We start from the raw sequence: 144,179 nt of genomic DNA on the forward strand, positions 1-144,179 counted from the left end.
CGGGGGCTCCACACCATAGCTGTTCAGTGGTCCGAGTGCTGCCGGGCGAATCAGGCTGTGCCAGGTTACATTTACTAGCTGGCACCCCCTGGCACACATCAGCTGGGGCATCATGGGGGCCGCTCTGGTTGGCACAGCGGTAAGCTCTGTCCCCGGGGTCGCTGCCATGTCGTCCTCTCCTCCGGCAGCGCACAGAGCTAACTCGGACCACCGGGTGAGAGTCTAAGACCAGAGCCGGCCCGCCGGGCACCAGGGCGCTGAGCTCAAGCACCAGACAACCGGACAGGGCCCTGCTGTCCGGCCGCAGCTCCAGCCCCAGGTGGAAGTGCTGCAGGCGGTAGAGCTGGAAGCTGGAGGCGGACGCGGGGTCAGGGGGGCCCGGGGCGAGGCGCTGCCGAGACTCCTGGCCGGGCGCTGAGTGCAGAGGGCGGCGGCAGCAGCAAAGCGCAGGGCACGGGGCGGCCGACGACATCGCCGCAGCGGCTGCAGGAAGTGTGTGCGACGGCCGCCGGGGCTATGTAAAATCCATCAGGGCCCCGAGAGGCCTAATCCGGGAGGAGCCGCAGTAAACACCGGCCGGCCCGGGACAGGAAATGACAGAGCCGGGAGGCGAGGCTTCCCCGGGTCAGCCCACCCGGTAGTCAGCGATACCTGCGGGAGGCGCCCGGCCGGCTGCTACCCGCATACTAGTTACATCGGCGGGGTGCGCGGCCATACATAACTGACACCTTGTATACCACTGACTGCCGCTCACTGACACCTAACGACTGACGTAAATAGGTGGTGACCGCCAGGTGGCGCCATTGAGCCGCCAGCCTTCACTGAGGAGAGAGCAGACGCCCTTTACGAAAGAGCTAAAGTGAAAGCAGAAAGCTGATTGGTTGCTGGGGGCAACTGCGCCGCCTTTTGTTTTTCAGGAGGTCAACACGGCGCTGTGGGCTTGTAAGGAGGGCGACGGAGTAAGGGAAACAATGGCTGCTGGCAACAGCCTCCTTATTACTGAGCTGCAGGCGTCAGCAACGTGCAATGCTGAAATAGTCTTTGTAAAAAAATCCAGCTCCAGAAAGAGTTGTCGTTTTGCTATAAAACTCGGCATGCAGTTACATCTCAGGCTGATATGCAAATGACGAGAGTTGTGGTGGGATTAGATGAACGGTCTTGCCATCTGGGACCTTAACCCTTTGCAATCCAATTTTAGATTCAGGGTCTCCTAGGGGGCTTTCTCTTTCTGCCATTATACAATGGCGCCATCTGCTGGCTAGAGCCAGTACTGCGGTATGTGACATGCTGGAGAGGCCCCTGACAACAGAGCTTCCAGTAATATACAGTAAGAATACCCTGCCAGACGTTTTCCGACATCAGAGCTGTACAGCCTTCAACCAGAATGTCTTCAGACGTCAGACAGTGGATTGGAAAGGGTTAAAAGTGGTTCCCCCCTTGACCTATAAAGGCTCTCAGAGGCTACTTGTGTGCAGTGACCTCTTTTTCCACTTCTGTAGAGCCTGTTGACCACTAGACACGTCTATGATGTAAGCATAGAGATTTCAGCCGGTTATCAAAGATTGAGAGGGGTGGGCATTATTGTAATGTGAGAAGCTGGATGACATTGGTGAATTGCACGCTACTGGGCCATTCTGACCAGACTGTTAGGAGGTGTTGGGACCTGTGGATGCCTGAGGGCACACAAGGTGACCGGGCTCAGGATGTCCCGAAAGACCACCAGTAGAGAGGAGCATCGCGTGAGCAGCTCCAACTGCTTCATTGTCTGCCAATCAAGGAACAAGTGGCACCATTGTTACAGGCCCCTGTTGGAACCATTTCCAGGCGCTTGGCTGAAGGACATTTGGTTTCACAGCACCCATTACATGTACTGCCTCTGACACCACCAACTGTCACTTGCATTTTCAGTGGTGTCATGAATGCCAAAACTAGGCTGCAACGGCATAGAACCAAGTAGGAGGGACAATGACCGCTCAGTGATATGTTCAGGACATCCTGCAGCCACGTGTTCCTATCATGGCGGCGTCCTAGAGGCATTAGGATAATGCTTGGCCACACACAGCAAGAGGGTCACAGGAATGTCTCCAAAACATTGTCATACTTCCGCAGCCTGCCCGGTCGCCAGATTTATTGCCAGTAGACCATGTATGAGACAATCTGGGACACCAACTTCAACAGCCTACGAGTTTGCACGATCTGGAGGCTTTGTTACAACAAATGTGAACTGGTATACTGCACAATACTATAAAGAACCTGTATGCCTCCATGCCCATTGATATCACATCCTACATCCAAACTAGAGGCAGTACAACAGGGTACTAGAACCTCCATCACCACCCACATGACATCTTGGGTATTAGTGCATCTTGACGCCACCGGAAGCTAGGGGTTTGACAGGGCTTCCATGGAGGAACACCCCACTCACACCCCTAGCTTCCGATAGGTGCAAGATTAAGGTCCTAGGATTCATTAGAACGCAGCCGCCGCCGGCTGTCAGACTGTCCCCCCCTGTGGCGTCCCTGGGCCAGTGAGGCAATGTTCCCCTTACACTCTATGGCCTCCCTGCAGCTCTCTGCAATGGCGGTCACCAGCGCTAGCATGGACCGGCAGGTCTGGCCGCTAGCTTCTCCCCCACTGCATCAGGTGCACCACTGACGCTAAGCAACACTCACATGTGCTGGGCAATGGCTGTGTCCGGTGGCTTCTCCCCCACAGCGATCACGTGTGGCGGGCATCGGCTGTGTCCGATGTCTTCTTCCCCACACCATCAGAAGCAGGACAGGTGACAGCGGGCCAGGATGTGCAACTGTACTGCCGCCCCGTAGGCACAGCCTCTGAGTCTGCCGCCGGTTCCATGGCCAAAAAGCGTCTTCTTATCCGGCGCCTTCAGCTGCTTCCATGCCGGCCTCCCTGCACTGCCAGCACATGTGGAACCACAGAGCGGCTGCAGACAGTGAGGGAGCGGCGGTGTGGCATGGCCCACTATGAATGCACTGTAAAGCCTCTGTCACAGCCGCCGGATACTATGAAGAAGGCGATCTTAGTCACTGCCAGTACCTAAGAGCATGAGCAGGGGGAGGCAGGCCTGCAGCCAATGAGAAAGGGGAGACGTGCCCAGCCTGTCAAGCAGGCTGTATCTTGACATCACCCACAGTTCTGGTGGCGTCAAGATACACTAATACCGACATCTTGTATCCAAGCTAGAGGCGGTACAACAGGGTACTAGAGCCTCCATGCCCACCCGTATCACATCTTGTGTCAAAGCTAGAGGTGGTACAACAGGGTACTAGAACCTCCATCACCTCCCGCATCATATCTTGTATCCAAGCTAGAGGCGGCCCAACAGGGTGCTAGAGCTTCCATGCCCGCCCATATCACATCTTGTATCCAAGCTAGAGGCGGTACAACACGGTACTAGAACCTCACAGGAGCTAGTATCATTGACTCGCGGCGGGGCAGCTGGAGGAGATTTCATTCCTTGCTCTCCCCTGCCCCTCTCCATTTACATAACATAATGGCCATTCAGTACTGAACGACTGCTGATTAAACAGCATGCTTGCATTTGCTCTATTGAGCGACTATTTGGATGATGGTTGTCCCGTGTAAAGTCCCCCTAAGGAAAGCATTCACAAACGTATTTGTGGCAGAATTCTGGGATAAAAAAGTCACAGATTTTTGCAAAAGTGTTACCAGAAATATGCAATTCTTATTTTTTGCCCATTTTCTGCAACAATCTCCATTTTTGCAAAAAGTGAGCAGAGTTTAGTGGAACAAGGATGCCATCCACAGACTATTAGATTCAGTATAATTTCTGCAAAAATCATAGCGGAAATCATTTCCAAATTGTAGCTGGTGTAGATTTCCTGTGGTTGCACACTTTTAGCCCAAGATGCGACAAATGTATTAGGAGTCAATATGCATCTTCCTCCAGTGACATTTCTCTTAGACAGGCATATGAAATGCTGGGGATTTTTGATGGCAGTTTTTCAGCTGCAAGCATTTTTTCCTTAGTAGAAATAGAGCTTTAGATAAATGTACTCCTAAATGCCGGTCTCTGTGCCTTCTTTAGTTAGTTGCTTCTTACACCAAGTGCCCTAGATATAGACAGTACACACCCTGTACCTGATCCTCCTGTAGAGGTGCCACCTAATCAGTCCAGTTTGTATTAAACGGGTATTGGGATAGGTCATCAATAGTTGCTCGACAGGGGTCTGCCACTCGGGATTGTCTTAGATCCTACGCCCCTGAAATCGTTTTTGAGAGTCCTCCATTGACCTCTAACTTTGTCATTGGTGCCAACGTGCACCATGACCGCTGGATCCTCACCAGCCCCTCCTAGTAATCTGTCAACTCGATCCGCAATATGTCGAACTCGAGCACCAAGAAGACAACACACTGTTTGACGATCCCGGTCTTTATGGCCGATTGCCCTGTCTGTCCCCCTTACAATTTAGTCCCCCACCACTAGGACCTGTCTAGCCTGCCCTGTGCTCACCTTCCCCTTCTTACTGGAGCAGTCATCTCCCTGGCGTTCAGAGGGCATGTCGTGCTGCAGCATTGCTGACCCTGTAATGGCATTCCTTATCATCTGCCAACTTTGCAAACTTGTTGGGGTGTGCCAGTTCAGGACTTGCCTCCCTGGTTCTCTTCGCTCAACCCCTTCTGTCACCCAGCTAGCTGCCTGCTCCCCCTGCTCTCCTGAACTACCATCCTTCCCCGCATCTACCCCAGCGAGTGCCTGCTCAGTGAGCAGCAAACTCCTTTCCATATTGCCAGTGGATCTCAGTGCTGCCAGTCGCACATTTAGATCCAGGAATTGGGCTTCCAAATGTACAACGTGCACGCATTTTGCGCAACAGTATTGATCCTCGATCTGCTGATCAAGGAGCGCATACATTGCACAAGTAGCACACTGGATGGCATTGTCAGGCATGGAGCTCATCCTAATGGGGATCTACAAATTTACTTACAGAAGTAACAAAAATCAACTAGATCACATTCCTCACGTGCCTCTGCCCTTCGAGAAGAGATCCTCTTCCCCAGAAATAAAAAAAGTCCTAGTTTCTAGAAACATGACATGACAAAAAATACAAAAAACATGGCGAAAATAGCTAAATTTGCTATTACGTAAATAATGCTTAATGTTAAATAACTCATCACGCAAAAAAACCCCAAACCCTTACACAGCACTGTTGGCAAAAAAATTGTTAGGCCGGTCTCTCATAATCGGGTTTGAATTGCAGCATCTGCAATCGTCACCTGCGCGGATAATCCGTGGTATTGCGCATTCATTTAAAAAAATAGAACATTCACATGTACGCTCACATGAGCGGACAGCGATTGTAATTTCCGCTTGCAGAAATTAAATCGCAGCATGTTCTACTTTCTTGCCATTGCAGATAGCTCGCAGGTACCTGTGTCATTGCCTAGTGATGGCGCGGGAAAACGAGTGATTTGGGAAAAAAAAATCTGTACTGTGCATGTCCGACAGCGAGCTGCTGAGTTCATTGGCAAAAAAGCAAATCTTTTTTTTTTTAAAGTGTTTTTTGTGTACAAAAATAGCAAAACTTAAAAAAACTCTAAACTTGGTATCACTGGAATCATGCTGACCCAGAGAATAATGTTATCACGTTATTTATTTTGCACATTGAACGCTTCAGAAATTAAATCCAAAAAAAAAAAATGGTAGAAATTCTTTTTTTTCACAATCTCTCTAAAACAATAAAAGTTACACAATATATTATATGTAACCAAAAAGGATCCCATTAAATAATACAAAAAAAACAAGCCCTCTTATGGCTATGTCGATGGAAAAGTTAAAATATTATGGCTCTGAGGGTGAAGTTACACGAACGTACACTACCGTTCAAAAGTTTGGGGTCACATTGAAATGTCCTTATTTTTGAAGGGAAAGCACTGTACTTTTCAATGAAGATAACTTTAAACTAGTCCTAACTTTAAACAAATGCACTCTATACATTGCTAATGTGGTAAATGACTATTCTAGCTGCAAATGTCTGGTTTTTTGTGCAATATCTACAAAGGTGTAAAGAGGCCCATTTCCAGCAACTATCACTCCAGTGTTCTAATGGTACAATGTGTTTGCTCATTGGCTCAGAAGGCTAATTGATGATTAGAAAACCCTTGTGCAATCATGTTCACACATCTGAAAACAGTCTAGCTCGTTACAGAAGCTACAAAACTGACCTTCCTGTGAGCAGATTGAGTTTCTGGAGCATCACATTTGTGGGGTCAATTAAACGCTCAAAATGGCCAGAAAAAGAGAACTTTCATCTGAAACTCGACAGTCTATTCTTGTTCTTAGAAATGAAGGCTATTCCATGCGAGAAATTGCTAAGAAATTGAAGATTTCCTACAACGGTGTGTACTACTCCCTTCAGAGGACAGCACAAACAGGCTCTAACCAGAGTAGAAAAAGAAGTGGGAGGCCGCGTTGCACAACTAAGCAAGAAGATAAGCACATTAGAGTCTCTAGTTTGAGAAACAGACGCCTCACAGGTACCCAACTGGCATCTTCATTAAATAGTAGCCGCAAAACACAAGTGTCAACATCTACAGTGAAGAGGCGGCTGCGGGATTTTGGGCTTCAGGGCAGAGTGGCAAAGAAAAAGCCATATCTGAGACTGGCCAATAAAAGAAAAAGATTAAGATGGGCAAAAGAACACAGACATTGGACAGAGGAAGACTGGAAAAAAGTGTTGTGGACGGATGAATCCAAGTTTGAGGTGTTTGGATCACAAAGAAGAACGTTTGTGAGACGCAGAACAAATGAAAAGATGCTGGAAGAATGCCTGACGCCATCTGTTAAGCATGGTGGAGGTAATGTGATGGTCTGGGGTTGCTTTGGTGCTGGTAAGGTGGGAGATTTGTACAGGGTAAAAGGGATTCTGAATAAGGAAGGCTATCACTCCATTTTGCAACGCCATGCCATACCCAGTGGACAGCGCTTGATTGGAACCAATTTCATCCTACAACAGGACAATGACCCTAAACACACCTCCAAATTGTGCAAGAACTATTTACAGCAGAAGCAGGCAGCTGGTATTCTATCGGTAATGGAGTGGCCAGCGCAGTCACCAGATCTGAACCCCATTGAGCTGTTGTGGGAGCAGCTTGACCGTATGGTACGCCAGAAGTGCCCATCCAACCAATCCAACTTGTGGGAGATGCTTCTAGAAGCGTGGGGTGCAATTTCACAAGCTTACCTCAACAAATTAACAGCTAGAATGTCAAAGGTGTGCAATGCTGTAATTGCTGCAAAAGGAGGATTCTTTGACGAAAGCAAAGTTTGATGTAAAAACAATGTTATTTCAAATACAAATCATTATTTCTAACCTTGTCAATGTCTTGACTCTATTTTCTATTCATTTCACAGCGCATGGTGGTGAATAAGTGTGACTTTTCATGGAAAACACAAAATTGTTTGGGTGACCCCAAACTTTTGAACGGTAGTGTATATCGGCTCGGTTTTCACGCCGAGCCGATATACGTTGTCCTCATGTGCAGGGGGGGGGGGGCTGGAAGAGCCCAGGAGCAGGAACTGAGCTCCCGCCCCCTCTCTGCCTCCTCCCCACCCCCTCTCCGCCCCTCTGCACTATTTCCAATGAGAGGAGGCGAGATGGGGGCGGGGTCAAGTGCCGTGAATTAGCCCCACCCCGTCCCACCTCTCCCCATTGCAAATAGTGCAGAGGGGTGGAGAGGAGGCAGAGAGGGGGCGGGAGCTCAGTTCCTGCTCCTGGGCTCTTCCAGCCTCCCCCCCCCTGCACATGAGGACAACGTATATGGGCTCGGCGTGAAAACCGAGCCGATATACGTTCGTGTGAATCCAGCCTAAGAATGCGACAATGATAAAATTGAGAAATTAATTGGTCATTAAGCTGCAAACGGGCTTCTTCATTTAGGCTGGAGAGTAATTTCACCGCTCATGTGACCCGGCCTATCTTTCTGTTATAGTTCATCTGTGTTTAGGATCCAATCCTAGTGTTGGCTTCACAATACTACGAGTTTATCCACCTCTGTTTTGTCCCAGCAGCGCTTCATCATCATATTAATACATACAAAGGCTCAGTTATTTGATTTATGTAACAAGTATTTATTTACTGACCTTGGTTCTAGAACTCTATCCACTGAGCTTGGTTCTGGTACCTTATTTATTTACTATGCTTTTACCTGTGTACACTCTAATGCTCTGTGCATGTATATTTTGCTGAATGCGTACATATAATTCTATATTGGATAAGTGTAATATAGCGAATATAAGTAGGTAGGCATGTCATATATCTATAGGTAGGTCATAAATTGCAGATTTTATGCAACATGTGATCAGGATTTATGGGAATCCTATACACTTGTATACATACTTCCATAAAATGTGAACATAAAAATTATATTTTTTTTCTTTATCTATTATATGTTTTTTAATGTTTTACTACTGCATAAAAAAATCATTTTTCATTGCCATATTCTGGGAGCTACAACTATTTGAAAAATCTACATTTTCAAATCTGTGGTGGCTTGTTTTTGAGGAATGAATTTATTTTTGTTGGTACAATTTTGAGATATGGACTTTTTGATTACTTTCTATTGCATGTTTTCAGAGACAAATGTATAAAAAAAAACTGCAACTCTGACATTGTTTTTCCATGGCATTTACTGTGTGGTATAAATGTCATGTTAACCTTATATTGCAGGTCACTTAACTAAGGGCGGCTTCAGACGACCGTATATCGGCCAGGTATTCACGCTGGCTGATATACGGCATCTCTCTCTGGAGGGGGAGGAGGCTGGAAGAGCCAGGAGCAGTGCTCTGAGCTCCTGCCCCCTCTCCACCAACTCTCCGCCCCTTTGCACTTTTTGCAATGAGAGGAGGCGGGACAGAGGCGGGGCTAAGTTCCTGGAATTAGCTCTGCCCCCATCCCGACACCCCTCATTGCAAATAGTGCAGAGGGGCAGAGAGTTGGTGGAGAGGGGGCAGGAGCTCAGAGCACTGCTCCCGGCTCTTCCAGCCTCCTCCCCCTGCAGAGAGGGAAGCCGTATATCGGCCAGCGTGAATACGCCGCCGCTATACGGTCGTATGAATAAGCCCTTAAAAAGATACCAAATTTATTTAGGTTTTATATATATTTTTACGTTTGCTCCGTAAATTTTTTTCTCTGAAAAATACTATTTTTACATCGCCACATTTATAGAGACATAATATTTTTTGATCTATGGAGTTGTATGAGGACTTGTCGTCTGCAATACAGGTTGATTGTTTAGGGCCCTCTCACAAGAGCATATGCTACCATGTATTATGCGCACGGGTTTTGTGCATATAAAATGCAGTACCGATCTCACATACTCTTTGAATTGTGCTTCTCTGACATGGTGTGCGAAATGCACGAGCGAAAAAAGATTGCGGCATGTTACGGGCACATCTACGCCAAGATAACGTATGGGGGTTGTCGGCACACAGCAAGTACCCAGTCATTGCGTACTTGCTGCATGCTCCCACGCACTAAATACGAGTGTATTACGCTGCAAAAAAACACTCGCGTGAGAGAGTTGGTATCATTTTGGGGTGCATGCAACTTTTTGATCTCTCGTTTTTTGGTGTGCACTGTGCGGGATAAACAAAATAATTTTTTTTCAATGTCTTTATTGAGCCAGCAGAGTTATGCTGTAATTTCGCAGCCAATAGTGAGTTATGCCCGAGATCCTATGTTCAATGCGAGACTTAGCACATTATATGTCCTATTCTGGTGCGTGAATAGCACGAAAATGGAGAACAACAGAATGTACCGTACACAAATGGAACAGAAACATCTTTTGAACTGTTCCATTATGCCTGAGGAAGAACCCTGAGTAGGTTTGAAAACTCGCTGTAACATCATGTATTTTTGTTAGCCATTAAAAGGTATCATATCTACAAGATTACTTGGTTTCTCTTACTAGGAACAATGAGGATGGGTTCACACAGGGCGGATTTGACGCGGAAATTTCGTCCAGAGATTCGCCGCGGCGTATCCGCCTGCGGCTGCTAATTTCGGGATTAGCAAGCCATGTTTGGCAAGATTTCTTAGAAATCTCGTCCACACAGGATGGCGACTCCGTCGCGCCAAAGTCAGCGCTGCAGTGCGGATTCGCTGGTCACAGTATGCCCATTTTGTTTCTCTTTCGTTGCAACAGAAAAGCTTGCGGCCGAGCCACTCCAAAACCCGCGGCTAAGTGCTGCTGGTTTTGAAGCAGTGCTTTCCCGACGAAGATTTCACAGTTTTTCCGCTGCGGCCAAACAGTGTGATTTCCGTCCGAAATACGCCCAGTGAAAACCCAGCCTTACACTTCACAAAACTAGGACATGCTTCAGTTTTTCCATCTCAAACCATAAGGGTGCATTCAGACGATCGTATATCAGCTGGGTTTTCACGCCCTGCCGATATACGGCGTCCCTCTCTGCAGTGGGAGGAAGCTGGAAGAGTCGGGGGCAGTGCTCTGAGCTCCCATCCCCTCTCTGCCTCCTCTCCATCCCTCTGCACTATTTGCAATGAGAGGAGGCGGAATGGGGGTGGGGCTAAGTTTTGGGAATTAGCTCCGCCCCATCCTGATCAGCAGGTGTTAACCCTTTAAATGCCCTGATAGGAGTTCAGGGTTCCCAAATAGCTCCCCGCAATGGGATTATGGGCTGCCATTTGGTTGGCCTTCTGAAAACCCCCAGAGCTGCCAGTGCAGATTGCCTATTAAAAAACGTATAAGGTAAGGAAAAGCTGAAAATGGTAAAAAAAAAAAAATATGTGAAATATGAAGATTTTTTTCTAAAAGTAGTTTTAGGGCTTATTTAGACTACCGTATATCGGCTCGGTTTTCACGCCGAGCCGATATACGGTGTCCTTGTCTGCAGGGGGGGAGGATGGAAGAGCCAGGAGCAGGAACTGAGCTCCTGCCCCTTGCCACTATTTGCAATGGGAGGGTTGGGATGGGGCGGAGCTAAGTGCCAGTACTTAACTCCACCCCCATCTCACCCCCTCCTATTGCAAATAGTGGAGAGGGGGTGGGAGCTCAGTTCCTGCTCCTGGCTCTTCCATCCTGCCCCCCTGCAGACAAGGACACCGTATATCGGCTCGGCGTGAAAACCGAGCCGATATACGGCCGTCTGAAATAGCCCTTATGCTGGTAGACTTGGGGAGATCCAGGTCTGTGGAATAGCTTTTTATGCTGCCGTTGAAACCAGGTATAAAAGCTTCATGACTTCCTTGCTGTATCTTTTCTTGTTGGGATCAATCCTTAAAAGATGCCCCACAGTTAACACAAAAGCAATCAAAAAATTTTGATTATCAAACATTACTCTAAGGGTGCATTCAGACGACCGTATATCGTCTGAGTTTTCACGCCCAGCCGATAATACTGCGTCTCTCTCTGCAGGGGAAGGAGGCTGGAAGAGCCGTGAGCAGTGCTCCCACCCCCTGTCTGCCTCCTCTCCACCCCCTCTGCACTATTTGCAATGAGAGGTGGCGGAAATTAGCCCCGCCCCCATCCCACCTCTCCTCATTGAAAATAGTGCAGGGGGGGGTGGAAAGGAGGCAGAGAGGGGGCGGGAGCTGAATGCACCCTAAGGCTGGGTTCACACGGGGTGGATTTTCGACATAAATCTCACGGTTTGGCCGCAGCGAAAATCTGCGAGATTTCCGCTGGGAGAACCGCTGCTTCAAAATCCGCTGGCAAATACGCACCGCGTGGACGAGATTTCACATGGCTGGCTAATCCCAGGATTAGCCACGGCGAAATTCCAGACGGAATCCGCCCCGTGTGAACCCAGCCTAAAAGATCTTCATCTCCTCACACCCCCAAAGGCAGTGAATAAGATCTGCCTTTGCCTCTCCACACTAGAGGAATAGATACTTCTCCTTCAGCCTCTCATTGGGGAAACCTATGTTCTGTGTAGAATGCACGGTCATTTCTACATGTCAGACTGAATGGAGGATTTTAAAGTAGTGGTCTGAGTTATAATTGTTACAATAGGGGTCTGTTTAGACAAGGGACCAATGTCCAAGTTCGCACCAGCAGCCTGTTTATACAGTTTACATCATTGGCTCATTCAAACCAGAATTCGTTCCGTCGTTTACAATGACTGTATAAGTGATAAGAGACCTGAACGATTGGTATTTTAGCCAAACTATCGGTGAACAAGCCAACAATTTATTGTTCCTTGTTCGATCGTTGGCTGCATCTACACCGAATGATCATTAATTTTTACTCATTTGAACATTAATCGTTCCGTGTAAAAGGGCCTTAAAAGTCTCTGCCTCATACAGTAAAATGAATAATCATCACCTCTCCCGCTGTGTCCTGTGCCACCACTGTGGGTCCCCTCTGATGTCACCTTTACAGGCTGTCCCAGCCTGTTTTGTTGACTGGTGATACAGCTAATAACAGAGCTCAGCAGCTGAGATGTCCAGTAAAGTTCCATAAACTGGGTGGGACTGCATGCTGTAAACCATCGTGGGACACAGTGATAGCAGGGAAAGGTGAGTATGAGACTTTATTTTTCTGTATGGGGAACAAACTTTTATTGTAATAATTTAACTTTGACTACCCCTTTAATAGAGTAAAGCCCCATTTAGATGGGACGACTGTCAGGCAGATGATGCCCACACTTGTCCCTGGATGTATTAGCTCACATGCTTTTGCACAGGAGTGAGCATCATTGCTTCACAGCAGGGCAGCTGGAGAAGATTTCTCTCCTTGCTCTCCCCCGCCCCTCTCCATTCACTTAACACAGCAGCTGTTCAGTACTGAACGATCATTGTTCAGAATTTTAAGCTGTATAAAATCCTGAACGATTAGTGTAAATAGCGGCCGTTCAGTACTGAACATCCACTGTGTTAAGTGAATGGAGAGGGGCGGGGGAGAGCGAGGAGAGAAATCTCCTCCAGCCGCCCGCTGTGAAGCAACGATACTCGCTCCTGTACAAAAGCACGTGAGCAGGTACTTGCGGGGACGAGTGTCTTTCCATGTAAATGGGACTGAAGTTAGTAATTTTTTTTAGGTCTGTGGTGTCCAGATTGAATATAATTAACTTTCAGACAGATAAACCTGTTATCATAGCAGAATATTCAATCAGGTTGTAGAAATATTTGTAGCAGACTGATATCTGGCAATTAGTAGTGGTCAGGAGAGTAAAGGCTCATTTAGACAACGATTATCTCTCAAAATTCGCTCAAAAGCCATATTTTAAGCGATAATTGTTGCATGTAAATGTGCCCATCTTTCAGTTTTCTGCCGAACGATGGACTTCAGTTTGGCTTGAAATCCGTCATTCAGCAGAACAGCTGATAAGCAGGACCGCATGCTATGTTCTGCCCTGGGAGCACGGATTACATTGCTTAAGCTGTCAGCCGGAAGAACAAAGAAACTTTATTCAGAGAACAGCGGGTGGTCCTCTGAATAAATTCAGCTCTGTAGGCTCACATGCTACTAATTGGTACGAATAGGCATTAGTACCAATTAGTAGATTATGCAAAATGTCCGCTCAAAAGCCAGATTGAGCGATCATCTTGGTGTCCAATTGAGATCGGGAATATAGCTGATCGTTTGCAAATGCACAAATCTAGGGAAAGGGAGGTTTAGATTCTGGTACTGGAGCATTTGCTGTGTGTAAGGAGCTCTGGCGGACTGATCAACAAGATGATAAAGGGAACCGACACTTTTGCGGTACCATAATTTGAAAATAGTATACAGGTGACTATCCTGAAAATCTGGATTGCCTAATTGTGTTTTATATAATGAATGGGGAGGGTCAAGGCCAGGAAGTGTCCTCACCTTTTGCAAAGTGCGTCAGCTGGCATTAGAAGAATTTAATCTTGAACAGAGGATGAAAGATCGGTCTAAGGCTACATTTACACAAGCGGGCCAGATATAGCGCTTGTTAACATGCGTTTTACTCATGCATGTGACATTTTTCATGCAAAATCGCCTCGATTCAGTGAAATTGCGATCCTCCGGCGCTTGCTTCACATGTGTTGAAGGATCAGCAAGGGTTTCCCATTGATTTCAATGGGAAATCACATCGCACGGTGTGTAAGGTTTTTGACTGTTCCATTAAAAACAATGGGCGATGTGTTCTGAGGGACGTGAAAAAACTAGGACTTGCAGCAAAAAAAAAAAAAAAAAAAGATTGCTCATTTGTATGACTCAATTGAGATTTGCACTTGTTGAATGTAGTCTAAAAAGTATAGAAAGGTCCAGTATGAGGTCAGTGTGTGTTTCACTAGATTGTACTCAGTACTTTAAACTTTAAAACACAATTTCACATCATAAAGTTCTAATGTCAGGGAAGTTTAGCCCAACCCTCTGCTTGGTCACAGTGATTGCCTACATGCACATGTCACACACACAGCTCTGCTACATGCGCGTCAGGCGCCGCACGCACGGCTCTGCTACATGCGCGTCAGGCGCCGCACGCACGGCTCTGCTACATGCGCGTCAGGCGCCGCACGCACGGCTCTGCTACATGCGCGTCAGGCGCCGCACGCACGGCTCTGCTACATGCGCGTCAGGCGCCGCACGCACGGCTCTGCTACATGCGCGTCAGGCGCCGCACGCACGGCTCTGCTACATGCGCGTCAGGCGCCGCACGCACGGCTCTGCTACATGCGCGTCAGGAGCTGCACCCACAACTCTGCTACATGTGCGTCACCTGCCGCACCCACGGCTCTGCTACATGCGCGTCACCTGCCGCACCCACGGCTCTGCTACATGCGCGTCAGGAGCCGCACCCACGACTCTGCTACATGCGTGTGTCACCTGCCGCACCCACGGCTCTGCTACATGCGCGTCACCCACCGCACCCACAGCTCTGCTACATGCGGGTCACCCGCCACACACACGGCTCTGCTACATGCGCGTCACCCGCCGCACACACAGCTCTGCTACATGCGCGTCACCCGCCACACACACGGCTCTGCTACATGCGCGTCACACATGGCTCTGCTACATGCACGCCTCTCTCACACACGGACACACAGAGCTCTGCCACGTGCGCGCCACGCACAGCTCTGCTACATGCAAGTACTATGAACAATCCCTTGTAGAAAAGTACGAGCAGCCAATTTTGACGCCAGTGGATGTTGAAAAAGTATGGCTAGTACAGATACTGGACCCTTTAAGGAATTTGTAGAGAGCGTAGATTTCTGAAGTAGTTTTGGCATCGGCAATGGTACATGGCCTTGAGCCATGTCAAAGGATACACCTAGAAAATCCAGCCGTTACGTTGGTGTGGGAAGACACTTGGGATCATTGATGATCCACTTGGACAGCAAGTTCATAGTGATGTGAGGATTATCCAGGTTGGCCAACAGGATCGAGCCTCATCATGTCATTGTCGAGACAGGGAATGCCCACTATCCCCATGGAATAGAGAAGAGTCAGCGCTGATGTCCAAACCTTCGTGAAGACTTGAGGGGCCGTGGCCAACCCAAATAGAAGGGCCTTAAACTGATAGCGATTTCATTGGACGGCAAAGCAGAGAAATGCTGATGTTCTGGGCAGATCAGTACATTAAATTAGGCATCCTTGATATCAATGGATGACAAACTCCTGCGGTTCCATAGAGGCAATGAAAGATCTAAGTGACTCCATGTGAAAATATCAGACTTTTACATACAGATTTAGCTTCTTCATATCCAGAACTGGTCTGACAGCTATCTTTCTTGGGTGCCACAAAAAGATTTGAATAGAAACCTACAAAACTAAGCAGGAGGCATGAGCAAAATGGTGCTTTAAGAGGACAGGTTATCTATTACCTGAAGAAAAACTCTGGCTTTTTGAAGGAGACCTTAGAATTTTGGAACTGAACAAATGATCTTGATGTAGAGACGAAAATTCTATGGCATGGCTATTGACTATCTTCATATCACGAACATCTTGAAAAGACGAAGTGTAAGCCTAGCAAAAGTAGTGTTCAGCCAAATGAGACATTGATGGATCTATTGCAGGGGACGATGCCCATTTTTTTTCCCACCAAATAGTCTGGAAAGGGATACAGGATATCTCAACTTTTAGGTTTAGTGAAGTGTTTATCGGGAAGGCTCCATTGCCTGTTCAGTTAGTCCTTGAGCTCTTCATGAGGAGGAAACATCTTTGGAGAACGTTTTGGACGTCTGAAAGAAAAAAAAATTGATGCAGAGGTAGAAGGAGCCTGATCTGGAAAAGTATCCCTTATGGCAACTATCAAATTATCCACCATAGTGGAAATTGTAGAAGCCTGTTATTAGTCGGTCAGAGTCCCATTCTGATCTGGACAAAGGTCTCTGGAAAGATTGCAACTGAAGGGGATGGAGATGCAGGAGATCTAGATGATTGTCTTGAATGGGAAAGTCTACCGTGGTCACCATCTGATACATGTTGACTATGGGAACAGTGTAGCCTCTCTAGAATATCAGTAGAGGCCCTCAAAGAGTCCATGACCACCTTTGACAGGGAGTATGCCCATTTTGGTTCAGTGATTTGTATAGACTGGGGTGCAAGTAGTTGGCTCTATGGCTACCTGCCACAATGGAAAACAAAACAGTTTAAACTGCCTGGATGTAAATTTAGTAATACAGTAAAACCTCTACTAGCATTGACATCTACTAAGGATGATTTTTTGAGTAAGGACGTTTTTTTTAAAGCCAAAATTTTGTCTCTAGTAACATTGGTTGCCTCTAACACCACCGGTGTGTGCCGTGCCACGTGACCTTGCTGCTAAATCCAAGTTAGCTCCTTGTCGGCGTCTCCTCCTCCTAATGTAACCCACCTTTCATCATTGGCAACAGGTAATATACTAGTACAGTACAATACAATTGCACTCCAATGTAACAGTACAGAGAACACAGTGATAAAGCTAAGGACAGACAATGTCGTCACCTGCAGTCCTATGTAACAGCACAGAGAGAACTCATAGTTCATGGCTCTAGCTGACCCCGAGTTGAAGCTTTGTATGAGAAGGGAAACACTTGACGCTACAGGTCCCAGCAAACCCTCATAAAGAAACTAAAGTCGGAGACAGCAAGTGAGGGCGGACCTCGTTCTTCATCCACGTAATAGGCTATGAATGCCCAGAAAGGGAGGAACGCTGTGCAGGCATTTATGAAGAACAGAAGAGAAAGCCCTGCCTATATTGTTTCCCGCCTGCGTTCTAATAAGTGCTCCCCACCTCCACTGGCGCGACAATAGCCTAAATTTGTAATGCTGGCCAGCGAAGCACCAGAAATAGAAGCAGCAGCAGCGGGTGGGAAATTGCGTCTGCAAATTAAACTCCCGCCAGCTGCGGAAATCCGCCCTTGGCATTCCCTAGCATGTCTGAGACTATTACTGACCTCTGTGTGTGTATTTACTGAGGAGAATCTACCTCACCTCTATGTATATATACTGAAAAGAATGTAACTGATCTGTGTGTATATATTCTGAGGAGAATATAACTGATCTCTGTGTGTAAATACTGAGGAGAATCTCACTAACCTCTATGTGTATATACTGAAAGGCTGTCAAGTACATTAGGAAGCGACCATGGAGTGCAGGGATGGAGCATGCATTTAAGGATAAAAAGGGACTGCAACCTCCAGTCTGGGTTAAATTTGAATAAAAAGGGGCATTTCCTTTAATGGTAAAAAGTGAGAATGGGAAGGGTGGCACATTCTGCAGAGGGACATCAGTACATGTAGTCTGAGGAGAATCGAACGCTCTTCTGTGTGTATACATATTTTATTCCTGAGTTTCTCTGAAGCAACCACGACTTCATAAAATTTTCTGTGCGAACACTACATAAACACCTGTTACCAAATTAACTCGGGAGAAGTCGGGTATATCAAAAAAATAAAGACATTTCATAGTTAACCCAGTGCTCATTTTAATATAAAATAAACCAGCTTACATCTTCACAGTAAATATAGGCTATATACAGACGCATGTAGAAAGCTTCATTCTAAGCTGGCTACATACAGAACTATGGTTGCCTGAACCATGTAATTATTTTCAGTGCATTTCATAACGAAAACGCATATAGTTTTACCTTTAGTAATAGGAATAAATACAATAGAACATGAATATTCTTTCAAACAGTTAAAAAAAATATCTAAATCAGTCCTGAATTGGTTTGTGCTAAAAAAAGAAAGGAAAAAAAAAAATCTAAAACAAGAGAAGGAAAAATAAAAAGGCAAAATATACCATATTTTCAGTCAAAGTAAGAAATAAAAAAAAAAAAAAGTAGGGATTGAGCCTGCCACAGGCAGGGAATGAGAAGCAGCGCAAAGCCCCACAATGTGGAGTTTAGCTGAGGTGCTCATTATTTAGCCCTTCACGGTAACTTTGTTCTCTGCTGCAGCAAACATGGAATAGAACCGAGTATTCTCATTGGACAGCAAGGCAGAAGGTGTATCAAATTCCATCACCTGCAAACATTAAACACAAACATTAGTGGGGTTTTTAAAATTTGTTTTTTAAAGCACACTCAGCTCACTTACATTGGGATCCCCATCGATCCTGAGATTGGGGGGGGGGGGGGGGGGGGGTCCCATTTCCTGGTTACTTCTCCCTAGTCACAGAATGGAGGATCATGCTTGCACAGTTGCAGCTCCATGCATTTCAGTGCGGCTGACTGATAAAAGAAGCAACTAGGAAGTGAGGACAGGGAAAATGGGACCCCCATTCTCAGGGTCGGTGGTGGTCCGAGCAGTTGGCCAAGTCTCAGTTTTCACCAATCCAGTGAATAGGTGAAAACTTGAAAAACATTTAGTAACCAGAATATCCTGTAAGCTAAAAAAAATTGTATCAATGAAATACTTCAATAAATTAAACCCCAAATCCTTTTAGTTACCAAATATTTGCACTGGGTACTTGTGTGCGCTTTATAGCAGTGCTACATATAAGGGATATCAAGTTATTGAGCCAATCAGAGCATCCACCGCAGGATACCATCCTGCAATCTCAATACTAAGTAATGTTACATAAGCTTCCATAACCATGAAGACACAGGTGTGTATAGGAACTGTATACGCATCATGGTGCGATTTTTAAGGTTACTTACAAGATTGCTTTAGTTTGAAGTGCAAAAGTGCACATTCTCTATTGAAATGATCAGAACTAAACATTAAATTGGACTGATATCAACAAGTTTTCCGACCTATGAGACGAACTTCTGTTACAGGTTAATGCTAGTGTAGAGTGTACTACAGTCTAAGAAGTGAAAGTCAAAAGCAGAAGAATAAATAGACCTTAGTCAGATTCTTCTCACTCACCTGTCCTTGTGCTAGCACCATAATACGGTCACACCCAAGTACAGTGTTGAGACGGTGAGCTATGGTCAACATTGTGCAGTCTGCAAATGCCTCCCTTATAGTTTCCTGGATCAGAAGGTCAGTCTCTGCGTCCATGGCTGCAGTGGCTTCATCGAGGATGAGAATCTGAAACATTTATTAAATGAACATTAGAACTTAAAGCCTTGCTAAATACCATCTGTTAGGGTGCTATTACACGCATGCTAGAAGCTGTGCCAGCGTTTTCCCAAAGTTGCCAGGCCAACCCAGCAATTGGTGCTAATACATAAGTGCCACTACGCACCGCATGTAATGGCACAGTTATCTGATTTTCAACATAAACAGCATTGGTAATGCAGTGTTGTTCAAGGAAGTGTGCCACAACTGAAAGATCTCCTATTCCCAGGCAACTAATGAAGCCATTGATTAGTTGCATCAGGTGTGTGCGATTTACAAATGTGTGCTCCTAGAGTATAATCACACATCGCAGATAAAGTCCACGTGTGGATTTTGACCATGGAATGCACTGCAATGAATTCCGAAGTGGAAATCCCTGCCGTTTCCGCAACAAATAGAGCATGCTGTGGACTTGAAAAACCACAGCATGACTCTTCCGCTGCAGATTGTTTCCGATGTAAGTGAATGGATTTTCTTACAAGCCCATTCACTTACATTGTTGCGAATTTCAGCATGAAATCCTAAGCCGAAATTGGACTCAATGTGTGGACCTTACCCTTATGAGGGAATCTATTCAGGAGGTTGATAATTCCGAGACTGCAGTAGTCATTAAAACTGGCGTTTTGGGATGAATCCAAAGAAACTACTTGTTACCTAATTTTTGGACTACAAGATGCACTTTTTAGCTAGAAAAACAAAATATTGCTAAAAAAGTCCTTGCATCTTGTACTGCAGAGACAGGGAGTTGGACAGTGCCAGATTTCCCCGACTGTCTCCTTAATGATACAAAAAAAAAAAAGCCTTGAAAAAGCACTCTGTTGGGTCATTGAGAGAACTATGCAGCCATAGACATCATGAGCGGCCTAGTTTTCTTCCCAAACTGCTCTGGGCAGAAGGCACACTGACCTTTACCATTGTGCTTCTCTCTTTGTAGATACTGCAAACAGGGAGCACTGATCAGCAATATAAAACATGAAAGGTCCTACTCTTAAGCTGAAGGACCTTTCATGATGTCAAGATCACATGACCAGTCCTGCCGGGGAAGAAAACTAGTAGTATGTAGGAATAAGACAGACAACTGACTTTAGAGGTATTGCAGAGAGGCAATAGTCATTAAAGGGGTTTTACCAAGTTATTCCCTGTCCACAATCAGTCTAATTTTGATTACCTTTCTGGGTACTGCAGCCACCCATTCTATTAATCACTTTAGTTGCCCCCTTTGAACCCCCTTGAGTTCAGATTTTTTTCTCTGTGTACTGTTGCCCAAAACTGTACACAATATTTTAAATGCAGGCTGACTACTGATTTGTAAAGTGGAGGAACTATGTTCCCATCATATGGCCGCGCTCCACTGAATAAGTATTGCTCCTGTGTGAAAGCAGAGGGGCAATAGTTGTCCCTTATAAAAAGTACCTTAACTTGGACAACCCTTTAATATACCATACAATGTATTGGGGCATAATGGAGCAAAGCACAATTGTGCCATTTTTTATGGGTTTTTGTTTTTACGGCGTATGTGGTGCAGTAAAAATTACATTTTTTTCTAGGAGTCTGTACAATTTAATTTATAGTTTTTTCCCCCCCTTACACTACTATAAAAAGGGCTCTTATTATAATACTCTGAAAGCCATCACTTTTTCCTTTTTTTACTTTTCTGTCAACAGGGCTGAGAGGACTTTATAAAAATAAAAAAAATAAAAAAAAAGTGCAAGCTGTAGATTCAACTAGTACTATTTTGATCCATATAAGGAGGCAGTGAACACCTTCTTATTCAATTTTCTTCTTGGAAATGGGGTGACAGAAAAAAATATACAATTCGAGAATTGCAGGGTTTTTTCTGACAGCATTCACCATTGGTGATAAGTAATGCAATAATTTAATGATTTAAAGTTCTAACGCAGTGAAGATACAAATGGTTTTGTTTTCACTTTTTCCCACACTAAAAAAAGGGAGGGGGGGGTGTGTGTGTGTGATTTTTTCTTTCTTTAAACGTGTAAAACGAAACAAATTTTTTCATGTATTTCTTACTTTGCAATCGCACTAAAAGACTTCAACTGTGTGACTGTCCTACTGCTTGTAGAATATAGTGTGTGTGTGTTCAGGAGACAGATGGAGCCCCCTATCTGTCAAGTCTTATAAATGCCGCTGTAAATACTAACATCTAAAGGGTTAACTACATGAATTGGAGTTATCTCTGATCCCCCAGTTATATATGGGTGCCAGCCAAACTGATGTAGCTACTTCTTATTAAAGAACAGCCCAGACGGTCACTTTAATATATACTTATTTATCAAGCAGTGCCAATCCTTTAATAAATGTAAGGCCAAATGTCCACGGGCAAAATAGCATTAGCAAAAACACGCAGGCATCCCCCACACGCGTGATTCGCTCCCATAAGGAATCGGTAAAAACCCGCGGATGTCATTTTTCCATGGCGCACGGATCGCACGTGCGGGAAGGCACTCGCAGTAGGCGTTATTTTGTGCGCTTTTCCCGCACGGACGGCACCTGCTGCTTCCATTAAAGCCTATGGAAGCCGTCTGGTCCCACGGCACAGATGCAGCTGTCACTGCGTCCGTGCGATCCGGCCGTGACGGAGGGAAGACAGGCGTTCGGATAGGTAAGTATAATCGATTTTCTTGGTCTCATGTCCGAGAGGCAGGAGGGACCCGTTGCGGGATTCTGTATGGTGAAGCTATGCGGGCCTGAATTTCCCTGTGGACATGAGGCCTAAACCTTTCCCAAACATCACTTCAACAGTATTTTATACCGTAGCAGTTTCCATAGAAATACCTTAGTTTTATCAGTCAAGTAAAGATAAAATTCTGGTATATTGAATTGCTGGCTTACCTTACATCTACGTAATAAAGCACGGGCTATGCACATTAACTGACGTTCTCCCACTGAGAAATTCTCCCCATTCTCCATAACTTCAGTTTCAAGCTTGAAAGGTAGTTGGGCAACCTAAAGATGAAGCAACAGTTATATTGTAAAAAATATACCTTGACAACTGCAAACATGTCGCAAAATAGTATTTTAGTAAATGGCTTAAAATGTACTTACACATTCTTTCATGTGTGTCCTTTCCAGGGCATCCCAAATCTGCTCCTCTGTATACTGGTTAAAGGGATCCAAGTTTGAACTAAAAATGTAAAAGTATGAAAGTCAGAATTTGCTTACACAAATATAATAAAAGTCCAGTTAGGCCTTATGCACACGGCCATGACGGGCTCCCCAAGCGGAATACCGCAGTGGAGTCCGTCACCCCCCCCCCCCCCAAAAGACCCCATACTTACCTCCGGATCCACTGCGCGAAGTCCCACATGACGCTCCGGTGCGCATGTGCAGTACAGTACATGACGCGCCGGCAGTGTCATATGGCGGTGGGCAGGGCACGTATTCACGCTATACTTCCCACTGTGCTACAGCAAAGTATAGCATGATGGGCGGCTTACACTGACTACAATGGAAGCTGTCCACGCGTATACCTGTGGCAAATAGGACATTGGAATTCTGCAGCGTGTACATTGAGCTATTAGCTTCAATAGAACCTAATAGCTGTGGTGAAACGACGCGGAATTCTGCCATGTTTTCCGGCCGTGGACATTAGGCCTTAGAAGCCTTCTGTTGGGAGAAAAACTTTTGCATACCATAGCATTGATCTTGAAAGGGATACAAGACAGATCTAACATATGAAGACTGGAATTGCAGGGTTTTTTTGGAGGGTGGGGTGGGGAGGATGATACAACTTTATTCTATGGGTCAGTACCATTATAGAGGTACCAAACTAGTTGTTTGTTCAATTTTGTACTACTTAAAAAAAAAATAAAAAACAAAACCATTTTATTTTTTTTAAAATCGATGGTCGCTATATTCTCAGACCCATAACTTTATCTTTCATCTATAAGGTAGGGTGAGAACTTTTTTTTCTCAGGTCTGAAGCTTTAATAGGGGCCTTTTTGGGGTATATACAAAACCTTTTGATCACTTTTTATTCTTTAAATTTTTTTAAATGTGTTCCAAAAAAAAAATTTAAATTTCGGCTTTGTTTTTTAATTTACACTTTTTACATTTAAAAAAAAGTTAAAAAAACTTTATCCCATTTATTTTTCACTATTTTGGTCCCCATAGGGAACTGGAACGTTCAAGTACAACTCTGGCCAAAGAACCCCAAGCAATTTCTACAGGACAACATGCTCTTGTCAATCTTTGTAACAGAAATCTTGTCTCTCCGGAATGACATGCTAGTATGCTTATGCAGCGAACAAAGCTTGGATAACCACTGACCACCATTTCCCCTCTAATGTGTAAGACTCTTGTGAGCACCACAAATAACAAATATGCAGTTTATGGGGAAGGAAGTGTGACCTAAATTTTTGTATTTTTTTTTTGACTGCTTACCGGACAGTGCCACTGAATAAGACAGGCTCCTGGGGTATAATCGATAGCTTGCTGCGCAGATCTGCCAAGCCGATGTCACTAATATTTACACCATCTATTTTTATACAACCATTAGACAGTTCCACAAGTCGAAAAAGTGCCATGCCAAGAGAGCTCTTTCCTTTAGGATGGAATTAAACATAGAAATTGTCAAAAATAGAGAACTACATAGTATAAAGACAACATCCCATAACGGTACAATGACATTTTTCATACAAAAGGTATCTCTCTCACCTGAGCCAGTCCTTCCTACAATCCCAAGTTTCTCCTTTGGTTTGATGGTGAATGACACTTTCTTCAGTACCAGTGGTAGGTTCTCTCTATATCGCATTCCTGCAGTTTCAAAAATAATCTCTCCCTCTTGTGGCCAATCTGCCGGTGGAGCCTTGTTTTTAATTCTGGCAGGAGCTTCAAGAGCCAATGTCTAAATTGAAAACAAGCATTATAAGAAAATACAGACAAATTTTAAGAAAAAGGTTTCATAATTAGCGCGATCACACAAGCGTTAGTGGTTGCTGCTGACGTTCACAATTTTCTGCTAATTGCCAGGCTGCGGCTGCAAGTCAAGCTGCAACCCTACAATATGCGGTAGATCCCGAGTGTTAGCGGATGCTATCAAGATGCTGATCAATACCTATCTGTTAAATAAGGCACAGCAGAGGTACAACACGCACATACAATTCTCATAGCAAGGAGAAATGTGTCACTTGAATCCTCCAAACATTTGCTTAAAGAAAAAGTTATATTAAACAGACAACTGACAAACTGCTACCTAATGCATTAGTCATAAGGAAGGTGACACAAGAAGGTAGGGCAGAAATCGTAAACCTAGATCCTTACCTTAATGTAATGACTGATACGCTCTACTGATGTGAAGCGAGCTTCTGTTTCTGATGCAAGTCTAACTGTAAACTGGAACAATCCTGTCAACTGGAATTAAAAAACAAAAACAGTCAATCTCAAAACCGATCGCTAACCAACGCCTTAAAGTCTTAAGAATCATACAGTAAGTGCAAAAGCAAGTTAAGGCAGTTCAACTCCAAGCTGAATGACAGCATTATCTGGCAAGGCTATACCTGCAGTCTACTTGATAAGTGCGGTTTCTATTAGTCCAGACCACTCTACAAGACTAACTGATGAAAATACAGCTTGCCGCATTGGAGCTTGCTTGTTGTGAAATTAGGGCTGGGCGATTTCGCCTAAAAGTTCAAATCAAATTTTTTCCCCCAATATTTCTCAAATTTTTTTTTTTTGCTAAACAAGTTAGAAATACAGACTTTTTGCCCACATACTGTCCTCCCCAATCCTCATCACAGCCCACTCATGCACCTCATTCTTCAGCAGCCACACCTTTCTCTCCTTCTCCTAAGCGGTCCAGTACATCTCTATGCTGATGAGCTGGGAGACCATGCAAGAATCAAGCCTCAGCCATTCAGTGCTAAGCTTGTTTACTGCACTGTCTTTTGGCTCAATAACGTACAATACGCTGGTCCAGTCCAGTGATCTCCACACCAGTTGTTTCCCTCCTGCTTCCCCTTGGCATGCTACAGTGTCTGTTTTGAGGTATATGTAAGGGCATGTTCACACGCATGCAGAATTCACTGTGGAAAAATTCCACATTAATTCCGCGTCTAAAATCAATCTCTTTTTGATGTGTTTTATGCATGAATCCGCATGCAGAATTTGCCATGCCAATGGGCAAAGTCCGCATGTGGGATTCTAACATGGAAAAACAGAATGTGTTACTTACCATAAAATACAATTGTCCCTTGTAACATCTTGGGACAACCTCTCTCGGCTCCCGCTGTGTCCCACGCGAGTGCTCGGACCTCTGCAGTTCCACTCAATTTATGGAACGTCACAGGGGCTTCAGCCAACAACAGGCTTCAGCGATTGATCGAGAGGTTACAATTCGAACAATTTAAAGGGGATGTCAGGGATTTTTAAGCAAGAAATGGTATAAAATAAAATCTAGTACATTGCATATTGCTTCTCTGGTCCCCACCAGTTCTGCAGGGATAACATCAAGTGCATCTATTCACATGATTGCTGCAGCCAATTACTGTCTGTGATGCCTGGATGTATAGCATGTAATAGTTGTGGTCAATAACTGGCTGAAGTGGGCAAGCGAATAATGTTACGTGACGTTATTGCTACAGGACTGGTGGGGACGATAGGGGTGGTGTGGGATTTAATGGTTATTAAATACCATTTCTTGTTTAAATCATTTCCTTACAATTCTGGACAACGCCTTTAAGGGGTTTTCTTAGAAATTAAAAAAAAAAAAAAAAGCTTGAGGGATAAAACGGAGAAATTGAATACTCATTTATCTCAGAGGCTCCCCCTCCAACGCTGTAGCCCCAGAACGGTGCCCACCACAAGGAACCTAGAAGAAGGGGCAGGTGGTCACATGCTGTACATTGTGCACGTGACCGCTCAGTCACTCACAGGCTTTGGTCACTGAAGCCATGGCTGGCTGAGTTGTCATGTACACAAATGTACAACACATGATGGCCCGCTGCTTTTTCCGGGTACTGTGCAGCGGGCACTGGGGCTGCCGCGTTGGACGGAGAGCCATTGGGAAAGGAGAGTATTCAATTGCTCTTCATTTTAAGCTTTGATATATTTTTTTTTATCTCAGAAAACCCTTTTAATTGTGGTGAGAGACTAAATGTGATCAGTCTGTGCCTTGATTTATAGGCAGCCCTTTGGACACTAGTAGTGTTGAGCCCTTCTCCCCTATGCACTGTACATCACCAGTCCTGATGTTCTGCACTGTCGCATACAAGTAATCTCCTATAAAATGCTTTAGCCTGATTTTCTTAGGAGACATTTCCATCTGCTCCTTACTACAGTCTTATAAGTGAAGAGTATGAAAAGCATACAGGATACAAAACCCGTGAATGTTCTCAAGTCCCACAATACAAATGGAACAGAATGGGTTAAGGAGCATTGGGCTGCAAAACAATCATTGGCTGTGATGGAATAACTTATTTTCTCAATCCCTCAGGGCTAGAGACAAGTGTCCTTGATGTAGTTCAGGCTACATCTGCTGGACACAAGGTCTGGTACACAATGTATTGAACTTTATGTGGAGCCCATGTATTTCTTACTATGGGCTGTCAGCATTCAGACGCACGTACTATGCTGGGAGTCTGCTTGTTAATAAAGTTTTTATCTCCTGCCGTGGAGGCGGGGCTTAACTCAGTTCTACAATTTAGGGCAAATCCTGAATGACGACTACTTCAGATGGCAAATTAATCAAATTCATTTAATTGCCTGGCTCTTCATAAAATATGAAATTACAGCAAAGAAACGCAATACATTTTTGGAGAGCTAAGCAGAACCGAGGACATTGCTCAAGCACTCAGTAAAAGGAGTGAAATCCAAGCAAAATAATAAAACTGAACAGCCAGCTATAAACAGACAGTGAAAAAAGTTCTGGAATATATATAAAAAAAAAATCCAATTCCATAATCCTTCACTAACCTGCACTGCATATGACATTGCAAGTCCAGCGTATGCTGGGGAGATATTCCCATGCATCAAAACGATCATAAGGCCAGTAGTAGTAATCAGGGATATACTGATTATGTCCAGCCGTATGGCCAACCAGCGCATGGCACAGTTGAACAGATAGAAGGGGGCTTGGTTACTGTCCAATAACTCCTGATACCTGTAAAGCAAACATGAGAACCAATTTAAATCATGAAACTATATCCATAACCATCAACAAACTCAGAAAACCTCAATGAAATGTAAATGCAAAAGCAAACAACTGACCTGTGCAGAAACTCGTGCCCTTTGTTGTAGGCGTGAATTGTAGAAAGTCCCTGAATACTAGAGGTTATGTGTGACAAAAACGGACTTTGCGTAATGTTATCCAGTCTTTTCAACTCCCGAATGAATACCCTGTAAGAGAATGACCGATGTACATTACTTTCATTAATAAAATACATGCCGTTTGTTACGCATCGAAAAAAGCCTTTTCTCGGATATTCATTGGGGGAATCGGCCAAGACCTTGGGAATAACTCCTGCCACTAGGAGGCAGACACTAAGCAAAGGAAGAGTTGACTGATTATACCCCTCCTGTAGCCACTAAATCAGTTTGTACACCGGCGGTAAGAGGAAGATCCCATAGACTAACTGAATATATGAAACTGAAAACCTACAACTAAACGAATAAATGAAGAGGGTAGCTCGCAGCTGCCACAGAGAAGAAGCACACCCTTTCTTGTTCGGGACCCTCTTGGGCGTGGTGGTGGGTGCCCCTGGAATGGGTTAACTGGAAAGCAGGCAGTTTGTGCAAAGGGGCTCCTGCTACCCGCATGAAAATTTGGTATATGGCTTAAGCTTAGAAGTAGGTTGCAATAGTTGTGCTCTGATGACTGGGTTTCCCCTTCGCATCAGACATTGTGACTGTATGGGCTGGGGTAAATTTCTCTAACTGCACATGTGCACAGTGCAAGGACAGAGCTACAGTGGGCTAGGGTGGCTCCTAGTGGCAGGAGCTATACCCAAGGTCTTCACAGTATCCCCCAATGATTTTTGTATGCACACCATTTACCTTACACTTATGGTATACGTAACTTACTACATTTAGTTATGTTTATAGACAATATTAATAAAGTTACAAATATTCAATAACTGTAAAAAAAGAACGGTTTTCATATATACATGTGGTAACATTAGCCTGTCTACCTACATAAGCAATGATTAAAAATACTTGAGTATGCTCTAATTACAGGCATCATAGAGAACCGCACAAGAGTCCTATGGGCACATAGCTATATCCATGTAAGATATGGGTACAGATTGTTACAGAGCATCCCCTGTGACAATATCCAAGGAGAATTCCTCCTTTGCTTTGTCCTGGTTTGCTGATTGCAGTATAAAAAGGTTTTATGCTCTTAATTTTATGGCCAACACTACTGTGCCAGACTATTACAGGACGGTCCTTAAAGAGATCTGTCACCATGTTTTTGCAGCCCTCATTGAAAGCAACATAAGATAGTGCCCGCCACACTGTTTGCAGTGATATCTCTGCTGTATGTATTTGTACAGTAGTTTGGGAGAAACTTGCATTTTATTAGTAGCAGCCAGACAGAGAACTAATACGGCATATTCAGCACGTACTGCAATAAAATGTATGTTTCTCCAAAACTACTGCACTAAAATGTAAGTTTCTCCAAAACTACTGCACAGAGCCAAACAGGAGACATATCACTGCAATAAGTCTACCTTATGGTGCCCTCAGAGAGGGGTGCAAAAAGATGGTGACAGAGCCTCTAAGGGTTTGATTTTTTCAGCCTCCTTGGTTATATATTTTATTACTAAGAAGCTCTCTACTTCGACAGAAGAAACTTTTAGGAACATTGCTTAAAGGGGTTGTCCCGCGGCAGCAAGTGGGGTTATACACTTCTGTATGGCCATAATAATGCACTTTGTAATGTACATTGTGCATTAATTATGAGCCATACAGAAGTTATAAAAAGTTTTTCACTTACCTGTTCCGTTGCTGGCGTCCTCGGGGGAAGGGGGGGGGGGGGGGGGGCGGTGTTGAAAAAAAAAACAAAAAAAAACGTTTCGGCGCGGGACAACCCCTTTAAAGACAACTTCAGTTAATAAACATTACAATCTTTGTATCATTATTGTGGTTGTCTAGAGTGAGAAAAAATGACTTACCCCCATTCTCCCCAAAACAATGTCACATCTGACTACAGGTCGAGTCTGGTATCGCACTTTATCTCTTTTTAGATTAAAGGCCCATTTAGATGGGACAAATGTCGGGCAAATACCCGCTCACGTGCTTTTGCACAGGAGCGGCTATCGTTGCTTCATAGCGGGACGGCAGGAGATTTCTCTCCTCATGCTTCCCCACTCTTCTCCATTCACTTAACATAGCGGCCGTTTATTACTGAACAGCTATTTACACTGAACAATCATCGTTCAGGATCATATTTCATCGTTTATGCTGCATAAAATCCTAAACGATGATCGTTTAATGTAAACAGCAGCTGTTCAGTATTGAACGTCCGCTGTGTTAGGTGAATGGAGAAGAGTGGGGAAGTGTGAGGAGAGAAATCTCCTCCAGCCGTACCGCTGTGAAGAAACGATAACTGTTCCTGTGCAAATGCATGTGAGCGGGTACTTGCGGGGATGAGTTGCCCAACATTCGTCCCGTCTAAATGGGCCTTAATAGGGGTGAACCACAATACCAGACAGTGTCTACAGACAGATGTGATTATTTCAATGGGGGAAAAAAAGCAGTTTATCTTTTGTTTTTTCGTGACTCGTTTTATTGAGAACAGAACACATAAAATTATATTACTCAGTGACAACCCAAGTGTAACATAGTTCAAGGCTACAAATCAGTTATAATTACGTAAAACAATATACACTGTATAACAGATAGTTTACAGAGTTCAGGATATCCTCATCACACCCGTGAAGGCCTAAATGACACCTGGATAGGTGGAAAAACCTCATTTAGTCCACCAATTGCTGAAATGTGTTTTGCATGTGGGTTGTGGCTGATGAGCCACACCAAATTCCCCAGATTTTATCTGGACACTTTCTGTTTTTATGTACTATTTTTTTATATGGGAGAATAGAATTGACAAGATTACACCATTAGGGGAGCGTCGGGGGTCTCCTATCCATCCAGCGCAATGTTAGAGCCTTACAGGCCAGAAACAGCGCCTCACTAAGATATGGAATTGCTGCTGCTCTTCATCCAGTATACCTAGCATACAATCAGCGAGGTTTGGTGAAAGCGGCACCCCCAATAGTTCTCCCAGGAAGTCTGTAACCTCCGTCCAGAAGGGATATACCATTGGGTCACACAACATCAGATGGGTAAAGTTAGCGTTGGGTGTCTGACAGTGATGACATTATGTATTAGGGGTTCTATTCATCTTAAAGAGTCTGCTCGGGGTCAAGTAACATTGATGTATAATTGTTTGTTGTTAGCTGCTGGTTAGACTTAAGTGTAAGAGGACATTGTGGTACTCCACTCCTCATCAGAGAGATAGGGGACTATTTCCCACCATTTGTTAAGGACACCCAGCTCTACCTGTGAAATTTTAGCTTAAATGAGGTGTGTATATATAACTGCGGGATTAACTCTCTAGGTTCTTGTGTGCGCAAAACTCCTATCAAGGGATAGGTGGAAAGGGACTAATGTGGCTCTGGGCATTGAGCGCATGTCTAAGTTGAAGGTATCTGTAAAAGCTGGTTCTAGGGATCTGACAAAGCTGCTGCAGCTGCTTGTGAGGAGGCCAAAGCCCCGTTGACATAGACCTTGGAATCGCCTCCTTTGAAAGTGTATATCCAGAATTGTGTGTCTGGGAGGTTCAGCAAGTATGGGAGTGCTCTATTAACCCATAGGGGGGTTTCCAGGGAAGTGCCCTCATACCTGGTTTGTTTACACATCTGCCAGACTATTGATAGCGGCCAATCTGTGTAGCCTAGCATGCAGGTCTGTTTTTTTCCAGGACAATCCACAGTTCATCTTTTTTAATTCTGTATAAACTCTTAAAATAGATCAACTTAAAAGAAAAAATGTATCCCACGTAAAAGAATTAATGTCAAGAGACCCAGAAAGGTCCGCTGTATAGTACTTGCCTGGAAACCACGTGCAAAATGGTGAATAAGACAATAAGTGGTCCAACAGCTACCAGGAACCATGGAAAGACACCAGCTATAACTCCCAGGCAAAAGAAAACTAGTATCACATTTTGAACAAACATTTCAGCTTGAAAGGGAAGGCGGACATCAACTGCAAAAGACAAACATAAGGATTACGTTCATGGGCGAACATTTCACGTATAGGGGGCCAGCTCTGCAAAATATGACACGATCATAAACATTCTAAACGTTTTTGTTGTTAGAAACTAAAAGGTGGCATAAAGAAACAAACAGAATAGATAGCCAGCAGGTTTACAGGGGTTGTTCAGTCTGACAATCACTTTACAGGACTTGCCTCATCAGAGACAAACCCATTCAAATTGCAGCCATGACGTCGATCAACTGATCACCGTGGCCTGCTGTCCAGCACCCCAGGAAAACAGGCGATTTTGCTGAGGGAAGCTTTGTTTGGCAGCTGCTGCACATGAAATATAATATTACCTGGTGGCCATTCACATGAACTAATGGGAGTCTTGTATTACCTCAAAGTGCAGTAATAAGGTAATACAAAATAGTTTTTAAAAAATTTTTTTAAATCAGACAATCTACTCAAGAGGAGGTTGTCGCTACTGATCAGTGTCAGGGTAGGCCCACATGGGGAGAAATAACACCCCTTTAGGAGCGGCTATAGATTGTGGACGTTACTTCAGGAGGATTTGGAGGAGGTTTACATAAAATATAATAAACCAGTGTTAAGCTGAAGTGCCCTGAAGCGGCCATCTCTGACCTATGTTTTAGATGGCAATCTGATGCTGAGTCTTTAATCCATTCAGTTTGGTCATGCTCTAAGCATATCCCTTCTTGGTTAGAAGTTCTTCATTAAATATGCACTTTGGCTTTCTTAACATTCTCTCACTGCATGTCTATCTTCTTGGGGTACTAAATGGCGTAATACAAAACTCCTATGACAGACTGTTTTTTCAGTTTGTATTCTTTTGTGCAAGCAAGGTTTATTAGCTGAAAATCCACAGTTTCCCCCCAAGCATTGTCCTTTTTCTTACACATAGTTATTTCCTACATTCTATTATATAAAATTCTGTACACAAATAAGAAATGCTCACAAGAATTCAAGAAAATATGGACTAGATGGCTCAACTCTGTGGAGATGGACGATTGCAATAAATGATGAATATAGAATGTCTAGGTAATTAGAATATATTACATATATCTATCTATCAACATATGGAGCAAACACTAGCGTGGTCTTGGGGCAGGAGTTGGGGGAATGCAGGCTGACAATTGTGTATTTTTCTTTCTTCCATATGTTTAAAGTGGTCACCTTACTCAATTTGCGGGGGCAATTGTCCTTGTTGAAACTACAGTTCTATCTATGCATAGAGTTCTTATGTACGGCTATTTTCCCCTATCTAGCTATAGCTATGGACATGAATATAGAACCATTTACTGTTCTCCTATAACATACGACTGCAATGTTTTGTTTTTTTTTAATATGGTAATTTTGGAAATGCATGAATAAAATCTTTAAAAAAAAAACTAAATAAAAAACAAAACGTACCTTCATCCATGTCTTTGGAAAACCTGTTTAGAATTCGACCCGTGGGAGTGGTATCAAAGAACTTCATAGGACTACGGAGAATGCGCCTAAAAAGTTCATCATGAAGCTTAGATGAAGCTCGAAGAGTGCCCTAAAACAAATTACAACTAGCATTAGTTATTCAAGTAGAAGAGGCCAATCAGCAGACTAATTAAAAAATAGTGGACTATTCATTACCTTAACAAAGACAACGCCACGCACTGCTTTCAGGATGAGCATGACAACCATGGATAGCGCATAGATGCCAGTGTAGTAGAGCACATGAGGATTGTCTTTCATGCTGCTACTGACCACTGTTTCATTGTTTAACAGCACTGAAGTGTTCTGCAGAAATACAGAGAGCTTTAAAACCACTTTCTACAACAAGGTTACATTCCAGCAGTTCTCCACAGGACAAGGGATTTGGCCATACTGGATAATACAAATGTTTACATTTGAAAGATTTCTTTTGTAAAGAGCTGCTTACCCCGCTTCCTTGCTTAATCCAGTAACCGAGCCACCAGTTGCTGAATGCCGTGCTTCCAACATTGAGCACAAACAGGGCCATGATGACGAAAAACGCAAAAGGGCCTCCAGCGGCCTGTATATAGACTCCGTATACAGACCAGGGCACTGATCCTTTGCCTTTCTCCTCTATCTGCATAAGCTGACCTGTGGATTACAGAACCCAGAGAATCACTAAGTTATGGTTTTATAAGGTATGTTTTATTTATGTCAAAATAAATCCAAATGATCCCAATCAACAATTCTATTCAACCGAACACATACTTTTAATGTTCTAAGTATTCCTGTCAGAATCCACACCACACAATAACTGTATAGAGTACGGCACTACATTAAAAGGGGTTCTCCTGAATTATCTCTTTCTTGGTTAAATATGCTGACCATACCCCAAAACAATACATTAGCCTGTATAGTCACCTTTCCCAGGTCCTTGCTGCTCCAGCACTGCCTCTCCAAGTACCAAGCCGAGTCTCTAATTTACAGGCTGAAGCAGCTGTATAGGGGATGTCATACGCTGCTGCAGCCAATCACAGTGCTCGGTGATCTCTCAAACATCACTTTATTTTCCATGTACACTTCTATAATGAACACTGATTTCAAGCTTTCTAAAGAATACGTTTTTGTGACCATCAAACAGTGAAATATATTTGTGCTGCTAATTGGCAAGCAATAGACCCTGCCACATCTCCAAACTTATGTGAAAATCACTAGCAAGACTATCTTGCTAGATGGCTGGTGGCCTCCAGCAAAAAAGTGTTGTTCTAGGTAAAGTGCCCCCCAGTTCTTTCTATTTATTTAGGTACAGGGCATGGCATGTTCTGTATTTTTAACCCCTTCAGTCAGCATTTAGGTCCAAACAACAATTTTTTAGTGTTCTAGCACATGTGGTGGTTGGGCTACCTAAATGAAAAAAAATCTAACTGATTTTATTATCAAACACAATAAAAATTATTGAACAGCAAGAATAAGCTGTGTTTTTCTTTACACTTAAAAGGGTGCTTTTTTAATGCCCTTTAATTAAGATTTAACCTGTTTAAGACTTTTTATGTATGGTTATTCTTTTACATTTGAAAACTTAAAATATCGGCCAGATATACCATTTGTATAGTCTTAGATTACAGATTAGCCAGGTTTGAGTTGTCTTGGGGGTCTTGCTCCTTGGTATTAAATAATTATTTTTCCACCCTCACACTACATATTATAATTTTCTGTTCATTCTGCAGGTCTCAACTTTTACTATGGCACCCATAGCCCAGTTACTTATCACCGTGGCAACAGTATACTTCCAAACAAAATTCAAATTTTATCCCCGAGAAGAACTGTCTGACTAATACATAAAACGTAACGTTTATTAAATAATTATATAAAATTCATGGACGAGTACATACACAAAGTATTTAAAAGAAAATAAATCTAACACCCAAGGGTGATGAGCGCAACCTTGTGTTTGAGGCCTGAATAACTCAACGAACTCCTTAGTGACAAGGTGCTTGAATATACATCACCTACTGTCTATATGTCATACGTCATCGTGATGTTATCACGTATGGCTACAGATCTCTAATTGTAGTGTATGTATGAGAGGTATTATTCAAAGTTATAAAGAGGCAATACATCAATAGATTATGCCTCCTTCATCTCCCCTTGTATTGGGTGGGATATATCAAAGTTCACTTATACAGGGCAAAGCAGAAATCTGTTATCCCCTCTAAGGTTCGCAGTAAGTTAACCCTGAGGTGAACTTCCTAGATAGTAGATGCTCAAAGAGGTGAAAGGTGGAATCGAGTTGTCAATTAATCCTCTTGATCTATACCCATGGGATTATATAGATATACCGGGGGTTACTGAATATATTTCGCAACTCCTCACCAACTATCCCAGGTATAGTAGTCAGTTGGAATTCCTATCTGTCATATGTTATTGAGTGTAGTTTTACTTCTCTCAATAATAGATCCTGATCAGGATTCCTCTATATGACATGTATCTCCATTGAGTGTGTTTTTATTCCACCAGCCCTGGGTAACAATGCTGGTGTACCATTATGCGGATTGATATTACTGCATTAGGTACACCTATTCAGCACGTGTATTTATATTACTGCACTAAATGTACCAACATGCCGACTGATACTGCTGCATTCAGTGCACTCATTATTACTGCACCAAATATATGAAAGATTCCATCTTTCTAGTCTATTTCAATCTCTTTCTAATCAACGCGTTTCTGCAACAGGTCCTATCGCCTGTTGTTTCATCAGGACAGAAAGCAATACTATAAGGCTGGGACTTAGATGATTAATCTCTCAGTCTCAAGCAATTTTTGACCTAACTTGTAGATTTATATAACATACGCCCCAAACTCCACCAAATGCAGCAGTGGAGAGTAAGGGTTAAATTGATTTAAGTGCAACAGCCCATAGATTCAGGGCACAACTTGTAGCACAAGCAGCTACATGGATAGAGGCAGCAATGGTAAGTGAAACTAATGCTCCAACTTAAATACTAATAGCTCCGCCCACATTGGTCATGTGGGGATGTCTCTGGCCCCAATCAGGTCTTTAGGAATCCAACACACCCTCCCTGTGACGTCAGTCCGTCGTTGCGTGATCAGGTGACCGTTCCGAGTGCCTCCCACTCATCTCATCAATTCATGCAACGTGACCGCGTCATCACGCACGGCCGTGCCACGTCATGACGCCAGCGTCGTATCCCACTAAAGGGGATGCGTTGCCACGACGTAGCGTGATGACGCGAACATACCGCGACGATTTCCGTCGCGGCGTCGATGTCATCGATATCCACAGCCAATGGGAGTAGGTAGCTGACCCCTCCCATATCTCGTGTCTTAGCGCATGCGCAGACCCTCCGATTATGGACTTAGTCTTTAATAGGTTGGCGCATGCGCATAAAGTTTGTGCTTGGACTTAGTTTATTGTCCGGTACTCAGACACATCCCTGATGTCGGAGATGTCCTGTGTTAATGAAGATGACATGGAGGGGTAAGTGTTGTGCCTAGAGACATCTAGGTCCACAGTCCAATAATAAAAGAGGTCACAAATCTCCGTGTCTTACAGGTGAAAATAGCTTCCCCCTGGGATGAAATTGCTCACTGGCAGACAATGCCTGGGTACACCTGAGTTCAATAGATGAACTGCTATGTAATCTGGGGAAAAACTGCTTCTATTTGTTAGGGTCCCCAGCTGTCGCTAACAGTCAAGCTTCTGACATGCAACATTGCAGGAGTTTTAAACCCACAACGTACATTCACAATGGAGTTGGGTAAAAGCCGAGACCACCTGCTTTACATGTATGACACGTAGTCATAAACAAGTTAATATTGAAGTTCTCTGTATTTACATAGCTTGTGTATAAAGTGTATTAACCCTTTCCACTCCAATGCCTGACCTGTTCCGACATCATGAACTTACTCTATAGCTCCGATGTCAGAACAGGTCTGCAACTGCAGCGCAGGAGTGCATCTGCACCCGCTCATCAGGCACATCGGGTGGAGATGCATTTCTGCACTGGTCCCCATTGAGGACCCCTGAGAAGGCAGAAAGGGTTTTTAACCCTTTCTGCCTTCTCCTTTACACATCATATGGCGCTCAATTAGCGCTATGTAATGCAGAGACAATGCAGGAGTAACACATCCGCATTCTGCCCGGCGATCATGTGACCACCCACACCCTCCTGATCTCGGCTATCAGTCACAAGATTGCTGGGATCAGGAGAGTGAAGAGAGAATCGATCATGTGACCGCCGGCACCCTCCTGATCTCGACTGTCAAAGATCGGGAGGGTGAAGGGAGAATGCCAAATGGGTATTCAAATAAATCGCAGTTGGGGAGAATGGAGGGGGGGAATGGATTGGAAGGGGTTAAGATTGACACTGCCCATTTAGATGCAGTTATTGTCACAATAATTAGTTTCCAAAGAACTTTATGACCATCTCTTATGATACACTTTTATATGCAGTCATTTAGAGATGCCTAACAATTGTATTGACCGATATATCATAAACCTACAGCGATAATAAAATTCCTACATGTAAACAAGTTTTAAACACGCTGAAAAAAACCTGTAGGACGTGACAAAAACTGGTAGTGGTATAGAAACTGTTTACCATCTTCCTTTTTGGTGACTTTCTCTTTCTTCACAGACCCTGGCTTGTTTCCTTTGTCTAAAGGCTTCTTTAGTGAAGTGCTCACATTCTTTCTGAGACTCAACTGCAAGGATAAAAGAGATCCCTTGTGAGATTTGTGGATAAGACAAAACACTGAGGAAACAAACATGTGGGTTAATTACATGCAAATACTGGTTTCAGAGCAAAACACATTGGAAATCACTCTATACAAGCTTGTTCCAGAGAAAATCATTACTTTGAACTTAAAAAGCTAAGTGCCTAATAAAATATAAACTTTATGAAAGAATATTTTTTTAAAAGTTGTACAACTGAGAAGAGACAGACGTACGTCACAAAGACACGTGTTACGAGTCTGATTGGACACCATACCTGAACCAGTTAGAAATATAATAAATGATTATAAAAAAAATAAAAAATTTAAAAATGTTCAATTTTAATTCGTTTATGCAGCAAATGTGAAAGACTGAATGAGCCAATAATGAATCTGCCTGTGTAAACAGGCGGAACGAGAGCGAACAAGCTGGCGATGACGTCACATTTTCGTTCAAACAATCGGCTCTACTAAAGGCACCCTAACAGGCACTATTTGACTGCGTCCTATGACCTTACATTTGATAGACCTGGAAGCTGTAAGGACTGGGAATGGAGCAAAATCAGTAAGGTGAGAATATTGCAATGTTATTTTGTATTACATTGTAAAGGTTACTCCTTTGTAACCAGTTTTCTTTCATTGCTGTATTAAAATAAAAAATAATCTCGGTTTGCAGGTTGTCTTCTTAGGTTTTAATGCTGGTCACTGTGGTGGCAAAGCATTAAAAAAAAAAATTGCCATATAATTCGCCTTACCCAATCCCCTGCTGCTTCCATGCCATCTATGCGCAGTCTATGCTAGAATACATTTCAGGGGCCCCAGCCTATGCTAGAATACATTTCAGGGGCCACAGCCTATACAATAATTCATTTCAGGGGCCAAAGCCTATACTATACTTCGTTTCAGGTGCCACAGCCTATACAATAATTCCTTTTAGGGGCCAAAGCCTATACAATAATTCATTTCAGGGAGCACAGCCTATACAATAATTCATTTCAGGAAGCACAGCCTATACAATAATTCATTTCAGGGAGCACAGCCTATACTAGAAATCATTTCTGCGGGGTACAGTATACTATAAATCATTTCAAGGAACACAGTACGTATTCTTCATTTCAAGTTAATAGCGTAGATTATTTCTGGGGGCACAGGGAGTAGTGATATTCAGGAGACGCAGTATGTGGCACTTATATTTTCAGAGGAGATAAAGATAAATGGGCAGAAAACTCTGCCAAGGTAAAACATAGCTAGAAGCAGCCATGAACATCTAGACTTGATGCAGAATAAAAGGAAGGAGTCCAGAGGATGTCACCCGGGAGTCACTCAGTGTCATTGTGTATTCTGTCTCTGTGTCACATCAGTATGGTGATCACATGTAAGATTCACAGCATTCTAGCTTGTGAAAGTAGAACACTCAGCGTAGCTTTATCATTGTTCAGGTCATAATTTAAGCCGTAGATTTACGTGGTAAAAACTTTTATGGCATACAATGGGTTGACAATGCTTTATTATATCAAATATAACAAAGCATCATTTCTGTGATAGACAAATACAATATATAGAGTGAACACCGTGTTTTAAAGCTTATGGTAAACGATTAAAAACAAACCAAAACACAACAATGGCCCATTGAGACTATCGCCCAAGAGCCCACATAAGCCGAGACCCAGCCCTGTACAGAAAATCCCTTTAATAGTTCACTCTTTACATCAAACATTATTGTAAATCACACAAGCAACGGAATTTTTATCTTTATCCTTTGCGGTCAGAATCAATTGTGTTAAAATTACTGTACTCCCCTTTTTTTTTACATAATCTGGAACATATAGATTCAATGGCATCACAGATTTTTTTTTTTACTTCAGTTATCTCCTTGATTTCATGTGGGGAAAATCACAAGCTAAATTATGTATAGAAACGTTACATCACCCTTAGCGTATGGCAGGCACGATTACACGATTTCAAATAATATTACATAGCAGGTCAACTGAGGGTACATAAGGTACTGGATTGCCAAATGTTGATCATTTAATGTACTGCCTCTCTGATGTTACATTCTGGGCAGTACTAGAAAACCCTAGTTTGTACTCTAGACAGTTTCTACCTATTCACAGACTGATGGCTCAGGTGTAACTGCACAGGCAAGCAACAGGTTAAAGAGAACTCCCTGCCGAAACTCCACTGTGGAGTAATACAAGGATCTTTGGGTAAAAATTCAGTATAATTTGTACAGCCTTCGCGGCATGTACAGTCATACACAGATTGTTGTCAGTCAGTCATAGGACCTCCCACTGGACCTGTAAACCCAGAATGAGCGGAGATGGAGAGGAATAAAAAACAATTGTACAAGTTATACTGAATCTTTCCCCATAAAACTATATATCAGTCTGCTCAGCTCCTCTTGCTCCATACCATACTACCTGCAGTTTGAACAGCAAGATCGAGACGAAAAGTTCCCTTTAACCCGATTTGCAGTTCTGGATTAGTTACGGTGTTACCATTAGGGCACATCTAACCCAGTCTGGTTTTTAGATTTCATCAATTAAGACATGCTGTGTGTACTCAATTTCCAGAGCCATATTCCCCTATCTCATCTTATCCCTTGATGGGATATTGAGTACACAAGGGCCTAGAGGATTTATCTACCCATTATATATACACTCACCTTATCCAGGTTCACTTGTTTATGCCTAGGCATGGGAGGACAATTAGAGGAATGTCATTCCTTCACTTACTACTGAAGATTGGAGTGACGCTATGGAATCTCACATCAGTCTTCCCTGCCACAAACAAACTTCATAAACTATATATAAAATACACCAATGCTACATTACTACCACTAGCTTATACAAGATGGGTAAGGATCCTACTTCTCAAAGTCATAAGGGCAAGACACCAAATGCAGACTTTAGACATTTAATGTAGCATTGTCATGAGATCCAAGTCTTCTGGTCTGAGGTAATTTAATAAGGCCAGGGTGACATCTTTGGCGGTGATGAGGGGTGTTGCCCCATGTGTGATGTTGCAGGATGTACAATTCAACACCTTATTGGTCAGCCCCCTTTTCTCAATGATTAGGTTTAGGTCTCTCCCCCACTTTTTTGTACCTGTGACCCTCTTCTAGGCAGGGGGGTGGGAGGGAAAGGTGAAGTTATCAGAATATTTGTCATGGTACTTATTATACTTGCACACTATACTGCCTTCAGGTAAACCATTTTGATCAATGTATCCAAAGTGCATATCTTTAATAAAGAGTTAAAGTTAAAAACAAACAGCGGATTCCTCCAGTAAATACCTCCACAAACTTGCAGCACCTAAACTCCTAGTCAGTAACTATTTTTGAGGCCATTTAGTGTTGCTAAGAGGTAAATTAAGAATATCGGGGAAATAGTCTCCTGTACACAGATTCAGAAACATTACTCTGATTTGGATGAAAATAAGTGGTGACAGATACTTTCAATTTTGCAGACGGACAGCAAATTTACATTGCGAACTTGACAGTATTTCACTATGTAGCAGAATTAGGTAAAGGGGCAATGCTGGCGGTACTATACAAGTAATAGGCTACCCAATAATACACACCAATGCCATCATTTTATAGCATATTAGACCCCATATATTGCTGATCTGCATACACAATACTATCCAAGATAACTGGAGATATTCAAGACATCTCATATGGTTTAGGAAGGAGAATGTAGACCAAGTTGAACATTTATTATAAAGGTTTTCTCAAGAATAGGATCTATCAGCTTCCACACAGACTTCAAAAGGGTGTGCCATGCACATGCTTATCCCCCCGAACTCACTCCATACATCTAGTGATCAGTGAGGGTTCCAGTGGTTAGAGCTTCTCCAATTTATCACTTCTCCTATGGAGAAGTGATAAATGTAATTCGTGGAAAAACTAAGTACTAAAAGGGCATTGATGGGTACTAAAGAATATAGATGAAGGCATATTTAAAAAAAAAAAAAAAAAAAAAACTTTCAGTGGTTCACATCAAAGCACAAGCGCCGGTTTCAAGTCCATCAACCTAACTAATGAAAGTTTTGTGGCTTATAGTACAAGAATAATGCAAAAAAAAGTTTTAAAGTCCTAAAAACGTACCTCAATATGAGGTGCATCTCCTAGTTGAAAGCTGTTAAAAATCGTAGCGTATTCTCCATTAAGCTTGACTAGATCCTCATGCGTTCCTCTTTCTGTGATGCATCCTTCCTTCATGTAAATGACGTCATCACAGTCCACAAGGTACTGGAGGTAGAAAGTGTTAAAGAGGGCACAGAAGGCGTGTCAAATTTGACTGTGTGTTCAGACTATATCACCCTGGCACCATTCTTATCACCTCCCTTGGCCGTGACCATTACCTGAAGTTGGTGGGTGATAAACAAAATAGTTCTAGATTTCAGGTGCTTTTTGATGGCACTGTTGAAGATGTGGTTGCCCACATGGGCATCTAAGGCACTAAGGGGATCATCCAGAATGTAAATGGTGCGATCACTGTATAAGGCCCTGGCCAAACTGATTCTTTGCCTCTGGCCACCACTCAAGTTAGCTCCACGCTCTCCAATCTACAAGGAAAATAAATAGTTGTTTTAATGATAACTGTAGAAGACTAAATGGGCAGGCTACATTGTTTAACTTCTTCTCTGCCATGACACTTTTGACAAACGTATACAATCAAAATGATCAGATTTAAAAAAAAAATAAAAATAAAAAAAATCACCAAATTATACTCCACAAAGCCATATTTTTTTCTGAAAGTCGACAACTGACATTGTGAAAATGCCCCTTTCTCACTTTAGAATCACGGAAACCTTCACGCAATTTTGCATCAAAAGCTTATTGTAATGTCAAAAAATGTAAAAATTCATATCACGCCTTCGGAACACAAGGGAAAAAACAGTAAAAGGCTGTCATTTTTTTTTCTGATTTCACTTGCGACTTTTGCTCATATCACAAGAAAAAGTAAAGCATACAGAAAACTTATAGTTTGCTTCTCTCTTAAGGCCTATTTAGAAACGATTATCGCTCACAATTTGCTCAAAAGCCGTCTTTTGAGCGATAATCGTTGTGTGTAACTGCACTGACATCGTGCAGTTTTCGTTAAGCCGTCACTCATCATTGTCTTTCAGCGTGCTGAAAGACAATGATGAGCCTTATCAGGGATTCACAGCAGGATACAGCTGATACTATTGTTTCAGCTGCATCCCGCTCCCTGATCACAGGCTGGCTATGAAGAACAGAGCGGTCCAGCTGTGTTCTCCATACCAGACACGGAGCGCTTGGCTGTATAACAGTCGGGTGCTGCGTGCAGAAAACATCTGGATGCAGAAGACAAGCGGGGACACCCCACTTGTCTTCTGCATCCTCCGCTGGCAATGCAAGGTGATCTGAAATATTTTTTTCATTTTTAAGACTTGAGTCTTGAGATTATTGTGTGTTTTTAGTTCCGTTTATCCAAAACAATTTCTTTATTCCTTTGGCCTTGAGTGTTAAACACAATACTGGATTGTTATGGAAAAGAGAAATTGTTTTGGACAAACATAACTAAAACACACAAGAAGCTAAGAAATTATTATTACTCAGAAAAAACGCAGGTGTGACATGAGCCTTACCCTCTTCACTACACACAGGACCAGGACATAAATAAATAAAACAAAACTTAATCCTGCACCCTCCACTTGAAAGGAAAACCTGTCAGGTCCTTAAGGGTATGTTTACAAGGCGGAATCAGATGCAGATTTTACGGAGCAGGCTCCACCTCTAAAAACTGTGGCATAAGTCTAAAGCTGAGCCGTAGATTTCTTCCACAGCCATGTAATTGTATGGCAGAGGATCTACACCCGGATTTTGCCTTTTTTAATTGGGCAAATCCATGCGTGGAAAAATGTACACTATATAGACTGGTGTGGATTCCTGTTAAAATCAACCGAAGGGGCATTGGCGTGGATTCCATGTCCAATTTTTCGCCATATTAACAGGCCCTTGCTGTGGGCAGCACAGTATATTTTTTTATCACAGACTGTAATCCTAGTTTAATTTATTAATAAAACTTAACTTTTAATTCAGTAATATATTCTAAAATCCTAGACGGACACATAGGCTTTCATAAAAGAACTTTGTATGCAGATGATGCGATTCGTTATCCTCTGTATATCTCATAGAACACTTCATTCAGGTTTTTATTCAAGACGGTCTGCTATAATGTGTTTTGCAGACTATTTTAAATCTCATACACGTGAGCGCATCAACCGGTATTTATGCGATCACTTGTGTTACCGTGTTTCCCCGATAGTAAGACACCCCCGATTGTAAGACGTATCGGGGGTTTCAGGGGGGTCGGCCAATGTAAGCCGTACCCCGAAAGTAAGACATTTGTCTTACTTTCGGGGAAACACGGGGGGTATTGCCACCTCCCTCTCATCTAGCTGCGCGCCGCCTCCTGCCCACTTCCGCGCCGCCCCCCCTCCATACGTCACCGCGTCTGCCGCCTTTGGCCTCATGTCCACGGGGAAAATCAGATCCGCTGCAGATTCTCCATGGAGAATCTGCAGCGGGTCCCTCCTGCCCCGCGGACATGAGCGCTGAAAATAGGAATAAATCAGAATTAACTTACCTCTCACACGCTCCGGATACTTCCTTCGCTGCGGCGTCATCTTCTCTCATCGCGGCCGGATCTTCTTTCTTCGGCTCGGCGGATGTGCATGATGACGTCGGTGACGTGCCCCGCGCATGCGCCGGGCCGAAGCAAAATGAGCCAGCCGCGACTGAGAAAAGATGGCGCCGCGGCGAAGAGAAGAACCGGAGCGTGTGAGTACAATCTGATTTTTGTGTCCCGCGGATCCGGACGGCTTCCATAGGCTTCAATAGAAGCCCGCGGGAGCCGTCCCCGCGGGAGACCCGCATGAAAATGGAGCATGGTCCAGATTTTTTCATGCTCCATTTTCCAATATAAGACATACCCCGAAAGTAACACATAGTGGGGCTTTTGGGGATAAAAAAGAAAGTAAGACACTGTCTTACTTTCGGGGAAACACGGTAGTTTGTCGATATACAGGGATATAGTACCAAAAAACATGATCCTTTGGAAGAATATTGGATTTTACCACTAAGATAAATAATCTCTTTTTCGGTTCTGTTCTCTCTATATAGTGCTCGTTCTCTCTATATGGTGCTCAACGCTTTTCCTCGCTTACGCGATTCTTCAGGAGCATTGTCACCGAGCGTTTAGAACCAAGGCTGGAGCTTTCTACCACCAAGGCTGGAGCTGCTGCCAGATCCTCTCTGTTTGTTATTTTAATGCGTTGCTGACCTCTCTGCAAAGCCGGACTACTGGTGATAAGTCCCTTTCTATGCTCAGACGCTGGTACTAAGGTTATATACCGATACCCTGACAGATCAGGTAGATTTGCAACCCTAGAAATCTAGGGGCAAGATCTAGTGAATTAGGCTAGAAAATCGCCTAGCATTCTGACGGATTGTTGCCAGTTTGCAAAAAGAGCCTCAGATTTATTTTCTGGCAGCACATCGGTTTGTCTAGAAATAGACACCATTGTACATGCAGCATAGCTGTAACCAATTTAGGGGATCATTGTAGATGACCCTTTGGTTACTGAGCGTTGTTAACTCACCAGTTATTAACGAGTGTGCAGACGGTAGCTATTTTTAAGATTGTCAATTTTTCACACTCTGAACAATTAATTCCATCGGTGATTAAAAACCTATGGAATTAAAGTACATATAAGTATAGAGTTGCTGATCCTGGCCGTGTCATCTGGTTCTAAACGCTCGGTGACAATGCTCCTGAAGAATCGCGTAAGCGAGGAAACGCGTTGAGCACCATATAGAGAGAACGAGCACTATATAGAGAGAACAGAACCGAAAAAGAGATTATTTATCTCTTAGTGGTAAAATCCAATATTCTTCCAAAGGATCATGTTTTTTGGTACTATATCCCTGTATATCGGACAAACTAACACAAGTGATCGCATAAATACCGGTTGATGCGCTCACGTGTATGAGATTTAAAATAGTCTGCAAAACACATTATAGCAGACCGTCTTGAATAAAAACCTGAAAGAAGTGTTCTATGAGATATACAGAGGATAACGAATCGCATCATCTGCATACAAAGTTCTTTTATGAAAGCCTATGTGTCCGTCTAGGATTTTCGAATATATTACTGAATTAAAAGTTAAGTTTTATTAATAAATTAAACTAGGATTACAGTCTGTGATAAAAGTTAAGGTATACACTGGTCCTCTGCAGCAGGGCAGCACAGTATAGTAGCCGACACAATGATTTAAGTGCTTTGGTACTTATACCAATCAGTGCAGGAGTTTAATAATACGGACATTTGTAAGTTAGTGAAGTCTGATGACATTCGTTAATATTTATATATTCACTGCTCCCCTTGCCATCAGTTGACAGGTCTGTGAGTTACTGTGTATAAGATACTTGTCAATCAGCAGCGGGGGAGGGGAGGAGGAAGGAGAAGGGAATGTATGAATACTAATGAATCGCATCATACTCATCTTTATGACTTTATATGGGAACAACAGTCAATGGAGGCAGAGCGCGCCAAAGATCTCCTCCAGCTGTCTGCCTCCAATTAGAGTAAACAGGCAGTCAATCACAGATAGACTGCCTGTTTACTTTGGCCGATAGTCACTTGGCTTTTAGGGGAGCTAAAAACCCCGATAAGTGAGCAATTCTCAGTCGGGATGGCAGCCACCAGTAACCGCTCTGTTGAGTGAAGCGCCCCTTACAGATGCAACTACTACAAAACTCCTGCACCGATCAGTATAAGCGACCAATGGTTGAAATTAGCATGGCTGCTGCAATACCTATTATAACAGTACTGACATTAATGGTGGTTACACAGAAGCAGCAAATAATGATTTAACATGTGTCACATGGCAAACAGTCAAACATAACATCTGCAATGAAAATAGTAATGTAAAAGCCCACAAAACGCACCTCTGTCAGGTCACTATTGGGCAGTATTGCCAAATCTGGTCTCAAACAGCAAACATTTAATACAGTGTTGTACCTAGTAAAAGGAACACAAATTAAGGCAACTATAGATGCAAATAATTCTATAACTACATCCAAAAATACAGTTTTGCAGTATAGAGGTATATGTTCACACGGCAGAATCTGCATTTGTTGGTTCCGCACGTGGATTAAAAACTGTTAATTGGCAATATCTGCGTGTGGCATTCTGACACTTTTTTGACTGATCTGTGCAGAAACATGGTGGAATTCCACATACAGATTTTGCCCATTGACAGTGCTAAACCCACATGCAAATCAGCGGCAAAAACCACTGCAGAATAGCTGTAAATTTCTGCCATGGTTTTACAAGCAGAAGATTCCATTGTGTGAACATCGCCTACTTAGACCCCATTTACACTGACAGATGATCGCTCAAAAGACAGTTTTGAGAGATCATCTTTGCATACTCCATAGTTGCTAAGTAGCTACTATACAGTTATGCAGCCGGAGCAGGACACAGCCGCTGCCCATAATAGGACAATACAGCTGTTTTGCATAAGCAAACAGCTGTATTGTTCTGCATAGTTACAGCCCATGCCCCGCTGTGAATTCTCAGCAGGACACAGGCACTGAGAATCTTATCAGCACAGCCAGCTGTGATAGCAGCCTACTGCACTGATAAGAGCTGATCCCTCAATTCAAAAAGCTTGAAGTGAGCAAATAACGACTTGTGCACAAAAACTGCACGATGTCAGACGCAACGAGAATCGCTCAAAAAACGGCTTTGAGCGATTCTCGTTGTGTCTAAATGGGCCATTATGGTTTAAATATTTACTTATTTAATTGTGGTCAATATTTTTGCAAGGAGGTGTGTAGAAATGAACACTCTGTCAAAGCACACCAACAGCAGTTTTTTGTACCCTTTCACAGACTATTCAAATAACTATTCCAAGTAAAGCCACACTTAGTAAATATTTACTCTGTGACTTCAATGTGGATCCAACATTCTTTTCCTATGTTTTCTTTCTAGTGTAACTACAGGCACCTACAAAGCAACCCTACCAGAATCTGGTCTAGCAATATACAATCTCTGCAGCTGTCTTTATGACTAGTAATATAGATTAAATTTAAGCATAAATCAAAACAAATGACATAATTCATATGACATGCCTTCCATGGGAGTCTCACAAGTCATGTTAATTTAAAGATTTTATCACCTTACCATAATCAATTCTAATGCACATGCAGTGTCTTGCAATATACAAATTTAAAAGCCCGGTTGTCAGAAATGACAGCCACTAGCTATGGTTGAAGGAGTTTTCTGGTTTTATGTAGATAACATTTAACAATTTTTTTTTTTTTAAAAGCTTACTGACATCAGTATATATATATTTTTTATAATACTCATCATACAAGAGGAATAATGCGTTAATGTACGAGCCGTTACGATGGAGGCAAAACCAACTATGTATTTATCCATTTTAGTTTATTTTTTCAAGAAAATAAAGTGCAACTATGTAGAAGAGGAGTTATTTTCTTTACGCAACTTGTGTGTGCCAGTAGGGGGACTGAATGCAGTATGTAATTTTCTGATCCCCAAATGGAAGGCAATAATTGGTGTGTATTAGAGATACGGCGGGGCAGGAGGCCACAGTTAGGCACTCTGCAATCACATTGCAGGCGATGGGCTGACAGAGGAAGCCTTCTCCCTCTACAAGCTACTTAGATATCACAGTCACCTCTGACTGTAGAATCAAAAAGATTAAACAGCCAGGATCAGTGTCATCTCCGATGTTAGCCATTAGTGTGGGGTGCCAGCTCTATGAAAACTTGCACCAGCAAGTGATGTCGTAGCCACAGCTTCTGAGGTAATGCCATTACTGCACAGTAATAGTATTGCAGCTTTCACTATGCACATGGAAGCCACTATGCACATGGAAGCGCAGCTAGCCCAAACAGTGGATCACAAGCAGACTGGTGCCAAGGCAAGCAGAGGGAGGGACAGCAACCTCCGTATCCAATCGAGGGGACTCCATGAACGTCAAAATCTGCCAGACACACTGACCATAGGCATGGACGTTCCATCCCCAGGCACCACCTCCATCCAAGATGAATTGACTGTAATTAGAGGTCCTCCCATGACTTCAAACATGGAAAAGCACAGAGATGGAGACATCCGAGAGAAAAAAAAAAAAAAAAAAAAAAGACATCCCCAAGAATCCAGCCCATTCACCCAATGGTCGCCCTCTGTCTCTGGAGCACCATCCCCTTTGAATGATGCTTTGGCACCTCAGCACCCAGATACCAAGAGCTCACACACATATATACCTCCATGGGCCCCTTCTTGGAGAGTCACCAGGGAAAAATCCCAGGCCAGAGGGTGGGCATAGACGCAGTCAACGACCCATCAAAATCAAGAGGAAGTTGGGCTGACAGAAGTGCAGTAATCAAAAGTCGTGCCCCTGCCAGTGCAACAAAAGGAAGGACTGTCCTTTAAACAAGACCTGCATAAGCCCAGAATCAGGGGCTCCACCAGAAGAACCAACCCAGCCATAGGAGGCCCATGGCCGACAGAGAAGTAACCTTGACAGTGCCGCCAAAAGCAGAGCACCACCAGAGGAAGAAGGCCGTACTGCCCCCCCCCCCCCCCCCCCCCCCAGGGGCGATGGCGCCATACTTGCCTCATCCGGTTTATTCACCTCATCTTCACTCAACAGGGTCACAGCTTCCACGACTGTCACTTAATGGTGAGAGATCGCTGGAAGTGAGGGAGCAGGCAAGACTTTCAAGTGACCCCATAGCTGGCGAGAAGCAGAGTGGTTAGCGCAGCTAAGTTTCACCTGTGTCTTATTTGAGGAGGGAATAACAGTGTCTTGTGCAGCACTGTTCGCTCTCCCCACTTGGGGACAATCAGGAAAGTTAGCTCATCCCCGAGGACAAAAGGCCGAAATGACTGCAGAGCAGGAGGGTCTGCCTCTTATGGACAGCAAGAGGGCTATAGCTGGTAGGAGGGGGTAACTTATGTGCTTAGTGTTGTCTTCTAGTGGCAGCAGCTATATTCAAGGTCTTGCTGTGTTCCCCAAGGACACAGACGAGAAAGATTAAGCAGAAAAAAAAACAAAGTAATTGGTATTTTCCTGTAGCTTTTGCATAGAGAATGCTATAATTTACCTATTTACCTTTGAAACTTTTTCACATGTTTAATAACAAGAGTTTAAAAAACAAAACAAAATACCTTTCTTCTTCATAGTCATTTCCAAACAGAATGTTATCTCTAAGCGTGGCATTCAATATCCATGCCTGCTGTGCTACATAGGCAAAATTGCCATTGACAGCAATGCTGCCTTCTAGAAGGGTCATCTGCAAGCAATGCACAACTGAATAAGTAATTTTGGAAAGGTACAGGAATAGAAAGACGAAAAGTAGGACATATATTAAAGTTAACAGTCTTTTCTCACAATGGAAACCTCCACCCACCACTAGAAGGAAGCTGTGGTTCTCTAACCTTTCAGCATCCTTATGTAGAGATGAAAAGAGATCACAGGCTGCAAGTCAGGACTGAAAACCGCCACACTGGTCTGGTCGTGTCTTTCCGGCACACGCGCACTGAAATAAGGCATATAAGCCTTGACTTCATTGGCGCACTGCGTATTAGCCAAAGACATGGCCAGAGGAGCACGACATCGTTGCGAGATTTCAGCGTTACTAGATTTGATGTTCACATACAGGGTAGGGGGTGAGGTGGGGTTATGGCGATAACGTGCCAACTCGGACGGCTCATGGCGCCGCCTGACTCGAGGCAGATGATTTGATACGAGTCTCGCTACTTTTCAAATGTAAGGATTTCTGCAAACGCAAAAAGGCTTCTTTGGGGTAAAAGCAGGCATGTACCGTTTGTGTAATACTGCTCAACGCTATGGGGGTGGATTGCAAAAGCATTTTTCAGGTGACAAGTTCCCTTTAATAAAAAGTATCAAAACAAAGGTACAAGCATAGTAATTACTAGAAGTCACTGCTTCATGTTTACGATACTGGGGAAGGGTGGGGGTGTAAAGAGTTTAAACCACAGATCTAGCATTTATTGTATACCAATTAACCAATGGGTAGATTATCAAGTCTTCAGGATGGAATACCTCAAAGTCACCAAAAGAAAAATCTGATGTACCCCATGCAAAGATCTGCCAGAAAATCTACAAGAATGGGGATAGCAGATAGTCCTGTGATGTCCACATTAGGAAGTATAAGAGGACCGACAGGTTGGTTTTAACCACCCTCACCCTTTATTTCCCCCGGAAAATAAAATGGTGTCTGGCTGCCACTTGTCTCATAAACACATTTTCAGCATTCATGCAGTACTTTACCTGTCCCAGTATAGCAGAAATTAAGGATGTTTTTCCACTGCCCACACTACCACATATTCCTATCAGCTTGCCCTAAAGGGAAAAAAAAAGAAAAACTATGAGGTTCTGACACTAGCCATGAATGAATGCATCAAACTATTAACAAACGGATTTGCAAATACAACCATTTAAAAAAGTATTTTCCGCAGTACTTCCTTCATGGCGGTTGGGTTTGATAGTCTATGAGTAGATCAACTAAGGCTGGGATGTGAAGCTGGTTGGTAACCCGGCATACCTATGGTTTCTGCAGTGCATATGACTGCGGTGGCTCCCCGTCAGTCATGCGCAATACAGATTTTTTCTTTCCAATATTTAACCCTTTCCAATCCAATCTGTATCCTGGTTTTTCTAGGGGGTTTACTCTTTTTGCCATTATACAATGGCGCGATCGGCTGGCTATAGCCAGTACTGCATGAGGTGACACTTTGGATAGGCTCTGACAGCAGAGAGGCTGGCAATATACTGTAAGAGAACCCCAACGGACGTAATTCCAACATCGGAGCTGTATGGCCTTAAATCATAATGTCTTCAGAGGTCAGACAGTGGATTGGAAAGAGTTAACATCAAATGAGCAAATTTGACTGATTGTTTTCCCATGCAAAAGTGGGAACATACAGGGTATTGAGCAAGAAATTGCTCATTAGTTACTAGTCACTTTGTTGCAGCACACTGAAGCAAAGAGACTAGAAGAGTGAGTGATTTCTCAATCAATGTAAACAAGCAGTTACTCATCTGTTGAAAACCGCTTAGCTGATAGCTGCAGGAAAGTAGAGGATGATAAAAACTAAGGTCGGTCCAGCTTCACTTGATCTCCTATTGAAACTTCAACTATAGTCCACTGGCGTAACTACAGGGGATGCAGTTGTACCCGGACCCAAGAGCCTTGGGGGGCCCATAAGCCCTCTCTTCTCCATATAGGGATCCCAGTACTATAAATAAAGCATTATAGTCGGGGGCCCTGTTACAGGTTTTGCATTGGGGCCCAGGAGCTTCAAGTTACACTCTGCGTTAAGGAGTTGAGAGAAGTTGGGGGCCCCAAGATAAACTTTTGCACCCGGGCCCATGAGCCTTGAGCTGCGCCCCTGCTATAGTGTGAATATAGAGATATGTAGAAGCTGCAGAAATGAACTGTTGCAAAATGTTTAATTAAACGCTATTGCAAAGATGATTGTCAGTCCAAAATGCATGCATTTAGCATTTAGGTGGTAAAAGAATTTTGCCATCCAAAAGGTGTCCATAGCTTTTAAGTGCCAGAAAACCCCTTTCAAACTACCACTTGTTCGGCAGGTTGATACTCCTCGTAACTGTTTTGTTAGGGTGAGCATGCAAGTGTCTTAATGGAGAGTAAGCTGCTGCCAGACACCTCTGGTAGTGGCTTATCTCCACGTAAACAAAGAATGAGGCACATCGAAATTTAAAGAAAGAAAATAAAAACCACAGAAAATAATGAAATATAGTTCAGGGTTCAATCTAGGTAAAAGAATTTAAACAATGTAAATTTAAAAAAAGGTTATATCTTCCCCTTATTTCTCCATCCATCAAAACCCCAATAATTAAGAATATGGTCCACACTGGTTAAGTTATTTCTGATTTCAAATGTTAACAATGTTACTAAATTAAACAATCCGAACATTACAGGTTACATATAAGCTTATGCAACAAAGCATACACGGACCATTTGCAGTATAAGAATGTATAGTCTATCCTTTGTAATTTAATACAGATGTCTGCAACCACAAATATACTTGCATGTTGCGTTATTGAAACGACCAATAAAAATCCTTGGACAAAAAAAAAACAAAACAAAAAACATACAAGCCATTTCTGCTTACACCCTATCGCTTTACTGCCCAACGGAGTAGCCGTCCTGATAAGGATGACCCCGCTAAATGATGGCTGTCCCTACAATCACCCCTATTAAGCGCTAAAAACTAAAGACCGCATATTCAGTCGACAAAATTAGCTACCATCGAATGCATCAGATCCAAAAGTGCTAGTATAGTGTCTGATGGCATAAACACCCTGATAGTCTGGTGTGTATTGTCTCCAGCATGTTTAAATAACCCTCTTCCTGTAGCATCAGCCAATGAAAAAAATAGTATCACATTGGTGAATATCGATTGGGTGCTTATGACAAAGCATCAAAGACATAGCTTGTAATTTATATACTTTGCCCACAAGATCTATGAGGTTTTCTTAAGGTGCTTTTACACGGAACGATTATTCAAATTCCTGCGATTCAACGAGAATCTGTGCTCTACTAGCAGCCATCATCGATCAGCAGCACCTCTTTTAGGGTCAAACATTTTTAGGAACACTTGGACAAATGCGGGAGGTCTCTAGTGAGAATGTTACACCCCCGATCTCCTGTTACTTATAACGTAAAGCCGCCAGCTATTTCCAGTGGAGGAATATAATACCAAAAACCATTTTTGGGACCTACCTGAAGAGCTTTACCAGAATAAGCTAGAAGCCTATATAGATGAAGCTCCCTACTGTTTCTCCGGAGATTGCAGAAATTTTGGCTGAACCTTTTTCTATTGAGGAGATTCTGGAAGCTCTGTCTCCAGGTGAGAGCCCAGGGTCAGATGACTTTACCCCTCGTTTTTATAAAGCCTTCATTTCACAGCTTCCTCACTTTATGCTTAAAGTCTAACAGTAACGACAGAAACCCCTCTATTTCACAAGCTATTTCATTGCTCCCTCAGCCCGGCAAGGACTTAATCTGTGGGAGCTATCGCTTTATTTCCACAATCATGATGTAAACAAGGGAATTGCAATGAAAAACTACTTCAGTTATCACCAGGTCAGGAAAGTTCTACAACCCCCAAGGCTTCACGTCTGCCTTGTAACAGTATCCAGACAACCGAGTGCTATGGGAATCTTTATTTAACCAAAACTGACCTCTATGCTGTTCTACTTCTAGGTACAAGACGGTTTACACATATATCATGAAGGCCATTTGATTGACGTAAAATTCCCCGTATAGAGATGAAGTCTGCATAAAATATTTTGGCTGTAGATAAATGAACTGGTAGTCAATGTCACTGTTTGACCCAAAAAATGTCATCACTGACATCCATAAGTGAGAAATACAGGGAAATACACAGGAATATTTTAACTATTGCACTACTCGACATGGTGCTGTTAAGAACGACGCACTATAACAACATTTACTGTACAGATATCAATGGCCTTCTGTAAAAGTCTAATATAATGACAAATTAGGAACTACTTCGTTTCCCCTGAAAATAAACTGTTCCCAGATTTTCTGGCAGGCTTGAAAGATAAGCCCTTCCCCAAAAATAAGCCCTAGCTGCATTACATAAAAAAGGCAATACATTACCTAGCAGGCTCAGCCCACATCCCTCCCACTGATTTATGAATTGGCCAATCAATGCCGCAGCTCAGCCAATTCATAAATCCCGCCTCCACAATGCGATGGCTGTGATTGGTTGATCCAGTGCTGCGTTGATTGGCTGAGCAGCGCTCAAGAACCAATCACAGCCATTGCATTGGTTCATCGAGCGCTACATTGATTAGTTCTTGAGTGCTCCTCAGCCAATCAGAGCCATTGCTTCCTGGAGGCAAGATTTATGAATCCAGTAACCAGGAAGCGATCTTCTGTTGGCAGCTGAGGACTGCAGGAAGCGCGTCAGTTGGAGCTCCAGAGAGCAGCAGAAGGGACCTGGACCATGCCTGCTAGGCAAGTATAATAAGACATCCCCCAAAAAAGAAGGCCTCGTGCCACTTTCGGCGCAAAAATGAACATAAAAGACAGCATTTTATTTTCAGGGAAACACGATAGTCGTGCAGACAGCCATCCAAAAGACAACTATGGTTTTTAAAAACACAAATAAAACTTGCCATAAATGTGAATATATTCTTCAGAATCGGATTTTTATTTTTTAACAATAGGCTTACTGTTTGTAACCTACCTTTTCAATCTCCAGATCAATGTTGTATAAAGCCCGCTGTAGCCTCATACTTGTTAACTGGATATCCTTGTTTTCTTCATCAGGGCTGGCTTGCTCATCATTATCCACCAGTAGATGTCCTTTCTGCTCTGCCAAAACAGCCTGTGGTCCTTCTTTCTGTAAATCAGCCTTCTCTTTCTTTCCTTTGGCCCCCTTGTCTTTTTTCAGTTTGGGGGTTGTCTTCGGAGAGCACTGGGTGCTGGCATGGGTAGAATCCCATGCTAATGTAGCGTTTTGCAGTTGAATGACGACGTTTGGGGAGGATGGCTTTTTCTTTACCATGTGAACCTCTTCCATTAGAAATAAACTCTGATAGGAGGTTGTGAGAAAGGTGCAAAGATGAGACAGCAGGTCAGGTCTAGGTCACGCAGGAAGCAAAAACATCAGGCTATACAGTGGAAGGAAGCTGCTGCGGACAAAAGGTAGCTTATTAGAGTCAACTAACTTCACATTCCAAGTGTCTGGGAGCATTTCTGGAATAACTCTTCAATTCTACCTAATCAGACAAAATAGCCTGGGCACTGCCAACAACCCATTTATATGGGGGAACCGCCAACTTTACAATAAAAATGTAAACCCGTAACATGTAAAACAAACCCATAAAGCAATAACACCTGAATCTATAAAACATGCAACAAAAGGAAAGCTATTAAAGATCTTGATTAAACAATCCCAATACAACCTATTCAAAAAAAATCAGCTATCCTCCTTCTCAAGCCTCCAAAATCCTTCAGCCATGACCTGTGCGACTACACCTAGTAGACTTAACACTTACAGCCTTGTGAGATTTGACCAGAAGACCAATCTGACTGGATTTGCTAGAGCTGAAACAAATGTCTGTTAGTGTTTATTTTTTTTTAGCTTCTTTTAAGAGCTGGCATGCTCTTTTGGGCCTACATTACCTTCTCAGCAGCCCATAGGTCCCTCTGCCTGTTCCAGTGTAACTTTAACTGGCATGACATAACTCTACGTATATAGACCTAAAGACTGGTTAAGCACAAAAAGTGAGTGGTTTAAAAGAAAAAAACATCTGCAGATAAGTCCAACTGTATTAGTTTTAGGTGCATGGCTCCAACTTTATGGTGCCAGAAAATATGCAAATAAAAGTAACAATTACTGTTAACTAGATGAAAAATAAGAATTTCCAGCATGAATAGAAGTGGCCAATAACAGTGGATGACTAAAACTTCCAAAAACTAACATTAAACCCTAAGTTATAACATTTGGACCCCCACAACTTCAGTTTTTACAGTCATCTAGACAACTCACGAAAATAAATTGGGCTCAGACCTGTGGACCAAAGCTTACCTTAAACCTCTCCATAGATACAGAAGCCTCGGACAGAGATTTCACAGAGAAAGGAGTCACCTTTAGCGCGAAGGTCATGGAATTGAAGACTGTAACAACTGTGAAAGCCTATGAAAAAAAAGCAATGAAATAAAAATGAAACTTCACTATTGAGCAAGCCTTAGCAATTCAGAGAAGCATTGTGCGTGGGGTTTTTTTTTTTTATGTGGAAGTCACATGCCATGTACTGTGTATGAACAGCGTTTCATACGCAGCCTATACAAGTGTATAGGCCTTACGCTGCATACTTACGCAGAGAAATCGAGCATGGTACGATTTATTTCTCTTGCGCATCGATATACAGTGTCCATTGACTCAATTTATAACGTATCACATGTCTGTGCAATGCATGCGTGATACACAGTGACAACATGGTCGTTGACACGAGCCCTAAGAGTATCAACAAATCACTTTTTTTCCCCTTAACAATAATATGGAAACACCCCTAATGACCTCTCCAGAATCACGGTGAAAAGTGGTAACATCAGTTGTAAGTTTTAAAAAGTCAGCTATACATGACAGTACGTTACCTGGGCAGCGGTGAGGTCATAGCCAAGCAACATATGTACCGAGAAGGTGACCACACTGGCAATGACAACGACAATGGGTGCAACTCCCACAGTGATGCTCTGGAAGTACCCAGCTTTCTCAAGGATCCCACGTTCATTTTCACGTATTTCTAGAACAAAGCAGATGTGTATCATGTGAGCATTCTACCAAGATTCAAAGATAATACATTAGCAAACAATGCCTGATACTTTCCATACATTTAATTGTGGTGTTACTTTTAGTACTTTTGGATGAAACAATATACAGTTTATAATAAAAAGACAGAACTGCTAACACGTTTCAGACAGTCGTGTTTGTTTACATCGTGCCATTAGGGAATTTTAACATTGTTCAATAAAACTCCCTATCGTCATGCTGGATGGTTTGGCTTTCTTTCATGGCTGCAGCACAAAGCTGGGCTCCTACTGCAATAACCTGGATCTTTGCAGTTTAAACCTTAGGCTATAGTCACACGGGTGGAATTAGCTATGGAGTCCATTTGGTGTGGATTTTAACACAGATTTGTGTGTGGAATTCACCTCCTTAGGGTACCTACACACGGGCGGCCCCATCTAGTGCTTGCCAACCTGTATTTTTACACAGATGTTAGGCATTTTTCTGGCAAAAAAAAGCCTCCCATCACTTTTGTGAAGTAGTGATCCTTTGGCGCGGCTTTCAAGTGTCCTAGAGAATCGCTAAGTGTCTCCCATTGTTTTCAATAGGAAACACTGCACATCACAACTGCATGCTGTTTTTTTTTTGTTCAATTGAAAACAATGGGCGATGCATTCCGAGGAAAGCGACAAGATATGACATGCAGTGATTTTTTTTCTCCGCTCATCTATAGGACTCCATTTAAAAGAATGGAGTTCATATTCACGTGTGCTTTGTGTGTATCGCAACGCATCAAACTCACGCGAGATTCTCGGCCATGTGAAACCGGCCTTATTAAAGAGACATATTGCAGATTCAAATTCCACACAAGCTTGCAAGCTGACCATCCCATGGGCTTACAAAAGCAGCTGCAGCACCCACATTGAGAATGCATGGGCCAAGTGCTGAGGAAGTAACAATGCAGTATACATTACTGGTGATTACATGCATATCTGAGCACATTCCTCAATTATTTCTTTAAGAGCACAAGAAATAAGTGTGGTACTTTACAGTTAACTGAAAGCAACTGCTTTGAGATGATTTTACAGAACTACATGAAAAACGTTTCTGTAGAGGACTCCGTAAATGACAGCTTGTTTTGTATGTTTTGATAACGTTAAGTTAAATGAAAATCCATTGTCACAAGTACTTACTCTGCACATTTTGAGAGAAGGCTTTTACCCAAGCATACATCTTAATGAATTTGATGTAATTTAGTACTTCATTCATTTTCTGAACACGTTCATCTGTGACTGAAACACACTTCCTTCTAAAGTATGCAGTGAGCCTGGATACAAACATCTGCCCAAAAAGAAAAAAAACATCATTTATTTCGATGAGAATATACCATTCTAAGTGTGGTACAGATTACATAAACGTCACTGCAATATCATCATACACATTTAAGTTAATTAGAATGTAGCATTGTAGAATCCCATAATATTCTGCAGGACACAATACTTTGCATGCAGCTTAAAAAAAAAAAGTTCAAACTATACAAAAGTTCAAACTATACAAAAGTTCAAACTATACAAAAGTTCAAACTATACAAAAGTTCAAACTATACAAAAGTATGCCTTCTCTGAGTGAAGAAATACTGCTCTAGCACAAAGCCATACTAAAGGTGCTTTAAAAAAATAATACAGATTAACCGCTTGAATGTCTGACATTTTTCGGTTATTCACTTTTATTTTTTCCATTCTTGTCTTACAAATTTCACACTTTATTTTTTTTATTTCACAGTCGTATATGGGCTTCTTTTTGGGGGACAAGTTGTATTTAATGTATGACGTAAAATTTTTTTAAACAGGCTGAAACAGAAGAAAAATGCAATTGCACCATTGTTTTTTGGGTTTTGCATCTACACCATGCAGTTAAAAAAAAAAAAACCAACCACACAAAAAAATGACATCTTCACTTTATTCTGCAGGTCAGTAAACGATTACAGAGATAGTAAAATAGAAACTACATAAATTGCTATTTATTCTGAGACCCATAACCTGTTTTTTCCCACAATGGTGCTCTGTGAGTACTCGTTTTTCGCAGGGTAAACTAGTTTATCGATACCATTTTTTGGGGACATAGGCCTTTTTTGATTACTTTTTATTTTATTTGGGTTACAGGGTGCTCAAAAAGACACGGTTCGTGCATTAAGTATTACTGTTAATGACATTTGCTATGCAGGTTAAATGCAATATTTTAATAGCTCAGACTTTTACAGATGTGACAATACAAATAATTTTTTTGCCTTTGCTCTTCTTGTTTTTTTACATGTACACTGGGAAAAGGTCTTTTTTTTAATTCTATTTTTTAATACCTTGTGTTTCTGATCGTCAAAACAGGCAAGGCATAGTAGACTAAAATACACTGCCTACCTGGGAGTCTTCAATAGGCCTCAGGCTAACCCCCCACCTCCCACAACACACACACCCAAAGCACAGTTATATCATAGGTCATCAAGTGGCTAAATCAACCAAAGCAAAGGTAGAATCTTCAGAAACAGGAAAAACTAAAAGTTCTGTATCATTTAGGCTATAAAACTATATGTGGTCCCTCCATAAAAAGCAGCATCATATGAAGCAACGAAAAACACATTGAGTTAAAAAAAAACAAAAAAAAAACTATGAAATAACTTACCATAGCTGGATAAAATAGGATAAAGATAGCAGAGCCAAGAAAGCCAGTGGGACCTATTACATAGACGTTGTACACCATTCCCAGTACTGCAACTATGGGCCCTCCTGCCAGCAGACTGCCAACAGCTGCAGCTTCAAACACTCGCTGTCCATCACTGGAGCAAACGTTTATGAGCTGAAGATTAGAAACATAGTAGCTATTAAAGCCTGACCTTAATGATTAAAATCAACAAAAATTCTGAAATTGCCATTTGTTAGACTATGCCTACAATTGGAATGTAAAGGAAATCAAAACTTAACAAGTGATTTGCAAGAAATGTTCGTATTACTCTATGGAAGAAAAAAGTACTTTTTAAAAAGTCATTCAGAAATTCAAGCATGGAGCAATTAAAAAAGAACCTAGCAAATCTCTTGAATAGTGTTATTTTGAAGGCTGGCTTATTTTTTACCTATTCAGTGCATTAAGGAGGTAAAAAGTGTAGGTGTAGCTCTAGCTTCATAAATTAGTGGAGCTAAAAAACAGTATTTCTTTTGTTACTCTCCGAAAAATCTTTTTCTCAGATATTGATTGGGGGACAGAGAGAAGACCACAGGTATAGCTTATGCCACTAGAAGTTGGACACTAAGCAAAAGAGTCAACTCCTCCTACAAGCTATACCCCTTCTGCAATCACTCGGCTGAATCAGTTTGTATACAAGATCAGCGTACCAAGGTTGATGTGGCCAGTCTGGCACCATGAGGATCATTGGAAAGCCCTCCATTGAAGAGCCATGGAATTAAAGGATTCGGAGTGAGACGATTCCCTACTGGTTCACTATGCTTGCACCGTCAAGCTGCCAAGGATCCCCCACGTCGTAAGAAACTGTCATCTGCGGTGATCACTTTCCGCTAGAGTGGGAGAAAGGATTTCCCTTGGGAGAAGTTGAGTGATGTCTGCCATTAAAGTAGGGATCAATGGACTGAATGAGAGAGGATCAAGGGCCGATTCAGGGACTCGCTTGACCTGTTGCAACTAGATAGGATGGCTCGTAGTGAGAGTGTGTGGAACTGTGTATGGGGAACTTTCTCAAACGCGGCTACCATTAACTCCCAGAACCCTGTTGTCATAGTGGATGGAAAGGGGAGTTCATGACTGCAGAAGGCGGACTCATTGTTGAAGGAGTACAAGTTTGTCCCTCGGGAGTTGTGCATTGCCCTGAACTGTGTCGTAGAACAGGCAGAGAAAGGTGCGCTGATATGATTGGGCCAGGTTGGATTTTGGACGATTGATGATGCACCTGAACCGAATGAGAGAGTTTTCAGAGCTATTTATACAGAGGATTTAGCCAAAGATGGCTATGGGTGCTTGCAAGCAGAAACACCAGGTAGGGTTCGGTTTGAAGGATGGATGCTTTTTGTGATCTTGGAGGACGGACACGACTGAGGACTGAAGCAACCAGAGGAGCGAAAATTAGTTTTATTCTTCCCACTGTACTACAGAGTGGATCCATTTAGTAAAAGATGGGAACTTTTTCCACCTGTAGCTTCCGAAATAATTCTGTCCAGCCAGTTGATGAAGAGACAGGATCCAGTAAAGGGAAGGTTGGTTGAAGACCTTTTAGAGGTGGTGTCCGCAGACCAACATTTTAGCCACATCGTGCAGTGAATTGCCACAAAAAGCACAAAGGAACGAGCTATGAACCTGGCGGCATCCAAAGATGACTCGCAGATTAACTTTCCTGCCTGAGAGAACTGAGGAGCAAGATTAGCCAACTCCTCCTGGAAAGCACCAGATAGCATATGCCTCGGTGCAGTTTCGCCCATTTGGGTGAGGCCATAATCATCCAGGATGTGGCAAAGACGAAGCGAAGAATTCCAGCTGTTTATCATGACTGTTCTTGAAAGATGCCACATGTGCCAGAGGCAGGGTAGTGCGTTTAGAAAGGTGAGAAATAAGAGGATCCATCGATTAGAGAGAGCATTTTATAATACATTCATCGGGTAATTGATACATTAGGTCATTACAGTATTTAGGGGTGAGGAAACTATCAAGAATCGACCACTTATTGGACACTATATCCTCAAATTCCATATGAGTGGGATTGTCTTTTGCAAACATTCTGGATGTCAGAAGGAGACTGCATAAGCAGAAGAATCTTGATCCTTCACATGTGAGGATCTTTTTATCCGCCTGTATGAGGGTGTCTATCATCGTAGAATCTTTGGATGAATGTTCCTGATCTAAGGAGGAGTCTGAATCTGTTATTTCACCCTCGGAGTGGGAGCTGTCCCTAGAGGGGGTCATGGGGTAGGACGCTGTGAGCAGAGCCAAGGCAAGGGAAGGAGACAACGGAGTATGACTGTGCGAGCTTGTAAACAGTTGTCATTTCTTTGTTCTGCCACATGCAATTTCTGGTAGGAACAATTCCTCAGGGTAAAAGCCTCCAGTTGGGTTCTGGCTCAACGTCTTGCCTAGCATCTCCACAATAGACCAGGAGGCTTTCGTAATGTCCAAAATCTCCACAGAGAGGGATCATGCCCATTTGTGTTCAAGTCCCTCCTGCTGACTACATAAGACATTTGGTGCGACAATGGGAGCATGCAAAGTGCGTCACAATGGCTGTATACTCCATTTACTGGATTCTCCCCTAGAATCAGACATTGTGCAAAAAGAAAAAAAGAGGGAAAACGATTAACTGCTGTGTGTACGTACTGTGACAGAAGCAGGCTGAGACGCTACAGGTGGGTTAGGATGTTGAGAAGCTGCCTAGGACAATGTCTTAATTGGGTCCAGGAGGTCCCAGTGAGCTGTGGAGCCGCAGAGAAAACAGGGTCCGGGATGTTGGAGAGGCGTAGGAAAACGGAGAGGAGTCCTGTGGCCAGCAACAGAAGTCCCACTCATGGAAGTAGTGTGGTGGCCACAGACAATTGCCTACCAGTGGCGAGCACATTGCCAGACAAAAGTGAAGGCAACCGCCTCTCCGATGATGTAATGAGGGCAGGCTGTAAAAGTAAAATGACCGAAGGAGCGCAGGCACAGGAAGTGGAACCACGCTACGCCACCCCTATATTTCTCCATGAGGCTGGTGCCAACCAGAAGAGATGGGGACAGCTTGCAGGGACCAAAGTGTCTACAGGAGGGCTAAAGCTGTTAATAGGAGTTGATTCTTTTGCTTAGTGTCCACCTCATAGTGGCAAGAGATATACCTGAGGTCTTCACTGCATCCCCCAATGCCACAGCTGAGAAGCTTGCCTTTGTAAGTCAACATTTCACACAGTATATCAGTTCCATGACAAAAACTGAAATTTTTTCAAACTGCAGCCAACCATCGAGAGTCTATTCCTAATATTTTTATACGCCTTCTCATCAGCAAGGCCAATTAACACGACTGTTATAGAAAATGCTGTTATCATGCCAGATAAGGCTGTCCTTGTGTGACCTACAGTTATCACAACAGGGAGCCAGAGGGCTGTCCAACTTTAACTTAGAGAGGAAGGCACTGTTTCCTGAGAAGAGGTGGTGTCTGGACAGCAGGAACAAGAAGTTGCGTTACTTTAGTGGTGCGAGAGGATTGTGTGTGCTGGTGAAAAGCCCTGAAGCTGAGAGAGAATTGCAAACATCGCACAACTCATTTAATTCTTAACTTGCCAGTAGAACATACACGGAAAAAAAGAAAAATAAAGCAATTAAACTAAGCTAGATACAAACCTCTCCCAGTGATTTTTCTTTTATGTTCTTCAGCTTAAGAATCTTCTTGAAGGCTATGGTAAGAATTGCTCCTCGAAGACGGGAACCAGTTCGATAATTTAAAGCCCATGTGAGTGCCAGGGACCAAGATCTGACAATCTCTGTCATGAGTAGCATAAACACTAACAACAAGCTGTATGAGAGGTCCGTACCACTCTGCTGGGTATATTCCAAGAGGCTTTTCACTACGAACGCCTATGGGGAGAGAGGCAAAGCGGCATGAGGAGTCTTGTACACTTTTTTACAACAAGTTTACCATGCTTTATGCCAAGTTAGAATACTACCAGTCGTTTCCCAAAGACCTAACAGGAAAACAATACTTTGTTGGAGGCAAGTGTGTAACGCTTAAGAGACAATGGATAGCAGGTATAGAAAAACAGATAGAATGCAATTTTTAGTTACACATACGCCTTCATAGAGATAATGGCAGAGCTGTGACAGGACTCAAAGCATTCTAACTTATCATAAAACTTCATCAACAGTACAATATCCATATAAAACTAGTTTAACAGAAAACAGAGGCATTAAAAAAGGAAAATAAAAAACAAAATGGTAAAAAAAACAAAACTTAATGCAAATACTTAATTTCTTTTCAACGTGCGCATTGGATAAAAAGGAACAATTGTACCTACAGTTGTACGGGGAAGAGAAGGACATTTTGGCAATAAATTCCTGAAAATAAATATCAGCAGTTTATTATTATAGGGAAAAACACACACACACAAGCAAATTAAAACAATACAAGTCAATTGTACTCTGGACATTTTACGCTTACCCAGGCAACCAGTAAAGTCTTCCACTATAGCAAAAGCTCTGAATGGTTCATATTCCAGCCGGCTCTTTCATAATGATCTTTCCTATTTGTCATTTTCTTTCTCACTAAATGAATCCATTAATTTACACTACTTCAAAGCTATATTGCCAACAAGTGAACAATTAACTATTATGGATAAAAAACTATGAACTTGGGGGGAAAACAAAATTTTATTAAGGGGAGCGGGGTTGTATTTCACCAAACAGAGTCCAACAAGCACTTCTGTAATAACAGAATCACATACAATTCAGAAATAAGAGAGCAAGTGGGAAATATACATTACTCAAACATTCTGCCAATTCATTCCAACTAGTTCTGGAAAGAAGTTTAACGGAAAAAAAAAAACCTCCTATTCATCATTTTCTTGAGCTGTATCCAATCATTACTTGCCAAGATGACAAAAAGGAATTTTATCAAGATGATACACAAGGATTCAACAAAAGATCAGAACGGCAATCGGATGGCTGTAATCTTTTGAGTCTCTTCTAGTCCTTGTACAACAGTCTTTCAAGCTGAGCCAAATCAATCAATCAGTTGGCATGTGGCTGGCACAGATTATGAGAAGCTTTCAGGGTGTATGCCATCGGTAGTTATGAAGGAACCTGAGGTTACGCATTACCCAGCCTGCCTTTCCTGTTATTATAAGTCCGATGAGTCCATGTCCTTGAGGTTTCCCCAAATCAGCCCCGTTGGGGTTAACTTTCAGCTCATAATTGTATTAGGGAAAGGCAGTACTTGGAAAGGCGGAGAGACTGCACATAAAGCGGCTTGTTTGGAAAAGGAACACTGGGGTACCTGCTTGTGTAAAATTTTGGCACTGAAGGATGAAGCAATCTACTTTTAAGACACTAGATACATATAAGAAAAAAAAATAATAAAAAAAAAAATAAAAACACAGAAACGGCAAGATAACTGAAGACCTGCTTCTGGAGAGTCTTGCGGAGGGCACTGTAGGAGGTGTTTGCACCTCCAGACGCCAAGCAAAGACTCAAGAAAAAGCAGTATTTTCTGTATCCAAGGACAAAAGGGCTAATAAAAAGAAATTCTCATCATTCACGATTAACAACTTATTTACCAGGTGGGGAAAAAAAATAATAAAAAGACAAAAGAAAAAAAAATGTAGAATGGGAAGCAAATAATGAAAGCACTGTTAAGAGTTAATGGGAGAATCTCGCAGATTAATGTTACCATAGGCTTAAGCTTCTTGTGGTTGTAAGCATTCCCGTGGAATAAATAAGACCTTACCTTAATCTTGCACTGCGTGTGTTTCTGCCCAGCTTGCCTGGCTGAATCTGGCCGCAGAACTGCCACCCTGGAAATTCTAAAGAATAGCTTCTGTCATTGGTTCCACTACAGAGGTTACGTTAGTAATGATCCCTCTCCCACCCCAACATTAGTCCAGCGTCTCACATGGCATACAGGAGAGGCTGGATTAAAGAGACAAAACATGTAAAACCAAACCAATGTACTCTTGCAGTACAAACGAATATTTATCTAACGCTCAAATATACAATGGGGTCATTTGGAAATACATAAGATACCTTCCAGTTCCCTAAATGGTCTACATTATTGGTATCCAGTATGGTCTATAAACCAACCAAGATTAGAAATATTTTACCTTGTGCCAAAGTGTTTTAACAGGAAGAGAATCTTATGACTCCAAATGAGACCATAAAAAGAGAAGACTAAATAAAATCTGCCAAGAAAAGGTTAAAAATGTAACACTTTAGATATGGACGCTTCTTGTTAAATCAACAGTCCATACACAACAGCTCCTACTGACTAGAACAGTTACTAGGTCCCATCATGGCTTGGATTTAAGAGAAGTTACCGAAAACCATGCCATAAAATGAACACAGTACGAAATCCATCAAAGATTCAACAAAATGCATTAAGCCTTCTGACCTTGATCTAACGACTATGGGACTAAGACGAAAAAGTTACATCAGCTCGGCCCTCTATCAAGCTTAATAATCTCTTGCAAAGGCCCAAAAATGAAGCCCCTTATGTAATTTATCTGGGAGCCCCCATTACCTATATAGTGTAACAATGACAGAAGCTCTTCTTAACGAAGTTTGTTTTGTTAAGTTTCAAGCACTCTATGAATAACATTACACCTACACCTTTAGACTCAACGTTCTCAAAACCATTGCATTCTCGTGAAAAATAGAACCAGTTGCTAACAGATCAAGGATAGGCAGTAAAAGTTCACCAAAGAAAAAAAATTAAAACAAATTTTTTTATACAGTGCCCCATAAGTACTTACCCATATATAGCACCTTCATCTTTACACAGCACACTGAAAATTAGTACTAAAAGCAGTGAAATTGCTAAACACCTTGAGAAAAATTAGCAGTAAGTTGCAATGGAAAGTATAGGATACTATAGCTTGCTCAATACATGCACATACAACCGCTGTGGGATCATCTAAGGCTTACGGCACCCACTGAGGGTTTAATAGAGGTTATGCTTGCTTACTTGGGACTTATATTGTAAGCAAGACAGCACTCCTACAGAGCAATAACCTATTAGTGAATGGCAAAAGCCAACGCTGTTGATTTATCAATAAAACAACGTAAAGAAGCCGATTCATTTTAAAATCTGCTGTATTTGCCGAAGGCTAATTATAAACTACACCGAGTAAAAAAATAAAAATGAACCAGGAGCCTAATCTAAAGAGCTCCGTAGTAGAGCAAAGAGCGCACCGAGGGAAAAAAATAAAAATAAAAAATAAAAAAAAGGGCTAAAGATATTACCTCTGGGCACATGAAACAGGGTGGAAACTACTTACTGGACCAATGAAGCCAGCCAGCTGAGTGAGCATCAGGCACATGATGGAGATGATCAGCCTAGTGCGACAGAATATCCACACGACACTCCGAAGAGAGGCTTCGTCTCCTCCTCGCTCCTTCACCTCCTCAAACCACAGTTTCTCAAGTCTGTAAGGAAAAACAATGTGTTTTACTGTAAAATGCTCAAGTAGTGTTCGTGAAAACATTTTTGACACGTAGCAGGCTGCTAAGGTAAAAATGCCATAAACACCACAAGAAGGCTGTTGTAGTAATAATATATACATACATATACACATATATATACACACACATATATACACACACACACACACACCTTCATAGAAAATAGCTAGCAGTGAAATGGTTAATTGGTTCATTCTTATGCTGGTATCCTGAAATACACTCCTACACAAGTTCTACAAGGTCCTGAGATGTGTTTCTCATGAGAAACACCTGTGATGCCCTCCACTCATAAAAGGGGGGCTACTTCTTATCTATGTCTTGGATTCCTTAGTCCAGGCAGCGATATTGATAGTCTATTCTAGTTGCGTTTCCTAGAAATTACGTGTTCACATAGCAGCATACACCTGGGGCGTAAACATATGTTAATCAGCAGCATCATTACATACTAGGCCAATCATGAGTTATGATGTTGGGAAGGGTATGCATGTAATTGGTGCGTCATATTCAGTATAACTGTATTGTACTTCCTTACAATAAACCAGAAGGGTATGGGGGCTCACGGGGAGTACCCCTGAGTTCAAATACATGTATTCATGCATGAAGCTTCTCATTATAACCAATTTGGAGTAAACCAGTGAAATCTTCTGGAATATGATTTATTCCCATAACATGCATGGGCCAGCTTATATTTTTGTAATGAGATAAAAAAAAAACAAAGACCCTGTTGTGCACCTATGGCGTTTGGGTGTTTCTTCCTGTATTTAACACCTAAGTGCTTCATCTAGATGCCAAATACATAGAGCTGGAATCTCAAACTAACTTTATTAAACTCCCTCACTCCTGGAGAAGCCATAGTTCTCTCTTGCTGGACAGAGAAATCACACAGCTGTATTATTCAAGGCCTTTTATTGTGGTTATATCTTTTCATTATAGCACAAAAGAGAATAAATGAACAATGACAAGGAATTGTTATAGGTGGGAACTAAATTACCAACAAATAATGTATATGACATGAGATATAATTGTACAAACGAATGGTAAACAACAATAGTGCATTGAAACAAAGTTCGAGTGCCCTTTGGATGGTCGAACTAGAACTTATGGCATGGGCTCGGCTATTTCAAAAGCTAAACATTACAGAGACAGGAGTAGAAAAAAAGCGGGAGGGCATCCTAAGTAATGGGTAAAAAAAAAAACTAACCAAATTTAAAAAAAAAAAAAAAAAGTCAATTATTTTTTTTTAAATTTAAGAGTACTTAAAGGGGTTGTCCCGCGGCAGCAAGTGGGTCTATACACTTCTGTATGGCCATATTAATGCACTTTGTAATATACATTGTGCATTAATTATGAGCCATACAGAAGTTATAAAAAGTTTTTTACTTACCTGCTCCGTTGCTGGCGTCCTCGTCTCCATGGTGCCGACTAATTTTCGCCCTCCGATGGCCAAATTAGCCGCGCTTGCGCAGTCCAGGTCTTCTCCTGTTCTCTATGGGGCTCCGTGTAGCTCCGCCCCGTCACGTGCCGATTCCAGCCAATCAGGAGGCTGGAATCGGCAATGGACCGCACAGAAGAGCTGCGGTCCACGGAGGCAGAGGATCCCGGCGGCCATCTTCACAGGTAAGTATAGAAGTCACCGGAGCGCGGGGATTAAGGTAAGCGCTCCGGTGAGCTTTCTGTACGTCCCTGCATCGGGGTTGTCTCGCGCCGAACGGGGGGGGGGGGGGGGGGGGGGGGGGGGGGTTGAAAAAAAAAAAAACCCCGTTTCGGCGCGGGACAACCCCTTTAAAGGGGTTGTCCCGCGATAGCAAGTGGGGTTATACACTTCTGTATGGCCATATTAATGCACTTTGTAATATACATCGTGCATTAAATATGAGCCATACAGAAGTTATTCACTTACCTGTTCCGTTGCTGGCGTCCCCGTCGTCATGGTGCCGTCTAATCGCCCGATTAGACGCGCTTGCGCAGATGGGTCTTTTCCCTCCGGCTCGGTCCGGCACGAGCAGCGTTCTGGCTCCGCCCTGTCACATGTGCCGATTCCAGCCAATCAGGCGGCTGGAATCGGCACATGTGACAGGGCGGAGCTACGCGGACGCATACAAGGGGGCGGGGCCATAACGCAGCTGCTGCCGGACCGAGCCGAAGGGAAAAGACCCATCTGCGCAAGCGCGTCTAATCGGGCGATTAGACGCTCAAATTAGACGGCACCATGGCGACGGGGACGCCAGCAACGGAGCAGGTAAGTGAATAACTTCTGTATGCCTCATATTTAATGCACGATGTATATTACAAAGTGCATTAATATGGCCATACAGAAGTGTATAACCCCACTTGCTACCGCGGGACAACCCCTTTAAATATAAGAAACAACCTTTTTATCACATTACTTAATTCACTAAGAACCTGGAGGGGGGAGGGGCGATGCCATCATGACCAGGCGATTTGTCTATTTTAATCTTTTTAAAGGTGGTTCTGCAGTTTCTCGTGGATTAAGCTGGTGACATTTAGTGGAAAGTTTACTTTATCTCTCTGCATCTCATCTGGCATTTTATTTTCCTCTGTGAATATACTGGAGACAAAAACTATTTAATAGATTTGCATTCTCCTCATTACCTCATTTTTCCTACATTACTTATTAAAGAACCAACACTTCCAGTATTAATCTTTCTACAATTTATATAGCTGAAGAACAGTTTAGGGTTAGAGGGTTAGTTTAACTCTTTTTGGCAATGAATAGGTTTTTAATGCTTCTTCGCTGTTCTCTTGTTCTAGCAGTTTAAAGGTTTTGTTTTGTTGCTTATTGCCCCCTAACATCTTTATTGAGCTACACTGGTTTCTCCTATTCTTTATTTTTAAGGGCTTTCCCCCAAATCAATAAGGTTAAGGGCATCTCTAAGCCGATCAAATTTTGTCTTCCTAAAGTTTAGTATTTTTTGTAGCTCCTCAATAAAAACTCCCCATTGAAAGACAAGTAAAAATTAATTATATTATGGTCACTATTTCCCAGGTGCCCCCTAACCTGCACCCCCCCATGATTCGGTCAGGTATGTTGGTTAATGTCCAGTTCAAAAAGGTCATCCCTCTAGTTGGGTCCTGTATGAGTTGAGAAAAATAGTCTCAAGTTATTTTCAGAAAGTTACCTATGAGATCAACGGGTTTTAATTTCCCAATTTATATCCGGATAGTTAAAGTTCCCCATAATAATTACCTCATTGTGATTTGCTGCTTTATGTATTTGCCTCAGTAATGCATTTTCAGTGGTTTCTGTTATATTTGGTCTATAATAAACCTATAGATATATCTTTCCATAGTGTGGGCTTTAATAGGATTTCTGATAAAGATAAACTCCTCCCACTTTCTGGTTTTCACAATGCCTTCTGAACAGACTGAAACCCTGAATATTAATTGCCCAGGCACAGATTTCATCCAAACAGGTCTCAGTTATTCCCAATATGTCAGTTTTCTTCAGACATTATTTTCAGTTCTTCAACCTTATTAGTCAGACTTCAAGCATTAGTCAAAATACAGTTGAGATTTTTGATGTTTTTATATTAAATATTTCTCTACTGTTCTGTTCTGTTCGTTCTAACTGTACTAACCCCTCCTCCTGCTCCACTCCATTTGTCATTAGTCAGTCCTAGATCCCTATCTATACTATCTTCCCCTCTCTGCCTAGCCCTAGTTCAAACACTTCTACCTTCTAGCCATCTTGTTCCCCAGTACAGCTGCATCTTCTCCACTGAGATGCAGACCATCCCCAGGGTAGAACCTGTAGCCGACAGCAAATTTTTCCTGTTCTTCAGGCACCCAAACCCTCATTCCTATACCAACTATTGAGCCACTTCTTTACCTCCCTAATCTCCAGCTGCCTTTCTGGTGTGGCACAGGTAATATTTCAGAAGTTACTATTTTGGAGGTCCTTGCCTTACACTTAGAAGCCATTTCAGGGAACTAGGATATAAGGACATTCCACCTACCTCTAATAGTCATTGGTGCCAATGTGTACCATGACCATTAGGTCCTCACCAGCCCCTCCCAGTAATTTGTCAACCCCAACCGTAATGTGTCAAACTTAAGTGACAGGAAGACAACACACTGTTTGACGAACCCTAATAATAGTCTGACAATACCAGGACCTGTCTAACCTGCCCTGCTATTTCCCATCTTACTGGAGCAGAAGGCATGTCATGCAGCAGTGCTAATCCTGTAACGGCATCCCCCTCATCTGCCAACTTTGCAAACCTGTTGGGGTGTGCCAGTTCAGGACCAGCCTCCCTGAATCTTTTCCCTATACCCCTCCTTTTGTCACACAGCTAGCTGCCTGATCATCCTGCACTCCCCCTGCCACATCTGCCCCAGTGAGTGTCTGTTCAGTGAGCAGTAAACTCCTTTCTATGGTGTCAATGGATCTCAATGTTGCAAGCTGCACATTTAGATCCAGGATCTGTGCTTCTAAGTGCTCAACACCCTTACATCCCATACAGCAATATGCACCCTCGAATGGCTGTTCAAGGACTGCAAAAATTAAAATAGACAAGCATAAATACAAGTGACTAGAGATGAGCGAGCATACTAGCTAAGGGCAATTACTCGATCGAGCATTGCCCTTAGCGAGTACCTGCCCGCTCGGAAAGAAAGATTTGGCTGCCGGCGGCAGGCGGGGAGATCTCCCCCCCCCCCCCCCCCCCCCCCCCGCGACTCACCTGTCACCCGCGCCGGCAGCCGAAACTAATCTCAAGTCACACACTCAGAACACAGCACTGTGCCAGCAAGGTCAACAACTGCATGGAGATTGTATGTTCCCCATTGTTTGCATGATTTTCCTAAAGATACTACGGTTTCCTAAGGGATTTTAGTAGTTGGCAGTGCACTTAAAATTGTATTTGAACGTAGACACTCATAACCTTAAGGCCCATTTAGACGGGACGAGTGTCGGCCATAGTACTAAACGGCTATTTACACTGAGCGGTCAGCTGATCGCCCATCGGTTATGCTGCATAATTATCGCTCAGTGTAAACAGCAGCCATTCAGTACTGAACGGCTGCTATGTTAATGCAATGGAAAGGGGCGGGGAAGAGCGAGGAGAGAAATCTCCTCCAGCTTCCCCACTGCGAGTCAGCGATGCTAGCTCCCGTGCAGCAGCAGCACAGGAGCTTGTATATGGATAGACAAGTGTCGGGTAGAGTTTGCCTGACACTCATCCCGTCTAAATGGGCCTTTAGTCTTTTATGATTGTAATACTAAGGTTACCCAACACATTTTCTACATAAAGTCAAGAAAACTGATGAAAAAAAAAATGTTTATAGGAAATTAGCATTGACAAACAATAACATACCGTCTGCTGTTGACATCAGAAGACTCATGGCGGGACAGTGGCCAGATATCTTCAAAAAACAATTCTCCTTTCTTGTATGCTTTATGTGCCAGAGGCGTAAGCCAAGAGAAAGTCATGAAGGAAAACAATCCAGCATTATCCACAGGGTGCTGGTGTCTATAAAGAACAAAAACATCATTACAAATCATTTCAACAAAGAAAACTACTGAAGACTTAAAAGGGGATTTCTGTGACATTAAATATTGATGGTCTATCTTTATGACCTTAGGATAGGTCATCAATGTCATATTGGTAGGAGTCGACTGCCACCAATCTCTTCATGGTTTAGCAGGCATAGCACCGCACATTTTCTAGCAGCTTTGCTTGGCACTTCGAATCTCTACAGCTCAATCCCAAGCAACTCAATGGGACTGAGATGCAGTACCAGACACAGATGCTGCAAAATGTAAAGTGCTGTGCCTGTGCAGCCAAACTCACCTCTCATACAGTAGTATGTACCCTCAAATGGTTGTTCAAAGACTGCATACATGGCACAACTAATTTTTAACAGAACTGACAGCAGCATTTGAAAGGTTAACAATTCCGATGAACGGCACGGCTTATTGGAGCTGTTGCGGGCGGGTGTCAGCTGTAAGAAACAGCCGGCACCCGCATTGTATGGAGCGAGATCGACCTGCAATCCCCTCCTATATACAAACCCCGAACCTGCAGGACGTAACTGTAGGGGTTAACAGACATGTGAAATGACAAACTTACTTGGAAGTAAGCCGAAAAGGTTTCAGCAAGTGTAAACCATAGTGGTATTTGCCATTGTGCTGGTTTTCACCCAGGAACTGCAAGTTTGAGTGCATGGAAACATCCAATGGAAGACCTTCAGCTCGTGCAGCAGTCTCCAAGGCATCCAGGCAGCCCACATTCTTTAAACATTTGAAAGAAAATATATATCATTAAGAAACAATACTGCCAAAGCCAGTGACAACTCTTAGAACAGAAATTAGTTTTTACTTGGCAAAATTTATTTTTTTTTAAACACTTTTTATATAGATTTTCTATTTCCGAAGAAAAGGGAAAACACGTCAAGTCAAATAGCAAGTACAATGGCATAGGTAAGAAAGCAAACTAATTGGAAATCTTTATTAGACAGGTGTAAATCATTTAAAATGGCTTTCACAGAAAGTTGATGCAACATTGTGGCAAGACGCATTGAGATTATAAAGCAGAGTTAAAATTGCACTAACTAAATATGACCCTGCAGAGTAGACATTAATATCAGCTATAACTTGACATTTATTTCCATGGCACGTAACAGATTATAGCCACAATCACAGTAACAAAGTACAACACAGTTATCAGCAAAGACTAGCAGCTTATTACTGCCAATTTGTATCAAGGTCATAATAAAATTACTCCTACATTTATCCCCTTCCTGCCCTGCGCTGTAGTTGCAGGTTGCGGGAATTATGCAGTTCCCACAGGCAGTCATACTATTACAGCACTAAGCAGAGACCAAATCTGTGCCCACACCATGACTTGCAGATGCTGGCTTTTTTATATAGCAGACATCCCAGTCTACTGTGAGAGACTACACCACTCCCGGCTTCTTAGCCCTTTAGTAGCTATGGTCAGTGCTGACTGTGGCATGGAACTGGTTAGAAAAAGGGAGGTTGCTCCCTCTGTCAGCATATCAGTAAGGCCTTACGTCCACGGGCATACACGGATTCTGCGTGTGGAATCCCGCAGCGGATGAGGCAAAAAAGACATTTACTCACCTGTCCAGAAGCAGTGCGGGTCTCCTCCGCCGCGTAATATTCCGCAGTGAAGCCCGTCACGGCGCCCCCCAGAGACCCCATACTTACCAGCGGAAGATAGCGTGAAGACGCTTTCCCGCCCACCGCCGTCGCGTCATGTGACACGCCCACTGCGTCACGTGACGCGCCGGCCGCGTCATATGCCGCGCGGAGGTAGGCGGGGAAGCGTTTTTTCACGCTATCTTCCGCTGGTTGCAGCGGGAGATAGCGTGAACGGACGGCTTCCATTGACTGCAATGGAAGCCGTCAGCGCGTACACCCGCAGCAAATAGAACATGCTGCGGGTGAGAACGGGAGATTTCACGGTGCGCAATTCCGCGGTGGAATTCCGCATCGTGAGCATTGTGCTATTAGGTTCAATAGAACCTAATAGCAGGGGGCAACGCAGCGGATTTTTGCCGCGGATTTACGCGGCGTAAATCCGTTCGTGGGAAGGAGGCCTAAATGTCCTGCTTTCCCACAGATGCGCTGCACATCCGCAGTGTTAGCTGTGGGCATGCCGCGGATCGGACGGCTTCCGTCGCTGCGGGATCCACAGATAAATTGAGCGTGGTCGTTCGCCTGAGCGAACAAGCAAATTATGTCACAGTTTCCATGTTCGCTTGAACAGTTTAAAAAAAATAATTTATTTTCTTGCTCAGGATCGTTCAGTTCTCATTTGCTGATGCAGTGAGCTGAATGATCGGTGTTCAGATTGAACAATCAGCGAACGGGCCAACGATGTTCATGCTTGCATGAAATGAACTATGAACGATAGTTCTCATTCATTGCTGAATGGTGTTACACTGAACGATCATTTAAATTTGAACGATCCAACGATTATTTTGAACAATATTAGTTACGTGTAAAAGCACCTTATGACGGTATCCTCAGTGGCTTTTAACCCTTTCCAATCCATTTATTTTTTCTCATACATTCTCCCCAGCTCCAAATAAATTGGAGCTGGGAAGAATGGATGAGTAAAAATAAATTTTCCCTTCACCCTCCTGATCTGACAGAGTTCAGGAGGGTGCAGGTGCTCACTACACCGTGGGGGAAATACGGAAGTAATACTTCCGCATTCTCCCTTCAGCCTCCCAGCTCGGCAATCACGTGACAGCCGGGGGTCAGGTGGCACACAGCAGTCACATGATCGCCGGGCAGAATGCGGAAGTAATACTTCCGCATTCTCCCTTCAGGCTCCCGGCTCGGCGTTCATGTGACAGCTGGGGGTCAGGTGACATCCGCGGTCACATGATTGCCAGCCGGAATCTCAGTGCATTACATAGCACTAATTGAGCGCTATGTAATGTGTAAAGGAGAAGGCAGAAAAGGTTAAAAACCCTTACTGCCTTCTCCTCCGGGGTCCTTGATGAGGACCAGTGCAGGAGTGTATCTGCACCCGATGTGTCTGATGATCAGGTGCAGATGCACTCCTGCACTGCAGTGTGGGGCCTGCCCCGACATCGGAGCTGGCGAGGGAAATGATGATGTCGGGGCAGGCCCGACATTGGATTGGAAAGGGTTAATAGTAAATCCTCATATTGGGTCACAGAAGTCAATGGGTTACCATAGGGGTCCGTACTGGGTCCTCCGATTTGTAATAGGTCTATGGAAGACCTTGTAGATGACATACAGAGTAGAATTTCACTATCTGAGGATGATGATAAGCGCTGTAATCAGCACTGAAGAGGATAATATTAGAGGGATTTGGGGAAGATTTGGGAAAATAAATGGTAAATGAAGTTTAATGTGGATAAATGCCAATGTACAAATACATGAAATACTAAGGCTGTATATACACAGGCAATGTGCGAGACGCAGAGAAATTAGGCATTTCACTAACTCATTTTCAAATGATCTGATTTACAAGAGGTTTTTCACTTGTCAGATAATGTGAGATTTAAAAAAAACTAAAATCGCTGAATGTGCTATGTTCATGTGCATTTTGCAAGAGAATGGGACATGTGATGCGCGGTGTCCCAGGCATTGCACAACATACCGACAGGGTGGCCATGTGCTATGACATGCAAGTTGTGGCAGGAAGTCTTGGGCGCAACTTACTCTCAGCCATGTAACTAAGACCAACACACTGGGTAAAACTGGCACTGAAAGACTTGGGGTTACTGGTGGACAGTAAACTTAACTTTAGCAACCAGTGTCAGGCAGCTGCTGCCAAGGCAAATAGAATCATTCAATGCAGGAGAAGCATAGATGCTAATGGCAAAAACCACACAGGAAATACTGTGTTCAAATTTGGTCACCTCTATATAAAAGACTGCTCTCATTGAGATCAACACGAGCTGTGCCTGCAGTTACAAGCGGCGGCCACTACACAGAGGTCGGAGCAGAGATTTCCACTGCTTCCACTCCAATCTCTGTATTTGCAGCGTTGACAGCATGCAACCGCTCAGCTGATTAGTCAGGGTCCCAAGCGACGGACCCCACCCGATCAACTATTGATGCCCTATCCCCAGTCTAAATCTAAGGAACTAATTAGGGTCCTTCAGTGACTAGGTTTAGATGCAGAGCAAGCGTATAAAAATTTCCCCATTAATCAGACGGAAATTAATTGGAAAGCGGCAGTCTCAACTTGTGGATCATCTGAGAGGCTTTGTAAAAAATAAGCATCGTTTGGAAGATCTGAGGAAGGAAAAGCAGGTGGGACGGGGTGGGGTCACTTTTTTTTATATGGCAGCATTATCAAGGAGGATTAAATTTTGGAGACATTTTTCTTCTATTTTAAAAATCTGTATGCCTTTAACTTAAATGTGGATTGTGAAGATCTTTGTGAACATTTGGTGCAATTGCCAACTTTGGCTCATGAGCAGAGAGCGATGTTAGAAGCTCCTTAGACACTTAATGAGTTAAGGGGTGCAGCACTTCTTAATGAAGTCACCTGTGTTGTATGGTCTTCCAAATGAATTCAAGTGCTACCAGGATATGCTTCTGCAACATTTATTGACAGCGTTTCATGAATCATAACATGAAGAATGAGAGATGCTAAGATTATTCATACGGGCTACACAATCGTGCTACTTTGTAGCACTTCAAAAACTCATCTATGTGAAGCCCATAGTTTCCAATGGGTTCTTTCAGGCTACAAAACCTCTCCTGTGAATGAACCCATTGGAAACCATGGACTACACACATACATGCATTTCACACGGGATTTTGTAGTCCGTGTGAATAAGGCCTAATTCCTTATCCCGGAAACTTTGTCTAACTCCAATTATCCAATATCTCTGTTGACCACTGATGTTAAAATCTTGGTGAAGGTACACTACTTGCCAACAGATTACTTCTAGTAATGACTCATATAATACTCAAAGATCAGTCCAGCTTTATGCCAAACAAATCAACTGCTATTAATTTTAGGAGGTTATACCTGAATCTTCAGGCGGATCATCGAGTTTGTGGGAGCAGGGCTGTTTTTCCACTCGATGCTGCCAAAGCTTTTGGCAGTCTCCAGTGGAGCTATCTGTGGGCTGTTCTTCATAGGATGGGTGTTGGTGAGAAATTTGTAGCATGGGTTAAACTGTTCTATTCAATGCCAGGGGCAAGAGTGAGGGTAAAGGGTCACATTTCTGGACGGATGCTGTTAGAGAGGGGAACAAGGCAGGAGTGTCCCCAGTCCCCTCTTCTCTTTGCCTTGGCAATCGAGTCCCTGGCTGGTTTGAGCAGGCAATCAACCCATATAGTTGGATTGCAGTATGGAGAAATTGAGGAACGTATCTCACTATATGCAGATGATCTGTTGTTGTATACTAGGGATGTGAACAGATCAATAAAGGCCCATTTAGACAACGATTATTGCTCAAAACCCAGGGATTAAAAAAGGATTATATCTGAAAAATATTTTTAATAATTAAATTATAGAATAAATTTAAGCAGGTATTGCAAATATATAGATTTACTATATACACCCACCTTCCCCCCTCTGGAGGAAGCACAAACTGCTAGAATTTTTTTTTTCTCTTAGTTGGAATGATTTTCACCATGGGAGAGGATAGGGGTAATCTATTTGGAAGATACATACTTCAGGTTTTTTTGGGGGGGTTTTGGAACAATTTAGAGATTTTAGGATATTCTCCATAGTCATTTATTCTAGTTCCTTTGGTTACGACATGCGTTTGCTGCTCAGGCCCAGTCAGAATCTGCGTTTCGGATTCAACACTCATTGTTGAATTTTCTTAGGTTTAATAGCTTAATGAACGACGAAGTCATAAAATAATGACTGCCCATTTACACAGACCAATCTGTCATTCGGATTTCTATATCTAGAAACTGAATGACCAAGGAGATGCCAACAAATTCTCATCCATTGTTCAGTCAGGACATGCATTTACACTGAACGATTTATCAGCTCATGTCAATTACTCTGAATAGCCCTGGCACACCAATCGGAAACAGAACTGTGTGGGGAAGACATAGGATCTCATGAAGGTGCCTTCACCTTTTGTTTAGGTCTGTTAATTAAGCTTAACTTTGCTGTTCAGCAGGGAGGGGGGAATTGTGAAAAGATGAAGCACATTTGGCTGGGGGGGGGGGGGGGGGAATCATGCTCTTGGGTATTTTCACCTTCCATTGTATCAGTAGGGTTTGACTTTATGAACCTGCATCTTCTTTCAACCCTATCATTATCATCACTAAAGTCAAAGTGTAATTATTGGCTCTAGGAAGTACACAGTATACATGGTTACAAGCTCTGCGTATTCTGCAGGCATCCCAGTTTCTTTCCTAACAAGTTCATATGGTTGGATGTAGCTACAAATTGTTGTGGGTACAGTTATCAGAAAAGTTTAATGCAGAAGAAAAAAAAAATTAACATATGCAAATAGTCTAGATTTAAATACCCTACCATTTGCATCAATGCATTTACAGCTATCGGTTGTTTTTATCCTGTACCTAAGGGCAGGAAGTAAAAACATGGTGTGAGCGCTGTTGATGAATGTGGAGATCACAGAGGGGTGGTGGTGGAGGAAACAGCACACACTGTATTTGCACTTGCACAAAAGACCATATCAAAAGACACAAACCATAGTTGAAATGCGAGAAAAGCAAATTTGCAAGATCACGAATGGTAATTTATGTACATTAACTGAAGACAAGCATAAAAAAGGAAAACGACCATCTACAGTATACATAAGATTCCGGAAAAGAAAGGAAGACTATAAATAGAGGTCATAACCATCCTCCACATGCTTTAAGTGCACTTTAGTGGCACTTCATCATAATAAAACACTGTACAAAATGATTCTTCCATTATGTAGCTAATCCCAATGAGAATTACTGTCAGATGCAACCTTCGCATCAGAAATCTAAAAATAAGCCTTATGCGTTCTATTCAATATTGATGCATCACTCCGCCTTAGGTACCATTCAGACAGCAGTATTTGTCAGGGTTTTGGAGCAGTATTTTTAAGCCAAAAACAAGAGCAGATCCAAAAACTTTTCCATTCTACTTTTTTTTCTGAAGGTTCCATTTCTGGCATACATATATTGATGCACAGTACTGACCAAACACACCCACCTGAACGGGGCCCAAGGTTTCTATAAGACAACCATATTTGTTAACACCTGTAATGCAGTTAGTAGTGTGAGAAGAAGGGGAGAGCCTGGAGCCAACGACTTGGGTTGTTGGATCGAATGCCAAAAGTGAATTACGGGAGGTGCGGGAGAGAAGGGGATCAAAGCTACTTGGGATGTTTTGAATTTTCTCTTGGATGCCAGCAGCCAGATCTTCCACATAGATATCCATCACAGGTGGCTGCACTTTAGGGTCAAGGAGGGAGGCAAAAGAATCTGAGTTGTTTTGCATTATTGGGTAGTGAGGGGTGAAATAGGCTTGTTTGGCATGTTAAGGGGCAACATTTTAAGTTTTAAGCATGAAGTTGTAGTGGAGGAAGTCTGCAGATGCCCGATTTTCTCCACCGGTATTTAGCACACCAGAACACTGTTGCCCAGAGTTGCTGTGTTCCGGGTACAACTTCTTCCAGGGCACTTTTTAGAATTATATTACAGTGTTCGGCAGATAGGTTGGGAGAAGAGAAGGAAGATATTAGGGACAACAATGACTGTAACAAGTCCATAAATTGCCAAGTGTTAACAGGCTGAAGATTTCTGTGTGCGACACATAGGAGTGTCCTTAGAAAGGCAACAATACTTGATGGCAAAAGAAAGGAAGTTGTGGTCGAGCGAGAGAGGGCGCGGGCACACAGAGACGAGGGAACGGGTTACGCATATTTCCGTGTTTCTACATGGGAGAAGCAGTTGTGAAAGGCCTAGGATGGAAGTTAATGATACAAGCTGAGAGGCAAACGGAGACAGTGTCCCCAAGAGGGATGTTAAAATCACCCAAAATGGAATTTCAGATGATAAGAAGTGGAGAAGCCAAGCAGAAAGCAGATTTAGAAAAAGGCGAGGAGGGCAGCAGATAGTCACCACTTGCATGGACAGTGGATAGAAGAGTGTAAGAGTATGTATCTCAAGAGGAGAATGAGAGGGTACGTTGTGGAAATGACATTGAAAGTGCATTGTGAAGAAAGACCGCCACACCTGTTCTCAGGTCTGGGGCTATGGGGAAAGTGCAGCCCATCATAATAAGATCAGCAATGGAAGTGGTGTCAAACTCTTGAATCTATGTTTCTGTGACAGCACGCAAGTTAAGAGTTTTTGTAGTGATGCCATTGTGAATGGTGGGGAGTTTATTGCACACTGACCATTCCAGAGCGCACTAAAGGAGACAGGGGGATGTATACAAGGAATAACCACCATATTTGTGGGGTTTGTTAGTGGGGCAAGTAAGCAGCTGTAATAGAAAAACAAGGTGGGCCTGGGTTAGTAGCAGTAAGATACAGAGGGTGAGCAGATGGTTGAGAGATTTGTAGGAGCGACTTGTGTTGCACTGTGAAATCAGATGGTTTGTGAAGGGTTAAGTGAAGAGTGCCTATGAGCTGTGCATGGGCGAGGGAGCCAGGGGGCTGACTGGGATAAAGCACACTGAGGGTGAACACTGCTTGTTAGTTTAGTTTAAGTAGAAAGCCAAAATAAAAAAAAAAGCTACAGTAATAGTAATGGTGTAGAAATGAGGTTTGCTTAAGCAGGTCATGTAGCTTACCTGTCTCCTGCCCTGTCGAACTGCCATGTTTAACTGCCAAGGACAAAGATTTTTTACTCGGACAGAAATGATCTGTGCCAAGACTGTCACAAAGAAACGGTGTGATGAAAGCCTGAAGCCTCCCTCACACGGGGAAAAAAAACCAAAAACAATACTTGCCTAGTTGGCGCCGTCTGGGTCCCTGCCACTGCTCTCCAGAGCTCCGGGCACTTGTCAGCGCCGACAGACCCCGCCTCCAGCAAGAGATTGCTCTGATTGAGCCAGCTGGCTCAGCCAGTCAATCACAGCCAGTGCTGGATGCACCGATCACAGCCATTCATGGCTGTGACTGGTGCATGCAGTGCTGGCTCAGCCAATCAGAGCTATGTCTTGCTGGAGGCGGGGTCCTCAAACCCCATCACTAGCAAAAGATGCTCTGTCGGTGATGACAAGTGCCCGGAAGCCTGCCCGGGGCTCTGAAGAGCAGCGGCATGGACCAGACGGCGCCAGCTACGCGAGTATTCCCCCCCCCTCTAGGTAGTGTAGTTAGCGCTTGCGTTTAGCGCTGTCAAAAACATGGTACCAAGTTGTGTGACGTTTTCAGCAGCTCTGAAACCACTGCTCATTCATTTCAATGGGTGAGGCACAGCTGAAAATGGCCAAAGATAAAACATTCATCGCTTTCAAAGTGCAGCACTGAAGACGCCGCGTTTTGACGCTTGAGTGAGCAGCCCCTTATTGAAATGAATGGGAGCGTTGTACAGCGTTTAGCGCAGAATTTAAAAGGCAGCGGTAAATGCTATGCAAAAACGCTGATGTAAGGGAGGCCTTACAGGTTTTCATGTCTGATCAGCTACAAAGTGACTATTTTTCCAAAAGGGTGTTTGATCACAGCACAGAGGGGGTTAACTGCTAGGGTCTTGGACAGTTGTGTGCTGTGTGTTACCAAACACTACACTGTATAAAAGGAGAAAGCCCCTCGTAATCACTATGGAAACAGTTCAGGACGTAACAAATATAGTATGCCCTAATAGATGCCTGTGCATATTGATAGGTACAGGCACAATACCCAGGCATGTGAAAGGGAATCTGTCATCACCTTTAGGGCTCCCACCCACTAGCGTTTTTTTTACTGCGAAATTCGCAGCGTTTTTTTTTTTTCCTGCAGGGGTCTTTAGGCTATGGGAGTTGTAAAGCTAAAATCGCGATTGCGCAAAATCGCGATTTCGCGGTAAATCGCGATTTTGCGCGATCGCGATTTTAGCTTTACAAGTCCCATAGACCCCCTGTAGAAAAAAAAAACGTGCGAATTTCGCAGTGAAAAAAACGCTAGTGGGTGGGAGCCCTTATGTTGTAGTATAAAGTACTAAAGGGCACACTGATCGCAGCGATATGTCCAACTTACATATATGTGAAGTTGTTAGCAGCAGCAACACAAATTAGTACAGGAAGTAGTTCTTGATATCCTTAATCTGGGGGCTAGTCCCGCAGATGTGAAAGAAACAGTATTTCTTGCTACATTATGCAGCAGTGTTATATTATTATGTACAGAAGTATTCAGTAAAGAATTCTCTACAACCAATACAATGGGCTTATCTTGCCTACGGGTTTGTTTCTGTAGTCATTTTTATCAAACACAAACACTGATTTTATGGGCTTGCTCATTGGGTATTTAGGTTTGTAAAGCGTAATTGCCAAAGGCCAGGAGCTAGCTGTCCGCATAGATTAGTTAGCATTAGGAGTTTTGTAAAAGGCTCTCCTAATAATGAAGTACTAGTCAGACATAGAAGTGCCTCCTCCACAGCCGCCCAGACGCATGCCTTCACATCTGCTAAGTGTACACTTTCTAGGAGGAAGTAACAGCAAGTAACGCCAACCAATCAGGCAGCAACGCTCTGCTGGCAGACAAATGGGAGAAAGGCACTACGCCAATGAGAAGACTGTAGCCATGGGGAACCTTCACACAGGAGAGCAGCTACTGGATCCGAAGGCGAGGCAGACAGCCAATGTACAGCGCAGCAGCCCCAGTTATCACATGGAAGGTGACCGAGGCTGTGACTCACTGCGAAACACTGAACAACAAGGAAGTGGGCTGGGCCTCCGGAATCGCTGACTCATCCTGGCAGAAGGCTGACATAATGCAATTATTGTACATTCAGGACTTGGTTTTTAACCCTATCCTTCCACCTATTTACAGACCCGTTCATGCCAGATTACTTTATAAGCAACAATACCAATCCTTGCAGCTGCATGATAGATATCATGGGGTGAAAAGCACAAGGAAGGGAGAGGTCTATCAGGAACACAATATTTATTAATATCTAGTGTAACACCAAATGTATCCAGCAGTTTTTAGATTAGGTCCTTTTTGAACCCTCACATAAGTAGACGCCTCCGCAGCTGTGAAGCCAAAGGGAGAAGCAGTTTTTGGAGAGATGAAAAACAAAAATTGTTGCTATTAGTAATTTAGATAAACTAAATTTTTTTTTATATAACTGGGAACAAGTCGGCTGTAAATCGTATATGAAAGGCCTCTAGCACACGGCGAAAATTTCCCGGCGGGATTTCCCGCAGAATTTCTGCCCGTGCCCGCCTGCATAGGATTGCATTACAAAACGCAATCCTATGCACACAGCCGCGATTTGTCCGTGAGAAAACACACAGAAAACAAATCGCGGCATGTTCTATTTCTGTGCGGGTCTCGCAGAGGCCTGCACAGAAATGTCAGTAGTGACAGGCCGGCTGGCCAGTGCATAGCGGAGATGGAAGACGTCAGGAGTGGGTGAGCCGCAAGTATCTGCAGGGGCACGGGTCCGCATCCTGCGTGAGAGTTCTTGCAGCGGGATCCGACCCGGCTGTCTGCAGGCGGCCAAAATGGAGAACTTCTGAAAATGAGACATTACGAGTGTTGTAACTGCACATCACATGCATACATTGTGGCAGAGTTGCAAATTCACAAAACCACAAAGTCTCGATATAATGTAGATGAAAAGTCACAACACCTGGTCCCCATTCAACACTAAAGTTATCACACGGATGATCGCGATTTTGCCACAAAGGGGGAAAAAACAACGCATTTTTGAGCGCAAGCAATGCTTTTTGTTAATAAGAATCTCGCATTGCCGCCGCCCGCGATACAATTGTGTGATTCTTTATCGCAAAAGTCAATAGGACTTTCTAATGTTAAAAACGCATCACACGAAAACGCAAGTGTGTGTGTTTTTTTTTTACCCCTTACCAATAGTAATACAAAATTATAGCAACATAGACTGCGATTTTTGGTGAATCACGACAAAACCGCAACATGACTGCCATGTCTTAATATACAATAAGGAACAACTTTAACACACTAAGGGCTTATTCACAGAGGTGTACTACTTGTCCGTTTGCTGCCTGACTGCAGATCTGCTGTAAAAGGGCCCTTACTAACCTACACACAAGGTCATGCCAGACTGACACTTAGAACTCATGAAAAGTATTTCAGAACTGCCAGTAAAATTATACTGCGCCCTTTAAAAGCCACACAAAGGATCATCAAGGTACAGCGAGTGCTGAGAACATGGCATCTGATCAAGACTGGCCACAACGCAATCACAACCAGCGAGAACAGGCTACAGCAGGCATTACCCGGATCCTGGATTTGCAACACTGTTGTATTTGCATGTACTCAAAGCACAAGAATAAATCGGTCACCTTTTCTAGTTCTGCTAAATGATAGCACATTATGTACTGAAGAGTGTATTAAATGGCCGTTCTCTTTTACGGTCTTCCACTAAACTATTTCTCATAAAAGTTTCATTGCATGCAAGAAAAGTGAATCTGTCACGTCTATATACTGAGTTATGATGATGTTATGGGTAGTGACACGCTCTCCTATACAAGTCTATGGGAGAAGTGTGTGCACAGGACTCTGAAAACAGCCGTGCGATATTGGGAGGGCGAGAGCGCTGGAGCGAATGAGGATAAGGAAATTTTTCACCCGCCTCCCTGCCACATCCCCAAACAGCACCATAACACAGTTTATGATGTTGTGGGACGTGACAGCTTCTCTGTAAGAGTCTTACATAATTGCCAAATTCTGAAAATATATATGCTGGATATTGCAGACTTATCAGAACTTTGAGTAATTTCATTCACGGTTGGTCAGAAATGTACATGAAGTCACTTCGAGAGACCAATCAATCATCCATGAAGTGGAAATAGCTTGCTGCTGTAGTATACTGTAAAAAGGGCTGGAAGGGACAAGGTAAATATTCAATAGCCGTTTTCATTGGAATACAAAAGTTGCCCAAAAATGAGAAAAAGTACGCAGAAATGGCAGATTATGGCCAACCATCATTCGAAAAATAAAACACGAAGAATCCTTTCTAATGGCATAGGATAAGTGTGATTGGCCGGGTTGGGAATTTCCACCCACGGTCAGTCTAAATGATTTGCGTATAGCCGAAGATTGACGCTTTTTTTCAAGTCCCAAGTCAGGTTCTGTTCCCCCCCCCAATTGGCCAGTATAATCTCTCCTGTTGCTGGCGTGATTGCTTGTACAAATGATCCCATGCTTGATCAGCTACATTGCAGTCGATCATTATCTTGTGCGTTTGGTCGACTTAAAGGGGTTTTCCAGGACAAATATTGATGACCTAGCCTCAAGATAGGTCATCAAATAGGTTGATTGCTGCAGTGTGCTGCTGGGGATCCCGGACGATCAGTTGATTAGGTGCCTGCTGACAGCAACGCTAATACACAAGTGTCAGAGTGGAAGCTAGTGCTCCGACCGCAGTGTAGTGGCTGGCACTTATAACTGCAAGTACAGCTCCCATTTATTACAATGAGACCCATGCCTGCAATCACAAGTGCTGGCCACTACACAAGGGTCGTAGCATCTGCTTTCACTCCGACCCCTGTGTATTTGCGGCAACCAATCAGCTGATCGGCCAAGGATCCCAGCCAATTTATGACACATCCTGAGGATAGGTCATCAATGGTTTCCCTCAGAAACAAATAGCATGAAGGACAGTTTTTTTTCAGTGCATGCCAATGGAAAAATTAAAACTTGTAATCAAAAATCTTCTCTGTCCATACAACCTTTTACCTATCAAAAAAAAAAGTTTGTTGACCAGAGCTGCACCTCTTACTGTAGTGATATTGGGGAGGATAAAAAGGGTCATCCCACAATCCCATTTTTTAATCAAAGCTCAGTACCTTCCTAATATTAAAGCAGAAAGCCACAGCCCAAATGAACTTCCTTGTGAGGAGACACAAAGGCTCTGTGCACACTCACCCTGGCTTCTGGAGATGGAGACAAGAGTGCTTACATAGTTGGAAAAGCAGAAAGAACTGAGCATGCCTGACCAGTGTAAGGAACTACTGGAAGATGTATCCAGTAGCAACCAAAGGTAAATAGAGAGGGAGTGAGGAGAGTTAGCCAATCAGAGCAGACCATCTTCAGCGTATATTAGACTCAACCGATGTACCACCACTATAGGGATTACTCTTGCCATTATGGAGTCAGGAAGGATTTTGTTTTCTCCAAATGAGCTAAATTGGCTTGTTTTTTTTGCCTTCCTCTGGACCAACAAGGGGGAAGGGGGGGGGGGGGGTTGAAACAGGCTGAACTAGATGGACATTGTCTTCATTGAGCCTAACATACTATGTTACTATAGTGTAAGAATCTTGTCTATTTAATGGGCAACAAACCACCTTACCATTTTGTAAGCCAGCTAGTTGTACAATATTATGCTACTTTACCAAGTAATACAATTAAAAATATATTTAACATATTCCTTTTCTTTTCAACAGCAAAGCTCTGAAAACCTGTCAAAGTCACTGAGTCAGCATTAATGGAGAAAGGGCTTCTCCATTACTATTCTCCATAAACCGATGACTCCTAATGGTCACATGAGTAATAGGACTATTCCAGTACTGCCTCAATCATCACACTGAGTCATTACAAGGAGGACCCTTAGTGGGAGAATAAGGCCAGCAAGAAGAAGTGAAGGTAAATATTTCCTCTAGGTACCAATAAAGGGGTTGTCTGAGTTGTGGATTGCAGATAAAAGCCTTTCTGCATGCAGTAAACAAATAAGCTTATACTCACGGCCGCTGCTGTGGCCCATGGCGCTGCTCGGGCCTCTGTGCCCATGTAATGGCTGCCCTTCTGCCTGGTTTACAGGACGTCACAGGCGCTACAGTCAATAACAGAGCTCAGCGATCAATCACTGAGCTCGGTTATTGGTTGTATCACCTGCGGCATCCTGTAAGCTGGCTGGGAAACCTGGAGCAGCGCCGTGGACATAGTGGGAGAGGAGAGTATAACCCTATTTGTTATTACCTGCATGTGGAAGGGCTCTTCTTCATAATCTATACCTTGGATAACCCTTAATGGTCAAATATTTCTACAGTGGGCGATCCACATCCAAGTAATACAGTATGTACTGAATTTATGGTAAAGGATTCTCCCCGTGAATAGTTCGTTGTACCCAACAAATTAGATTACCCATTCTGATAAAACAGAAACCCCCTGCTAACATGTTGGACAGACGACAAGATGGCTGCAAGAATTGTTTTAAAATTAAAGGCTATGTACACATAAAATTCTCCATAGCAGATTGTGGTGTAATCTGATTTTGACGCAGATTCCACCTCCACATTTGATGAGAAATCCACACTGAAGATCTGCAGCATAAATGGACAAGCTGCAGGTTTAAAGTTTGCACCAAAGAAAAATTTACACTGTGTATTTTCCACAGCTAGTGCATGCTGGTGCTCTAACATTCAGCTCTGCACGACCTTTACCCCCAAAGGATGATTTCACACGGGCGATTGAGATATCGCAATGAAAGAAATCGCGGCAATTTGCTAATGAGAGGTCTGAGCGTTAGCGATGCTTTTTATCAAGACAGACAATAGAACTTTCTAATGTTAAAAATGCATCACATCGCACAAAAACATCGAGCTTGTGCGTCGCAATGTGATAAAACAAAGGCTCCAGAGGGAAATGTGGGCGATTAAAAAAAAATTTTAAAAATAGCAAAACGCTGAAAGATAGGACATGCTGCAATTTTTTTCACGCAACATCGCATGAGTGAAAACAACGCAAATGTGAAGGAATCCATTGAAAAGCATGGGCTTCATAATTCTGTGTTTTCAAGCGATCTTATCGCCCGTGTGAGACCGGCCTAAAGGAGTTTTTCAGTCATCAATATCAGATTCGTGGGGTTCCCATTTTGGGTACCCCTGCCAATCGGGTGTTTGCAGGACCTGCTGTCCGTTTCCTTAACCTATGACGTCATGTCTATTGGTCCCATGACTTTTCTGCAGCTCAGTTCCATTTAAGTAATTGGGATTCAGCTGCAATACCAGGCCTAACAACTATACAACGGTGCCTGGCATACGGTTGAGAGGCTGCAACACTCATCCGAGCGGCACAACCTTTTCAAATAGTTGATCGGCAGGAGTGCCAATAGTCCACCCCCCCCCCCCCCCATCAATCTGAAACTGATGACCTATAAGTAATTAGGATAGTCCATAATAACCCCTTTAAGGAAAGAAATCCTTTAGGCGATCATTTTGCTAGTGTTAATTTTGGTTTAGGGCTTTGTATCTTTGCCCTTCTCTTCCCGTACTGTTGGATTTTCACGCCATCAGTGCATTAGATGTGGTCTTTGCTCCTCAACAGCACTATTGATATTTGGAGAAATCTTACTTTCCTGCCAACATTAACAACTTTTCATCAGGAATGCAGAATGGTTCTTGTATAGAGATGAGAGAACGTACTCGGTAAGGGCGATTTCGCAATCGAGCACCGCGATTTTCGAGTACTTCACTACTCGGGTGAAAAGTACTCGGGTGCGCTGTGGGTGAGCGGGGGGGGAGGGAGAGGGCTCCCCCCTGTTCCCCGCTGCTACCCCACACTCCCCTCTGCAACCCCCCGCTCACCCACAGCGCACCCGAGTACTTTTCACCTGAGTAGTGAAGTACTCGAAAATCGCGGTGCTCGATTGCGAAATCGCCCTTACCGAGTACGTTCGCTCATCTCTATTCTTGTACCATTCTCACTCACTGTAGTCTAGAAACGGTGCTAATTCCCAAGTACCATCTGATGTTAATATTCAAATTGAGGGGCTTTGTCATTAGGGAAAGAAAAAAAAGAAAAGAAAAAGAAAAAAAATCAATACTTATCTATTCCTGCCCAGGCAGTCCTCTTATGGCATTTTCTCCTGGCTCCTGCAGTTCCCCGGGTCACCTCACCTCCAGCTGTCCGGATTCTCTTCTTCCTCTTATGTAGTGTCCATTCACAGGCATTCTGCTCCCTGCAGGTCAGTGTACCCAGTAGCTAGTTATGTAGCATTCACTGCCTAGTAGGGAATGCCAAATCCAATGCGGAGCTATTACTGAGACTGCGTATGCGAACTGTCTCCCCGCAAGTGTTCATATACTATTGCTGTGAGGCAGCACACATGCGCAGTCCCTGCAATAACCAAGTATAGGAGTCAGCACTCCCTACTATGCAGTGAACACTATGTCACTAGTGACTGGGTACACTGACCTGCAGGAAGGAGAATGCCAAGAATGTACGCAACATCACAGCAAGAAGATTCAGCTGGCTGGAGGGAAGGTGACCCAGGGACTGGAGGAGACAGGAGAAGATCAGGGAGAAGATGCGGTAAGAAGACTGTTGGGGGAGGTGTAGGTAAATATTGATTTTTTTTTTCTAATGACAACCCCTTCAAGGCTAATTTCATACAGGCGAGTGCAATATCGGGCCGTGAAGCTCAGCCCAATATCATGATCAGGATCATACGATTTCTACGTGGATGCAAGGAGTTTTTTGTAACTATCCTGAAAACAATGGGCGATGCATTGCAAGGGAATGCCAAAAGGTAACGCCAAAAGATAGGTCATGACACGATTTTTTTCCCCACACGACGTTGCAGGGGGGAAAATTTTTATTTTTTTTTTAAATGGCTCATGTATATGATCCTATTCAAAAGAATAGAGTTCATATTTGTGCGCCTTGCACATATCTCATGCGATTTTTCTCAGCCATGTGAAAGCGGCCTTAGCGGAAGTAGTTGTCAGGGTGCGGACCGCTTTTTAAAAATGGATGCAAGTGTGGTAAATCAACCTGAGCATCCATGGGCAATTGTCCATTCCTCCCGAGATCCAGCGCTGCAGCTCCCACTGTCTTTGGAGATCTCCGTTTAGCAATGGCTAGCACCTGACAGCTCCAGGCAATCAGAAACGGCAGGGGTCACGCACCGATATCCTGGTATTCTGATTCCCAGCGGCCTCCGACTAGCTGCAGCAATCAGGTGCTAGCCGCTCCTAAACAAAGGATGGGAAGACCACAGCAGCTGCTGCGCTGGATAGCCGGGGAAACGAACGGATGAGTTTGGCTGCTTTTCTTATTCTAACACATCTGTATCTATTTTTTTTTAAGTCATCCACACCCGGACAACCTGTTTAATAAAGTCAGTCTGTCCCTTGGCTGTTTACTACCCGCATGCCAACAATAACTGGTTTTCTAACTGTTCCCTTTGTGCATTAATTATGCTAGCCCAATCATCTGATTTTGTGCCTAACATAGTCCTCTATTATCATAGTTGGGTGTAGGCTGACGTCCATAATTAACAGAATGCATGAGTAAGTGTGCGTGATAAACATTTATTTTATGTAAAGCGGTCATCTGGAACATTCACACACTTGGGCTGGGGATATTAAAAATACCTACCTGATAAATAACAAGCAGGTGCACCGCATGAATGCCAACCCTCATGGTGTCAACAATACAGACATTCTCTGATGTTCCCTGCTTCAGAACACACTGAAACCAGCAGCAAAGAAACAAAATGCTATTGTGTGACCATGGAACAAAGGTGTGTGTGTGAAGCATACGTATGGAGGTTATTATACAGCAATGCTCTACACATACGGCCCATCAGATGCTCCCTGTATAGAATGGCGTTTCTATTCACTTACCAAAACCTCGGCAATACTTGTCCTCCTCATAAATTGATTCTTAAAAAAAAACCAAAAAAAAAACCACAGCACACGGATAGCATCCACGTGCTGTCTGCTTTATCGCCCCTATTAACTTGAACGGGCGAGCCTCTTCCGTAGAACGGATCAGAAGTGTGCGTGAAAAACAAACGTGCTATTGGATGCAGCCACATAGAGTAATGTGGGTCAGTGTGATGAAGTGCTGCAGTGTTAATGAGCATCGCCTGTGCTAGCTGTGGCATCGCAGCAATCTGCTGGAAGGGTGCGTTTACATGGGTTTTTGTTAAGGATTTTTGATGCACCTTTTGAAGCCAAAACCAGGAGTGGGTCCAAAGAGAGGAGGCTGTAGCCATCCCATTTTCAACCTCTCCTTTTATCATCCTCACCTGATTTTAGATTTAAAAACTGCATCAAAAAACCCTCAACAAAACCTGCACGTGTGAACGCCATGAGAATGTTGCCATGTAGCTCATAGCTGCGAGGCAAGAACCCCAATTAGCTCTTAAAGGGGTTTTTCCAGAATCGACATTTATCACCCATTGGATAGCTGATGAATGTCTGTTCACAATGCACCCCACTGATCGTGAGATTAGATGTCCCAGGTCCCCCATTTCCCCACACTGCACAACCGCAGCGAGAAGCTTGGAGCACCCAACAGCCAAACATGCAGCCTGCGGCTTTATTTAGTGCCTATGCTGCGGAATGAAACCATCAAGCACTTATGATAGGAAAAACAGAGATTCTTCCTCACTGCTTTGCATTTGCAAATTGTTCTAGTGTGTGCAGGAAACCAAGAAGCAGCAAAGCAAATGAGTCGCCAACCATACTGAACTGCCAACAGACATGATGCTGTATCCACCATAGCAAGGTAAGAGCATTTCTAAATCAATCCCCACAGCAGAAAATAGTCCTCGACATGTCTGCATTAGGCCAGTTTCACACTGGCGAGGGAAATATTGGGCTGTGATTCACAGCCCAATATTGCACTTGCCACCATGTGAAAGCCCAGTGATGTGTGGCAGTTTCATGTGAAAACAGCCTCGCATCGCTGCGGGATGAACGGAATGCCCGCTGCAGCTGTCACAACTGTGGCAGAGGATTGCGGGGTTCTCCCGCTGCTGCTGCCAACCCCATTGTAAGCAATGGGCGATATTGAAGAAAGGTAGGACATGCTGCGATGGGTTTCCTGCATAGCATTGGTCCTGAAACCAACCTTAATATAACTATTAGGCCTCTCACATGGGCGTTGTTAACAGCATTTAGCAGGCGTTTTCCACCCCCGCTAAAAGCGCTGCACTAAGCCTACATTCATTTCAATGGGGCCTCTCAGATGAGCATTTTAGCACAGCGTTTTTAGCACGTGCTAGAACAAATGCGAAGCGCTGTATGTTCTATTTTTCAGCGTTGCATTGTGGTTTTTACGCCATGCATCACCCATTAAAATGAATGCGGCTTGTTAAAAATAACATTTTTAACGCTGCTGACTATGGCGCCAGGAGGAGGAAAAATGATGACATCAGCTAGCTTTGCCTGCGTTGTGACTGCACAAAATATGCAGTGACAACGCAGGCAAATGCTCACAAAAATGTTGTAAAATGCTGCTCTGCATGTTATAAAGCACGTTTACAAATATAAGTGTGAGTGGCCTCAGACTACTTTCACACTTGCTTCAGGGCTCATGCTCATGGGTGGGTCAGATTCTGCATGTGGAAAATCACAGCAGAAGCTGACCCTGCCGGCAGCTGAAGACCCTACATACCTGTCCGGGTCTTCTTTTTTCTGTACCGCGGTTGTGTGTGAAAGCGCCGGCTGGTGCGCATGCGCAGTAGAGGTTTTTTTGTTTTTTTTCAAACTCCTGCTTTCCCACGGAATCCGCATTGTCAATTGTGGACAGGTGGCAGATCAGACGGCTTCCACTGACTTTAATAGAAGCCGTCCGCTCGGGGACTGCAGCATAATGGAGCATGCTGGGGTTTGATTTCTGCACCCAAAAGGTTCACAAATCAAATCCGCATGCTTTAATTCAGTTGCGGAAACCCATGTTTCCCTACGAGCGGCTTGAATTGTGGGGCACCCGTGTGAATTCTGCAAACCAAATCTGCCCATGGCCATGAGCCCTTAGATTTAGTTCAGAGTTTTCATCTCTGCTCCATGTTTGGAGGAGAGAAACAGAAATAAAACTAGAAAAAAAACAAAAAAAAAACAGATCCGTTTTTCCCAAACTGATTTCAATGGGGTTTTAAAAAGAAATAAAAACAACGGAAAAAGGTTTTGTTTGCTTCCATTCCGTCAGGTTTCAGTTTTTGGGGTTTTTTGGCAGAAAAATGGCTCAGTATGAAAAAAAAATTGGAAACCTGATGGAATACAAGTAAACAGGTGCCCTAATGCAGATGTGAAAGCAGACTTAGGCTGCCTGTCCACGGGTGTTGTGGTATCCCGCGGTGGAGATCCGCCGCGGGATACCGCTGCCCAAGAGAAGGACCCGGCAGGCAGATAGGCTGACAGGGGGAAGAAAAAAAGAATCGCTGTAAATTCGCAGAATGCTGTAAATTGCCGACGGCCCGGAGAATCGCAATGATTCTCCGCTCGTGGACAGGGGGGAAGCGCTCTCCATAGCAAAGCTATGGAGAGCTTTTTTTACTGCGTTCCCCGTGGCCGGATTATCGCTGCAGGAATTGCAATAAAAACCCGCCCGTGGACAGGCAGCCTTACTTACACATATATATTTATTATGTTTTTTTATATATCTTTCATTGACACTTTGAAGCCAGAGACCAGTATTACAAAACCACACAAAGATCAAACTAACCGGTGACTTTGCCTTAGAATACTTCAAGTCCTCTTCCTCTTTTTTCTCATCTGGATTGGTTTGCTCCCGAACATTTCTGTACCCAAGGCTGGGTATGACATATTCGACTCCTAGATCTAGGTCTTTCATCTTCTCTTAACATTGAGTGCCTCTAGTGACACAACGTTCACTAAAACTAAGCAAAAGATAAAAAAAGGTTTTACTCAAAAGGAATTCGCTTCATCACATGCATATATATATATAGTTTTTTAAATAATTAGAACTATATAAAAAAACACTTCCATTTTCCTGTTTGCAGGATTTATTCTGTTGTCTATACATGACTGTGGGGGCGGCCATCTTTCCTGAATCATTTTCGACAGTATTTAGAGAGATGCTTTACAGCAGCCTCATGGGCCACTCACACAATGAGCAGAAGGGACCCACTGACTTCTATGGGAGACTGTTCTAGGCAAGCTCTGTGACCTGTGCAGGGAGGGGAGGAGGTAGTCCCAGCTGATCACCTATTGTAAATCTTGTGTTCTTCTATTTAGGCGTTTACCTATTAGTGTAGTGGCCCGTTCAACAAATTTTGAGCGACAATTGTGGCGTGTAAACAAACCAAAGTGCGTGATAATCGTTGCGTCTAAACACCAAGCAATCGTGCACTTTTCGTTCGGTCAGTTTCAGCCTGCATCAGCCATCACTGGTTCGCTCATGTCTCGCTATGTCTAAACGCTTCTCACATACACAGGAATGTGAAAAGGGAGCGATTCCCAGCGACGATCCGCCTGCCTAGACATTCCGCACGAACAACTAGCGGCGACATCACTCGCTCAAATGAGAATCGTCCCGTATAAAGGGGGCATAATCCGGCTGGTGATGTTAGCGAGACCACCGCTGCAGAGCTTTCTCTACAGATCAGGAAGGATCAGACTATTGGGCCCAGAGGTCAGTGAAAAAAATTTGAGGATTTAAAAAAAAAAATTTACATATTGAAACAAAGAAAATTGAAAGAAAAAAAAAAAAAAAGCTTTAGAAATCTGTTTAACATAAAAATGTAATTTATAAGATGTGTCATCAGAAAATGAACTATTAAAAAAAGTGTCTTAAGCACCTATGATGTGAGGGATTCCCACATCCTACTCATTGCCCCAGGCACAGGCACATGCCCGGACAAGCCTGTATTAAAGGGGGAGGGGGGACACCAAATCCCTCCAATGGCTTCCTTTGGTTTCTGTCTGCATTTTGCTTGCAGCATGACATCATTGCTTGGCTGAAGGGGAAGCAGCAGGCGGATAAGTACGTAATGGATAAAGAGCATAAGTGCAGAATAAAGGCATCGGATTGGGGTAATACCGGCCATTAGTGCGCTTACATTTAATCTACTTTCAGAAAGAATTTGACAATATGCATAATATAAAATATCACGCCTGCGGTCTGCGCTGGTAATAAACGCGTGTAGCTGTACCCAGATCATGGGGAGAACAGCTTAGGCCTCCCTGCCATCAGTAGGACCTCAACAAGGGATCATCATAGGGAGAGTCACACTTTTCTGCACCCATTCTGGTCTTACCCTACAATACAGACCAGAAGTCAGCGGTGTGATGCGGTCTCGCAGTGTGTTTGGGGGTCTCACAGTGTGTGTGGGTCCTACATATACTCCCATACGTAACTAATATTCACTTCTTTAGTTTCCCTCTAGCTGCCATTCATTGATCTTCTGTGCGGTGAATGGGATGGAAAACATACAATCAGATGCACTACAAGTCCCAGGATGGCCAGCCCCCTGACTCGGCTCTGCACACAGGGCCTATATGGCTGTCACCTTGTACTGTACATCAGCAGGGGCATAACATCTATCCCCGGCATCCCAGTGCACACAGTCGGGGGATCGCGACATGTCGCTGCAGTGTCTATAAATACCTGCAGCTATCGGCTGGTCGCGGCGGCCGCCCCACAACTCCGGCTGTACACAATACCCGTGTGCCGCCCCCACCTGCTCTCGGCGAGCATAAAGGGATGTGCCAAGCTCGCCCCCTAGTGTCCGCTGGAGAAATGGCACCGACAAACGAAAAAAAGGGAAACAGCCCGCAGCTACCAACATCCCGAGGTGCGGGGGGGACTGTGCAGCGAGGACGCCTCCATCTACGGGCTTATACATATTATTACGTCTTCAGTCTATACATGCTTATGAACGCCGCCCGGCTAGGCGGCGACCGGCAGCTGCAATGTCACCTCTAACTATAAAGGGCGCCGCCGTATGTGGACGGCAGCAGGCCGAGCACGGTCATGTTTATGTCTACTGTGACCTGCCGCCAGCGCCTAGGACAATGGGAGAGCGCCTGACACACTAGAAGCGGATATTAAGGGTGACATTGGCACCTCACGTAGTTCGTTCACATTCAGGCTTAGTCAGTGATGCTGCATAGCAGCGCTGCCCCGGGCTCGGTTACCTGGCAGGTTGTGAGCGCAGGTAGCAGGGATTCGCTGCTGTCACAAGCTCCGGTCCTGTCTCCTCCACTGCGGCTCTTCAACTCAGGAAAACAAGCAGCCGGGCAGCGGGGGAGTCAAGGGAGAGCCGCACTGCGCCTGCTCAGTGGCAGTAGAGGCTGGCTGTGGGTCTGTGGAAGACGGGAAATGTAGTTCTCCTCCCGCTCTACAGTGCAGAGAGATGCGCATAGCGCACTTCAACTCCCAGAATTCAGTTGGGCTAGGAGAGGCGTGACTGTACTATCAAAGAGGAGAGCGGGGCGGTGTCGTACTGGCGCCACGCCCATACGCTGTGGCTGCGGCAGCACCCTCTGGAACGTTCTGTGTGGAGATGTGAATGAGGCCATCTTAGGCCTGGGTGTGACAGGCGCTGGGCTCCTGGCGAGCTGCCAGCTGTAAAGCCTACAGGATACATTTATCGACCCATTAATTAATTAAAGATCTTTTTCATCACTGCATATAGGTTACACACACACTGGTGAAGCAGCAGGCTTATAACCTCAGTAGGCCATTAGCAGGGAAGCCAAGTTCTTCTCTGGGTTGTTAATAATGGCCTGGCTGTAGGGGGCAGAAATGGTGCTAACATCTGATGTGAACCTGCTACAATAAGGGCTCACATGAGCGTGTTTTTGGCTGTGCACCGCACGCAGCGATACGCAATGCATTACGTACCGCTGCGTGCCGAAATCCCCATTCGCTGTCATGCCGCTTGTGTTTGCGTAATACGTGCTAAGATGGCGCATGTAGTGTTCTCTTTTGCGCGCACATTTCGCACGCTGTGTGTGGAGTGCAATTGAAAATAATGTAAAGATTGGTACCGGGTATTACGCTGCAAAATCCGCGCAGGTAATACGCGGTAGAATACGCTCATGCGTGAGAGAGCCCTAATCCTCAGCAGAATTTTGGGATTCTAGCACGGCTTTGCATGTGGATCACACGGAAATTCAGCGCAAGTAACTGGGACGGCGTGTGGCTGCCGAACAAGATTTTTGCACCAAAAATTGATGCCTTTTTTTTTTCTGTACGACACAGGCGCAATGTCCACGGGCGGACTTGAATTGCAGAATCCGTGTGGGGCACCCGCGCAGACGATCCGCAGTTCAAGCCGCCCATAGAGAAACATGAGCGTCCGCAGCTGAATTAAAGTATGTGCATATGTTTTGCGGACCTTTTCGAAAGGTCCGCAGCATTCTTTATCTCAGTGCGGTTTCCGCACAGACAACTTCCAGTGAAGTCAATGGAAGCCATCCGATCCGTGGGCCGTCTGTAATTGACATTGTGGACGGGTCGTGGATTCTGCGAGAAAGCGGGAGTTTTTCTGTAAAAACTACTGTGCATGTGCGGCAGCACGCCAGCGAAGACCCAGACAACTACACACAGTCCTCGGCCGTGGGCAAGGTCGGATTCTGCTGCGGGCTCCCGCATGCGAAATCCAACCCGCCCGTGGACGTGAGGCCACAATTTGTGCCGCATGAACTGTAAATGCTAAAATGGTGTGAATTTCAGCACGAATGTCAATGCCAGAATTACACTGTGTGATCTGTCGTATAGTGACGTTGCTTATAAACACCGCACATATACGCGCCCATAAAGAACAAAACTGTCAGCGGTATTTAAAGTGTTAACAGTTCTGCCGAGCGCCGTGGCTCGTCGGAACTGCTGCCGCCGGGTGCCCGCTGTAAAAACAGCCTGCACCCGACGTTCAGGGGGCCCGTACAGCGTCCCATGATGAGATCGCGGGACGCTGTGTGGTTGCTAGGCAGCCGGGGACCTCCTGAAAGGCCCCAGGGCTGCCGATGCAGAGTGCCCATCCAGCGCACGGCTTGATAGGCGCTCTGCATAGGTAGCCCGAGGGCCTTTCAGAAGGCCCCCGGCTGCCTAGCAACCACAATCTGACCGGACAGGCTTCTATCAGGCTTGATAGAAGCCTGTCAGGTGCCTGCATAGTATGATGTCATGCCATAGCATGACATCATACTGTGCAGGACAGATTGTTCGTATCTTGCGAAGTTCATAAATCGAACGTTCGCAAGTCGGGGACTATCTGTAAACGTCTTAATTTATTATCCAAAGACCACAAGCACAAAACTTCAAATAAAAAATGTGTTTATTACATATTAAAAGCAAGAAAGCTAGCAGATCACACAATAAGACTCCGGTGCCAGGATACATATAAACAGCTATGCGTCTGTCAATTAGAGTATAAACTGCTAAGTGCTTTTTAAATATTGCAAAGTCCGGGAGAGATAAGAGGGCATCCGGTCCAGGTAATGCTTCCTTATCATCCTTCCTGGATTTTGCAATATTTAAACCCTTAAAGGGGTTTTCCAGGACGAAGATATTAATGATTTAACCTCAGGATAAGTCATCAATGTCTGATCAATTGGGGTCCGCCACTCAGGACCCCCACGATCAGGTGTCTGTGTAGAGTTTAATAATATAAACTGCCAAGCGCTTTTTAAACCCATCCCACCCTGCCTAGTAACAGTAATGTGCAGCTCGCTCTTACAGTGAACCACCATGGTATTATGGTGCTGTCACTTGTAGGTGGCAGATGTATTATATGCATTAGCAGCCAGGAGCAGTTATCTCTGATCCTGGCCATTTATGAAGAGAACCAGCTGTTTAACCTTTGAAATGCCGAGGTCAATGCTGACTCTTAGGCCTAATGCCAATTACGCAGCCGAAATCCGCGGCGTTTCATTGCAGCTATTAGGTTCTATTGAACCTAATAGCTCAATGTACATGCTGCGGATTTCCACCGCGGAATTCCGCAGCATGAAATTACCCGCGGCATGTCCTATTTGCCACGGGCATACGCGCGGACGGCTTCCATTGTAGTCAATAGAAGCCGTCCGTCATGTTATACTTCCGCTGTAGCACAGCGGAGGTATAGCATGAGTATGCGCCCCGCCCACTGCCGGCCGCGTCATATGATGCGTCCGGCGCATCATGCGACGACGCCGGCGCGTCATGGGCTGTACTGAGCGTGCACGCCGGCATTGTCATGCGGGAGCTACGCAGCGGATCCGGAGGTAAGTATGAGGTCTCTGGGGGGACGGACTCCACTGCGGTATTCCGCCTGCGGAGCCCGTCACGGCCGTGTGCATAAGGCCTTACATCTAAAGGGTTAACAGAGAGAGGCAGCTCTCTGTCTTCTATTCTGTAATCTATGATGCAATCTCAGAAGTCTGATGGGTTGCTAATGGCAATCGAAGACCTAACAGCGGCTTCCGAGCCTGCCATAGCTGTCAAAAAAAAGCAACAAAGATAATACACTGCAATACAGAAGTACTGTTGTGTATTATAACTGAGCAATCAGATGTTTCCCTAAAGGGACATAGAAAAAAGTTTTAAAAAAACCTTTTACGCACTAGCTTCCAGGCTAATTGCTGATTACATTGATGGTAATATTACATTGATGATGATGTCAAAATTGCGCTGTTACAATCACACTGATGTCACAATGATGTCATCAGCGATAATGACACAGCTCTATTGAACCTACATAGGGACTTAATAGCTCTATCTATCTATCTATCTATCTATCTATCTATCTATCTATCTATCTATCTATCTATCTATCTATCTATCTATCTATCTATCTATCTATCTATCTATCTATCTATCTATCTATCTATCTATCTATCTATCTATCTATCTATCTCTTGGTATCTATATCATCCATTTCAATACTACTCGCAAACCATGAGTTGGTGCATGTTGTGCCCACAAATCTTACACTTAGAAAATTGCCCGTTCAGTTTCCGACGCATGCGTGTTCGGGGAAAATGAAGACTTATTCTCTGTATATAGCAGCAATGTGACGATTACCGCCATACCTAGCTCATGAGCTAGCGCATGTCAACTAATGCATACTCTAAAATTGTTTAACAGATATATCATGTATCTGCAAATGTACATGTTTAACAAGAAGTAGTCTGAAATAGGCCAAATAACTGTCAAAACAAGCTTGTGAAAAGCGTATTCAAATCATCATCCTAGAGCTCTAAAAAAGGGAACTCACCAGTACCTCCCAGTAAGACAATGAGATAGAAACAAGAGCAGTCGGTGTAGAGTACAATAGATATATGCACTATAGAAACTGATGGTACTCCAAAAACATATATACAGAAATCTCCACCAAAATATATGATTATTGTAATATTATAAGGCTGCAGTCATGAGGTGTAAATCTCGTGGAATGACTGCAGTGGGGCCGCACGGAAATACTGCAAGATTTTGAAGCGGCTTTGCCAACTGTATTCTGCTGCAGCCATCTCTCCCCATAGAAAGGAGAGATGGCCGCAGTAGAGACGGCGATAAAATTGACATACTGCGGCTTTGAATTCCATGCAGCATGTCAGTTGCATCGCAGCTCGGCCCCAACGGATTCTCCGCAGTGTGTGGACGAGATTTTTGCAAATCACGTCCACTTTGCTGCTTTATCCTAGGGTAAAAATTGCTGGCGAAATTTCGAATTTGAAATTCCACGGCAATTCCGCCCAGCCTAAGAAGGCCGAATATGAGAAGCTTCATTGAGGCCCCCAGTTCTCATACTTTGAAGTCTATATATCCATTTTGCGTCTTTTTGTAGATTTGACACAGCCCCCAAAATTTCAGACAGTCAGTGTTAACCCTATATTCTTCATTTACATGTCACGCTAGTGATGTTTCATTGTTAGTTTTTATGCTGCCCAAATGCTTGGATGTACATTTTCTGAATTCCTGCTGTGTCTTGCCCTCATAGATTTTTAGGCACATACATTGTGCTACATAGATAATACCCATACGTCTGCAGTTTATGAATTGTCTGATGTTATGATTTTTTACCTTCTTTGAGTCTATGAAAGATTTAGATTTTACAATAGCCATGCAACTAGAACATCTGCCACACGGGTGTCATTCTGCACTTGTGGTTTGTACCCAGTTACTGCCATTATTTCTGGACTTGCCAAAATAACTATGACCCGAGAGGTTCTTTAAATTAGTTTCTACAATTTGGCTCTGTGATATGGTCTCCTCAAGTGTTTAAAGAGATAACACCTATCTCTGAACATATTAAAAAGTTTGAGCAGTTCCTTTTAGTCCTAAGATATTGTCCAGTAGGAATACCTCTTCTAAGCGGAAGAGGATGCCAACTGTCCCATGACAGAAATACACTGGTGGATGTAGGTTTTCTGAAGATAGTGCTTTGTAACATACACACTTGGTCTATGGTTATAGATAAATCAAGAAAGTTAATAAGTTGTGTCCTTTATCTCTGCTATAAAATGCATACCAATATCATTGTTGTTTAGCATACTTATGAATTCTTTGAACAAAGTGTCATTGGCACCCCATAGAATTAGCACATCGTCTATGAAGCAACACCCAAAAAAGGTTGTGATTGGTACATAAATTAAAAGTACTTGAAAAAAGATTCAGCAAATGTTGAGAGTAAGTGATCCAACTAAATACTGGAGTTCTGTGTCAGACTATTACTTTCAGATACTATGGGGCAACCAGGTAACCTTTTTGTGTATCTTAGGTAATGCGTAGAATACGGCAATTCTGGGGTTGGAGCCAAATATAAATGTGTTCAGAGAAAGAACTAAATTATCCACAGCCTCTTGCAGTGTTATGTAATTCCCCTAGGTATTGAGTGGTTGGATTGTAAGAACCTCATATACACTTCCATCGTCTAAGAGATGTTTAGACATGATTACATAATCCAAACGATCCATAAATGTAATGATGATCCCTTGATTGTCCTGTAATTTCTTAAAGGCCTATTTTTCCGTTGGTGTTAAATTAGAGTGCACACACTTTTTTTGGGGGGGGGGGGGGGGGGGTTTGATCTTCACTATATCATTACATACCATTCTTGTAAATGTATCAATAGTAGTATATTGAAAGGGTATAGGAGTTGTGGTGGATCTAGGTTTTAATGTGGTAAATGGAGCCGCAACTATAGTGGTGCCATATTCGTTTTCCTCCAGGAGTTGTACTTCCAGTACCCAGGGCCTCCTCCTCAGTAAAAGTTGATCTGTGATTTTTGACTTTGAGGCATGGTATTTATGCAATGCCATTTTCCTGGCAAACAAATGGATATCCTTCATCCAGTGGCTGGACACTAGTGTTGATGTGAATAATAAGCCCCTCCTAAGGGCTTTTACTGACCAGCGATTTTTTTTAACGCTGCAATATCGCAGTGTTTTTTAAATGCAAATGTCAATGGGACTTTCTAATGTTAACCCCTTAGTGACCAAGCCTGTTTGCGCCTTAATGACCAGGCCAAATTTTGCAAATCTGACATGTGTCACTTTAACATGGAAAAACACCAGAAAGGTTTTGCATATCCAAGCGATTCTGACATTGTTTTTTCGCCACATGTTGTGCTTCATTTAGGCGGAAAAAATAGACCGATAGAAATTGTGTTTATTTATTAAAAGCGCCAAAATTGGGAAAATTTTGAAAAAATCGTCATTTTTTCACATTTCCAACTGCAATATCTTAAATATGTGCAAACATAATATAGAAATTTTTGCTAAGATTTATATTTCCACCCGTTTACTTTATTTTGGGCGCACATTGGAAAAACTTTCGGTTTTTTTTAACTATTTAGGAGACGTACAAATTTAACATTACTTTTTAGCATTTTGAGGAACACTTTGTTTTCCTATACCAAGCCGAGATTGGAAAGGCTCATGAGTGTCAGAATAATAGATACCCCCCCAAATGACCTCATTTTAAAAACTACACCCCTTAATGTATTCACTGAGGGGTGTCATGAGTATTTTGACCCCACAGTTTTTTTTCAGGAATTAATTCAATTTAGAGGAGAAAAAGTAAAATTTCATATTTTTGCAAATCTGTTATTTTAAAGACATATTTTTTTCCTATAGTTTACATGAAAATCAGGATTTACACCCCAAAATGGATACCCCTATTTCTCCCGTGTTCAGAAATATACCCATTGTGGCCCTATTGTTATATCTGAGTCCACAACGAGGCCCAAAATGAAAGGAGTAGTCAGTGTCTTTCAAAACAGAAATTTTGCTTGAAGTCCTTTTAGGCCCCATAGCACACATGTAGAGTTCTTGAGCGCCCAAAACCATAGAAAACCCCCACAAATGACCCCATTTTGAAAACTAGACCCCTTAAGGAATTTATCTAGGGGTGTACTGCATATTTTGACCCCACAGTTTTTGAATGAATTCAAACCAAGCAAAAGGAAAAAATTGTGATTTTCGTTTTTTCGGCAATTCTGTCATTTTAAAAACAGCTTTTTTTGTACAGCACACATATGAAGGAAGACTTGCACCCAAAAATGGATACCCCTGTTTGTCCCGTGTTCAGAGACATACCCATTGTGGCCCTAATCTTATGTCTGGATACACAACGGAGCCCAAAATGAAAGGAGCGACCGGTGGCATTCGGAACACAAATTTTGCTTGAAGTCCTTTTAGGCCCCATTGCCCACTTGTAGAGTTCTTGAGCGCCCAAAACCATAGAGAACCCCCACAAATGACCCCATTTTGAAAACTAGACTCCTTAACGAATTTATCTAGGGGTGTACTGTGTATTTTGACCCCACAGTTTTTGAATAAATTCAAGCAAAGCAAAAGGAAAAAATTTGGATTTTTGTTTTTTTGGCAATTCTGTCATTTTAAAAACAGCTTTTTTTGTACAGCACACATATGAAGGAAGACTTACACCCCAAAATGGATACCCCTGTTTGTGCTGTTTTCAGAAATATACCCATTGTGGCCCTAATCTTATGTCCGCATGCACAACGGGGCCCAAAATAAAAGGAGTAATCGGTGGCTTTCAGAACATAGATTTTGCTTGAAGTCCTTTTAGGCCCCATTGCCCACTTGTAGAGTTCTTGAGCGCCCAAAACCATATAGAACCCCCACAAATGACCCCATTTTGAAAACTAGACCCCTTAACGAATTTATCTAGGGATGTACTGCATATTTTGACCCCACAGTTTTTGAATAAATTCAAGCAAAGCAAAAGGAAAAAAATAGGATTTTCATTTTTTGGGCTATTGTGTCAATTTAAAAACAGTTCTTTTTGTACAGCACACATATAAATGAAGGCTTTCACCCCAAAATGGATACCCCTGTTTGTCCCGTGTTCAGAAACATACCCATTGTGGCCCTAATAGACTTACAGGACCCATGGCTAGGCCTACAATGAAAGGAATACCCGTTGGATTTCAGGGTACCACTGAATAAATTTCAGGCCCCATTGCCCACTTATAGAGCCATTGAGCGGCCAAAACTATAAAGAACCCCCTCAAATGACCCCATTTTGAAAACTAGACCCCTTAACGAATTCATCTAGGGGTGTACTGCGTATTTTGACCCCACAGTATTTGAATGAATCTAAGCAAAGCAGAAGGAAAAAGTTACGATTTTCAATTTTTTTGGCATTTTTTTCAATTTAAAAACAGTTTTTTTGTACAGTGCACATAGGAATGAAGACATTCACCCCAAAATGGATACCCCCGTTTGTCCCGAGTTCAGAAACATACCCATTGTGGCCCTAATCTACTTACAGGACGCATGGCAAGGCCTATAAAGGACGGAACACCTGTTGGATTTTAGGGCACAACTGAATAAATTCCAGGCCCCATTGCTTATTTGTACAGAATAAAGATTGACTCCCTAAAAATTCCCCCCCTCCCCCTTCGCGCCCTTTTTGGCGTTCGCAAATCTTATATAAAAGTAAAAATGTGAACTGTGTAGTATTTCCGAAGACAGGGGTAATTACGGAGGCTGGTTGGAATGGGCCCATGGGGCAATAAAACCGGGTATCCCCCCCCCCTCCTCTCATGCTTTTTGGGGGTATTTCATGACCTCAGTGGCGGGTATGGGGTGTAAAAAGTGGCGTTCCGTGAGTCTCCGTAAGCTTGATGAGGTGCGGCGGTCTCACACAGAAGGCGCTCAACAAGGTGCTCCTGGAACTGCAGGAAGGCGAGCGTTCCCGGGGCTTCTTGTAAAATACGTATCACAGGTAGCGGTCTGAATAACGCCGGGCTCAGGCAGCCGTAGGTGGAATCCGCTTGCGGAGGCCCACAGCGGATCCCAGCTGTGAGCCCGGCTGTGACCCTGCGTATGGCTGCGTAATGTACTGCGCATAACTGCCTACTCACACAGGCGGTCATGCACAGTACACCTTTGTTTGTATTTCCCGCACCATCGCTTAGCGATGACGCGGGTACCCGCAGCCCGTATACAATGTAGTTGCGTATGGGCTGCGGGTATATCGTATATCCACGACCATGGAGCACAATGGGCTCTATGTTGCCGATATCCGCAGTAAAATAGAACCTGCTGCGTTCTCTTTTCTGCGAGTGGATTACGCAATTCTGACCCGCTAATGTGAGCGGAATTGTGTAATCCAATGCGATTGATCTGCGTAATACCGTGGATCAGACGCATGCAGAATCCGTAATTCCTATGCGGTCATGTGAGACCGGCCTAAGGTAGATCGCTACCTTTTTATCACGTGACCGGGGACCGCTCAACGAGGCCACCCGTCACTGCTCCAGGCTCTCTGTGACCGTTGGTCGCTGGGAGCAAGGAGATTTTAAGTTTCCTGGGCTCCCTGACTCCTGCGCATGTGTCCGGCTTTTTGCCGGCAATCGCATGTGCAGAATCCTGGAAGGTCCACGGAGGAAGATCGCGTCGGGATTCAAATACGCAGGCCTCCGGTAAAAAGTTTCATCTCCTCTCACCGATCGCATCAGTGAGGGGAGATGAAACTTCAAATTTTTTTTTTTACTTTTACGTGATCGCCATTATTGGATAATGGCGAACACGTGACCAGGAACCGCTCACCGCGGACCCCCATTAAATCTCCATGCTCTTAGCTACGTTTTGTAGCCAGGAGCAGGGAGAATTTAAATTATCCTGGCAATCCACAGCTTTTGCGCATGCGCCCGCCATTTTGGCGACGGGCGCGGGTGCAGAAGCTGTGGTAAGGTCCGCGGATAAATCTGGGGGCCTTAGGTACGTACTTTCATCCTCCCTCACGGATATGATCCATGAGGGGAGATAAAACGTACGCTTTTTAAACTTTTAAAAACTTTTTTTTACTTTTTTTTTAACTTTTTTACACTTTTTTTTCACTTTACATGATCACTGTCATCCATTGGATGACAGTGATCATGTCCCCGGTATAATCTCTCTGCTCCTAGCTACACATGGCAGCCAAGAGCAGAGGGATTTTAAATTCCCCGGGGCTCGAGCCCGTCTGTGCACGCGCCCGATGTCAATCATCGGGCGCGCATGCGCAGACGGGGATTCGGGTCCCGGGACATCGGGACACCGCTGAGGACTGGGGGTGAGAATTTTCACCTCCCCTCATGGATCCGATCCATGAGGGGAGGTGAAACTGACTTTTTGAAAACTTTTTTTTTACTTTTTCGCGATCGCCGCTAACCATTGGATAACGGCGATCGCGGTACCGGGGACCGCTCACCGCAGTCCCCGCTGACATCTCCTGCCTCCCGGCTACCTACAGGAGCCGGGAGCCAGGAGATTTTAAATCTCACGCGCCGCCGGGCCTTCTGCGCATGCGGCTGACGTAATGCCGCCTGGCGCGCATGCGCAGAAGACCGGCTTCGGGCCCCGGAGCGGCAGGAGAGCGGGGAGCAGCGTGCCGGACCTGGGTGAGTAATTTCAGCTGCTCCGATGGATCCGATCCATCAGAGCAGCTGAATCTTTAAGTTTTGTGTACTTTTATTTACTTTTTTTGCGATCGGCGCTATCCATTGCATAGCGCCGATCGCAATGCCGGGGGGGTGTCCGAACAGCCCGGGATGACAGCTCCATGCTGTCAGCTACCTGCGGACACCGACAGCATGGAGCTGTCACGTCCACAGCCCGAGGGGCATTATTCTCTGCAGGAAGCATGTTTTTACGTCCTCAGAGAATAAGGCCCACTTCGGGAGGACGTAAAAACACTATGGGCTGGTCGTTAAGGGGTTAAAATCGCATCTCACAAACTTGCGATTTTTGTGAAATACGATTTTAACATTAGAAAGTCCCATTGAAAAAAATCGCAGCGATATCGCAGCGTTAAAAAAAACGCTAGTGGGTAAAAGCCATAAGGGCACAAATGATTTTTAAGCGCATGCATAGGTGCAATTTAAAATCACTTCTACATAGAACCAATGCTTTCCAATGGAAACGGTCACATGTGCCATTTTTACATGCGCAAAAAAAGTTATCACCTGCAAAAGATAGAACGTATCGGTGGCAATGGACCCGGACACACGATTTTTTTACACAGGAAGTGCGATTTTTTTTTTCCCCCCCCCCGCGCCTATACATGCGCTTAAAAATCGCTTGTGTGACTGCACCCTAAGGCCACGGTCAGATGAACAATTTTTTTTGCACGCCTATGTGCACAAAAAAATTGCGTCTATTAGAACTTTCCTATGAAGTGTTAACATATCTGTCTTTTAGAGGCGCAAAATACTCGCAACCTGCAAAAGATAGGACATGCGTGCCTATAATGCACACTGGTAAGGTCCGTGCTGCACGTAAAGACATTGTGTGATGTCCGTTCATCCCCGCAGGGAGTCCCCTCATCACTGAACACTGTGGCAGCACTGTCATAGTGTTCAGTGATAAGGTGTCTGCAGTGGGCACGAAAAAGTCCACTGTCACAGCTGTCACCGCTGTGGCAGAGGACTGTGATGCTATCCCATTGCTTTTAATGGGGCCGGCGCTCCTGCAGCCCCATTGAAAGCAATGGGATGAAGGCAACCCCTGAAGCGATGATTTTCTGGGGGCAGCTTGAAATATAAGCCCTACCCTGAAAATTATTCCTAGCTGTTAAAAAAATAATAATTTAACTCGTCTAGAAGCGCTGTCCAGCTCTTCTCCCCGTCCCCGTCAGTCTTCATCTGTATTCTGGTGGCAAGGGATTGAAAAATCCCCACCTCCAGAAAGCGCTATCTCTGATTGGCTGAGCCCTGTGACAAATCAGAGTCAAAGATATTCAAATTAATTTATAAGGAGTTAACCAGCAGGCATCATTATAGGTAAGTATCAACACCAAGGATGATTTACTCCCATATTATAATTGATAAATTCGGGAAAACTAATAAATACCTGTCAGCAAGTACACATTAATTAAAGTCCAAAGGAAGTGAACTAAAATAGAATTATACTAGCATATGTGTTGAAAAGTTAATCATCACTGCTCATATAATAAATCTATATATATAAAAGCAAAACTCACTCAATGACTCACGCACTCACTGACTCTCCACTAATTCTCCAACTTCCTGATGTCGTACAAACTTAAAATTTGCCACGAACATTCTTTAGGTCCTAAATAGGAAAAGTAAAGGTGTCACAAGGTCATTATGCAATTCGAAGCGCAAAAATCCGTGAAAATCCAATATAAATGAGATAGTCCTTTCCACAGAAACCATAAAGCCTAGAAAAATGATTTTTTGCACACACACTACCTTTAGGTCATGGAGGCATACTATCCAGGCCTTTTCGAGAAATTAATTAACCGCGATAATTCACGAAATTCAGTATGTAAATAGGGAAAGTAAAGGGGTCGCAACTTGGTTATCTACCTCACTTCTCTGTGTATATACTTAGGAGAATCTACCTCAGCTTTAGGGCAAAAACACTTGGGCCTATGCGTACCTACACTTAACCGCTACAGAGCGGAGTGCAGTTACTCATGAACAGGTTTTTTCTCTGAGTATTCAAACGCCATGCTATAGTACGCCAATTTGATTAAAACATTGGGAAGATAGATCCTGCACTATTTTTCCCACATGTAGTTAATTTTATGTGCTGGAAAGATAGGGCAAGTCCTATCTTTTCTTGCCTGTACTATTAATCCATTGCGATCCAATTTTGCATTCAAGGTTTCCTAAGGCGTTTTCTCTTTCTTCCATTATACAATGGTGCCAGTACTGCGGTATGGGACATGCTGGAGAGGCCCCCGACAACAGAGCAGCCAGTATACAGTAAGAATACCCTGCCGGACGTCTTCGCACATCGGAGCTATACAACCCTCAATTAGAATGTCTTTAGACATCAAACAGTGGATTGGAAGGGGTTAACAGGCGAGAATACTGCTAATGAAAACAAAACCATTCAGATCAATGGTTTCATTTCGTCCCGTTACGTGGCCTTGATTATAACAGGACTAAATCACTCCAATGTGAAGAAGCCTTAATGTGTATATACTGAGGAGAATCTAACTCACCTTCTGTATAGACTGAGGAGAATCTACCTCACCTCATATATGGCAAAAACACATGGGCGTATGCGCAACCACACTCGCTGCTACGGAGCATAGTTGCACAGGAACCAGTTTTTTTTTGTTTTATTGGGGCATTCATACTCCATGCCATAGGCGTACCGACAGGGGGTGCCAGGGTCGCAACCGTGACCCGGCCCTTGCGCTTGAGGGGGCCCAGAGGCCCCCCTCCAGCATATACAGCTTTACTTTCACTTCGCGCTGTCGGCGACCGCTTGCTAAATTAGTGCAGTCCTGCCGGCCGACAGCACGAGCCAGAGAGTAGAGTAGGAGAAGGGAGGGGGAGGACTTGAAGAGAAGACAGGGGAAGAGGAGGGGGTAGGGGAAAGAGCAGAGAGGACACAGAAGCAGACTCACCGCACACGGGCACAGCACAGCAAGGCATCGAGTGGAGCAGGGATGAGGTCATCTCCCTGCTGCTTCCATCCTGCTGACACTGTGTACAGCTGCTCTCCTCAGCAGAGAAGTAGTCCGGGTGCCAGGGTATGTATCTGCTTGTCTGCCTGTCTGTATGTCTTTCTATGTGTCTGTCTATCTATCTTGCCTGGTCTCATATCTATCTATCTATCTATCTATCTATCCCATATATCTATCTAATCTATCTATCTATCAAACATCTATCTATCTATCTATCCCATCTATCTATCTATCTATCTATCTATCTATCTATCTATCTATCTCATCTATCTCCTATCTATCTATCATCTCTCTTTATCTATATATCTATCTATCTTATATCTATCTATCTCATATCTATCTATCTATCATCTATCTATCTATCTCTCTATCTCATATCTATCTATCTATCTATCTATCTATCTATCTCCTATCTATCTATCTATCTATCTATCTATCTATCTATCTATCTCCCATCTATCTATCTATCTATCTATCTATCTATCTATCTATCTATCTATCTATCTATCTATCTATCTCATCTATCTCCTATCTATCTATCATCTCTCTTTATCTATATATCTATCTATCTTATATCTATCTATCTCATATCTATCTATCTATCTTATATCTATCTATCTATCTCCTATCTATCTATCTATCTTCTATCTATCTCCTATCTATCTATCTATCTATCTTATATCTATCTTATATCTATCTATTATCTATCTATCTATCTCCTATCTATCTATCTATCTATCTATCTCCTATCTATCTATCTCCTATCTATCTATCTCATATCTATCTATCTATCTATCTCCTATCTATCTCATATCTATCTATCTCATATCTATCTATCTATCTCCTATCTATCTATCTATCTATCTATCTATCTCCTATCTATCTATCTATCTATCTATCTATCTATCTATCTATCTATCTATCTATCTATCTATCTATCCCATATATCTATCTATCTCCTATCTATCTATCTATCTATCTATCTATCTCCTATCTATCTATCATCTCTATCTATCTCCTATCTATCTATCTATCTATCTATCTATCTATCTTATATCTATCTATTATCTATCTATCTTATATCTATCTATCTCATATCTATCTATATATCTATCTATCTATTTATCTCCTATCTATCTATCTCCTATCTATCTATCTATCTAATATCTATCTATATATCTATCTATCTATTTATCTCCTATCTATCTATCTCCTATCTATCTATCTATCTATCTATCCCCTATCTATCTATCTATCTATCTATCTATCTATTTATCTATCTATCTATCTATCTATCTATCTATCTCACATCTCTCTATCTATCTATCTATCTATCTATCTATCTATCTCCTATCTATCTCATATCTATCTATCTCATATCTATCTATCTATCTATCTCATATCTATCTATCTATCTATCTATCTATCTATCTATCTATCTATCTATCTATCTCCTCTATCTCATCTATCTCATCTATCTATCTATCTATCTATCTATCTATCTATCTCCTATCTATCTATCTATCTATCTATCTATCTATCTATCTCCTATCTATCTATCTATCTATCTCCAATCTATCTATCTATCTATCTATCTATCTATCTATCTATCTATCTATCTATCTCCTATCTATCTATCTATCTATCTATCTCCTATCTATCTATCTATCTATCTATCCCATATATCTATCTATCTCATCTATCTATCTATCTCCTATCTATCTATCATCTCTATCTATCTATCTATCTCCTATCTATCTATCTATCTATCTATCTATCTATCTATCTATCTATCTCACATCTCTCTATCTATCTATCTATCTATCTATCTCACATCTCTCTATCTCTCTATCTATCTATCTATCTATCTCACATCTCTCTATCTATCTATCTATCTATCTATCTCCTATCTATCTCCTATCTATCTCATATCTATCTATCTATCTCCTATCTATTTATCTATCTATCTCCTCTATCTCATCTATCTATCTATCTATCTATCTCCTATCTATCTATCTATCTTATATCTATCTATTATCTATCTATCTATTATCTATCTATCTTATATCTATCTATCTTATATCTATCTATCTCATATCTATCTATCTCATATCTATCTATATATCTATCTATTTATCTCCTATCTATCTATCTATCTATCTATCTCCTATCTGTCTATCTATCTATCTATCTATTTATCTCCTATCTATCTATTTATCTCATATCTATCTATCTATCTCACATCTCTCTATCTATTTATCTCCTATCTATCTATCTATCTATCTATCTATCTATCTCCTATCTATTTATCTATCTATGTCCTATCTATCTATCTATCTATCTATCTATCTATCTATCTATCTATCTATCTCCTCTATCTCATCTATCTATCTATCTTATATCTATCTATTATCTATCTATCTATCTCCTATCTATCTATCTATCTATCTATCTATCTATCTATCTATCTATCTATCTATCTATCTTCTATCTATCTCCTATCTATCTATCTATCTATCTATCTATCTATCTCCTATCTATCTCATATCTATCTATCTCCTATCTATCTATCTATCTATCTATCTATCTATCTATCTATCTATCTATCTATCTATCTATCTATCTCCTATCTATCTATCTATCTATCTATCTCCTATCTATCTATCTATCTATCTATCTATCTATCTATCTCCTATCTATCTATCTATCTATCCCATATATCTATCTATCTCATCTATCTATCTATCTATCTCCTATCTATCTATCATCTCTATCTATCTATCTATCTATCTCCTATCTATCTATCTATCTATCTATCTCACATCTCTCTATCTATCTATCTATCTATCTATCTATCTATCTCCTATCTATCTCATATCTATCTATCTATCTCATATCTATCTATCTATCTATCTATCTCCTATCTATCTATCTATCTATCTATCTATCTATCTATCTATCTATCTCCTCTATCTCATCTATCCTATCTATCTATCTCCTATCTATCTATCTATCTATTATCTATCTATCTATTATCTATCTATCTCATATCTATCTATCTCATATCTATCTATATATCTATCTATCTATCTCCTATCTATCTATCTATCTATCTATCTATCTATCTATCTTCTATCTATCTCCTATCTATCTATCTATCTATCTATCTCCTATCTATCTCATATCTATCTATCTCCTATCTATCTATCTATCTATCTATCTATCTATCTATCTCCTATCTATCTATCTATCTATCTATCTATCTCCTATCTATCTATCTATCTATCTATCTATCTCCTATCTATCTATCTATCTATCTATCCCATATATCTATCTATCTCATCTATCTATCTATCTATCTCCTATCTATCTATCATCTCTATCTATCTATCTATCTCCTATCTATCTATCTATCTATCTATCTATCTATCTATCTATCTATCTATCTATCTATCTCACATCTCTCTATCTATCTATCTATCTATCTATCTCATATCTATCTATCTCCTATCTATCTATCTATCTATCTCCTATCTATCTATCTATCTATCTCCTATCTATCTATCTATCTATCTATCTATCTCCTCTATCTCATCTATCCTATCTATCTATCTCCTATCTATCTATCTATCTATCTATCTATCTATCTATCTATTATCTATCTATCTATTATCTATCTATCTCATATCTATCTATATATCTATCTATTTATCTCCTATCTATCTATCTATCTATCTATCTATCTATCTATCTATCTATCTATCTATCTATCTATCTATCTCACATCTCTCTATCTATCTATTTATCTCCTATCTATCTATTTATCTCATATCTATCTATCTATCTATCTACCTATCTATCTATCTATCTCACATCTCTCTATCTATTTATCTCCTATCTATCTATCTATCTATCTATCTATCTATCTATCTGTCTATCTCTCTCTCTCTCTTAGGCCTCATGCCCACTTGCACGCACGGATTTCACTGCTGAATCCCGCAGTGAAATCCGTACATGCCCACGGACATGGAGAGGGAAAATACATTATACTTACCTCTCTGGACGCTGCGGGGCTCCCCTCTGTCCAGGCCGGATCTTCTTTCTTCCGGTCGGCGGACGTGCTCGGCAGCCGGCAGCGTGCCGCGTGCATGTGCACAAATATTTTAAAAAATCTCCCGTTCTCCCGCGTATCCGCGGCACAGCACAAATAAAATTTGCGGCTGTGCCGCAGATACAAACAGCTTCCATAGGCTTCAATGGAAGCCGCGGGAGCTGTCCGTGTGGCAGATCCGCAGGAAAATAGAGCATGCTGCGATTTCTTCCTGTGCGTGTGACCTGCACTCTGGGCAGGAATCCCATCTGCATGCTTTTAGCTGCCCTAGCGATGCCAATGCATTCCTATGGGCAGCAAGATGCACGGATCTCCGCACGTGGACATTGGCCCTCAGGCATAGCTACGGGGCGAGGGCGAAAAGGGCATGGGGGGGCCCGAGCTGAACTTTTGCACCCGGGCCCCTGAGCCTTTAGGTACGCCCCTGCTCCATGCCATAGCTCACAAGTTTAAAAAAAATAGTGGGAAGATAGGTCCTGTCTAGAGATGAGCGAACGTACTCGTCCGAGCTTGATGCTCGTTTGAGTATTAGGGTGTTCGAGATGCTCGTTACTCGAGACGAGTACCACGCGATGTTCGAGTTACTTTCACTTTCATCTCTGAGACATTAGCGCGCTTTTCTGGCCAATAGAAAGACAGGGAAGGCATTACAACTTCCTCCTGCGACGTTCCAGCCCTATACCACCCCCCTGCAGTGAGTGGCTGGGGAGATCAGGTGACACCCAAGTATTAAAATCTGCCCCTCCTGCGGCTCGCCACAGATGCATTCTGACATAGATCAGGGACAGTGCTGCTGATGCTGCTGCTGCTATAGGGAGAGCGTTAGGAGTTATTTTAGGCTTGAAGAACCCCAACGGTCCTTCTTAGGGCCACATCTGACCGTGTGCAGTACTGTTGAGGCTGCTGTGAGCAGTGTTGCACAATTTTTTTTTTTTTGCATATCGGGCGTGCAGAGCATTGCGTCCTCAGTCTGCAGTCATTGTACAGAGTATAGGGCCAGTACTGCTGAGGCAGGGACAGTGGGAAAGGTGAAAGAGATATACTGTCTTTATAGGCAGTGGGCTTTTTCAAACAAATTTGGGAAAAATACTATCTTTGGGCTGCATGTGACCGTCTTGAGTGTACTGAGTCTCTGCTGGGGGTAGTAGTCCTAATTAATACGCAGCTAAGTGTTGCAGCAGGCTTGCGCAAAATTGTTTCCTGGCTCTGCGTTGCCCGTTACATCACCCCCGTCATCCCGTCCAGAGGGAAACAGTATACATATATACGCTGCCTACAGTATCTCTCTGCTGTCTCAGCTCAGCCTTTAAAAAAATAGAAGCAAAATACTTAAAGGGGTTGTCCCGCGAAACAAAGTTGGGGTATACACTTCTGTATGGTCATATTAATGCACTTTGTAATGTACATCGTGCATTAAATATGAGCCATACAGAAGTTATTCACTTACCTGTTCCGTTGCTAGCGTCCTCGTCTCCATGGTGCCGTCTAATTTTCAGCGTCTAATCACCCGATTAGACGCGCTTGCGCAGTCCGGTCTTCTCCCTTCTGAATGGGGCCGCTCGTGCCAGAGAGCTGCTCCTCGTAGCTCCGCCCCGTCACGTGTGCCGATTCCAGCCAATCAGGAGGCTGGAATCGGCAATGGACCGCACAGAAGACCTGCGGTCCACCGAGGGTGAAGATACCGGCGGCCATCTTCGCAAGGTAAGTAAGAAGTCACCGGAGCGCGGGGATTCGGGTAAGTACTATCCGTTTTTTTTTTAAACCCCTGCATCGGGTTTGTCTCGCGCCGAACGGGGGGGCTATTGAAAAAAAACAAAACCCGTTTCGGCGCGGGACAACCCCTTTAAGGCCTACTAGTGGCCTTTGGACACTTGACTGCTTCTGCGCTGTGAATTCCATTACCTCAGTCATACGCACCTACGTCTCACTACAGGTTTGCGCAAAATTCTTTCCTGGCTCTGCTGTGCGTTCCGTAAGCGAAATCAGCCTCCAACCACAGGCCAATAAGCGACACATTTAATTACAGCGTTCTGTTTCTGCACTACTGGTAATACACCATGCTGAGGGGTAGGGGTAAGCCTAGAGGACGTGGACGCGGGCGAGGACGCGGAGGCCCAAGTCAGGGTGTGGGCACAGGCCGAGCTCCTGATCCAGGTGTATCGCAGCCGACTGCTGCGGGATTAGGAGAGAGGCACGTTTCTGGTGTCCCCAGATTAATTCCACAATTAATGGGTCCACGCAGTAGACCATTATTAGAAAATGAGCAGTGTCAGCAGGTCCTGTCGTGGATGGCAGAAAGTGCATCCAGCAATCTATCGACCACCCAGAGTTCTACGCCGTCCACTGCTTCAACTCTGAATCCTCTGGCTGCTGCTCCTCCTTCCTCTCAGCCTCCTCACTTCATTACAATGACACATTCTGAGTAGCAGGCAGACTCCCAGGAACTGTTCTCGGGCCCCTGCCCAGAATGGGCAGCAATGGTTCCTCTCCCACCGGAGGAGTTTGTCGTGACCGATGCCCAACCATTGGAAAGTTCCCGGGGTCCGGGGGATGAGGCTGGGGACTTCCGCCAACTGTCTCAAGAGCTTTCAGTGGGTGAGGAGGATGACAACGATGAGACACAGTTGTCTATCACTCAGGTAGTAGTAATTGCAGTAAGTCCGAGGGAGGAGCGCACAGAGGATTCGGAGGAAGAGCAGCAGGACGATGAGGTGACTGACCCCACCTGGTTTGCTAAGCCTACTGAGGACAGGTCTTCAGAGGGGGACGCAAGTGCAGCAGCAGGGCAGGTTGGAAGAGGCAGCGCGGTGGCCAGGGGTAGAGGCAGGGCCAGACTAAATAATCCACCAACTGTTTCCCAAAGCGCCCCCTCGCGCCATGCCACCCTGCAGAGGCCGAGGTGCTCAAAGGTCTGGCAGTTTTTCACTGAGAGTGCAGACGACCGACGAACTGTGGTGTGCAAGGTTTGTCGCGCCAAGATCAGCCATGGAGCCACCACCACCAGCCTCACCACCACCAGCATGCGCAGACATATGATGGCCAAGCACCCCACAAGGTGGGACGAAGGCCGTTCACCGCCTCCGGTTTGCACCACTGCCTCTCCCCCTGTGCCCCAACCTGCCACTGAGATCCAACCCCCCTCTCAGGACACAGGCACTACCATCTCCCGGCCTGCACCCACACCCTCACCTCCGCTGTCCTCGCCCCCATCCAGCAATGTCTCTCAGCGCACCGTCCAGCCGTCGCTAGCGCAAGTGTTTGATCGCAAGCGCAAGTACGCAGCCACGCACCCGCACGCTCAAGCGTTAAACGTGCACATAGCCAAATTGATCAGCCTGGAGATGCTGCCGTATAGGCTTGTAGAAAAGGAGGCTTTCAAAAACATGATGGCGGCGGCGGCCCCGTGCTACTCGGTTCCCAGTCACCACTACTTTTCCTGATGTGCCATCCCAGCCCTGCACGACCACGTCTCCCGCAACATTGTACGTGCCCTCACCAACGCGGTTACTGCCAAGGTCCACTTAACAACGGACACGTGGACAAGCACAGGCGGGCAGGGCCACTATATCTCCCTGATGGCACATTGGGTGAATTTAGTGGAGGCTGGGACAGAGTCAGAGCCTGGGACCGCTCACGTCCTACCCACCCTCAGAATTGCGGGCCCCAGCTCGGTGCTGGTATCTGCGGCGGTGTATGCTTCCTCCACTAAACCACCCTCCTCCTCCTCCTCCTACTCAACCTCTGTCTCGCAATCAAGATATGTCAGCAGCAGCACGTCGCCAGCAGTCGGTGTCGCGCGGCCTGGCAGCACAGCGGTGGGCAAGCGTCAGCAGGCCATGCTGAAACTACTCAGCTTAGGAGAGAAGAGGCACACAGCCCACGAACTGCTGCAGGGTCTGACAGAGCAGACTGACCGCTGGCTTTCGCCGCTGAGCCTCCAACCGGGCATGGTCGTGTGTGACAACGGCCGTAACCTGGTGGTGGCTCTGCAGCTCTGCAGCCTCACGCATGTGCCATGCCTGGCCCACGTCTTTAATTTGGTGGTTCAGCGCTTTCTGAAAAGCTACCCACGCTTGTCAGACCTGCTTGGAAAGGTGCGCCGGCTCTGCGCACATTTCCGCAAGTCCAAGACGGACGCTGCCACCCTGCGCACCCTGCAACATCGGTTTAATCTGCCAGTGCACCGACTGCTGTGCGACGTGCCCACACGGTGGAACTCTACGCTCCACATGTTGGCCAGGCTCTATGAGCAGCGTAGAGCTATAGTGGAATACCAACTCCAACATGGGCAGCGCAGTGGGAGTCAGCCTCCTCAATTCTTTTCAGAAGAGTGGGCCTGGTTGGCAGACATCTGCCAGGTCCTTGGAAAGTTTGAGGAGTCTACCCAGATGGTGAGCGGCGATGCTGCAATCATTAGCGTCACCATTCCTCTGCTATGCCTCTTGAGAAGTTCCCTGCAAAGCATAAAGGCAGACGCTTTGCGCTCGGAAACAGAGCCGGGGGAAGACAGTATGTCGCTGGATAGTCAGAGCACCCTCCTGTCTATATCTCAGCGCGGTGAGGAGGAGGAGGAGGAGGAAGATGAGGAGGAGGGGGAAGAGACAGCTTGGCCCACTGCTGAGGGTACACATGCTGCTTGCCTGTCATCCTTTCAGCGTGTATGGCCTGAGGAGGAGGAGGAGGAGGATCCTGAAAGTGATCTTCCTAGTGAGGACAGCCATGTGTTGCGTACAGGTACCCTGGCACACATGGCGGACTTCATGTTAGGATGCCTTTCTCGTGACCCTCGCGTTACACGCATTCTGGCCACTACGGATTACTGGGTGTACACACTGCTTGACCCACGGTATAAGGAGAACCTTTCCACTCTCATACCCGAAGAGGAAAGGGGTTCGAGAGTGATGCTATACCACAGGACCCTGGCGGACAAACTGATGGTAAAATTCCCATCCGACAGCGCTAGTGGCCGAAGGCGCAGTTACGAGGGTCAGGTAGCAGGGGAGGCGCGGAGATCAGGTAGCATGTACAGCACAGGCAGGGCAACACTCTCTAAGGCCCTTGACAGCTTTATGGCTCCCCAGCAAGACTGTGTCACCGCTCCCCAGCCAAGGCTGAGTCGGCGGGAGCACTGTAAAAGGATGGTGAGGGAGTACGTAGCCGATCGTACGACTGTCCTCCGTGACGCCTCTGCCCCCTACAACTACTGGGTGTCGAAGCTGGACATGTGGCCTGAACTCGCGCTGTATGCCCTGGAGGTGCTTGCTTGTCCTGCGGCTAGCGTCTTGTCAGAGAGGGTGTTTAGTGCGGCTGGGGGAATCATCACAGATAAGCGTACCCGCCTGTCAACCGACAGTGCCGACAGGCTTACACTCATCAAGATGAACAAAGCCTGGATTTCCCCAGACTTCTCTTCTCCACCAGCGGACAGCAGCGATACCTAAGCAATACGTAGGCTGCACCCGCAGATGGAAGCATCGTTCTCTATCCCCATCAAAAACGGGGACCTTTTTGCTTCATCAATCTGTGTATAATATTCCTCCTCCTCCTCCTGCTCCTCCTCCTGAAACCTCACATAATCACGCCGAACGGGCAATTTTTCTTAGGCCCACAAGGCTCAGTCATATAATTTTTCTAAGCAATTTTTATACGTTTCAATGCTCATTAAAGCGTTGAAACTTTCACCTCAACCAATTTTTAGTTTTACTGGGCTGCCTCCAGGCCTAGTTACCAATTAAGCCACATTAACCAAAGCGATTAATGGGTTTCACCTGCCCTCTTGGTTGGGCATGGGCAATTTTTCTGAGGTACATTAGAACTGTTGGTACACCAATTTTTGGGGGCCCTCGCCTACAGTGTAATCCAATTAATTTTTAGCCCACCTGCATTACAGCTGACGTTACATCAGCTGTGTTGGGCATTGCAATGGGATATATTTATGTACCGCCGGTGGGTTCCAGGGAGCCACCCATGCTGTGGGTCCACAGGGAGTTGTAACTGCATGTGTCCACTTCTAAAGAACCCCAGTCTGACTGGGGCATGCAGTGTGGGCCGAAGCCCACCTGCATTAAACATGACATTACCTCAGCTGTGATGGGCAATGCAATGGGATATATTTATGTACCGCTGGTGGCTTCCTGGCACCCACCCATGCTGTGGGTCCACAGGGAGTTGTAACTGCATGTGTCCACTTCTAAAGAACCCCAGTCTGACTGGGGCATGCAGTGTGGGCCGAAGCTTACCTGCATTAAACATGACATTACCTCAGCTGTGATGGGCAATGCAATGGGATATATTTATGTACCGCCGGTGGCTTCCTGGCACCCACCCATGCTGTCGGTCCACAGGGACTTCACAATAGGGAGTTGTACCTGCCTGTGTCTATGAATTAAAAACCCCGGTCAGGTTGGGGCATGCAGTGTGGGCCGAAGCCCACCTGCATTTAATCTGACGTTAGCTCAGCTGTGATGGGCACTGCAATGGGATACATTTATGTACAGCCGGTGGGTTCCAGGGAGCCACCCATGCTGTGGGTGCACACAGAATTCCCATTGCAGAGTTGTACCTGCCTGTGACTATTTATAAAAAAAACGCGGTCTGACTGGGGCATGCAGACACCTTGACAGAATGAATAGTGTGTGGCACATAGGTTCCCCTTTGCTATGCCCACGTGTGCAGCTCCAGATGGAGGTGGCACAGGCTTGGATTTCTCATTGCTTCTGTACAGCATTGTGGACTATCGCCCCGCCCCTTTTAAAGAGGGTCGCTGCCTAGCCGTGCCAACCCTCTGCAGTGTGTGCCTGCTTTTCGTCTGGCAGACGCACTTATAAATAGATATGAGTGTGGCGTGGCATGAGGGCAGCTCAAGGCTGGGCAGGGACAGTTTGGTGTGCGCTGTGGACACTGGGTCGTGCGGGGGGGGGGGGGGTTGGTCAGCATGTAACCCAGGAGAAGTGGCAGTGGAGTGTCATGCAGGCAGTGATTGTGCTTTGTTGGAGGTAGTGTGGTGCTTAGCTAAGGTATGCATTGCTAATGAGGGCTTTTCAGAAGTAAAAGTTGTTGGGAGGGGGGGGGGGCCACTCTTGCCACTATTGTGGCTTAATAGTGGGACCTGGGAACTTGAGATGTAGCCCCTCGCCTGCCCTATCCGTTGCTGTGTCGTTCCCATCACTTTCTTGAATTGCCCAGATTTTCACAAACGAAAACCTTAGCGAGCATCGGCGATATACAAAAATGCTCGGGTCCCCCTTTGACTTCAATGGGGTTCGTTATTCGAAACGAACCCTCGAGCATCGCAAAAAGTTCGTCTTGAGTAACGAGCACCCGAGCATTTTGGTGCTCGCTCATCTCTAGAATTAACATCACTGGTAATGAGTAGAGATGAGCGAACGTACTCGGATAAGCACTACTCGTCCGAGTAATGTGCTTTATCCGAGTACCTCTCTGCTCGTCCTGAAAGACTCGGGACGCGCTGCGGAGCGGGGAGCTGCAGGGGAGAGCGGGGAGGAACGGAGGGGAGATCTTTCTCTCCTTCTCTCCCGCCCGCTCTGCCCCGCTCCCCGCTGCGACTCACCTGTCAGCAGCGGAGCGCCCCGAATCTTTCAGGACGAGCGGAGAGATATTCGGATAAAGCACATTACTCGGACGAGTAGTGCTTATCCGAGTACGTTCGCTCATCTCTAGTAATGAGTGATTAGTGGAATAATTAGTTTGTGCTGGTATTTGACTGATTTCACAAAAATCATTGTGAAATGGGTTAGCTGATTCCAACTCCGTTTAAAGTAAATGGCAGTAAAAATCTGGTTCACTACTTTGCCATCTCAAAGCTCCCCAAAGCAGACATAGCTCTCCAAATTGCATGCAAATACCGCCATACATCTGAGGAACACTGTGCTTCTCCCAAAAATTGGTCAAAATAGGTACAGTGGTGTATGGGTTAAACGTAGCACACGGGAATCACTGAAAACAAAAGATCACTAGATCACTGTTTCTCAACTCCAGTCCTCAGAGACCCCCCAACAGGTCATGTTTTCAGGATATCCTATAGTAAGAACACCTGTGGAAATGTCTGAGGCACCGACAATAATTACATCACCTGTGTAATACTGAGGAAATCCTGAAAACATGACCTGCTGGGGGGTCCCTGAGGACTGGAGTTGGGAAACACTAGGTGAGATCAAAAATGACACCAAGGAAGACAGCAGGTGTGCTGCTTGTTTTAAAAGCAATGTCATATATGTTACAAGGACAAATTCTGCCAAGTGATCACAACACTCGAGCGCCATCATGGACGCATTATGACTCACATGACGGTGCAGGACTAGGACGCTTTTTTGGGCAAAGATATGGCAGCTGGGTATCTGGTACTGTGGGTTAGCATGGAATATTATGTTGCAGAATGTGTCTGTATCCACTAGCCTGAAGGGCAGCATTGGCATGGAAAGCAGCTGTGCAACGGTTGCGTTCAGGATCTGTGGATGGTGGGGGTGGTATTGTTTTTTTACATTCCCATAGCTGGAGGATGAAAGGCTGACTGTTGACCTGGGACATCCTGAAATGTGGGGTAGATACCTGTGAAGGTGGTGATGATTGTTGCGTCTCAACTTCTGCTCTCTGTTTCCCACTCCTGGCTCTGAAGCTTACAGCAGAGGAGAGGCCTGAAGCAGACATGCTACTACCCCTATACAAAACTGCCTCTCTGTGCTCGGAGACTACCGTATGAACAGGGGGCAAGATGGAGGAAGAGTCAGCTACAGTAGTGGAAAAGAGAGCAGAATGAGGCTGACTCTTTGTCCTCTGGCCCAACTGGTGCAGACTTACTGCTGTGTCCCTGCGACCGGTAGAAAGAGGAGGTGGTGGTACTTGAGGCATGCAGTGTCATGCACTATACCAGTGGTCCCCAACCTTTTTGGCACCAGTGACTTGCTTCAAGCAAGACCATTTTTACAAGGCCCGGCAGGGTTGGGCGGGACATGGGCGGGGCTTTGGTTTATATGGGGCAGGGTTATGAAGGGGGTTGGAGTTTAGTGCATTCTTATTTAATTATGACATGTAGAATGTCCTGGCAGTACACACATAGGGCGGCATATAATTTATCTCCCCCACCCCCAGTAATAGACAACCCCCACCTCTCAGTAATTAGCAGCCCCTCCCCCAGTAAAAAGTAGCCCCCTCCCCCAGTAAAAAGTAGCCCCGTCCCCCAGTAAAAAGCAGGTGCCCTCCCCCCGTAATAAGAAGGTCCCCTCCCCCCGTAATAAGCAGGTCCCCCCCTCCCCGTAATAAGCAGGAAGCAGGTCCCCCCCCCGTAATAAGCAGGTCTTCCCCCCCCCCCCCCCGTAATATGCAGGTCCCCCCCAGTAATAGGTAGGTCCCACCAGTAATAGGCAGGTCTCCCCCCAGTACTAGGCAGGTCCCCCACCAGTAATAGACAGCGCCCCCCCCCCCAGTAATAGGCAGCCCCCCCCAGTAATAACCAGCCCCCTCCAGTAATAAGCAGCCCCTTCCCCTGTAATAAGTACCCCCCCAGTAATAGGCAGGTGACCCACCCCCAGTAATAGGCAGCCCCCCCACCCCCAGTAATGGGCAGCCCCCCCCCAGTAATAGGCAGCCCCTTCCCCTGTAATAAGTAGCCCCCACCCAGTAATAAGCCGCCCCCCAGTAATAGGCAGCCCCTTCCCCTGTAATAAGTACCCCCCCAGTAATAAGCAGCCCCCCCAGTAAGCAACCCCCCCAATAATAAGCAGGTCCCCCCCAGTAATAGGCAGCCCCCCCAGTAGTAAGTAGCCCCCACCCCCCAGTAATAACCAGCCCCCCCCAGTAATAGGCAGCCCCCCCACCCCAGTAGTAGGCAGCCCCTTCCCCTGTAATAAGTAGCCCCCCAGTAGTACGTAGCCCCCACCCCCCACTAATAACCAGCTCCCCCCAGTAATAGGCAGCCCCACGTAATAGGCATCCCCTTCCCCTGTAATAAGTAGCCCCCCCCCTCTTTATAATAGGCAGCCCCCCAACCCATATACTTACCTCCTCCCTGCTGTCGCTCTCTGTCTGCTTGCCCTGACGTCAGTGTGCAGCCCGGAACGCTTCCTCCCCGAGTCCACCCCTGCGGAACTAATGAGCAGGGGACTCGGGGAGAAGTATCCTGGCTGCACACTGGCTTCAGTGTGTGCTGGGATCAGCGCGATTACCAGCGGGGAGCTGCGGCGCCCCCACTGGTAATCGCTTCAGTGGTGAGCTGCGTCGGCCGCGGTCCACATAACACAAGGCAGCGGGCCGGATTCGGCCCGTGGGCCTTGTGTTTAGAGCAAAAGTTCTAACACCTAAAGCCCCGGCCCCGGTCCGCGGACTGGTGGTTGGGGACCCCTGCACTATACAACCTGTTCTGTGTTCTGTTGATGTAACACACAGGCAAAACCACTTCTAAGGAATGGTAGTGGGCTTGCCTCGCCTCCTGCAGAACGTAGAGCTGTTACTTCAGTGGAAGCTGCTTGAAGTGCCAACATGGCCCATCCTCTAGGACTTACACCACTACCAACATGTCCCCTACGCCTTGCTTTCTTCATGTTTGTTTTTTCTAGTTTTTTTTTTGGTTTACTTTTTAGTTTAGTTTTATGTAACTTACCAGATAACTTTATAGTTTGCAGAAAACCATTACCAGCTGCGTAAAGCCTGCAAATAATTTGTAGTGGCTGGACTGGTGAATTTAAATAATTTCTGAGGCTGCTGATGCACACTGTGTTCATTTGTTGTTTTCCAGTTTGGGTTTCATATTGAAAAAAAAACCCCACCACTAACTAAATAGACTGAAATCTCTGTGAGGCACAATATGTGAGAAAAGAAGGCCACAGAGTATAGCTTGTGTTTTTGCAAGCTGTCCCTGTTTCGAACACTTAATTGAATTCCCCAGACCCCACTGCTATCTGCATAAGGCACGCAAATAATTTGTAGTGGCCCGACCAGCAATTTTGTTACAACAGTTGAGGCTGCTGACATGCACAGTGTGTGTTTGCTGTTTCCGGAACCTGAACAGTGGCGTAGTCAATGGGGTCCGCCCTCTTTTCGCTCAGTTTTGGGACGGATGAAAAAACTGCATAAGCACTGTTTCTTCAGGTATTTGCAGCTGCATTAGCGCTGGAATCACCGTCCAGAAGTTCTGACGCAGATGTGAAACTGGTCTTACATGTATTTCCATTTTCTGAAAAAATTTAATCAAAAGTGGTTTTGTAGTTTTCATGATGCCTACTGTATCATTAGCGACATGTTATAGTCAGTCACTCCAATACCTACAAACCATTCACTGCAAACATCACATTTTATTTCCAGTGTCCAGTCACAGCACAGAAAATCCTGTTTTGTGGGAAATCGCATTTGTTGGATTTAAGTCTCTTTGGAAATCACCTTTTAATGGGGTTTGCCAGGGAGAATACAACTAATGACCTATCCTTAGAATAGTTGATCTACTGCAGTTCGTCGCTCGGGACCCCGACCGATCAGCAGAGCACGCACATGCTGTCCGAGCCACAGATACGCAGATTTTTTCTGCAGTGTATAAACAAGATTTTCAATTATCTTATCCACTTTGTCATGGATGGTCCGTACAGAAGAAAATCCATAGCAAATTTGTCCCGTGTGAACATGCTATAAGAGTTATCAATTTAAACTCCAGCTGTTGAAAAGTACAAAAGATGCTCTACTGACTGTATCAGTTGCCTTGAGTTTCCGAAATGTGGACTCAATAAAGTACGTCAGGTGAGGAAGATGTTGGTTACCCCATGAAGGAGAAGGAGGGGATCATTTTCAGGATAGCATACCATCTTTTCAGTGTGACTGTCATAGGGAGGGGTAAATCATCAGGAATGGGTGTTGGACCTCAGAGTTGCAGTCTCGAAAATGTTTCATTCCAGACAAACTACTGGGTTATAGGCCGGCTTCACACGAGTGTGATGGGCTCCGCTGCGGAATATTCCGCAGTGAAGCCCGTCACGGCGCCCCCCAGAGACCCCATACTTACCAGCGGAAGATAGCGTGAAGACGCTTCCCCGCCCACCGCCGTCGCGTCATGTGACACGCCCACCGCGTCATATGACGCGGCAGCGGTAGGCGGCGAAGCGTTTTCACGCTATCTTCCGCTGTGTTACAGCGGGAGATAGCGTGAACGGACGGCTTCCATTGACTGCAATGGAAGCCGTCAGCGCGTACACCTGCGGCAAATAGAGCATGCTGCGGGTGAGGACGGGAGATTTCACGGTGCGAAATTCCGCGGTGGAATTCCGCATCGTGAGCATTGTGCTATTAGGTTCAATAGAACCTAATAGCAGGGGGCAACGCAGCGGATTTTTGCCGCGAATTTACGCGGCGTAAATCCGTTCGTGGGAAGGAGGCCTTAATCTGATTCAGGAAACCTTCAATTCACATAGACTAACCAGAAAAAGGGCCACACTGAAAAAAACAAGGTTATATTCTGCACACATATATATGGCTGTGTGTATGAGGATTTACTCGTGATGTCCTTTGATTTTTATAAAAAAAATTGTTCTAGGATGTTTCATAAATTTGTTGCAACTTTAAACTGCTTCAAACTTTTATGACAGATCTTATCTGATAGTGAGGTAAAGTAATGCAAGTTGTTATGTATGTTGACATATAGCATCTGCTATCAGATACCAAGCAGAACACCTTTTTACTGTTTCCACCCGTTTGATCATTAAAGTTTTGTGATTGAGCCCTCATGCCCATGGCCGCATCACAGCACCATGTTATACAAATCTGGAGTAGGTTTCACCACATAAAAGTGCATGGGACCTTACACAGAGGGTCATATTTTGAAATCATCAGATGCCAAGTTACAGGAGTATCTGACTACTTTGTAATACTGAGCTGACTGTGATAACTGGTTTTTCTTAGGGCTTTTTGCCTTGTAACCAAGGCCAACACAAAGGTGCATGGCTGATTTCTAGACAGCTCAGATACATGTACTGTAGCAGAGATTATGAGTGAAGATATTAAAAATTGTGCAGAATTGATACATCAAGTTCATAACTAGAGATGAGCGAGCATACTCGATAAGGCAAACTAATCCAGCGAGTAGTGCCTTATTCGAGTACCTGCCCGCTCATCTCTAAAGATTCGGGTGCCGGTTGGGTGCGGGGAGTGGCGGGGGAGAGCGGGGAGGAAAGGAGGGGAGATCTCTCTCCCCCCTGCTCACCGATGCAACTCACCTGTCACCCGCGCAGCTGAATCTTTAGAGACGAGTGGGCAGGTACTCGAATAAGGCACTACTCACTCGAGTAGTTTGCCTTATCGAGTATGCTCGCTCATCTCTATTCATAACTGAAGACGTAATTTCTAAAGTAGCTTAGGTCACCTTCACACTGGAGAAAAAATCGGGCGATTTTCTTGCGCTGCGAGAGTGAGTGAAAACACATGATTATGAAACCAATGAATTTCAGTGGTTTCGTTCTCATTTGCAATGTTTTCATTCCTGCGATGATGTGTGAAAAAAAAATTGCAGCATGCCCATTCTTTTTGCGATATCGCCCATTGTTGACAGCGCCGGCCCCATTGAAAACGATGGGAGAAGATTGCAATCCCCTGCCGCGGCTGTGACAGCTGCAGCAGGGGATTCCTTCAGCCCCACACGGATGTGAGGCTGTCACATCAAGGGGTTTAACCTTTTTCTCAATGGGCCGACTCCAATGAAAACATAGGGAGAACATCGCGATCTCCTGCCGTTACTGTGACAGAAGCGGCAGGGAATTCCTTCATCCCTGTGGGGAGTCCCCTTATCACTGAACACTGTGACAGTAGCTGCAGGATGTTCAGTGATGAGGGGACTCCCCGCGGGGATGCAAGAAGCCTGCAAGGAGATTGCAATGGTCTTCTATTGCTTTCAATGGGGCTGGTGTTGCTGCCTCCCCATTGACAGCAATGGCATGAAGGGAAACCCTGCAGTGATGTGAGGCTGTTTTTGTATGAAAACTCCCCACATCTAGGGGTTTTTAGAAAGTTTACGAGAGTGATATCGGGCCGTGAATCATAGCCCAATATCGCCCTCGACCGGGGTGCAGGAGCCTTTAGGGCTCCTGTCCACGGACAATTTTGCATTGCGTTACTCGCGGCGATAATCCGTGCGCGAGTAACGCAGTCCACGCTTTCTATAGCGTTGCTATGGAAAGCGCAGCCCCCTGTCCACAAGCGGAGAATCAAAGTAATTCTCTGCTCGCGGGATGCAAATCGCAGCATGCGGCGATTTACCATGATTCTCCATGGTGAGCCTATCTGTTAGATAGGCTCACCGCAGAGAACTGTCAGTTCTCTCCCCTACTCCCTGGCGATATTCGGCCTCGCCCGTCGACTGGAGTCCTGAGGGTGATTTCACACTTGCGCTGGGGATTCCACTTTCCTGCTCCATTCCCAGACAGACATGTTGATGCCAAATCATCCCTTCCAGGACTCCTTGTAATTCTTTACACTGAAGATAGTTCTTAATGACATTAGCTGTGTGTTTGAGGTTGTTGTTCTACTGCAAAATAAATTTGGAGCCAATTGGACACCTCCCTGAAGGTATTGTATGATGGATAAGTATCTGCTTGTATTTCTCAGCATTGAAGACACCATTAATCTTGGCCAAATCCCCAACTCCATTTGCTGAAATGCAGTCCAAAACTTGAAAGGATCCTCCACAACGCTTCACTGTTGCCTACAGGCACTCGTTATTGTACTGTTCTCCAGACTGCCTTCTGATACAGCCATTTATTTTGACTCATGAGTCCAGAGCTCCTGCTGCACTCCAGTTCTTATTTGTTTGTGGATAGTTGAGTTGCTTGGCCTTGTTTCCATGTCAAAGGAATGGCTTTTTGGCCACAATTCTTCCATGAAAGACCACTTCTGGCCAGACTTCTCCAAAAGTAGATGGGTGGACCTGAGCTCCACTGATTTCTAACGGTTCTGAGCTGATGGCACTGCTGGACATCTTCTCATTTTGCTGAGAAGAAACCATGATGTGTCTTTCATCTGCTGCATTGAGTTTCCTTGGCTGACCACTGCGTTTACAGGCCTTAACATTGCGCATTACTTTGTATTTCTTCAAAAGAGCTTGACCAGCACATCTTGAAACGCACTCTGCTTTGAAATCTTTGCCTGGGAGAGACTTTGCTGATGCAGTATAACTATCTTGTGTCTTGTTGCTGTCCTCAGTGTTGCCATGGGGTATAACCTGTAACATGAAACAGTCTTCCACGACATCACCTTTGTAGCAATGTTTGGTTGTTCCTCACCTACTTTTAAGCCCCCTATCCAGCTGTTTCTGTCTTAGTTAATGACTGTTTTAGGGCTCCCACCCACTAGCGTTTTTTTACTGCGAAATTCGCAGCGTTTTTTTTTTTCTGCAGGGGTCTTTGGGCTATGGGAGTTGTAAAGCTAAAATCGCGATTTCGCGGTAAATCGCGATTTTGCGCGATCGCGATTTTAGCTTTACAAGTCTCATAGACCCCCTGTAGAAAAAAAAAACGTGCGAATTTTGCAGTGAAAAAAACCACTAGTGGGTGGGAGCCCTTAACCAGCATGTTAAAATGATGATTGCTATCACCTGTTTGGCATAATTAGTTAAAGGGGTTTTGTCATTAAAATAAATAAATCAATCTATACTTACCTATTCCTGCCCGGGCAGTCTACTTTCCGCATCTTCTCCTGGCTCCTGCAGTCCCTGGGTCACCTCACCGCAAGCCATTCTTCTTCTTCTGTAATGTAGTTGCAGTCTTCTTCCGGCAGGTCAGTTTAGGGTACGTCATAGTGACGTTGTGTTCACTGCCTAGCAGGAAGCTCTGGATTCTATGTCGAGCTAATGGCGAGACTGCGCATGCGTGATGTCTTGCAGCTTTAGTATAGGAATTCTTGCGATGAAACTGCGCACATAGCATCCAGCACTTCCTGCTAGGCAATGAACACTACATTAATAGTGATGTAGCGTACATTGACCTGTAGAAAGAACACTGCAGCTAATGGACGCTTCGTTACTATAAGACGAATAATTTACCATCTGGAGTTGAGGTGACCGAGGAGGATTGCAGGAGACAGAAGAAGATCGGCAGGGCGAAGGTGCTATAAGTAGGCTGCCTGGGGAGGAATAGGTACGGTAAGTAGTAATTTCTTTTATGACAGAACCCCTTTATCCAAACACCTGACTATAATCCTACAAAATCCCTGTGAAAACAGCAGTCATTCACTTTTGAACTACTGTATGCTTACTTTAAATGGAGACGGGTGGGATACGGGTAAAACAGGCAGCGCTGTGAGCTATTTTTTCAATAAAACGCTATTTATTATAGGAAAAATTAAAATAAAAAAAAGAACAAATTTGGTATCAATGCATTCGTAGCGATCAGTAATAAAAAATTATTATATTATTTATACCATAAAAAAACCTCCAAAATCGCTAATTTTGATCATCCTACCTCAGAAAAAATTAAATAAAAAGTGATCAAAAGTCGTATACACCTCAAAATGGTACAACTTCAAACATCAACACATTCCACAAAAATCAAGCCACCATACAGCTCCATAGATGGGAAAATAAAAAAGTTATGACTCTCTGAAAATGGCGACGCAAAAGAAAAAAACATTTTTAATGAAAAATGTATATATACATTATATTTATAAATTTGGTATCATCTGAATCATAAGGGCCCAAAGAATGATAATATGTTATTTATACTGTACACATTAGCTCCCAAAATACGCAATAAAAAATTATAAAAAAGTCACATGCACAACAAAATGGTACCAAGAGCGTTAACTCATCGTGCAAAACACAAGCCCTCAAGCTTCTCCACAGATGAAAATACGGTGAAAATAGTTAAAAAAAAAATGTAAATGTATATAAAAATTTGGCATTGTTGCAACCGCACTGAACTGCAGAATAAGCATGACATATCATTTATACTGCACAGTAAACAGAAATAAACATAATGAACAATGTCAGAAATGCAATGAAACTGTTGTTTGCACCCCAAAATGGTACCACTAAAAATGTCAGCTTATCCCACAAAATACGGGCCTCACACAGCATCGAAGATGGAAAAATAAAAAATAAATTATATTCCCTGAATATGGCAATTAAAAAGTGGTCTAATAAAAAGGAGGCTCAAAAGTCCATAGAGGTGCTCCTTGATTTCTGACGGTTAGGTTTGAGTCACGTTACACAATAGGTTGACGTGCGATGCAAACTGCAGGTTCACTAAACTTTAACCCCTTCATGACATGGCCTATTTTGGCGTTGAGGACCAAGCGATTTTTTTGGTATTTTTCCGTCTCCATTTTTCAAAAGCCATAACTTTTTTATTTTTCCGTGGACGCGGCCATATAAGGGCTTGTTTTTTGCGTGGCGAACTGTAGTTTTTATCGAAGCCAATTTTGGGTACATAGACTATATTGTAAAATTTTTTATTTTTTTTTTTAATGATAGCAGAGAGAGAAAACGCATCAATTCTGCCATAGATTTTTTTATTTTTTTTTTACACCGTTAATCATGCAGCATAAATGAGACTTTCCATTTTTTCTGCAGACCGGTACGGTTACAACGATACCAAAATTCTAACATTTTTTTTAGGTTTTCCCACTTTTCTGCAATAAAAACCCTTTTTTTTGGAAATCTTTTTTCTATTCTAAATTGCTGCATTCAAAGTCCCGTAACTTTTTTATTTTTTGATGTACAGAGCTCTATGAGGGCTTATTTTTTGCGAGACGAGCTGTAGATTTTATTGGTATCATTTTGGCGTACATACGACTTTTTTGATCACTTTTATTGCGTTTTTAGTGAGGCAAAATGCTAAAAATGAGCATTTTGCCTCAGTTTTTTAGCTTTTTTTTTAGTGTTTTTTTCGGTGCACAGTCAAAAGCATGTGCAACTTATTGTACGCATCGTTACGGACGCGACAATACCAAATATGTGGGGTTTTATTTTTTTTTTTACCTTTTTTATGCTAATCTGAGAAAAAGCATAAAAAATGGTTTTTTTACTCTTTTTTTTAACATTTTTTTAAATTCATTTTTTAAATCTTTCTTTTTTTTTACACTGTTTGTGTCCCTCTGAGGGACTTTAATCACTGCCCTGATGATCGCTGTCATAAGGCATGGCAGAGCTACTGCTCTCCCATGCCTTATCGCTCATACAGCGATCTCAGGCATAGGCAATACAGGACGCCAGTGTCTGGCGTCCTGTTGCCATGGTGACAGGCCGGGCTCTCGCGATGACATCGCGAGTTCCGGCCGGAGACACAGAGGGAGCCGCGCTCCCGCTGTGAACTCTTCCCCTGCCGCGATCTACTTAGATCGCGGCAGGGAAGGGGTTAAAAGTGGCGGGCGCATCTCCGATGTCCCCCCGCTGCTGCAGCGAGATGTCGGCTGTGACTGACAGCCGGCTCCCGCTGCGGGATAGCGCTGGATCATATGTGATCCCGCGCTATCTCCAGGACGTAAGTTTACGCCCTGTTGCGGGAAGTACCCCGCTCCCAGGACGTAAACTTACGCCCTGCAGCGGGAATGGGTTAAACTATCTTTATCTAATCCACTCTTCTTGTCATGGACACCCTCTCTAAGTTCCTTTATAAATGCCAAGCCCTACCCATACAATTACCCAGATCTCACTTGCTACGCATACGTGCTATAATAACTAAGTTTGTTTGGAAGGGATGTAGGCTTAGATTAAAATATAATATCCTCATATGGGCAAAAGAATCAGGAGGTCTTAGTTTTCCAGATTTCTCCTTATACTATAAAGCTAATATTGCAAACTGCGTATTGAATCTATTCAAACACTGTTCGTCCAAGCTGTGGGTCAAAATTTAATATGGAACGGACCCGAGGCTGATGCAGGCAGTGTTTTGGATCCCAGGAGGTTTGCTAAGGGACTCCCCTAACCTATCTCCCCTACTTTTGCAACTAATAGTCTCATGGTCTGGTTTTGCCACATGGAGTTTCTTGGTCTCCTCCCCTGGTCCTCTCACTCCCCTGTTGGCTAACCCCCAATTTGAAGCCTTCGAGCATAGTATGTCCGTCCTGTCTCTCCCCACCAATCCTATTCCACGGCTGAGAGACGTTACTTGCATGATGGGGCTGAGGCCCCTGGCAGAGTTCTTTGGGGAGACACTCGTCCCACCTAGAACTTGGTTGAGGTATTTCCAGCTGAGAGAATCCATGGACTCTCTGACACCCAGGGCATTTATACTTAAGCCACTCACACCTTTCGAGGAAATATGCATCTCCACGGATTCACCCAAACACCCAATTTCACTTTTATACACAATGCGACTGATCCGGGAGGTGGGAGACAAGTCTCTGGGTTACATGGGGGAATGGGAGGAGGAGTTAGGTCGGCGCCTCCCTTGGGAGTGCTGGCAGAAAGCTTTTGCATTAACCCATAAAGTGACATCCTCATCCAGACTTCAGGAACTCAATTATAAGATCCTGTCGCACTGGTACATAACTCCGGAATGTTTACACAGAATGTTCGATCAGATCTGCCCCTTGTGCTGGAGATGCTCGAAGGGTCAAGGCAACATGATTAATATTTAGTGGGATTCTCCCCACTTGCCGCTCTTTGAAAGGATGTCATTGTCCTTTTCAATTACATATGCGGACAATCTGTCGTCCTCTCCCCTAAGTTGGCCCTGCTGTCTGTGTTTTCGGGCTCCGTCTCCAGTGTAAAGAAGAGTCTGTTACGGTTTTTCGTGAAGGCTGTTAGGCAAATTATTCCCAGGTTTTGGTGATCCAACATATCTCCAGCCAGAGTTCATTGGGTGGAAGCAATTAACACTCTTGTGGGGTACGAAAAGATGAGAGCAGATGAAGAAATGGATCGGTCTGAGTTTTATGTGGTGTGGTAACCTTGGTTTGATTTCAGGTCATCCCCTAAATTTGGGATTTGGTTGTCCATGGGGACGGTCACGACTTAGGGTACATTTCTTACTCTTCTCAACCCAGCCCTTTCCCTTGCCTTACCCTCCCCTCTCTTCCCCACCCCTACAACCTAAGTTTTACAGTTTCTGTTTTTGCTTATATATTTTCTTTATTTAATGGAAGACTGCTCATAGAGGTGTCTTTCATAAGTTCCTTTACCAGAAGTTCTATTCTGCTAAAACATTTTCTGGTTTATAACCTGTTATGCTGCATGACAATGTATTGTTATCATTTATGCTTTGACCGCTTTGTCTCAAAAATTTTTTTTGTAATAAAAATTAGAAATACTCAGAAATTTTACTTTTTTATTGTAAATTTAGAATTTATGTCTCATGTAAATACATTTTGTGCAGAACACAGTTGCCTTAAAGGGGTTGTCTCGCGGCAGCAAGTGGGGTTATACACTTCTGTATGGCCATATTAATGCACCTTGTAATGTACATCGTGCATTAAATATGAGCCATACAGAAGTTATTCACTTACCTGCTTCGTTGCTGGCGTCCCCGTCGCCATGGATCCACCTAATTTCGCTGTCTTCTGGCGTTTTTAGACGTGCTTGCGCTGTGCGGTCTTCTGCCTGGTGAATGGGGCCGCGCGTGCCGGAGAGCTGGTCTGCGCGTCGTCATCAAAGCACCGCCTCCGTCACGTGGTGCCGATCAGCCAATGAGGTGGCTGTATCGGCAGTGGAACGCGGAAGACAGAAGAAGAAACTCCACGGTGCACCATGGGAAGACCCGCGGTGCACCGTGGGAGAAGACCAGCGACACCATCTTAAAAGAAGAAATGAAGAAGCTGCAGAACGCTGATGCAGGTAAGCGCAATGTGCTTTTTAAAAACTAACAAATGCTTTCTTTTTCACAGGGCATAATGCAGGGGTCCATTTAAAAAAAAAATTCGCTTTCGCCGCGAGACAACCCCTTTAAGTGTATTTTTAATTTCTTAGTGACAGAGCTAATTTTAGCATTAAGAAACAGTAAATTGTTTTACCTTTTGTTTTCCAGCGGTCATAACTTTTTTATACTTCATTAGGCCGGCTTCACACAGCCGTGACGGGCTCCGCCGCAGAATATGACGCGGCTGGCGGTAGGCAGGGAAGCGGTTTCACACTATCTTCCGCTGTGCTACAGCGGAAGATAGCGTGACGGACGGCTTCCATTGACTGCAATGGAAGCCGTCCGCACGTACACCCGCGGCAAATAGAGCATGCCGCGGGTGAGGACAGGTGATTTTACGGTGCGGAACTCCGCTGTGGAATTCCGCACTGTGAGCATTGAACAGTTAGGTTCAATAGAACCTAATAGCTGCGGGCAACGCGGCGGAAATCCGTCCGTGGGAAGGGGCCCTTAATGTACTTATATAAGATCTTGTATTTTACATGGCAAGTTCTAGCTTTTATAGAAACCAGTTTGTGGGACATCTAATGTACTGAATAACTTTTATTACATTTTTTTGCTGGGGGTAATGGAAAAAAATGCTATTTCACCATTCATTTTGGGGATTTATTTTTACTGCATGCACCATGTGGTATAAATATTATTGTTATCTCTTATTCTACAGGTCATTACAATTATGACAACACAAAATTTATATAAGTTTTATGTATTACTACTTTTGTACAATATAAACACTTTTTTTTCTTTTCAAACAGACTTGTGTCACCACATTTACACCAACATTGCTGTATGATGGATTGTTTTTTTATGGATACAATTTTGAGATACGGTATATATGACTTTTTTATTACATTTTTTACCTATTTTGGGGAAGCAGTATGAACAGAAAAAGGCTACTTTGGCATTTTATAGTACGGGTGATTATCGATGTGGCGATATTTGTATGTTTTTTTTTTTCTTAAAAAAATTAAGGGGGTATTCTGGGACTTTAAATATCAATGACCTAGCCTCAGGAATTAAAAATGTTTTTTACCCCCTTAGACAATGCTTTAAATATTGAAAAAAGAAAAAAACTACACATAATTGGTATCGCCACATCCATATCAATCTGTATTATAATATGCTACATTATTTATTCAGCAAGGTAAATTCCTTTAAAAAGAATGCTAGAATAGCCATTTTCTGTTCATCTCACTTCCCCAAAACAGCAATAAAAAGTAATCAAAAAGTAACATACACCTCAAAATGGTACCAAGAAAAACTACAAGTTAGGCCGCCTGCACACAGGCGGAAATCCCGCCGCGGGATTTCCGCCACTGAAAGTTTGCATAGGAGTGCATTACAATACGCACTCCTATGCAGACGGCCGCGGTTTGGCCCCGCGAAATCTCGCGCGGCAAACAAATCGCGGCATGTCCTATTTTTGTGCGAGGCACGCACTCACCCGGCCGCCGGCTCCGGTCTGCGCATGCGCCAGCTGCGCGGCAGCCGGCACATAAAAGAGCCGGGGCCGCCAGGCGCGGGTGAGTACACGTTCGTCCCTGCAGGCTCTCGGGTCGGGTCCCGCGGCGAGAATTCTCACTGCCGGATCCGACCCGCTCGTCTGCAGGCGGCCTAATCTTGCAAAAATAAGCCCTCATAAAGCTCTGTTTACGAAAAAACAAAAATTCTGTGGTCTTGGAAAACTGCACCAAATTCTGCGGCAAAAAGCCTTGTCAAAATCCACACCAAATGGTTCAGAGTATAATGTGGCCTTTGGCGCGCATCTGCACTAAAATCCATAGTGCAAAATATGCTGCTGATTTTGGTGCTGATTCATACCTAAATCAGGTATGTGTGAAGGTACCCTTAGGGCTCAGTCACACGGGCGCCGATGCGCCCCTGTTTCTGCAGGATAAGACCACCGGTGCGGACGACTCTCCACATCGGCTAGCAGATAGAACATATGGCCAGCAATGGAGCCGGTCATGCAGAGAGACATCTGCACCCGGGGCGGCTGTCTTATTGTGCAGTAACACGGGCGCATCAGCGCCCGTGTGACTGAGCCCTTACACAGTTTTGATAAATGAGGTCTACTGTATAACAATGCAAAATTTAAGATTTTGTATCCTTTTTACCAAGTATTACAGATATATACAAAATGTGCCTAACTTTTAACTATACCATTAATAAACTTTACTTGAATAATAACCATTTAGGGTTTCTTCATGTAGCGCTTTTTGTGGCTTTTTTTGCCTTATACTAAACTTTTTTTAAAAATTGCCTTCAATTCATTGGTGCTTGCATTTAACAGGCAAATGATGATGTGATTCACTTACTTCTTGTGGGATTAAAGCTTTTGGTATAAATGAGTCACTTAAACTCATTACTATATTTAAGTTTTTTCTGTAAACAGAAACTAGAAAGTGACGCAATGTTCTAGTATGTCACTTGTATACTAAATAATCTACTGTGAAAAGTCTTATTACCGGTAATTTGTTGCTCATATATATATGATTTATCAGTCCCTGTTGGCTAGGATGCAATAGAAATACCTGGGTGGTGAAAGAAGACACATCAGAAGTTATAATCCATGCAGTATTCAAGGATAAAGACATTAGCAAGCACAACTGGAATCTTCTCGCCCTTAATTATGATCCTATTACCACAAGGTGAAGCTCTTACAGAGCTAAGTATAAATGTGCTGCCTAGAAAATCAATAGCAGGAATTTTAGAATTTGAATGTATACTTCTGTGTTTGAATATGTGATTGCAATAAAATGTGATAGTTTGTTAGAACAAATGTCCGCAAAAAGTGATTCTCCGAAATTCATGTATCACATGTTGGTAATATATGGGACAAATGTCTGAATGGTGGGGGTTCAACCACTGGTACCTCCAATAATAACTTAAAGGGGTTGTCCAGCTGTGACAAACACACGTATACACTTCTGTATGGCCATTATAAAGCACTTTGTAATATAGTGTGTGTTTTGTAAATGAGCCATACAGAAGATATATACTTACCTGAACGGGTGTCACTATTATTACTGGGGCATCTATTGAGGTTACTATTACTACTGGGGCAACTGTTGGGGGTAACTGTTACTACTAGGACAACCGTTGGGTATCACTATTACTACTGGGGTAACTATTGGGGGTCATTATTACTAATGGGGCAACTATTGGGGGTCACTATTACTATTGGAGCAACTGTTGGGGGTCACTATTACTACTGGGGCAACTATTGGGAGTCACTATTACTAATGGGGCAACTATTGGGGGTCACTATTACTATTGGAGCAACTGTTGGGGGTCACTATTACTACTGGGGCAGCTATCATGTGTGATACTGTCTGCTGAGCTGATGTATCTAAGCCGATCCTGTGTGATACATCTGTTGAGCAGATGTATCTAAGCAGATCTTGTGTGATACATCTGCTCAGCGGATGTATCACATGATTGGCTTAGATACATCTGTTCAGCAGACATATCATGCAGGATCTACTTACATATAACAGCTTAGCAGACGTATCTAAGCCAATCACATGTGATACCGTGTTTCCCCGAAAATAGGTCCCACCCCGATAGTAAGACCTATCGGGTTTTGAAGGGAGGCTTGAAATATAAGGCCTCCCCCGAAAATAGGACCTATCTCGGGTGCCCCACAAACAAAAAAAAATACTCACATGGTCCGCGGCATCCCGATGGTGTCGGCAGCAGCGGTGGTGTCGGCAGCAGCGGTGGTGTCGGCGGCAGCAGTGACGGCGGTCTCAGCGGGGGCAGCGGTGGCGGTCTCAGCGGGGGCGGGGGCAGCGGTGTCAGCGGGAGCGGGGGCAGCGGTGGCGGTGTCCGGCATCCTCCTCCCTCTCACAGCTGCCTTCTGCTGGCGACGGGGCTTTGAATACCCCGCCTCCAGCAAAGAAAGCGCTGTGATTGGCTAATCGAGCGCCGGCATCATTCACAGCCAGTGACAGATTACAGTTTGTACACATTCGCATATAATTTGTGTCTCGAGTAATCTAAAACATTAATGAACAATTCCAGATTCTCAGAAAATATTCATGTATTGTTCTCGTTACCAGTTAGGAATATTCATACGTATGATATGATCACTATGCTATGCATATTATTGACACAAGTAAATAGGAAGGCAAGAAGACCATGTGTCAGACATACACCATATTAAGTATTTTCTCCATAGCATCATATATATATACACATATAAATGTTAAAAGAAAAAAAAACCTTAGTAGCTTTTGAACTTAAAGGGGTTGTCCCGCGCCGAAACGGGTTTGTTTTTTTTTTCAACCCCCCCCCCCGTTCGGCGCGAGAGAAACCCCGATGCAGGGACCTAAAGAAAAATCTGCACAGCGCTTACCTGAATCCCCGCGCTCCGGTGACTTCTTACTTACCGGCTGAAGATGGCCGCCGGCATCTTCTCCCTCCGTGGACCGCAGGGCTTCTGTGCGGTCCATTGCCGATTCCAGCCTCCTGATTGGCTGGAATCGGCACGTGATGGGGCGGAGCTACATGGAGCTACACGGAGCCCCATTGAGAACAGAAGAAGACCCGGACTGCGCAAGCGCGGCTAATTTGGCCATTAGACGGCGAAAATTAGTCGGCTCCATGGGAACGAGGATGCTAGCAACGGAGCAGGTAAGTGAAAAACTTCTTATAACTTCTGTATGGCTCATAATTAATGCACAATGTACATTACAAAGTGCATTAATATGGCCATACAGAAGTGTATAGACCCACTTGCTGCCGCGGGACAACCCCTTTAAGAACTTGTTAAAATAAAAAATGGAAAAATTACTAATGTGTCATCTTGTGTCTTCCTTGTTTCTTCATTAGTTAATTTAGGACTGCATTGATTTAGATTTATGGGTTCTCGTTATCCCTTGGAGATTCTCGTATACGGCCAAAGATCATGGTATTTGTTATTTTTAATTTCCCTAAACGATTCGCCTCAGCTTGGATTTAGTACTAGGTTGTGTTCATATACATTCAATGATCTCATTTGGGTCTAGGAACCTCTCCATAAAGACAGAAACACTTTTAATACTTTCAGCCAATAAAATAAATAAATTAACCCCTGAGTGACCAGCCTCTTTGTTTTTTCTTTTGCAGTTTTTCACAAGCTATAACTAATGTCAACATAGCCACATGAAGTCTTGTTTTTGCAAGGCAAGGTGTATTATTTAATGGCACTACTTTGAGATACATATAGTGTGTTGTATAAGGGCTCATTCACTTTAGCGTTCATCCTTCATTCAGACTTTCTGTCTCTCTGTTCATTTTTTTGGAGCAGACAGATGGAATTAAAACGATCCATTTTTATCATAATTGATTTCAATGAGGTTTTTAAAAACGAAAAGCTTTCTGATTTCTTCTGTTCCATAAAGTAGCGCAGTCTGCAAGGCTGTTTGTTCCATTTAAAAAATGGAAACCTAACAGAATGGAAGCAAGTGGAAATCTTTGTTTGCTTTCCATATTTTAAAAACCCTATTGAAATCAAGGTCAATAAAAACGCATCCATTTTACTCCATTTTAACTCTTTCTCTCTGTTTGAACAGAGAGATGGAAAACCTAAACAGAGGATGAATGCTGGTTAGAGATGAGTGAACCTCCTCGGCCACGCCCCTTTTTCGCCTGAGTACCGCGATTTTCGAGTACTTCTGTACTCGGGCGAAAAGATTCGGGGGGCACCGTGGGTGAGTGGGGGGTTGCAGCGGGGAGTGGGGGGGAGAGGGAGAGAGAGAGGGATCCCCCCTGTTCCCCGCTGCCACGCCTCCCCCTGCCCCCCCGGCGCCCCCCGAATCTTTTCACCCGAGTACTGAAGTACTCGAAAATCGCGGTGCTCGATCGAGTAATTACTCGAAACGAGTACGTTCGTTCATCTCTAATGCTGGTAGGACTGAGCCCTAATGTTTAATTTCTTTGGGGAAAGGGTGAATAAATCAAAAACTCCACCATTGATTTTTGGGTTTTCACCATTGTTTTTATGGGGTTCACTGTGCAGTAAAAAATAACATGATGATGTTATTCTCTGAATCAGAATGATTACAGCGATACTCAATTTATATAGTTTTATGGGTACCTACTTCTGCACACTAAGGCCAGCTTCACACTGCCGATAGGCTATTTTGCGTTGCAAGAGTGAATGCATGAAAATGAAACCAATGATTTTCAATGGTTTTTTTCTCACTTGCAATGCCTTCACTGCACACTCACAGCTCTAAGAAAAAGCAGCGCTATCGCCAATCACAGGCAGCGCTCATCTGTCAATCAATGACGGCTGGGTGTTGCCCCTGATTGGTTACAGCATTTAGCCAATCAGGGCAGCACTTTCTGGAGGCAGGGATTTTTCAATCCTCAGCCTCCAGAAGACGTCTGCCGGGGACGGCTCTTCTGGATGATTTAAATTTTTCTTTTTTACTTTTCTTTACAGCTAGGTCTGATTTTCAGGGAAGGGCTTATATTTCAAGCTCTTCCCAAAAATCATCACTGCAGTGGTTGCCTGCAACCCATTGCTTTCAATAGGGCTGCAGGAGATAGCCCTATTGAAAGCAATGGATAGCATTGCGGACCTCTGCCACGGCTGCCACAGCTGTGACAGCTATGACAGAGGATTAATTCATCCCCGCGGTCCCCGTGGACACAGCTGTGTCAGGGAAGCGCAATGTACTGCCTATGTTCTCAATGGAGCTAGCGCTGCTGGCGCTGGCCCCATTGAAAACAATGGGCGATGGCACTGCTTTTTCTTAGTGCTGCAAGTGTGCAGTGAAGGTATAGCAAATGAGAATAAAATCATTGAAAATCATTGGTTTCATTGTCATGCGTTTTCACTCACTCTCGCAACGCAAAATAGTCTATCGCCAGTGGGAAGCCGGCCTAAGACGCTTAAAAAAAAAGTTTCTGTCAATGCATTACAAGACTCATAACATTTTTATTTTACATCAGAACTGTATAAGGTCTTATTTTTTGTGGAACAATGTATAGTTTTTATTAGTACAATTTTGGGGTAAAGATGGCATTTTGGTAGCTTTTTATTCAATTTTTGGAAGATAGAATAAGCAAAAAACAGCGATTTCTGGGATTGTATGTTGTATTTTATTCTTATGGCGTTCGCTCTGCAGGATAAATGGCATCATGACATTTTAACTTTATTCTGCAGGTCAATACAATTACAGCAATACCACATTTATTGTAGTTCTATTATTTACTACTTTTACACAATAAAAACACTTTTTAACCCCTTAAGGACCAGGCTGCTTTTGTCCTAAAGGACCAGAGACTTTTTAGGGTTTTTACGCATGTGGTGGTTTTACTGACCTATTTTTTTTCTTCACCTAGTAATATTATTTTAGCTGCATTTTTTTCAGGGCTATTTTTAATATATTTTTTTCACCAAATTTTTGTTGGGGGGGGGGGTTAGTTTTATTGGGGGTAATAAGCTAAAAAATGATTCTTTTAAATTTATAGTTTATTTTTTTAATTAGTATATTTACGCTAAAGAAAAGTATAGGAATCGGGTCCTCATTTTGTGTGGGATGTTTTGATATATAATTTATATAGTTTGGGATTACAGGGCGCATATGGTGACAGTTTTGGTTGGTGTTGGCGGTAGGTCATTTTCTTTTCTATGTATATATTTTTCACATATTTTTGTAACCACCTATATCCTCATGACATCATACAAGACCTCCGGGGGACATTCACATTGTTTTTATTTTTTATCATTTTATATTTTTCCATTGTAGCTGGGGCATCCATAGGAGCCCCAGTTACAGCGGAAAACATCCCGCTAGAGTGACATAAATCACTATCAGAGTTGATCCAGGGTTGCTAGGACCCTGCACCTCTTCTGTGACAGAGGGTACCCGATGGTCACATGATTGCCAGGTTGCACAGTGGAAGTAATACTTCCACTTTTACTTCTTAGTACATAGCGATCATTGAGCGCTATGTAGCTTGTAAAGGAAAAGGCAGAAGCAGTTAAAAACGCCTTTCCATTCTCCCATGGGTCCTCAGCTGAGAACCTGACCTGTTACTGCTTGATTGCAGGAGCAGAGGCTTTAATCACATTCCGTACTTCTGCTATCCCAGGAAACAAGTGCCGTATACTTACGGCGCTTGGTCCTCAAGAGGTTAAGGAAAGGAAACTGAATTTGAATTGCCACATTATAACATTTTACTCATAATATTTTTAATTTTTCTCCAATGAGTATTGTGAGGTCTTGTTTTTTGTAGGAAGATTTGTAGTTTTTATTGATACAATATTTGGGTATATGAGACTATTGGATTGCTTTTAATGCGTTTTTAATTGCATTTTTGAGAGATGAATAGATGAAAAAAATAGCAATTCTGTTTGTTATTTTTATGTTGTTCATGCAGGATGAATTAAAAAAATATTATTATTGCGCCGGTCATTATGATTGTAGTGATACCTATGTGTATTTTTTTGTGTAGAATTATTATTATATTATTATTAATATGTGTATATTTTTCCATTTAAGAAAATTGTTTTTGTGGGGAAAATGTGGTTTTTCTAACACTTCGGAGCGCTCCT

General features: G+C 43.7%; 2 protein-coding genes across 4 annotated transcripts in view; both read right to left on the bottom strand.

The window, feature by feature from the left end:
- Positions 1 to 762, bottom strand: part of RNPEPL1 (arginyl aminopeptidase like 1) — a 21,837-nt gene extending 21,075 nt beyond the window's left edge. Inside the window, exon 1 of one of the 2 annotated variants that reach the window (XM_066603009.1) lies at positions 1 to 762. This exon is cut by the window's left edge and continues 551 nt beyond it. In XM_066603009.1, the coding sequence (XP_066459106.1) occupies positions 1 to 472 (472 nt within the window). In that variant the 5' untranslated portion in view covers positions 473 to 762. The other variant, XM_066603018.1, reaches the window with a different exon arrangement.
- A 17,094-nt stretch (positions 763 to 17,856) lies between these two features.
- Positions 17,857 to 97,066, bottom strand: ABCC5 (ATP binding cassette subfamily C member 5). 2 transcript variants are annotated; one of them, XM_066603031.1, is made up of 30 exons: positions 96,928 to 97,065; positions 94,493 to 94,667; positions 73,555 to 73,715; positions 72,799 to 72,954; positions 67,279 to 67,426; positions 63,635 to 63,868; positions 59,948 to 60,121; positions 58,465 to 58,612; positions 57,139 to 57,287; positions 56,570 to 56,677; positions 55,223 to 55,570; positions 51,246 to 51,317; positions 50,120 to 50,244; positions 46,867 to 46,939; positions 42,252 to 42,455; positions 41,995 to 42,138; positions 37,775 to 37,877; positions 33,616 to 33,800; positions 33,327 to 33,473; positions 33,111 to 33,240; positions 31,532 to 31,685; positions 27,687 to 27,815; positions 27,393 to 27,579; positions 24,744 to 24,833; positions 24,138 to 24,327; positions 23,865 to 24,024; positions 22,527 to 22,605; positions 22,314 to 22,427; positions 19,269 to 19,433; positions 17,857 to 18,422 (listed from the first exon to the last, which is right to left on the bottom strand). In XM_066603031.1, the coding sequence occupies exons 2-30, from the start codon at positions 94,619 to 94,621 to the stop codon at positions 18,321 to 18,323; spliced, it is 4,308 nt and encodes a 1,435-aa protein (XP_066459128.1). In that variant the 5' UTR covers positions 94,622 to 94,667; positions 96,928 to 97,065; the 3' UTR covers positions 17,857 to 18,320. The 2 variants fall into 2 exon arrangements, with proteins under 2 accessions (XP_066459128.1, XP_066459137.1); XM_066603040.1 differs by lacking the exons at positions 17,857 to 18,422; positions 19,269 to 19,433; positions 22,314 to 22,427; ... (20 more) ...; positions 59,948 to 60,121; positions 63,635 to 63,868 and adding an exon at positions 64,639 to 65,808 and having other exon boundaries at positions 96,928 to 97,066.
- Positions 97,067 to 144,179: the final 47,113 nt, after the last annotated feature.

This window comes from Eleutherodactylus coqui, chromosome 1, assembly GCF_035609145.1.
Source record: "Eleutherodactylus coqui strain aEleCoq1 chromosome 1, aEleCoq1.hap1, whole genome shotgun sequence".
NCBI lineage: Eukaryota > Metazoa > Chordata > Amphibia > Anura > Eleutherodactylidae > Eleutherodactylus > Eleutherodactylus coqui.

Bases quoted from the DNA above. Each gene is read 5' to 3' on its own strand.
- ABCC5 (XM_066603031.1), bottom strand. From the start codon at position 94,621: ATGAAAGACCTAGATCTAGGAGTCGAATATGTCATACCCAGCCTTGGG. The intron at 50,245-51,245 runs GTAAAGTACTGC...CATTGCTTGCAG, and splicing joins TTTCTGCTATACTGGGACAG to ATGACCCTTCTAGAAGGCAG. The intron at 24,834-27,392 runs GTTAGTGAAGGA...TTTTAATTCCAG, and splicing joins CAATGTCATATGCAGTGCAG to TTGACAGGATTGTTCCAGTT.